The sequence below is a fragment of the Chiloscyllium plagiosum genome, unplaced genomic scaffold (genome assembly GCF_037043375.1).
Source record: "Chiloscyllium plagiosum isolate Xiang-an unplaced genomic scaffold, Cpla_swu_hap1 HiC_scaffold_3, whole genome shotgun sequence".
NCBI classification, from domain to species: domain Eukaryota; kingdom Metazoa; phylum Chordata; class Chondrichthyes; order Orectolobiformes; family Hemiscylliidae; genus Chiloscyllium; species Chiloscyllium plagiosum.
Window position 1 is genome coordinate 144,415,105 of NW_028270141.1, and position 144,179 is coordinate 144,559,283.

General features: G+C 43.9%; 1 protein-coding gene across 2 annotated transcripts; it reads left to right on the forward strand.

Annotated features, from left to right (window-relative positions):
• Positions 1–18,727: 18,727 nt before the first annotated feature.
• Positions 18,728–94,285, forward strand: LOC122548512 (EH domain-containing protein 3). 2 transcript variants are annotated; one of them, XM_043687254.2, is made up of 7 exons: positions 18,728–19,038; positions 23,018–23,194; positions 42,993–43,090; positions 61,351–61,395; positions 68,258–68,670; positions 86,648–86,812; positions 89,221–94,285. In XM_043687254.2, exons 1-7 carry the CDS (start codon positions 18,812–18,814, stop codon positions 89,746–89,748), a joined length of 1,653 nt encoding a protein of 550 aa, XP_043543189.1. In that variant the 5' UTR covers positions 18,728–18,811; the 3' UTR covers positions 89,749–94,285. The 2 variants fall into 2 exon arrangements, with proteins under 2 accessions (XP_043543189.1, XP_043543190.1); XM_043687255.2 differs by lacking the exon at positions 61,351–61,395.
• Positions 94,286–144,179: the final 49,894 nt, after the last annotated feature.

Genomic DNA, 144,179 nt, shown 5'->3' on the forward strand with positions numbered 1-144,179 from the left:
ACAAGAATCATAAAGGCACTTTAAATAAACATCAGATGACTACAACAATCAGCTTTGAGCTGTAGTGCCTGAGGTCAGAGGTTTCATTTGTGGAACTCTGCAGCACAAGGGAAGGGGGCAGGAGAGTGGGAGCTTGCATTGAGGCTCAGAACCAGGAGGGGTCAGTGAGGAGGAAGAAGAGGGATGTGGAATTGAGCCTGGAGGGATGAGAGCCTTGCAAACAAAAACAGCCAGACAAGGCCAAATTAAAGAAAGCAGAAAGAACATGTACCCATGCTCATTGTGGGTACTTTAAATTTGAACTGGAATGACCTAGAAACTAGGAGGGAAGAAAGAGGGTGGAAGGGGGTCACTGTGGTTACTGTCATCAGGAACAACAGGTCAGGGTGAAAATTCCACCCCCTCTGGGTAGTAGAATATTCCTTTTCCTGCCATTCCTAACGAGCAGGCTCTGGAAATGGTGGTAGGGATGAGGAGGAAGGCTGTTTCTCAATCCAATTCAGCTTTACTCAGGTCAGTGCAGGTTCAGAAAACAGCTGAATCCAGATGAGGAAGAACAAGTGGAAGGTTTTGGGAATCAGGAGTGAAGGAGCTTCAAACTGGTTCTTAAAACAGAGAAAGAATCCCAACATGAAATTAGAATCCAATGACAATAAAACTCAGCTTCAGATCTCTCCCACCACAGAGCTCAAAACACACAATATAGACTGACTGAATGGGTTTCAAGAAATGATCTATTCCAATATGATTCCTGCTAACAGGTGGTTTATTCACAGGTTTCTCATGTGGAGGGAAGAAGCCATTGTCTTTGAGCCAGTGTTTATGTGTTTTTGCAACTGCTCTTATTAGTCTCACTGTAAAATAAAAAGAGGGTGATGCATCACAACACTTGGTCTCCTGATCAATTCTTACTGAAGGAAATCCAAGTCACTGATCACATGTTTATTATTAGATACAAAAACTTCCACATTTCAGTGAAATAATTGTGTTGAAATATTTCAGAGTAAAATAGCTAATGAGATCAAAGAGACAGACTGCAAAATAGAGCCATAGAGATGTACAGCATGGAAACAGACCCTTCGGTCCAATCTGTCCATGCCGACCAGATATCCCAACCCAATCTAGTCCCACCTGCCAGCATCCGGCCCATATCCCTCTAAACCCTTCCTATTCATATATCCATCCAAATGCCTCTTAAATGTTGCAATTGTACCAGCCTCTACCACTTCCACTGGCAGCTCATTCCATACACGTACCACTGTGTGGTAAAGTTGCCCCGTAGGTTTCTTTTATATCTTTCCCATCTCACCCTAAACCTATGCCCTCTAGTTCTGGACTCCCCGACCCCAGGGAAAAGACTTTGCCTATTTACCCTATCAATGCTCCTCAATTTTGTAAACCTCTATATGGTCATCCCTCAGCCTCCCACATTCCAGGGAAAACAGCCCTAGTGGTTTCAGGTTAAACATGGGCAAGGAAGCTGCCTGCTGATTACACATGCTGTCCTCCCTCAGCTAATGAATCAGCATTCCTCAATATTGAACAACACTTGGAGGAAGCACTGAGGATGGCAAGAACACAAAATATACTCTGAGTGGAGCATTTCGAAGTCCACCACCAACAGTGCTCGGCAGCAGCACTATTGATTGAGCTGATCAGGTGCTAAAGGACATAGCTGCTAGACTGGCTCTGCGGCAGGTGGGGAGGAAACCAAGGAAAAACATACTTCACCTCATCCTTACCAAATCTGCCAGGTGCAGATGCACTTGCCCATGACAGGATCGATAAGAGCGACTACAGCACAGCCCTTGTGCAGAAGAAGTTTCACCTTCACATTGAGAATAACCTCCATCTTATTGTGTGGCACTATCACCATGCTAGGCGCTGTGGGCCATCTTATAAGGATGCCTCAACTGCCTACACTCCAGCTTTTATTTAAAACCCAGACCTTTTATACCCATCAACATCCTGGTAAATCTCTTCTGAGCCCTCTCCAGCTGAATAATATCCTTCCCACAACTGGGTGACCAGAACTGGACACTGTATTCCACAAGTGGCTAGATCTGGACAATATCCAGGCTTGAACTGACAACTGGCAAGTGACATTTGTGCCACACAAATGCTGGGCTATGACCATCATCAGTAAGAGACAATCTAATCACTACCCCTTGACATTCAATAGTGTTACCATCATTTAATCCCTGACTATCAACCTTCTGGGTGTTATCATTGATCAGAAACTCAACTGTACTCACCAGAAAAACACGATGGCTACAAGAGCAGGTCAGGCCTCCAGTCCAAAAAACAAACCTCTACCACCACCATCTGTCTCCTACCCTCAAATCAATTTTATATCCAATGGGCTAGCTCCATCTGGATTCCATGTGGTGTAATCTTGCTAACCAGTCTACCATACAGAACCTCGTTGAATACGCTGAAGTCCAGAGACAACATTTACCGCGCTGCCTTCATTATTCTTTGTCACCTCTTCAAAGTACTCAATCAGGTTTCTTAATACATGAGATAGCTTTATAGGCAAGTCTCAATCTCTGCAGAATCTTATTAACTTCGCTTAATATAGGTATTGGGGAACAAAGACATCTCAACAACCAGTCTCTCAATAAAGAAGATATGGGTTTGAATTAGCATTGAAAAAAAAAAAACAGCTTCACAGTGTGACTGAGCTGATCCAAGTTACACAGAAATCCATGCAGAATGTCACATACTCTGGTTGTATTTTGAGTACAATTCCAAATATAAAATATTCAGATGCTTTTAAACATGCACACATCCTGTCAATATTCTACATCCCTCTTCCAGTCCTAAAGGTAGATGATCTGAAGGCTGTACTGTAACATCATTGGGCGAGTGCGTTTAGTGTCCCAGAACCCCGTTGACAAATTACGTTCTGAACTACTAAGCCTCATGTTCAACTCCTCCCTGCCCCCAAGGAAGCCCTTAAAATGGTCAATGGAGGAACAACAAGGGCTGTAATTATTTCATGTGGAACAAGGAAGTTCAGTCCACCAATTAATAAACCGGTGGACCCTGCCCTTGCAATATTATTTCATCGCAGGCAGTTCAGTGAAGGCTCCTTTCGGATGATGGAGGAATTGTCATATGAGCAAAGCGTAAACAGGTTGGGATTCTACTTACTGGAGTTTAGAACATGAGATTGAAACATATCAGATCCTGAAGGGGCTCAACAGGGCAATTGCTGAGAGGATGTGACCCTCATGGGAGAGTCGAGGACCAAAAGGGCATAATTTCAGCATTAAAAGGATGCCAATATAAGACACAGAAGAAGGAATTTATTTTCTTAGCAGGTTGGAATCTTTCAAACTCTTAACCATTCTGCTGTGGGGACACGGTCCTTGTGTAATAGTTAAGGCTGAGATGGATAGATTCTTGATCAGTAGGGGAATCAAGGGGATAGGGAGAACAGGCAGGGAAGTGGGCCTAAGGAATGTTGGATCAGTCACGATCTTACTGAATGGTGCAGCAGGCTTGACAGGCCAAATGGTCTACTCTTGTTCTCTATGTCTGTGGACATGCTTGGGATGTGGGGCCCTGCTCAGACATCCATTGGTTCAATGAAGCCATACATCTGCCATCAAACTGCAATTCATGTGCAACTCAAACAAACAATCATGGCTATTCCATTTATTATAATAACTAATCCTTGTCATCACTGTGAAGTGGTTCCTGAGTAAAATTAGAAATGTCACTTGCATTCACCAATTCAAACACATTCCACAGATCTCACTTCTGCACAACACCTCAGAGCTGCTATCCTATCACACTGATGTTGATTGTATGTGAAAACAGATTCAGATGTACAGCATGGAAACTCATCCATGCTGACCAGATATCCTAGATAAATCTAGTCGCATTTGCCAGTGTTTGGCCCATACCCCTCCACACCCTTCTGATTCATATCTCAATCCAGATGCCTTTTAAAAAGTTGTAATTCTGCAAGCCTCCACCACTTCCTCCAGTAGCTCATTCCACACACTGGGTGAAAATGTTGCCCCTTAGGCTTCTTTTAAATCTTACCTCTCTCACCTTAAACCTATGCCCTCTAGTTCTGGGCTCCCCCACCCTGGGGAAAAGATCATGTCTATTTACACAATCCATGTCCACAATGATTTTATAAAACTTCTATAAAAAAGGACACTCAGCATCTGCTGAGCCAGGGAAAATAGCCCTCGCTTACACAGCCTCTCCCTACAGCTCAACTCTCCAATCTTGGCAACATCCTTCCAAATCTTTTCTGAACCCTGTCAAGTTTCACAACATCCTTCCTAGAGCGGAGACCAGTATATTACTCAGTATTCCAAAAGTGGCCTAACAAATGTCTGGTACAGTCTCAAAATGGCCTCCCAACTCAGATGCTCAATGCACTGACCAATAAAGGCAAGTATACCAAACACCATCTTCACTATCCTATCTACCTGCAATCCCACGTTCAAGGAACTATGAACCAGCACTCCAAGGTCTCGTTCAGTAACGCTCCTAAGACCTTATTATTTAGTTCTATTCTTAGCTGTGCACCATCAGCAACCTTGGATGCACTACACTTAGTTCAACTATCCATGTGTGTTGTAAACAGCCAAGCTCAGTCCTGATCCTTGTGACACTAACAACCTGATTTGTAAAAATCCTGTTTTCCATTCCCATTTTTCTGTGTTTGAAACCTAACACTCAAACTTCCATATTCTCAGATACACCCATGTCATTTTCCTACGAGAGTTTATTTTATTCTCCTTTTCCCACATCAACTCCTTTTCCAGTCACAATGAGACATATTCAACCCAGACAACATAACACCTAGTTATGACTCCAGAGAACAGTATCTATTTCTACACTATTTGCTGGAATCATATAGTAGAGGTCATTCAGTCCATCAAACCTGTACTGCCAAAGTTACACTTAAATGTTATGATTTGCCAATTGCTCATCCAAGCATTTTGTTTTTAAAAAGGTTGTGAGGTTATTCACCTCAACTACCCCTCCAGCCTCATTCCTGAAGGGCTTACACCCAAAACGTCAATTTTCCTGCTCCTCGGATGCTGCCTGACCAGCTGTGCTTTTCCAGCACCACACCTCTTCTTGGCAGTTGGCAAAGCTTCCTCGAATCACCTTCCCTCAACTTAGATGGCTTACTCTACCTCAGTACCATGGTCGGTTTCCATCCTCCCTTTTGTCTTATTTATCATAGCATGCTAACCTGCCAGAGCTCCCTTTTCTCTCTCTCTCTCCCCCTCTCCTTCCTTTTTGTTAAAGCTTCCAGGCTTGTGGCACCAATGAAGACACCAAGACATTCTGGAAGATGACAACTCAACGCACAAACACACACATGAATTAGAAGCAAAAATATGCCACGCAGCCCTTCTAGACTGCTCTGCAATTCATTAAGATCTCATCACTCCACATTCATGCCTAACTCCAATTATATTTCTTCTTTTTGCTTTTCTGAAATTTACCCATTTCTGCCTTAAAGAACAGAGACTTTGCTTCAATTGCCTTTAGAAGAAAAAGATTCCTAAGATCTGTAATAATTCATCCTTTTTGCTGTCTGAAATGGGCAATGCCTTATTTTCAAAGGCTGACGCTAATTCTAGAATCGCCCACAAGAGGAAACATTCTTTCCACAACATAACTGTTAAGGTCACCCAGGATCTGGTCTGTTTCATTCAAGGTCACCTCTCCTAAACAGATACAACATTAACCTGTCTAACATTTTTCTCAAAAGACATGCCACTCATACCAGGTCATGGACTAGTCAATCTTCTCAGAACTGCATCCAATGCACTGACATATTTCTTCAAATAAAGAGACCAAAGCTATACACAGTACAGTACTCCAAATGCAAACTACAGGACCATAAGTTATTGAAGCAGAAGTACACCATTTAATCCATCCGGTCTGTTCTGCCATTCAATAAAATCTTGGCTGCTTAGATTACCCTCAGGTCCCTTTTACTACCTTTTCCCCACAACCCTCGATTCCCTTGCTGATGAAAAATCTGTTTTTCCCAGACTTGGGAAACACTTAAGAACTCCACAGATTCACTACACTTCGAGATAAAGAAACTCCTCATCCCAGTTTTCAACACAATCTCTCTACCTCTACTCTGTCAATTCCCCTTAGAAGCTAGTGTTTCAAGGGAGGTCACCTCTCATCCTTCTAAATTCCAATTAGTTTAAACCCAACCATCTCAATCTCTTCTTACAAGACAATTTGTCCATATCCGGCAGCAATCTAGTCAACCTTCACTGCACTGCCTCTAATACAAACTAAATCTTTCCTTAGCTAAGGTATTCCAACTGTGGTCTGACTAATGTCTTAAAAGGAAGGCTGTTTTGTAAAAACTGTTCATGCTCTACTCCCTTTGAAAGAAAGGCCAACATTCCATTTGTCTCCTCTATGGGGGCGGCTCAGTGGTTACCACTGCTGCCTCACAGCACCAGGGACCCGGGTTCAATTCCCACCTCAGGCAACAGTGTGTGGAGTTTGCACATTCTCCCAGTGTCTGCGTGGGTTTCCTCCAGGTGCTCTGGTTTCCTCCCACAGTCCAAAGATGTGCAGGTTAGGTGAATTGGCCATGCTAAATTGCCCATAGTGTCAGGTGCAGGGGTAAATGTAGGGGAATGGGTCTGGATGGTTTGCTCTTCGGAGGATCGGTGTGGACTTGGTGGGCTGAAGGGCTTGTTTCCACACTGTAGGGAATTTAATCTAATTACCTGCTGAATTTAAATATTAGCATTTTGTGATTTAAAAGTGGGAGGTGGCACAGGACAGGGTGACAGTAGGCACACAGATACACAATATGGCCACTGAACCATAAGTTGGCCACTTCATACACAAGATGGCTGTCAGACCACAATATGGAGAGAGACAGCAGAGCAAACACAGATACTGCTCCAAGATGCCAGCAAAATGCACTCAACCTCATTGATTAGTTTAAATCAGGTGGGGGAAAGAGAATACGAGTAACGTGTACTGCCCACCGAGATGTCTGGGTCCAGCAAACCATTTCTTTGATAGAAATGCTAACCATTTGATATGGACTCAATACAAAGTGCTAATAACCAGGGCTGCAGGAATTGTCCTTCTCAGGAAAGAGCGATTAACATCCATTACTACAGTAATGGACTTCCACACAGACATTGAAATTGACAATGACCACATTGGGATGGTCAATGACTGCACCGAAACAATTAATTATTCTACAATGTTTATAATAAACAAACTATGTTACAAAGACAACAACATCACTGATGCTACAAAATGTATAAGAATATCTTGACATGCGCTCCAGGTTGAGAGAGGACTCACAACTGGCCACTGTGCTGTTGGTGTCTCTCTTTCTCCCCCCCCCCCCCCCCCCCCGACTCCGGTTTTTCCTTGTACAATAAAGTCAGTTGTTAAATACCAACACTGACTGAGGCTGGTGATTTTCCCCACAACAGACTCATGGATGAGGATTTCTAAATTCTTCTATTTTGTACATTTCTATAGTCTTTCTCCATTTAAAATAATATTCAGCTCCTATACTCTTTCTACCAAAGTGTATAATTTCACATGTCCTTACTTTATATCACATCTGCCAGGTTTTGCCCATTTGCTTCACCTGTCTATATCCCTTTGCAGACATGTGTCATCTCACCACACACTTCCCACCTGTTTGTGTGATCCATAAACTTGGTAAAAACAATGACTGCAGATGCTGGAAACCAGATTCTGGATTAGTGGTGCTGGAAGAGCACAGCAGTTCAGGCAGCATCCATAAACTTGGCTACAGTATTATATTTAATTCTCCACATCCAAGTCATTGATGTACTGTTTATTGTAAGTATTTGTGACCGCAACACTGGTTCCCTTCATAGCACTCAATTAGTTACAGGGTTGCTATCCTTTGTCTTCTATGAGCAAGACACACTCTATCCATACATGTATACTACCTCCAATACCATAGACTCTTACCATATTAAAGGAGCCTAATATATGTTAACTCAAACATTTTCAGAAACAAAAAATATATGTTGTCTTCACACTGCATCATTTTTATCCAAACTCCTTATCTTCTCAAAAGAATTCTAGTTAATTTTTCAGGACAATTTCCGCTTCAGAAATTGCTGACTCGGTTTGATTTTATTATGATTTGCTAAATGCTTTGCTATTCCATCCTAATACAATTTGTTATTGAGAAAATAGTCTAAGTGACCTGGTCTAAAGTAACCTGTTTTACGTCTCCTTCCTTTTTTAAAAAAGTTTTCTAACCAATTGGGACTTTTCCAGAATCTAAGGATTCTTGGAAAATTACTACTAGTGCATGACTATTTCTGTAGGTACTTCCTTTAATGTCCTAGGATATATCCCATCTGGTCCAGGCAACTCAATCTTTTGCACCATTCGCTTCCCTTGCACTTTTTCTTCAGGTAATTGTTATTTACATACTTACTGTCTTTTTTTCTCTTTGAGGTAATTTTGAAATGCTGTTAATGTGTTTTACCATGAAGACTGAAGCAAAGTATTTATTCAACTCTTCTCTAAAGGTGCCTGTGTTGACTTTGGCACCTCCCTTTCTTAAGTACTTGCTGTCTGTCTTGATATTACTTGAGATTTATGCTCAATGTTTACATTCTCATCCTTTATTACTACCGAGTTCTATTTTAAAGCTGTCTCAACTTTCTGGCTTAACAGTTACCTTTCACAATTTGTTTTCTCCTTTTCGATCTGTTACTGTACTAAGATTTTCCTGGTTAACCACGGTTGCCTTATCCCATTCCTCAAATCCTTCTTCCTTACACAATGTCCACTATAATGGAAGAATAACCTGCATACTTTTGTTTGTAATTCTCTTCACTGTGACATTATTTTTTAATAATTTACTTGCTGCATCTGCACGCTAAATCTTTGTGATCCATGTACTGGGACACCTCAATCCCTTTGCATCTCTCACCATTTAGATATTTTTTTTATTCTTCCTGCCAAAATGAGAAATGTCACATTTTCCTAAATTGCACACCATTTGCCATATCTTTGTCCACTCAAAATCTACATTTATCCTTCGGTCCTCTTCACAACTTACTTTTCTACTTGCCTTTGTGTCATCAGCGAATTTAGCAACCATACTTTTGATACTTCATTTGTCATTGGTAAAAGTTGTAAAACATTGAGGGCCCAGCATTGATGCCTTCATGTTATGAAGATGTGGGTATACTATACCTCAAGAGTTAAAAGCGAGCAGAACTACCTGACAGCACCAAGTGTTCTGAACAAGATCAATGTAATATGCGGTCCAGTAGCTAAGGTAGCTGGTTGAATTAGGCCAGTTTAAATTATACCCCACACACAAAAACAAAAGACTGCAATCAAGTTTGAATTTCGTATATTGATAATACTAAACGCCAATGACACAATCCGATGCTTTGGGGGTATAAAACCAGGAAAAATTTGAACAGTTAGAGGATTGCCAAAAGACCAAACAGATATAGGCTGCTAGTCAGGACTCTTAGGAGGTACCTGTCTAGAAGTGGAGTTTGCACACTGACCTGTAGGGCAAATCTACCAAAGAAGATAAAGAGAAGATTTGACTGCTGACTGGTTTTGAAATGTGAATTTTTCAGTAAATCTTAAAATCGGTGGTGGTTTTATCAGATTAGCATTATAGAACGAAGAGTAAAAGACAGGTTAGAGGAAGAAGTTATAAAATAGTTGTTAGTTAGTTATTCTCTGTTATACTTTAATAAAAGTTGTTAATTTGTACTTTAAATAGTTCGTGGCCTCTCGAATTTTAAACAGATTACTACACAGGATAAATCTTTTCTGTGTTGCTGGTTAAAATTAACCATGAGCATAACATTCAGCACATGAATTTATACTTTTCACCAATCTGAAAAAGGTCCATTTCTGTCTACTGTTTCCTGTCATTTAGTTAATCTTTGATACCTGCTAGTATGTATCACGCAGGAATATGGATCCACTATCCCTGCAGCCACATCTGTTAGAACCTTTGAATAAAGCTGAGCAGGTCCTAGGAAGTTACTGGCTTTTATTTATTAAAATTCTCTCTGAATAATGAATATTGGTAACAATTATTCCAAGTTCTGCACTCTTAGCCATCCTGTTTGTTCTGTGCCACCAAACCAACAATTTTTCTCAACTAAGCAGTCTTGCAACATGGTAAAAACAATGACTGCAGATGCTGGAAATCAGATTCTAGATTAGAGTGGTGCTGGAAAAGCACAGCAGTTCAGGCAACATCCAAGGAGCAGGAAAATCAACATTTCGGACAAAAGCCCTTCATCAGGAATAGGGGTAGAGTGCCTGCAGGGTGGAGGGATAAATGAGAGGAGGGTGGGGGTGGGGAGAAAGTAGCAAAGAGTACACTGGGTGAATGGGGGTGGGGATGGAGGTGATAGGTCAGAGAGGAGTGTGGAATGGATAGGTGGAAAGGAAGATAGACAGGTAGGACAAGTCATGGGAACAGTGCTGAGTTACACTGGGTGAGTGTCCCCACCCTCCTCCCTGACCTATCACCTCCATCCCCACCCCCATTCACCCATTGTACTCTCTGCTACTTTCACCTCACCCTCCTCTCATTTATCTCTCCACCCTTTAGGCATTCTGCCGCTTTTCCTGATGAAGGGCTTTTGCCCGAAATATCAATTTTCCTGCTCCTCGGATCTTGCCCGAACTGCTGTGCTTTTCCAGCACCACTCTAACCTAGAGTCTTGCAATATCCCATGTCTCCACATTCTCTATGGAGGAGAAAGGTGAGGACTGCAGATGCTGGAAATCAGAGCTGAAAATGTGTTGCTGGAAAAGCGCAGGTCAGGCAGCATCCAAGGAACAGGAGAATCGCGAATCGCTTATGCTCGAAACGTCCATTCTCCTGTTCCTTGGATGCTGCCTGACCTGCTGCGCTTTTCCAGCAACACATTTTGAGTTCCATATTCTCTAAGCCTTATAATTATGTTAGCAAAAGGAATGAGGGCACGTGGTTCCCTAATATTTTTGATCTTCTTTTTGTGCCTTTACTGTGAGGTCTCTAACATTTCCCGATTATAATAATTCTCCTATAATCACTAAAGGATCAGCAGGTATCTTTTGATGTTAAATAACAGGATATCAGTAGGTCATTAATTTCTGACTACTTTGCCTGCAGACACACCCAAGTCACCACTTTGCCTCCCTTCTTAGTATGACTTAGTCAGAGTCATACAGCCCAGAATCAGGCCCTTCGATTCAATTAATCCATGCTGACCATAATCCCAAATTAAACTAGTCCCACCTGCTGGTTCTTGGTCCGTAACCTTCCAAACATTTCTTATTCATGTACTTATCTAAATGCCTTTTAAACATTGTAACTGGAAGTTCATTCCACACAAACCACAAAAGCATTGTCTAAAAAAAAAGAGACATGAGGGACAATCTCCTCTCACCTTAAATATGACCCCAGCCTTGAAATGTCCCACCCTAGAGAAAAGACATCTACCATTGACCTGATCTATACCCCTCATGATTTTATAAACCTCAAACAGGTCACCTCTCAAACTCCTACACTTGTGTAAATAATCCCAGTTTGTCTAGCCTCGCTTGACAACTCAAATCCTCCTTTCCCAGCAACATCCTGGTAAGCCTCTTCTCAGCCCTGTCCAGCTTAATAATACCTTTCCTATAACAGGGAGAGCAGACTGAACACAGTACTCCAAAACAGGCCTCAATGTCCTGTACAAATTCAACTTAACATCCCAACTCATCTACTCAAAGGCCTGAGCAATGAATGCAATACTTCACTATTCCTGTCAAGTTCTCTTACAATAAAGACTAACATTATATTAGCCTTCCAAATAACTTATTAAAAATGAATTGATAGGATTTGCATGGCAGTGGCTGGGATACCATTAATTGCTCCATATAAAGATCGATTGTGCTGAACATGGGACTCAAGACACCTCTTTAAAATCCCACTCCAACACTTCCGTAGTGAAATCAAGTACAAACTAATCATTTAGGTCTGTCATTTTGTATTCACCATTACAAATTCACTTGACTGACTAATAGATCCATGTTCATTTCAGCCAAATACTTATTCCTTATGAACCTATACAAGCATTTAAGAGTGTTTTTATGCTTTTTTTCTAGTTTCAATTCATATTCTATTTTCCCTTTCCTTATCAATTTACTGATCCTCTTCTGCTGTTTTCTGGGAACATCCAATCATATAATTACTGTGATTTTAGGCAATCTTCCAGGCTTTTATAAATCTTATTTACTCTGAACATCCTTTGCCAGTCACAGTTGTGCTTTTTTCAGTTTTGCATCTTGAAGCAACATATAGTCACTATAAATTATAGAAACATAGAAAATAGAACATATAATAGCTACAAATATTGAAACAGAAACAGGAGACAAACATTTGGCCCTTTCCACACTAAGTAAATTAATCTAAAAAAAGCCTACTTCGCCATTCAATGTAATCATAGTTGGTCATCTAAGTTAGTACCCTGTTCCCACTTTCTCCCTGAACCCTTCGATCCTTCTCGTCCGAAGAACCATATCTAAATCTTGTTTAAACATTTCGTAGCTGAAATTGTGTTGCTGGAAAAGCGCAGCAGGTCATGCAGCATCCAAGGAACAGGAGAATCGACGTTTCGGGCATAAGGCCTTCTTCAGGAATCTGATCTCCAGCATCTGCAGTCCTTTCTCCTTAAAGATTTCGTACTTTGGTTTCAACTGTTTTTTGAAACAGAATTCCACAGGCCCACCACTCTCTAGGTAAAGAAATTTCTCCTCATCTCAGTCCTACATGACCTACCCTGTAACCCCAAGTGTAACCTTTGCTTCTGAACTCTCTGGTCATAGCATCATAGAGATATGTAGCATGGAAACAGACCTTTCAGTCCAACTCATCCATGCCTACTAGATATCCTAGGTAAACCTAGTGCTATTTGCCAGCATTTGGCTTGTATCCCTCTCAACCCTTCCCATTCAAATATATACACAGCTGCCTTTTAAACGCTGGAATTGTACCAGCACTTCCTCTAGCAGCTCGTTCCATTCGTGCTCCACTCTGCGAGAAAAAGCTGCCCCTTAGGTCCCTTTTAAATCTTTCCCCTCACCTAAAATTCATGCCCTCTAATTTTGGACATCTCACCCCAGGGATAAGATCTTCACTATTTACCCCATTCATGCCCCTCATGATTTTATAAATCTCTATAAAGGTCACCACTCAGCCTCCGACATGGAAAGAAAATAGCCCAAGCCTATTCAGCCTCTCCCTAAACCCTCCAAACCTGGCAACATCCTTGTAATCTTTTCCAAACCCTTTCATGTTTGGCAACATCCTTCCTAAAGCAGGGAGACCAGAATTGCACACAATATTCCAACAGTGGCCTAACCAATGTTCAACACAGCTACAACATGACATCCCAACTCCTATACTCAATGCACTGACCAATAAAGGCATAGTTTGCACTTGTAATATCAGCTGGTCTGTCGTGTTGAGTGAGTCATTGAAGAACATAAGAACTAGAAGCAGGACTGACGAGGCTGTCCAGCCCTTCAAGCCTACTCTGCCATTAAATGCAATCATAGCTAATCTTTTCATGGACTCAGCTCCACTTAACCACGCTCTCACCGTATCCTTTAATTCTTTTATTTTTCAAAAAAAGTATCTGCCTTAGCTTTAAAAAAGCGTTTACTAAGGTTGCAGCAACTACTTCCCTGGGCAAGTAATTCCACAGATTAACAACCCTCTGAGTTACAAAGTTCCTTCTCAATTCAATCCTAAATCTGCTCCCTGTAACCTTGAAGCTATGCTCTCTTCTAACTTCACCTGCCAGTAGAAACATCCCATCTACTATTTTAAAATCGATTCCCTTCATAATTGTGTTTCTATAAGATCCCGTCCTCATTCTTCTGAATTCCAATGAATATAACCCCATTCTACTCAGTCTCTCCTCATATGCCAACCCTCAACTTCAGAGTCAACCTAGTGAACCTACTCTGCACCCCTCCAGTGCCAATATATCCTTTCTCAAGTAAGGAGACCAAAACTCCTCGTACAGCTACAACATTACCTTTCTGCTTTTAGCAATGCCCTTTCGCAATGAAGGACAAAATTCCATTTGCCTTCTTAATTACTTGTTGGACATGCAGACCAACCTTCTGTGATTCATATTGTTGATGTGCTCAGCAGTTACAATAGCTTTTACAATCTAATATTCAAAATTAGCCTTTGGAGGTGCATTTAGTTGGTAGAGCAGTCTCAGGGAGTAAGTAAAAGATCCTTTTCCTTACTAGGGCTGCCAGCACAACAGAAACATCCTTTTCATCTGAAGGACCCCAGTGACAGAATCAAGATCAGAATCAAACGCTCACATGCTATTCACAGTTTAGATGAGAGTTGTGACTTGCAGATTGTTGTAAGGTCTCTGTAGAAAATGGCTATCCTTAGACTGTTTGAATGCAGTTCAAAACCCAGGAGAAAAAGTGAGGACTACAGATGCTGGAGCTCAGAGTTCAGCACGTAGTGCTGGAAAAGCACAACAGGTCAGGCAGCATCAGAGGAGCAGGAGAATCAACGTTTCGGGAGCATAAGCCCTTCAGCAGGCTGGTGGCACAGTAGGCAACATGTTAGTCTCAATCTGAAGGTCCAGAGTTTAAAACCCAACATGGCTGCTATCACAGACTGTGAAATCATGCTTTTATATTAAGTATTAGATTAGCATAAATCTACCCTTTGTCATTTAGCAAGATAACTCTAAGTCTCAGCTCCTGAATTGAATGGTTACTATTTTCCATGTTCAGTAAAATAGGAAATACCTCCAAGGAAGCCACGGTCAATGAGTTTCTGTTTCCAGTTAGCAGTAGAATATTGGGACATGCATTTAACTGAAATGTGAAGGAATCACTTATCTAAATATAGTGAATGTCTGGAATTCTTGACTATAGGAAACTATGGGGGCTAGATCATTGAATGTATTTAAACAGCAAGGAGTCAAGTACTCTGAGCTCACACAAAGCAGGAGTTAAGTTCTTGGACAGCTCAGCCATGAAGCTATTGAAATGCAGGGCAGGCTAGACTCAAATGGCTACTCTTACATTTCTTATATTTTAATGTATATTTGTAGAAGTATTTATTGAATTTATAACATTTGATCTTTCTTAAGTACAGTCTGGTTTCATCAACTAGCTAATGGTAGCTGAATCACAAGAGAAGTCAGAAGACATTTTGGAAGTTTTTTTTTAAAAAAAAGACTGAGTACATTTTAAAAAAGCAATTAGAATTTGTTACAAAGTCAACATTATTGTACATATGTGACAACTATATTTAAAACACACTGTAGAAACTCACCTTGGTTCCTTTGACAGTACCATATGTACCAAATGTGTGATTTCTAAACCAAAGGAGAAGAGCAGGAGGCTGGAAGAACACAGCAAGCCACGCAGCATCAGAAAGTCAAGCAATCAGCATTTCAGGTATAACCCTTTTTCAGGGCTAGGCTTGAAGGAGAGGGGCAGCAGATACATGGGAATACCAGACTCATGATTATCTGGTTCAGAAGCTTAACTTTGTTAGTTGATTAAGTTGAGTCGATTGATTACTTAGGTCAGTTGAGTGGATTAAGCTTTTTTAACTAACTCAGTTGGAAAGGTTAAAGTGATTGAACACTACATTAACCCAACTGTGTCAGCTGGACTAGTTTGTTAATCTAGTTGAGAGTTAATAATGCTGTTTAACTGGGTTCAGCTGTTTTAATTGAGCTAACTCAGTTTGTTAATGGAGTTCAGCTATTTAGAAATGAACTCAGTTGGAAAACTCACGTAAGTTGGTTAATTTACTTATAGAGATATACAGGACGAAAACAGACCTCTCAGTCTAACTCGTCAATACCGACCAGATAGTCAAAATTAATCTAGTCCCATTTGCCAGCACTTGGCCTACATCACTCTATGCCCACCTGGATGCCTTTTAAGTGTTGCAATTGTGCCAGCCTCCACTACTTCTTCCAGCAGTTCATTCCACACTCAAACCATCCTCTGCCTGAAAACATTATGCCTTAGATCCCTTTTACATTTTTCCCCTCTCACCCTAAATGCAGGCCCTCTAGTTCCAGACTCTCCCACTCCAGGGGAAAAAAAAACTTTGTCTATTCACCCTATCCATACCCTCGTGATTTTAAAAATCTCTATAAGGTCACCCCTCAGCCTTTGACACTCCAGAGACAATGGCTCCAGCCTATTTAGCCTCTCCCTGTTGCTCAAACCCTCCAATCCTGGCAACATCCTTGTAAATCTTTTCTGAACACTTTCAAATTTCTCAATATTCTAAAAGTAGCCTAATCAATGTCCTAAACAACTGCAACATGACCCCCCCAATCCCTATACTCCATCCTCTGACCAATACAGGAAAGCATGCTAAACTCATCCATCACCATCCTATCTTTCAAGGAACTATGAACCTGCACTCCAAGATCTCTTTGTTCAGCAACACTCTCCAGGATTTTACCATTAAGTGTATAAGTCCTGCATTTGCCTTTCTGAAGGGGAGCACCTCCAACTAATCTAGCTGAATGAGTTAACTCAGCAGTTTCCTGTGAAACTAGGTTAAAAATCACACAGCACCAGGTTATAGTCCAACAGGTTTAATTGGAAACACCAGCTTTTGGAGCACTGCTCCTTCATCAGGTGTTTGTGGAGTGTAAGATTGTAAAACAGAATTTATAGCAAAAGTTTACAGTATGATGTAACTTAAATTATATATTGAAAAAGACCTGGATTGTTTGTTGAGTTTCTCATCTGTTAGAATGACCATGTTGGTTTCAGTTCTTTCATATGTAAATCACAAAACTTTTTTTTAAAAGTTACATTCTCAAGTGAATTTGAACAATTAGTGTCTGTCTGCCCAGATAATGTATTGAAGGTGTGAGCTCCCCTGTGTGATACTGTCTGTGCCACAATGTTTAGACTGATTCTAATCTAAAAAAATGAATTTACAAAAACTTACATGGATTCATGCAGCTTTTGAGCAAAGTAAAATGTAACTCTGCAAGGACAAATTCGCCCCACAAACTTTTATGTGTATATCTGTGAAGAGCAGGTGCATGTGTGTGAGTATAAATGGGTACAAGTCTGCGAGGGGTGTATATATAAGTGTGTGATGTATAGTGCAATGGGGTCACCTGTAGTGTGATATGAACCCAAGCCAGCCCCATGGGTACCAAACTTGGCTATCAGCCTCTGCTCAGCCACTTTTCATTGCTGCCTGTCCCGAAGTCTGCCTTGGAGGATGGCCACTCGGTAGTGGATCTGAGCGACAGGGAGATGCTGAACAGGCTGTTTTCGCTGGAGCGTCGGATGCTGAGGGGTGAACTTATAGAGGTCTACAAAATTATTGAGGGCATGGATAGGATAAATAGACAAAGTCTTTTCCCTGGGGTCAGGGATTCCAGAACTAGAGGGCATAGGTTTAGGGTGAAAGGGGAAAGATATAAAAGAGACCTAAGGGGCAACTTTTTCACACAGAGGGTGGTACGTGTATGGAATGAGCTGCCAGAGGAAGTGGTGGAGGCTGGTACAATTGCAACATTTAAGAGGCATTTGAATGGGTATATGAATAGAAAGGGTTTGGAGGGATATGGTCCGGATGCTGGCAGGTGGAACTACATTGGGTTGGGATATCTGGTTGGCATGAACAGGTTGACCGAAGGGTCTGTTTCCATGCTGTACATCTCTATGACTCTAAGTCTGAGGGTTAAATGTCCTGGACCGCTGAAGTGTTCTCTGACTGGGAGGGAACACTCCTGTCTGTTGATTGTTCTGCGGTGTCTATTCATTCATTGCCACAGCCTCTGTCAGTCTCACCAATGTACCATGTCTCATGGCATCCTTGCCTGCAGTGTATGAGATAGACAATGATGGCTGAGTCACATGAGTACCTGCCACATACATGATGGCAGGCATCACCATGCGTAAAAGCACCACTACTCTATACACCAGCATCTCCAAATCGTGGAAACCAACATGGTCATTCAAACAGATGAGAGATTTAAACAATCCAGGTTTTTTTCAATATATAATTTCAGTTACATTACACTGTAAACCCTTGCTATAAATTCTGAGTCTTACCATCTTACGCTCCATAACCACCTGATAAAGGGAGCAGTGTTCTGAAAGCTGGTGCTTGCAATTAAACCTGTTGGACTATAACCGGGTGTAGTGTGATTTTTAACTTTGTACACCCCAGTCCAACACCAGCATCTCCAAATCATGGTGAAACTAGTTAGTTAATTGGGTTAATGAGCTAAGTCAGTCAGTTAACTTGAAGTTGGTTAATTAAATTTAGTCAAGTGAGCTAACATAGTTGCCTAATTTGATGAAGCTAGTTAGTTAATTAATTTAGCCAAGCTTAGTGAAACTGGCTAGTTTAGTGAGATAAGACGGAGATAGCTAAGTTCTTGACTGTCAACGGTGACGGGAAGAAACTTATCAGCCATGCCTGAATGGCGGAGCAGACTCGATGGACTGAACGGCCAAATTCCCGCTCCGACGGTCTCCTCCCCCCACACCCGACCCGCGCGTGCAGGATGAAGCCGTTGGTTGACGTCACTGGAAGAGGACGGCGCGCGGGGGCGGGAGCTGTCTCGAGCTGCGGCTCCTTAAAGCGGAGCGGCTTCGGGGAGACTTTCAGGAGGAGGGGCCAGGGGAGGGGGGTTCGGGCTTTAAGGAGGTTATTGTTGTCGCTGTAAACTGCTGCTTTAGTCTGGGTTTACACTTTCCCAGGTTATCCGGCAGCATGTTCAGCTGGCTGGGGGCGCATGACCGCGGCAAGAAGGATCCCGAGGTATTTCAGACGGTGACGGACGGCCTGAAGAAGCTCTACAAAAGCAAACTGCTTCCCCTGGAGGAACATTACCGCTTCCACGAGTTCCACTCGCCCGCCCTGGACAATGCGGATTTCGACAACAAGCCCATGCTGCTGCTGGTCGGTCAGTACTCCACCGGCAAGACCACCTTCATCAGGTGAGCACACACCAGCCGGACCCTCACTCACTCACTGTGCCCCCCTGGGTGAGAGGGAGAGGGTATTGCACAGGGAAATCAGGCTGCACTGACCCTCACTCACTCACTGTGCCCCCCTGGGTGAGAGGGAGAGGGTATTGCACAGGGAAATCAGGCTGCACTGACCCTCCCTCACTGTACCCCCAGGGAGGAAGGCTGAGGATATTGCTCAGAAATGATGCTACCTCTTGCCCTGCTCTGGGAGAAGGGGTGGAGGCAATGCATAAGATAAGCAGGTTGCCCTGTTGGGCTGTCAATATGCCATAGAGTAGTTGGAAATGTATTGATTAACTTCAGTTAATTGGAGGAAACTGGGCTATGTGTGAAATCTGACCCTAAGACCCTAGTAATGTTCAGAGAAATTTGATTCTATCTGCATTCGTTATGCCCACCTGCATTACTGCAGAGGGAGCAATGGTTGTTTGTATTTGTACTGACTCTACACAGTTGAGTTATACAGTGCAAGCAGATCCTTTGGTTCAATTCATTTGTGCTGACCATTCATTGGAATCTGACCTTTTGCCTGCAATTGGCCTGTATGCTGGTTATCTTGGCTAATTGTTAATTCTATCCTTTTTGCAAGGTGTGGCTTCAGGTCTTCCTTTAGTACAGGGGTTATGTGGCCTTCTGATCCTCCCTCCTCTGTCACGTTTGTCTGATTTTTTTTTTTTCCCCCTGTTTTGGTTACTGTAGTAGGGGCAGAAGCCTTCTCGGGGAATTTTAACACTGATACCAAGGTCACTGTCCTGTAATGACTGGGTATGTCAGGTTCCAAGTGATTGATTGAGCTCTGCTGGATATTCCCCTATTACACACAGGTGTTTCTGTGGCCTTTCTCATGTTGGGGAGGTTCTTCCCAGTGCAAGAATCTAGGATGGCTTGGAGAGGGTGCAGAATTCTCTGAAAGGGGAGAGTGACTACCAGGAAGTCTTGTGCATGTTAATACCAATGAAATAGTTAAAGAAAGGAACAAGGTTCTGAAGAGAGAATGCAGGATCCTAGGCAGAAGGTTTTTAAAAAGTAGGACCATGAAAATAGTAATATCTGGCCTACTAGTAGTATGTGTTAATGAGAGCAGAACTAGGATGATAGAGCAAATTAATGTCTGGCCGAGGAGCTGGTGCAGAGAGCAAGGAATCACTTTTTATTTGTTTTTGGATCTTTGGAGCCTCTTCAAGGGCAGAAATGATATGTAAAAGAAGAACGATTCCACATGAATTGGAAGGGACTAATATACTGGTGGGGAGTATGTTCTGCGGTACAGATCCTAAAGGAAGAATGGGGGCGGGGGGGTGGCGATGAGGAAGAGAGAGTGGCATTTTTCATTAGGGATAACATTTCGAGTGTAAGATAATTCTGGGAGATTATCCAGTGATGTCATATGGAACTGAAAAATGAGAAATAAGGATAGGGGATGATCATAATGTTTGGGGTTATGCTTATAGGTACGCCCCCTCCATTGTCAAAAATTGAGAAGCAAGTGTGTATGGAGGTTTTCAATAAGATTTTGTAGCTCTGGTTGAGGTTCAAGATGTAAGGTTGTTTGTTGAGCTGGAAGGTTTTTGGATACTGTAATGGGGAGACAATTGCCTCTCCAGGGAGGATAGCACCTTCCAGCTCTGAGCAAACTTGCACCTCCATGTAAGAGATCTCAGCTATGTGTAAGAAGAATAATAGGGTTTAATGGTTGAAGATTTAAACTTTTTTTTTCCAAATTATAGACTGTTTAGTGTTAATGGTTTGGCTGAAGAGGAATTTGTCAAGTGTATATTTGAAACAGAAAATCAGACTAAGAAATAACTTTGTGTGGCTGCATCTCCTAGAGAAGATGTAAAACTTTGTTCTCTTGGGAAATAGGGCAAGTGACTGAGGTGTCAGTGGTGGCAAGTGATCATGCTTACTTTAAAGTTAATAGAATTTTGGCAAAAGACAGGCCTTGTATATAGTTCTAAATTGAAGTAAAGCAATATTGACAGTATTAGTCTAGGAATTTAAAAGATTTCTTGCAAACAGCTTCCCAAATAAGTGTTTTGGAAGTGGGAGGTTTTTTAAAAAGAGTATCTCTGGACTCTCACTATGTTCCTGTTTAGTTTGAAGGGGAATGCTGGATGACAAGAAGTTAAGGATCTGGTCAAGAAAAAAGAGGCACTCCGTTTGAGAGCTGGGATCAAGTGAATCCCTTAAAGTGTATTTAAGAAGGTAATTGGGAGGGCAAACAGGGAACTTTGGCAAATAAAGTAAAGGAGAATCTAGAGATGGTCAGTACGTTTAAAGCAAAAGTGTAACCAGGAGTGAATAGGTTCCCTTACAGATGGCCATATTGATCTTTGTGTGGAACCACAGGAGATGGGTGAGATACTAAACAAACATTTTCAGTGGAGAAGGGTGTGGACGCTAGAGAACTTGAGGAAATAGTGATGTTTTGAAAAGAGATCATGTTGCAGGAGGTCTTAAAACATCTAAAACGTTGGGTGGCATGGTGGCACAGTGGTTAGCACTGCTGCCTCAAGCACCAGAGACCTGGGTTCAATTCCTGCCTCAGGTGACTCTGTGTGGAGTTTGCATGTTCTCCCAGTGTCTGCGTGGGTTTCCTCCCACAATCCAAAAATGTGCAGGTTAGGTGAATTGGCCATGCTAAATTCCTCCTAGTGTTAGGTGTAGGGGAATGGGTCTGGGTGGGTTGCGCTTCGGCAGGTTAGTGTGGTCTTGTTGGTCCGAAGGGCCTGTTTCTACACTGTGTAAGTAATCTAATCTAAAGATAGATAAATCTCCAATACCTGATCAGGTGTTTCCCTGAACTTTGTGGGAAGCTAGGGAAGAGATTCAGGCCCCTTGCTGAAATATTTGTATAACTGACAGCTGCAGCTGAGCTGCTGGAAGGCTGGAGGGTGGCTAATGTGGTGCTGTTACTGAAAGGTAAAGCCAGGAACTACAGATTGATGAGCCTGGTCAGTGGTAGGTAATGTGTTGGAGGGGATTCTGAGACATGACTTACATGCATTTAGAAAGGCTAGGACTGATTCACAATAGTCAACATGTGTGAGGAAATAATGTCTCCTAACTTGACATTTCTTTGTTTGAAGAGAAAGAGGATTGAAGGTAGATGGCAGTAGACATTTGTTTGTATGGACTTCAGATGTTTTTGACAAGGTTCCAAATGGTAGATTGGTTAGTAAGGTTGGATCTCATGGCACCCAGGAGGAGCAAGCCAATTGGATGCTAAAATGACTTGAAGGTAGGAGATAGAGTAACAGAGGATTGCTTTCTGGACTGGAGGCCTATGACCAGCAGTGTGACACGGATCAGTGCTGAGGCCACTACTTTTTCATCTTTATTTAAATGAGTTGTAAGTTTGCAGACTACACCAAAATAGGTGCAGTGGATAATGAAGATGACCTCCTGAGTGGATTCAATGGGGCCTTATGCAGTTGGGCAAATGGGCTAAGGAGTGACAGATGGAGTTTCAATTTAGGTAAATGTAAGGTGTTGCATTTTGGAAAGGCAAACCATGGCAGGTCTTTAGATTAGATTACTTAGTGTGGAAACAGGCCCTCCGGCCCAACAAGTCCACATCGCCCTGCCGAAGTGCAACCCACCCATACCCCTATATTTACCCCTTACCTAACACTACGGGCAATTTAGCTGTACTGTTAATGGTAAGACCCTGGGGAGTTTTGCCATACGAAGAGACCTGGGGTGCAGCTTCATAGTTCCTTCAAATTTGAGTGAAAGCTCCTTGAAAACTTTGTGCAGTGTTGTAATTTTTGTAATCATGAGATTCCTTCCATCAAGGTGACTCCCATACGTTTGTTTTTATGACCATTCAGATTTCTGGTTACAGTGCAACCTTTGCTTAATTTTAAGACTTTTTAATGTTTATTGCATCCTTTTTCCTGGAATGGTGAGAAACATTGATAACTACTTCTGGTTTTTATCTCAGGTACCTTCTTGAACAAGATTTCCCAGGAATGAGGATTGGACCTGAGCCAACTACTGATTGCTTCATTGCTGTAATGAATGGGGATGTAGAAGGAGTGATCCCTGGAAATGCTCTGGTGGTGGATCCAAAAAAGCCATTCCGGAAGCTTAATGCTTTTGGCAATGCCTTTTTGAACAGGCTAGTACATCTTTGTATTTTAAACTAGTAAATTTAGAAAAGTTGATGTATGGCAAGCAAGATCGGATTTTGATTTCCCAAATCTGATTTACTTTTCAGCGTTTCTGCTGAGCTATAAGATGAATCTCTTGAACACTTTTTTTAATTTTGCATGTTTTGGAGATTGGGAGGGAGAGGTAGAGGGTGTTCCTTTTCTGAACCTCTCTAGCAGTCACTCTTTCCTGACCTCCGAATTTAGATCTTTTATCCATGTTTGGATCAAAGTTGTAATGAGATCAGGAGCTGAGTGGCTCTGGCAGAACTCTAACTGTACATCACTGAGCAGGTTATTGCAAAGCAAGTGCTACTTAATAGCACTACAAAATAAACCAAAGAATTGTAGATACTAAAGATCTGAAACTAATTGCCAGTGGATCTCTGCTTCATACCCAGTTCTGAAGAAAGGTCCCTGATCTAGTTGTGAACTCTGGTTACTCTCCACATGTAATCTTTAAAGAATAAATGGGCATATCTCTCTGGATATTAATGTAATAGTGCAGTTTAATCTTTTTAATATCTTTGGGGGCAACAATCCAAGAATGTGGATGACCAGCCATTGTAATTCACCCTTCAGGTGGACAGTCATTTGCTGCTACTCCCCCTTGCTATTGTCATGTTAAACTATCATTCAATCTGATCCATCCAGAAATGCTTTCTGGCCATCCCTTGAAGCTAGGTATGCAACACCTACATTGTCTTGGGGAATCACTGAGTCAGGAAATTGTCTGCATAACAATTCCACAGGATTAGGGCAATAGCGTTATCTCTGAAGATGATCTCCTGCCATTGTACCTGAGGTAACTTGTGACTGTTAGTAACTGGCGGTTGTCTTGAGTGGCATGTGACTGTGGGGGAGTAGCCAGAGTATCTGTAAGCATGGCCAACTGGATGTATAAGAGGATGTATTTTCTTTGTTCAGGGCCTCACTTTGACACCACCGCACATCCCTGTAAGCAGGGGTATGGGGTCAAAGGGGGTCAACTAGCTTGTACAAGCTTTAATAAACTTTAACTGTTTGCAGAAGCTGGTACGTGCAAATTGCATTTTGTGTGCGAAACCTCGGGAAAAGAACCAAACACGGATGCTGCTAGACCTGAGTTTATCCAGTAATTTCTGTTCGATGGCATTGTTGAAGATAATCATCAGTCAAATGACTGTGTAGTTTGGAGTGATAATTGACTGGGTTGGATTTGTCCTACTTTTTTTTTTAACAGGATATAGTGTAGGCAGTTTATCATCTGGCTGATGCCTGGGCTTGGATAGACGTACAGGGCAACCTCGATTATCCAAACTTTGAATTAGCTGAACAAGATCTGAAGGTCCTGATGCTTGGGTAAACTAATTTATCTGAACATTCAATTATCCAAGCAAAACTCTCTGCCCATGCCATTAGGATAATCAAGGTTGCCCTGTACTACCTACCGAGGAGAAAGTGAGGTCTGCAGATGCTGGAGATCAAAGTTGAAACTTTATTGCTGGAACAGCACAGCAGGTCAGGCAGCATCCAGGGAACAGGAGATTCGACGTTTCGGGCACAGGCCCTTCTTCAGGAATTCCTGAAGAAGGGCCTGTGCCCGAAACGTCGAATCTCCTGTTCCCTGGATGCTGCCTGACCTGCTGTGCTGTTCCAGCAATAAAGTTTCAACTGTACTACCTACCTCCAACAGCTTAGGAGGCTCATCAATGCTGAACTAGTTTTTTAAATAAAAACCTTGAACTGGACAAGGAAATGGACATAAGTCCACAATCTGATCAGCCCTAATATCATAAATTTTGAAGGACTGAATAATGTATTTTTTTTTCCCTCTTCTGTGCATGAACTTTAATAAGTAGACAATGCAATGTGACACCTTTTTGTTGTTGAATGACCATATTACAGGTAGAACTCTCTCTCTCTCAATAGCTATCTTTACATTCTGGTTATAAAGATGACCTTGATAGATTCAATCTGGCAATCCAGCTTCAGCTCTTTTTAGATTACTTTGTAACTTCACCACTTTGTTTATTTTCATTCGGGCTTTAGAATTGATATGTAATCTTCATCAGGTTTAACAACTGGAAAGGTTGATTCTTTGTTTCAAAGATGTTAATTGTGGTTTTGGACCATAAGACGCAAGAGCAGGAGTAGACCGTTTGGCCCATTGTGTCCAATCTATCACTAGGTCATAGCTGATTTAATCCTGAAATGTCACTTTTTCCAGCCTTATTCAAATTAGTCTTGATCTCCTGACACCAGACAAATACTTAATCAATCTCTGCTTTGAATATGTTTCTACAGCCCTCTGCAGTGAAGAATTCTGTAAAATTACCTTCTGAGAAATAATTTCCTACTACTCACTGTTAGCCCTAATGGGAGACCCCTTACTCTTAGATTTTGGCCTTAGACTCTCCAGTAAGGGCCAACAATCCTTCCATGTCAAGCTCCTTAAGAATTTTTTTTTAACGTTTCAGTAAAATTACCTGTCACTCTAAGCTGTGTACAGGCTCAACCTCTCCGATATACTCCAGCAAGAAGGATAGAGGAGTTGAATGTCTCCTAGATAGTGAAGAGAAACTTTTCTGCAGCCTAACAGGGACCTGGGAGTCCTTCTGTATAAATTTCAAAATCTATCATCCAAGTAGTGGATAATAAGGAAAATTTGAGTAAGTTGAATACTTCAAGTGCAATTAGGGCAGACAGCACATGCTGGCCTGCCTGCAATACTCATGCTGCTGCATCTCTCCATTATATTAAGAGTCACCCATTTGGACTTGTTAGGAGATTTTTATTTTCCTCCCAGATTAGTCATCAGAACTCCCTTCCTCAAAACGTGATGAAAGCAAAGTCCTTGAATATCTTTCAGGCACAAATTATTGATAAGGGAGTGAAAGGTTGTCAGGGTTGATGGGAATGTGCAGCGATCAGATTAGCCATGTATGGTGGAACAGGAAAGTGATTCCTGCTCCTCATTTGCTTTGTGCAGGTTTTTTCTTTCTGAAATTCTTCTTTAACAATAAGTGCATTATGGATGAGTCTGAAAAGTTGTACCTTTTTTTTGTAGTTTTAAAAAATTTTTAAATGTTAACTTGCATGAAAATATTTCAAATTGGAAGTTGGAAAACTGCAGTTTTGGATGGCAACAGTTATTACATTCACTGGTGGAATGTAAGGTTTTTTGGTTTTGTGAGCTGTTTTGCTTAAACGAGCCATAGATTTTTTTTTTTCAGATTGCTACATTGTCTCTTTGTTTCCCTGAGTGAAAGATGCATTCTGGTTATCTTAGTCTGATCTGTTTAATTCCCCCTCTCAAAATCTGAGCCCTTGATCAACTTTTTAAACACCTTTTTGTGCAAGGTGTATTTCCTAGTCTTTCCAATCTAATATCATGGTTCAGGTCTTTGACAGAAACACATTTGAGCATTAGTGAATCTAATCCTGTCAGTTTAGCATTTTATCTAATTCATCTTCATAATTTCTGAGCTGCTTCCTTTTGTGATTGAGTCATACAGGTGTACAGCATGGAAACAGACCCCTCCGTCCAACTTGTCCATGCTGACCAGATATCCACTGACTTCCACTGACACCCTCCTTCGACTGACTGAACTGGTCCTCACTCTGAGCAACTTCTCTTTCCAATCCTCCCACTTCCTCCAAACCAAAGGAGTAGCCATGGGCACCCGCATGGGCCCCAGCTATGCCTGCCTCTTCGTAGGATATGTGGAACAGTCCATCTTCCACAGCTACACTGGCACCACCCCTCGCCCTTTTCCTCTGCTACATCGATGACTGACTGTATCGGTGCTGCCTCATACTCCCACAAGGAGGTTGAACAGTTCATCTACTTTACCAACGCCTTCCACCCCATCCTCAAATTTACCTGGACCATCTCAGACTCCTCCCTCCCCTTCCTAGACTTCTCCATTTCTATCTCGACCAACCGACCGAATCAACACGGACATTTACTATAAACCGACCGACTCCCACAGCTACCTAGACTACACCTCCTCCCACCTTGCCCCCTGTAAAAACGCCATCCCATATTCCCAATTCCTTCGTCTCCGCCGCATCTGCTCCCAGGAGGATCAGTTCCAGTACCGTACAACCCAGATGGCCTCCTTCTTCAAAGACCGCAATTTCCCCCCAGATGTGATCGACGATGCTCTCCATCGCATCTCCTCCACTTCCTGCTCCTCCGTCCTTGAGCCCTGCCTCTCCAATCGCCACCAGGACAGAACCCCACTGGTCCTCACCTACCACCCCACCAACCTCCATATACATTATATCATCTGTCGTCATTTCCGCCACCTCCAAATGGACCCCACCAGGGATATATTTCCCTCGCCTCCCCTATCAGCGTTCCGAAAAGACCACTCCCTTATCAGGTCCACCCCCCCCCCCCCCCCAACCCCAACCTGGCATCCTCCCCTGCAACCGCAAGAAATGCAAAACTTGCGCCCACACCTTCTCCCCCCCCCCCCCCCCCCCCCCTCACTTCCCTCCAAGGCCGTAAGGGATCCTTCCATATCTGCCACAAATTCACCTGCAACTCCACTCGCATCATTTACTGCATGTGCTGCACCCGATGTGGCCTCCTCTATATTGGGGAGACAGGCCGCCTACTTGCGGAACGTTTCAGAGAACACCTCTGGGACACCAACCCAACCCCCCCATCGTGGCTCAACACTTCAACTCCCCCTCCCATTCCACCAAGGGCATGCAGGTCCTTGGACTCCTCAATCGCCAGACCATGCCAACACGACGTCTGGAGGAAGAGTGCCTCATCTTCCGTCTAGGAACCCTCCAACCACAAGGGATGAACTCTGATTTCTCCAGTTTCCTCATTTCCCCCCCCCCCCCCACACCTTGTCTCAGTCCCAACCCTCGATCTCAGCACCACCTTCCTAACCTGCAATCATCTTCCTGACCTCTCCGGCCTATCACCCTCACCTTAAACGCCTTCCACCTATCGCATTTCCAACGCCCCTTCCTCCCTACCTTTTATCTTAGCCTGCTTGGCACACTCCTCATTCCTGAAGGGCTCATGCCCGAAACATTGATTCTCCTGCTCCTTGAATGCTGCCTAACCTGCTGTGCTTTTCCAGCAACACATTTTCAGCTCAGATATCCCAACCCAATCTAATCACACCTTGCCAGCACCTGGCCCATATTCCTCCAAATCCTTCCTATTCATATACCCATCCAAATCCCTCTTAAATGTTGCAATAGTACTAGTCTCCACCACTTCCTCTGGCAGCTCATTCCATACACGTACCACTCTCTGCATGGAAAAAGTTGCCCCTTGGGTGTCTTACATCATTCTCCCCTCACCCTAAACCTATGCCCTCTAGTTCTGGGCTCCCCCACCCCAGGGAAAAGACATTGTCTATTTATCCTATCCATGTTCATCATGATTTTATAAGCCTCTATCAGGTCACCCCTTAGCCTCTGATGCTCCACAGAAAATAGCCCTAGCCTATTTAACACCCCCCACCTCCCACCCCCCTGCCCCATTTGGTCCATATCCTGTCCAATCCTTCATATTCATGTATCCATTCAGATGTCTTTTAAATATTTTAATTGTATCAGCCTCCTCTGATAGCTCATTCCGTGCACTATCACCCTCTGCATGAAAAAGCTACACCTTGGGTCGCTTTTTAAATCTTGCGCTCTCACCTTAAATCTATGCCCTCTAATTCTGGACTCCCTACCTGGGCAGAGACTTTGGCTATCCATCTTATCCATGCCCTTCATGACCTTGTATACCTCCTGTAAGGTCACCCCTCAGCCTTGCTCCAGAGAAAATAGCTCCAGCCTAATCAGCCTTTCCCTATATCTCAAACCCTCCATCCCCAGCAACATCCTTGTAAATCTTTTCTGCACCCTTTTGAAGTTTTAAAGCCTAGTTCCTCTAGCAAGGGGAACAATTTTTAGTGGGCGGCACGGTGGCACAGTGGTTAGCACTGCTGCCTCACAACGCCAGAGACCCGGGTTCAATTCCCACCTTGGGCGACTGTGGAGTTTGCACGTTCTCCCCGTGTCTGCATGGGTTTCCTCCGGGTGCTCCGGTTTCCTCCCACAGTCAAAAGATGTACGTGCTAAATTGCCCGTAGTGTTAGGTAAGGGGTAAATGTAGGGGTATGGGTGGGTTGCGCTTCGGCGGGGCGGTGTGGACTTGTTGGGCCGAAGGGCCTGTTTCCACACCAAATAATCTAATCTAACATCAGTCCCTTCCTTCTGACCTGTGTTGCATGACTTTGAGGAATGAAATGTTGTATTCTGTGATTTGGCCAGCTGCTTCTTTTAATCTTTTTAATCTGAATCCCTCTAGCCTTTCATGTGCAGTTTAATCCATTTACTTTTTTGAGGGTGGCATTCTGAGGAGGATCTGTCTCAATTTTTAAATAGTTTTTTTTATTGAAAACACTGCTTATACCAATGTTGCATTACTAAAAGTTTTGCTTAGTTTTTTTCCCCCACAATTGTAGCACTTCCCAAGGACTCCAGTTGCTTTTTGGCTTTATAGATCATGTTGCTTCACAATAGACACTGAGTTACTAATATCTACCTCCCAGTAATTTGAAAGGAGCTCATTCAATGAACAATACCCAGAGATGAGACCCACCTAGTCTGGGCAGAATTTAGTCACGTGTGCTATGTATTTATTCCCCATTTTGAGCTAAGGAATGGATTGATGCAGAGACAATGGTACAGGAATATCAATTACGAGTATTCATTTGGACAGTGGTGCAGATGGGCTGTTTTTTTTTAAAGTGAGCTTATTAGACTTTTGTGATTTAACTAAGATGTATTATAGTTTTGCTTGAAAACTTTCATTGGTTTCCAAACTAAGTTACATTTCTGAACTTCTGTTTACAATTTTTCTTACCTCCCCTTGCAGGCAATTGAAAAGACTAATGTATTAGAAATAAATTTAACAACTAAAAGTAAGGATATCTGAATTGAACCTAATCTGCCTGACCTGTGGAAATGGTTTGTTGCCTCTAGTTAACTGAAACTAACTTTACCAGAATGTGATTTACAAGTAGCATAAGTTTGAAGCGAGAAGATACTAAGTACAGCACTTGGCAAGTGGGGGAGAAAGTGTTACCTCAACAGCTTTTAAATCTAAAGGGTTGATTCATTGAACTGAATTATCTCCTCTTCTGCTTTTAAAATCAACTGGCATGGAATACAAAAATGAAAAATGATTTGAGCTTTAAATAGAATTCCAAAATGTTACTTTACAGACAAATTTTCACTTAAGTTGAAATGCCTTTTTTTTTCCTTTTTTAGATTGATTTCTGACTGGCAATTGTCTCTAGTTTTTATAATCTGATCACTTCACTTCATTTCTGTCCAGAATGAATATTGGAGTTCTTTTTCATGCAGAGAGTTTTCTTGTCCCGAGTTCTGAATTTTTTTTTTTCTAGGCTTTTTTGGCTGCTTGGGGAATTCAGTGAGCACTGGATACATCATTTCTCTTTAGAAATTCTGTACTGTAAAATGGTGCAGATGTCTGTCAGAATTCTAATGTTAACGTCACTTCAGAGCTTCGAGATATCTTGTTGGTAAGGCATTGATTTCAAATGCTTCAATCTTTTTTGCTGTAGTGCTGCCTTTTCTGCATCTTATCTCTGGTCAGATAATTGACCAAGGATGAGAGAGAATTGAGAATCAATATAAACTTAGCTGCAATTGGCTGAATTTAATTGAGGGTGATGGCAAGAAGCCAGGAATAATGCAGACTTTGAAGTTATCAAACAAGAATGTTGTTAAATGACTGTGAATCTGGTCCAGGATTTTAAAAGCTGGTGTAGAACAGCCAGTTGTCTCAAACCATGGCTTTGTAAATATAATCTTACGGAAATCCAGTTGTAAATTTCACTTTCTCCTTAAAACTAAATTAAACATGTTTGGAAAAATAAATGCAGTCTATTTAAACATTAAGCATTTTTAATATATTTCAGTAGTGAGTCTTGAGCATTCTAATTTTTTTTTAAACTTCAAATAAAATGCTATGCATGGAAAACCTATACTTAATGTGGCAAACTTTTAATTATCACCCTATAGAATGAACCCTGTTAATTACTGGTCTAGATACGAATGTCTGTAGACTGAAAAGTAGCCAAACATTACACTGCTAAGCTTCAGAGACTTGATCTATGAATCAAATACTTATCACAGTAAAGTACTCACTTAAGAATGAGGCATAATCCAAGAACTGGGCAAAAATCTATTTGGTAATGCCAAAGACAGCCAAATGACATCAGTCTCCTTAACCCTGCATTTGTAGCAGGTAAATGAAAATACTGGCTCACAAACCCAGATAGTTCCTAACCAGTGTGTTTTGAATGGCCAGTACCAGACTTTCTGAATAATCACCAGACCAGATTTGCAGCTTAAACAAAATGAATTTATGAATATAGAATAGTTTTAGTTGAACAAACCTAACAAAGTAGTCTATTGTGTTTTGGTTTAAACCCAGTCTTCAATTCTCGACCCCACTCTAAGAAATAGACACTTAAGGGATAAATCAAAAGGGAATTAAGATGTAACTGGCAAGTTCACTTGTGCTGTTTCTGCAGTCCTTAAGATCAGAGGCACGCCTTGTTTATACCTTGCTTGCTTTCTGACAACCCAAATCAGTGCAAATAGCTTCCAGTAAGCTCTAAGGACTACTCATTTAATTTGTAACGGAGATTCTATTCTGAAGTTGGTAATGGGAGGATTTAAGGATGCATGCACACAATGGCTTTGGTAGCTAAAATCCTTCTGACAAAAAAACAGTACAAAACCAGTGCAGACTTTTGTTTGAGTCCAATCTTCACCAAAGAAAAAGGCCCTTCAGTCCATTGTGTCTACACCAGTCAAAAACTACCACTTAACTTCTCGCCCTGTTTTCTAGCACTTGGCCCATAGCCTTAATCCAAAGGGTTTAACCTCTGTTGCACCCACTTTCTGGTGAGTCTGTCCCCTGTTTAAAGGAACAAAGCTGTCTACAATGATCAAGGCTGTACAGAACTCTACTGCAGGAAAACATCTTATTGCATTGTACCATTTGTCTTCATAATTGCTTGTTTCATCTGCATGCTAACATTTGACTCAAGGACAATTGGGTCCTTTTGGGCACCTTGCTTTCCAGTTTAAGCAGTTTTGTAAATATTCAGCTTTATCTACCAGAGTGAATAATCTCACACTTATCCACATCCTGCCTACCAAGTTCTATCCGATTCACTTGGTCTCTTCCACTGCTTGTTACCTCATCAAAGAACTCCACTAAATTTGTCAGGCATGACATCTCCTTGATAAGGAGAAAGTGAGGACTGCAGATGCTGGAGATCAGAGCTGAAAAATGTGTGGCAGCATCCAAGGAGCAGGAGAGTCAATGTTTCAGGTATAAGCCCTTCCTCAGGAATGTGGAAGGTGTGCCAAGCAGGCTAAGATAAAAGGTAGGGGGGAGGGGTGTTGGGAATGCAATAGATGGAAGGAGGTTAAGGTGAAGGTGATAGGCCGGAGTGGGGGTGGGGGCGGAGAGGTCGGGAAGAAGATTGCAGGTCAAGAAGGCGGTGCTGAGTCCGAAGGTTGGGACTGAGATAAGGTGGGCCGAGGGGAAATGAGGAAGCTGGAGAAATCTGCATTCATCTCTTGTGGTTGGAGGGTTCCTAGGCGGAAGATGAGGCACTCTTCCTCCAGGCGTCATCTTGCCATGGTCTGGCGATGGAGGAGGCCAAGGACCTGCATGTCCTTGGCGGAGGGGGAGTTAGTGTTGGGTTGGTTGGTCCGGGTGTCACAGAGGTATTCTGAAATGTTCTGCAAACAGGTGGCCTGTCTCCCCAATGTAGCGGAGGCCACATCGGGTGCAGCGGTTGCAGTAAATGATGTGTGTGGAGGTGCAGGTAAATTTGTGCCCTTGATAAAACCATGTTGACTGTGTTAAGTATTTAACTTGGTTTTTCTGTGTATGTTTATCTTATGGCTTCTCAGTTTTTCAATTGCTGTTGAGTTAACCAGTCTGTAATTTCCTGAGTTATCCTTTGCACCTTTCACAAATATTTATAATCCTCCAGACTCCTAGGGCTGACTGTTTAGAGAGGCCTTAATTTTCTGTCATAGCTTGGCAGTTGCTCCCTTGCCCTGCAGTCTAGGATGCATGCCATCCAGACCTGGTGACTTCTCTACCTGGAGTGCTTAAAAAGGCTGACAACACCCCTGTACCCATTGCTATACTAGTCAGTTGTTCAACGCATATTTTCAACTAGGGCATTGTTACCATCTTTCTAATTGGGTAAAGGCCTGCCTAGCTCCTTTCCCACCTATCCACTCCACCCTCTCCTCCCTGACCTATCACCTTTATCCCCTCCCCCACTCACCCATTGTACTCTATGCTACTCTGTCCCCACCCCCACCCTCCCCTAGCTTATCTCTCCATGCTTCAGGCTCACTGCCTTTATTCCTGATGAAGGGCTTTTGCCTGAAACGTCGATTTCGCTGCTCGTTGATGCTGCCTGAACTGCTGTGCTCTTCCAGCACCACTAATCCAGAATATATCCTTCATTAGTCTTTCTTAACCAAATCAAAAATATTCTTAAACATATTTAGTGTAGTATGCTATCATTTCCTTCTTCCTTATTCCAGCCTTAACCTCCCTCCTGAATTCGAGTGACTCTTCTTGATTTCTGTTGCTACATTCCAATGTGCATCATATGCCACCCCTTTTCCTTTATTTTCTCATCAATATCCTTAGTCATCCAGGATTCTGTGGCTTTGGATACCCTGTATTATTTCTCATAGGTATTTAATTGCACCTTTTTCATCTCTTTTTTTGAAAATCTCTCCCATTTTTCACTCACTGTTTAGTGAGTAAAAATGCGAATTCCAAGCAACTTACTCCAGTTCAAATTCTAGAATGCTAAAATCTGCCCTTTTCCAGTCAGGGGCCTTCATCATTACCTTTTTTGTTTTCTTTTCCAACCTGAATATTGAACCTTGTATTTCCCAAATGCTCCCCTAATGTTTGAGAGAAATGAAGCACTATCTCCTTGAGGCATTTCCAAGCATTTGGAAAGTACCATTAGCAGTGCTTTCACAGATGACCCAGATCCACTGACCTCAAAGGTGATTCAATAGTCTCTTGCAATTGATTAGCATGTTTGGCTGTCATGTGGCAGGTTGGTAGTTCAACACCATCCAGGAGTAAAACCATGGATGTTTTATGGTGGCTCAGTTAGCTCTGCTACTTTGCAGTGCCAGTTACCTGTGTCAATTCAGTCCAGTGTCTATTTGGAGCTTGCATACTCTCCCAGTGTCTGAATGGGTCCTCCAGTTTCCTCCCATGGTCCATAGATGCACAAGTTAGCTGGATTGTCCATGGTAAATTGCCTGTAGTTTCCAGGGATGTGCAACCTGGGTAGATTAGCCACAGGAAATGTCTCCTTACAGGGATAAGGTAGAAGGAGTGATTTTTTTTTTTGGGTGGGAACGTTAGTGTGGGGATCACTGGGCCAAATGGCGTACTTCCACACTGTAGGGATTCTATGATTCTTGCAGCAGTGCTAGAACTTGAGCTGGTTCCTTGCATCTCAGTTGGCTCTGCTGGTTAAGCCTCTCCTTTTTGACTGCCTGACACCATTCTTCAGTAGTTGATGAATCACATACACAAGGTATTCCTGAAACTGAGTCAGCCATCCAGCTTGAATCGGAAAGCAGCTCAAGATTGCTGAAGGTTCACGTCCTGCAAAAAAAAAACCTGTGACCAAAAGCACAAATGGTGGGTGATGGAAGAACATGAGCTCAAACAGTTAGCTGATCTACAGGGTGCTTTCACACAGTGAAGACTGTATATACAGATCATGGACATAACCTGATTCCATTTGTGGCCAAGAATGGAGCAGTACTCCAGGGCAGGGCTTTTTAGTACCTGTTGGCAAGAGCAATTCAATAAAGGCAGTGTCTTCAATGTTAGTGTCCCTGATCCATCCTGCAAAAAAGTACCTGCTGTGAACTTGGCACAACTCTAACCTGTCAGGCTGTTTTAAAACAAAAGGTCATTTTGATAACTAAGATATTAGGAGGGGATAATATCCCCACCAGGGCATTATAATGGCTGAGACATCAGTGAAACCTCCTTTTCCTTCCTCTGAAAGGTGGAGGACATGCCAGCATGTCTGTCTTGGCACACAAAACAGATGTGTGAGAAAGCTGATCTGATTGTGGCAACTTCAAGAATTTCCTGGGATGGGGTGGCAGAAGTTCAACCTTTGGTGGAGTTTTCTGAATTTGGGTTTAGGAAAAGCCCCTAGGAAGAACTTGTACATCCAGTGTCTTTTTGCTGGCAATCTAAAGTTGTCTAAATAGAATGGAGCATATGGAAACCAGGGCTTTGCATTTTCCATTTTCTCCAGCTACTATCTGTCCCCCCACCTATGATAAACTGTAGCATAAGAGACTTTCAAAGAGTGGAAGCAAGCCATTGTGTGCTTCATGAGACTTCCTATAAAGAGGACCCAAGAATCACTGAACTAGTGTGGTCCTACCTAACCTACTCCATCCCTTCAAGTTTTAACAGCAGCTCAATACTTCCATATTTACTTGTCTTCTACCTCCTGCACTAAAAGACCCAAGTTCAAGCCCCAGCTGGTCCAGAAATGTGGAATAGCATTTTGGGTTGATTCGGAAAAATGCATAGATTTTCTCAGAATATGAAATTAAAGGATATAATCTCAAAGGTAGGTGTTTAAAACAGGCCAAGCATGGGCTTTGTCTACAAATCATTTGAAGGTGGCCTGAATTATTGAGATATAGGGTTCTTGTGTAGACTTGCAAAACTGCAAGTCTAAGCCCCAAGATATACAGCCTAACCCCGTTATGTGGGTTGTCTTGAATCTTTGCAACAGGATGTGAATAGTCAATCTGATAACCAGTCACTTGTTGAGGCCTCTTTATGGTGGAGGTATGATTACCTTGTATAGTATGATGTTTGTGTTGAGAGCAGCCTGCCTGTTTCAAGAGTGGCCAAACCCTAGCAATGGGACTGTTGAATCAGTTGCCAAATATTTGTCAAAACTCTAGGTGGACAAATATCGGCAATCAGCATCTCTTCAAAGTATTCAGTTTTCCAGAAAGATCTCCCTAAATTGGAGTCTTATCTGGCAAGTGCTGAAGATGTTCAGATTTGCAGTCTGGGTGGATTCAAAACAGTCCAACTAATCTTTATCTGTGAGCACACATCAAAAGATGGAAAGTTCAATGAGATTGAATCTCATTTTGAGTTGACTACAGTGTATCACTTTTTTTTTCCTTGAGTGTCACTGGCTCTTGTATGCTGATCTCTAATTCATCTTGTAGGTGATTAACTACAGTGGTTCAAGGCCACAGCTCGCCATGTGATACGGGTATATTCACTTGTTGCTAGGTTAAAATCCTGCAACTCCCTAACAGCAGGACAAGTGATTTGTATTTCCAAGTCAATGTTGTGTGGCTTTGAGAATTTCCATATAGTGTTATCTTCCATCTGTGCTGAAACTTTATTGCTGGAACAGCACAGCAGGTCAGGCAGCATCCAGGGAACAGGAGATTCGACGTTTCGGGCACATGCCCTTCTTCAGGAATGAGCAGAGAGTGTTCAGCAGGAGAAGATAAAAGGTAGGGAGGAGGGACTTGGAGGAGGGGCGTTGGAAATGTGATAGGTGGAAAGAGGTCAAGGTGAAGGTGATAGGTCGGAGTAGGGTGGAGGCGGAGAGGTCAAGAAGAAGACTGCAGGTCAGGAAGGCGGTGCCGGGCTGGAGGGATTCGGCTGAGACAAGGTGGGGGGAGGGGGGATGAAGAAACTGGTGAAGTCCAAGTTCATCCCCTGTGGTTGGAGGGTTCCCAGTCGGAAGATAAGACGCTCCTCCTCCGACCGTCGCGTTGTTGTGGTTTGGCGGTGGATGAGTCCAATGACCTGCATATCCTCGGTGGAGTGGGAGGGGGAGTTGAAATGCTGTGCTACAGGGTGATTGGGTTGGTTCGTCCGGGTGGCCCAGAGGTGCTCCATCTGTCCAAAGCTGGTTATTTTTATGGGTTTGGAAGGTTCTACTGAAGGAGCCTTGGTGAGTTACTGCATTCACTATACAGTGCTCCCACTGCTCTGTAGTGGACAGAGTGCTTATTGAAAGTGAGCTGCCATCTTACTACTTTTCAGGTATCACTTCTCTGGTAGTTGAGGGTGGTCAATAAATGTTGTCTTAGAAATGAACATGAAATTAAAGAATAAATGCCAAATGTTCACTTCAGTTCAGCTCATTGTGTTCCTCCATATTTGGAAGAGGACAACGTTTCAACTTTATTTTTGTTTGGATATTAAGCCACTTCACATTGTGTTCTTGAGTTTGTGATGCTTGTTTGAATTTAACTCTTACCTCCCATGTGGCGATCTGAATGGGGATGTTTCTGGCAGATGTAGTTGTTCGCATTGACATCAACTCTGTTCCCAAATCCTGCAAGCACCGTGCATGTATTACGCTATGTCTCTAAGCAGCATGTTTCATGCATGAAGAATTAGGGTAAAATTATTAAACTGCATAATTTCAAGCCAACTGTTTTTGTTCCTCCTGCTTATCTGAATTTCACCTTCAGATATATTCTTTATTTTGGAAATATTCTTTAATTTTTGTTCCTACTTCACTTTGCCACATTTTAGTCTTGACCTTTTTTAAGCTTAGTCATGTCATCTTTCTCAACTTTTTGTGATGATCTGAGTTTTGGTACCTGCCTGTATGATTAATAGTGTTTAAATGTATTTTAATGCACTCTGTTACAGCAGAGTGCATACTGCTGGTAGTTTTTATTAAGATGTTGATGCAATTATAAACCTGTCCCTACATTAACAATTTTGATTTTTTTTTGTCATTGGTTTGACTTTGATCAGTGAGAGTGGATGCAATTTTTCTTTTATCCCTTTTGATTAAAAAGATTTTAATTAGGAAGAATTTTGTGCTGATACTTGGAACTGCAACGCCTCTGATTTTACTTTTTTTTGTTCTGGAGACCTGCGCATCACTGGCAAGATTAGTTTGTTGCCTATACCCAATTACCCTTGATAAGGAGGTATGGACACTTTTTTTCTCTCAGTGCTGCTTGGAAAGGAGTTCTGACAATAAATAAGGGGTTGTGTATAACTTGGACCGAGGTTAGAGTTTACTTGGAATTTATTTTCCGGATCTGATGAAATTCAGTTAGAAGTTCTGGGTGACACCACACATACAACCACGTGTGAAATTTCTGTTGCAGTTGCAACGGGAGTCCAGACAAGTGATTATTGCTGTGGAATCTTTGTTCAGGCATATGTTATTACCACTTGATTGTCAAAGACCTTTGGAATCCATTTTCCTTTGGATACCTAAGGTAGATGTGTTGAATTACAAGTTTCTATCCAAGGAAAACCAAAGTGTTGGACTGAAGGGTCGGTTTCCGTGCTGTACATCTATGACCCTAATTTCAAGGATTTGGTGGCTTAAGAATTAGTCCAGCTTCTATGTTTTTTGTTAGGAAACAAAATACTGTTTTTTTTTTTTAGGAATTGAGGCCCACTAGTTACAGGGAACCATTGATTATCCAAACGAGATGGGCAGGCACTTTTTTTTTTCTGTTCAGTTAATCCATTAACTGCCTTTCCATTGAGGCTCAGAGTTTTTAAAAGTCTGTTCCTCATTCAGGAGACAGCAGCACACACTGATGCGTCCACCTCCAACACCACATCCAACACCTTTTTTTTCCCCCCCCCCCCCACCCACCCCTTTCAGGGCAGCTGGACTGGACACCGACAAGGCTGCTGCCTTTTGTGGGGTAAGTCTCCAAATAGCACGCACGCATAACTTTTTACTGCAATTTTTTGACCGGTTCCACTCTGCCCTGTACAGGGCAATGTTGGCCAGATTATCTGGGGAAGGGGAGGGTGGTTTAGAGTACACCCCTCTAGAACTCCAGGGAAAGAGGGGGTGGGAGGTCTGTCATTTGGAGGTGGTGCCTGTGTAATCACTGTAAACAAAAGATACGATCATTGTTGGAAACACTTCTTTGTAATGTTTCTATTGCGACCTCCTATCTCATTCAGATAATCGGGTTCCTCTGGAAATTGCACATTTGACAATGCAAGTTAGGTGGGGTAAATTTTAAAACTTATTTTTAAATGTGAAATGATTGAACCTGGCCATACTTAATTATTTCAGTGCAATTGAGTAACTTGTTTTGATTTTACAGATTCTTAAAATCTCGTTTGAGAATTCTGTTTAACTACAGATTTGTGTAGCAACAAATCACTGTGCTTCTGTCTACTCCAGGGTGGCTAATGTTGTACCACTTTTTAAGAAAGGTGGGAGGGAAAGCAGGAAATTATAGACCAGTTGGTCTGACCTCCGTGGTGGGAAAGATGCTGGAGTCTATTATAAAGGATGAAATTACCACATATCTGGATAGTAGTAACAGGATAGGACAGAGTCAGCATGGATTTATGAAGGGGAAATCATGCTTGACTAATCTACTGGAATGTAACTCTGAAGATGGATGAGGGAGATCCAGTAGATGTAGTGTACCTGGACTTTCAGAAAGCTTTTGATAAAGTCCCACATAGGAGGTTAGCGAGCAAAATTAGGGTGCATGGTATTGGGGGCAAAGTACTAGATTGGATTGAAAGTTGATTGTTTCCTGTCAGCCAAAGAGTCTTGATAAATGGCTCCATTTTGGAATGGCAGGCAGTGACCAGTGGGGTACCGTAGGGATCAGTGCTGGGACTGCAGCTTTTTACACTACATGTTAATGATATAGAAGATGGTATTAGCAATAACATTAGCAAATTTGCTGATGATACTAAGCTGGGTGGCAGGGTGAAATGTGATGAGGATGTTAGGAGATTACAGGGTGACCTGGACAGGTTAGGTGAGTGGTCAGATGCAGTTTAATGTGGATAAATGTATGGTTATCCACTTTGGCAAGAACAGAAAGGCAGATTACTACCTGAGTGGGATCAATTTAGGTAAAAAGCAGTACAAAGATCTGGGTGTTCTTGTACACCCAGTCAATGAAGGTAAGCATGCAGGTACAGCAGGTAGTGAAGAAGCTGGCCTTCATAGCAAGAGGGATTGGGTATAAAAGCAGAGGTTCTTCTGCAGCTATACAGGGCCCTGGTGAGACTACACCTGGAGTACTGTGTGCAGTTCTGGTCTCCAAATTTGAGGAAAGACATTCTGGCTATTGAGGGAGTGCAGCATAGGTTCATGAGGTCAATTCCTAGAATGGCAGGACTACCTTCCGCTGAAAGACTGGAGCGACTGGACTTGTATACCCTTACGTTTATAAGACTGAGAGGAGATCTGGTTGAGACATATAAGATTATTAAAGGATTGGACACTGGAGGCAGGAAACCTGTTTCTGCTGATGGGTGAGTGCCGAACCAGAGGACACAGCTTAAAAATATGGGGTAGACCATTTAGGACAAAGATGAGGAGAAACTTCTTCACCCAGAGAGTGGTGGGTGTGTGGAATGCTCTGCCCCAGAGGGCAGTGGAGGCCCAGTCTTTGGATTCATTTAAGAAAGAGTTGGATAGAGCTCTCAAGGATAATGGAATCAAGGGTTATGGAGATAAGGCAGGAATAGGATACTGATTGAGGATGATCAGCCATGATAATATTGAATGGTGGTGCAGGCTCGAAGGGCAGAATGGCCTACTCCTGTACCTATTGTCCATGTGAATACTGTTAACTGACTCTCCCTTTTTTTAATTAACAAAGGACCATCATCATCAAGACCAATTTTTTTTTTTGTAGTTAGTATAAAGACACATGCAAGGCAAACAAGACCCGGGGTTACTTCCATCTGTCTCCAATAAGTTTCCCTTATTTCCCATAACACTGTTGTTATGAACATTTTAGATTAGATTACTTAGTGTGGAAACAGGCCCTTCAGCCCAACCAGTCCACACCGACCTGCCAAAGCGCAACCCACCCAGACCTATTCCCCTACATTTACCCCTTCACCTGTCATAGCCAATTCACCTAACCTGCACGTTTTTGGATTGTGGGAGGAAACCAGAGCACCTGGAGGAAACCCACACAGACACAGGGAGAATGCGCAAACTCCACACAGTCGCCTGAGGCAGGAATTGAACCCGGGTCTCTGGCGCTGTGAGGCAGCAGTGCTAGCCACTGTGCCACCGTGCTGCCCACGATAAACACTTGCTACAAGTATAATTTTCCACCTAGAAAATTCTGTCATCGGTCACTGATTTTTATGGATCCTTGTGCAACTCCTCCTGATCCTAGATCTGCATCTGACCATATATGTTGGCAGATATTTCCAGGAGGGGGAAGTGGGCTTTGGCCTTGATTGTTTGCTTTCCTTTCTCTGGTTTCTTTTCCATACTTAGAACACTACCTGCTGGCAAGAATTGTCCCTTCCAGAAGCTGCATTAGAGTCCATTTCTGAAGAATGATATGCATTGATATGTTGTGTTGTTTGAGGGAGGCCTGTGGGGAGTTTTCAAAATACCACCTTTGTCCTCCCTTTGTTTTTGTGCCTGCCTTGAGCTGAATGAAGAGTTGCGTCTAAGCATGTATTGATTTTTTTTTTTTTATTTGTCACTGTTTGAGTTCTTTTGAAATGACCTGAAGCTGATTATTGCTTCTCAAAGGTTCCATCCTTTCCCACAGGCTTGAGGCCTATGGTATGGGTTTAATATGTTGTCATGATGGCAGTGCAGAAACAATAGCATTGTTCTTGGAATCCTGGGAATGGATTTGGGTCTTTCAGCCCCTCAAGCATATTCCATCTTTCAATGAGATCTTGGTTGATCTGTGGCCTAACTTCATCCACTTGCCTTTTGGCCCAAATCCATGAAGTTTGTTGGTTTTTGTGGGTATGGGGGGAAAACTAGAAAGCTTTCTGATTGAAGAAGTGACTCTAAATGCAATCAAGGAGTAAAGTTACCTGGGAACATGTGCACATAAAAATACTGAAGACCTACAAGGCAGTTTGAGGAAGTCTTTAATAAGCCAAGTTAGCAAAATAAAAATGAAGTTATGATAGCCTGTCTAAAATACTGAAGAAGGGCTTATGCCGAAACGTCGATTCTCCTGCTCCTTGGATGCTACCTGACCCCCTGCGCTTTTCCAGCAACACATTTTCAGCTCTGTATAAAATACTGGTTTGATCTCCACTTTAACATTAGAAATGTGCAGAATTGTATATTTCAGGGAGCATACAAAGGCAGTAGAAAGTGTTGAAAGATAATTGCCATGTAATTTGGATAAGATGCTGCAGATACAAGACCAGTTTAGAGAAATTGTAGTTGCTGTCTTCAAAAGGGGGAGTTTAAGATTGTATCAAAATGATATACAGGATAGATGAGAAACTTTCCATTTGGAAGGGTTGATACAAAGAAGCAATTCTTTAAAAACCTATGTCCAATTTGGACATCTGGGAAGTACTTTTTACAGAGCAACAAATTAGGATCTGGAATGCATTAGCTGTCAGTGTGATGGAGACAAATTTTAACCCAGATCTGCAACAGCAAATTGGATAATCGCTTGGAGGGAATACTTGCAGAATCATGGGGAAAGTCAATAGGATCAGTTGAGAAGCCAGCACCAATAGAATAGGCTGAATGGCCACTGCTTACTATTATGATTTAAAACTCAGTATATGTCTGCACAAATGAAAAATATGGCAAAAATTGTTTATTTGGAAATAGCAGTATTATATCAGCAAGCTTAATGGAGACTGAAACACAAATTTTTTTTGTCTTGCAGATTTATGTGTGCCCAGTTACCAAACCCAGTGCTTGAAAGCATTAGCATTATTGACACTCCTGGCATCCTCTCTGGAGAGAAGCAGCGCATCAGCCGAGGTGAGATTGTGAGATACACTGGTTTAATTTTTAAAGCCTTATATTTGCTGTAACAGTTTTACTCTTGGAGTACAATATGGATGCATTGTATTACCCTTTTTCTTTACTGGTGTGACTTTGTATCTTGAACTTAAAAGAAGTAGGAAATAAAACTTTTCAACAGTAATGTTAACATGTAGCAAATGTGAGGTTGAGAGCTACATTATTTCAGTATGTAGTGACTCCTAATTGGTTTCCTGCTTTGAACCAATGACAGCATTACTGGCTATCTCAGCAAATAGTTTCTCCTGAAATAAAAATTTGCATTGCCAAGTATGTTGCATGAGCCCTTTCTTCCACCTGGTTTTTGTTCTTTAATCATGTGACAGTTTATTTTACCTTATTTTCCTTTTTATACAGCTTTGCACTTGCCTTTTTGTGTGTCATCAACCCAATTGTCTTTTATTTCCATTTTTCTTTTTCTTTATTTTTAAAGATGCTTATCTGTAATATCTTCTAGCCTGAAGGGAAACTAGCTAGAAACTGTCATTTTTTTTCTATAAATGGTTGCTTGATCTAAATGAAGAATTGTTTCAGCCTTTATATTTTTTATTTAATGGTGGGTTTGTTTTAAATATGTAGTGCTGTTGCAGGGTTGTTTGGTAAGTAGTGCTATATTCAGAAGGTTGTGAAGCAAATATCTTAACTGTTACGGTCAGCTTTTATTCTGCTCGACCAGTGAACTTCACTTTTTTTTTCTTTAGTTCTGTCTTCGGCATATCACTGATGTTCCATCCATCCGTAACGCTTGTTTGAGGGCTAATTTCTATTCTCTCTCTAATTCATAGAGGTAGTGTTGGCACGTTGCAGCAATATCGTCTGTATGTTTTAATAAGGGTGGATTTGAATTTTCATAAACTGAATTCATCAATGTGCTAAAGTCTCCATTAAACTTGAAGCTACAACATGCACTAGATGTCACCATATTTAAATTGGTACAGGATCAGAGATATAAGTGACAAATTGTTTATCTGCATATTGGTGTTTAGTGTGACAATGCTGCTCCTTTTTTAACAAGGTTACATTGTCCTTTGGTTTTTTTTTAACAAAGTTCATAAATGTAGAGATTCTAGGAGGGTTTATTTTTAAAGGTTTTGGGCCAATTTGATTATAGCTAACAGGTACTACCTCAAAAGGGCTTTCAAAGTGTTTTTTTTTTAAATGAAACTTGAAAGAGGAGTGGCCTGTTCTCCCACTCAGCCTTTCTCTGGTTTGCTTTGGATTTGGCAGTCTAGCTGTTCAGAGAATGTAATCCATTTTGAGGCTGCTGATCCAAGAAACAGCTACATAAGTGCTCCGTAAATCTCTTTGCCGTCCCTCCCTCTGACATCTCTCTTGTAAGACCCAGTGTTTAGGGGTTTATTGCAGGAATTTGGAACAACATCATTAAAGTTGGGATAATCTGCGGTTTGAGAGAGTACCGAATAACTTTTTCTCATTAATGTTTCATTTGATAATCTTGTAAGTAAATTTTTGTTTGAAACAAGGGTTGGACCAGCTGAATCTCTCCTAGAATATCTGCTTTACACTTAAAACAACTAGCAAAGTTAGGGTATAGGCCACTTTTTAAAAATGATTTGCAGAGGTCTGGCCTGGTCCATAATGCCATGATTTTGATAAGGGAAAAATCATTTAAATGGACTGGTCACTTCTAATGCATTTCTATCACCTGCACATGTGTTTTAACCAAGCAGTTGTTATCCTTGTTATGGTGTCTCTGATATTGATCTCATTTTCAGATTTACAATCACTTAATTGTACAATGAATTTACAAGATTTATCTTGGATATGTAGTTCACAGCTATCTAAGTTGTGAAAACCAAGGTTAGCCTTCCACGTTTGCAAGCAATTCATCCTCACTCCTTTCTTCGAAGCTGATTTTTGATTACCAATTGCTGAATTTTCCTTTTAACTTGTCTCCCTCCTTCATCCAGTTAGTCACTAATTAGAGTACTCAGTTCCTTCCCTCCTCCTCCTAAAGAATGTGGGTCTTTTTTTGCCAGATGATTTACTCAAATGGAGGTAGTGGTAGTATAACTGAGGTTTGGGGGGAATTAGGAGGTTAGTTCCAGTTTTGAGATGGTCAGGACCTTAACTTGTGTAGCATGAAGTCTACTAACCAGAGGAGACTGCATATGTCTACTGAAAAATCCAACAGTGCTAGATAAGCAGGAGCTGTTTCATGTATCGAAGGAGTTCTGAACTAGTTCAGCTCCATTTAGTTACTTGGCCTACTAACCTTTTGACAGAGGCAAGGCCTCTGAAGATGAAGTGTGGGAGGGCATGCCAGGAACGGCACCAGACATACCTGACGATGTTGACCAGGAGAAGCCACAAAACAGGACTAGCATGCTAAACAGTATAAACTCCAAGTGATGGAGGGAATAAATTCCATAACCAACAGATCCAGTCTAGGCTCTATTCCTGCCATACCTAGTTGCGAATGGTGCTGATCAGCTGAACAATCCTCACCAGAGGAGGTCACTCCATTGAGATTCTAATCCTCTGTGGGGAGCCCAGCATATTGATGCTTCAGCCTTTGGCAGCCACAAGTGATCAGTGGATGATCCATCTCTTCCAGAGGTCCCCAGCATTGCCAATGCCAGTGTTTGCAAAAGTGAGTCTCATCCCACATGATATGAAACTGTTGAAAGCATTGGAACTAGGGATAGCTATAGACCCTGACTACATTCTAGCAATCGTGTTGAAGACTTCTTAAACCTGTTATGGCCCCTAGCCAAGCTATAAAACTGACATCTACCTGATCCATGTGCAAAATAGCTCCGATGCATCCTAGACTGATTTAGGGTAATCCAATTGGTGACCCAACAGTCTACTACTTGACCTTCAGTAAAGTGCTGGGCGGTGTCATCAACTGTGCTATTAAGCAGCACTTGGTGAGCCATAACCTGCTTGTTATTGTTTTGCGAGAGACACCTGGTTCGACGCACAATCAGCCCTTCAACCTGGCTCAGGCATTGATTGCTAATTATCCAACACCATATTCTGTTCCTACTCTCATTTCCTATTGTCCTAAAACTAATCTGTGTATCTCAAGTTTTCAATATCTTGGTTTTAACTGCTTCCTGTGACACAATTCTACAAGCTCGCAAGAAATTCCTCCCTATCTGTGCTGAAAGGTCTAACCTTGTCACTTGGACTGTGGCTCCTGGTCTGGACTCCCTGATTATCAAGAACACTTTTGCTGCATCTACCCTTTTTTTAAATGCTGTTTTTAAATTTTGTAGGTTTGAGATTTGATCCCACCTCTCACCATATGTTGGCCCTGTCATCCTAGGAATCAAACTTGTAAAATTAAATGGATGATGGAAATCTGAAACAAAAACAGTACTGGATAATTTCAGCAGGTCTGGCATAATTGGTGGAGAGAAGGCAGTTAACATTCATCTTCTGAATAACTTTTGTACTCTGTAAAGGTAAAAACAATGACTGCAGATGCTGGAAGCCAGATTCTGGATTAGTGGTGCTGGAAGAGCACAGCAGTTCAGGCAGCATCTGAGGAGCAGTAAAGTCTCCTGCTCCTTGGATTACTTTCTCTCTCTGGCACAAGATTACTCTGGATCAAAGCAATGGGAAACATTGAAAAGTCCTTGACCAGGCATTTGAAAACATTAAATAGTCTTTAAAAATTGATTTTAGAAGGAAGCTGATAATTGGTCAGACTTTGCACACCAAGTGTTTTAATGCTACAATAGGCATTGCTTAATTTGAACAGTAAGTTTACAGTAATGTCTGGGAGATTGGATAAGCACTTGTGCTCATTCTCTCCTCATCAAATCTGTTCAAATCTCTTGTCTAAAAGTGACATCAAGAAAAATATTCTAGTATTACTATTACTTTTTTTCTGTTAACTAGTTTTAAGTAAACAGGACTCTGTATGACTATCTGAAGCTGTGTTAAGAAGAATTCCAGCTGAAGTTTTGAAAATTTTAGGAAGACTAGTAAATGTTCCACTGGCTGCCAATAATTAATCGGGAAATCATTTTGCAGCACAGTGAAGGAAGAATCAAAAACTACTAAAATTTCAAACCTGAAATGCTTTGCCATCAGTGGCTATCAAAGCAAAGATCACTTCAAGGCATTGGCATAAAAATAAAGACCTACAAAAATATTAAAGGAAAGGTAAATAACTCCAGTGAAGATAGTGGGCCAAGTGGCCACATTCTAAAATTGATTATGTAATCATCGGTCATTGAGACAAGATTTGGTCTAAAATCAATATAACCTCTATATAATGCTTTTACTCACATTTTAATGAATTCTCCATTTCTGCCAGCAAAATCTAGACCAATTACAGATTTAGATTTGCCCCAGCACTTTATTTTATAGATTGGCATCCAGTACTAATGTTGCCTCCCAAAAAGCATGTTTTGTTCCTTCATGCCAAACATTTCCTTCAATAACTTTGACCTCTGTCAAAACTCCAATTGATTCCAAGATTTGGATACTGAGCAAGAGGTGATATATCCTACCCTGGAAAGATGTTTGAATTAATTAGCCTTTTATCCCAGTTCTGTATGATTTAATGGCTAGCCTATTCCTTTGTTATTTATCAGCACTCCTTCCCTGCACTGTTGCACCATCTGCCCCCCCCCCCCCCCCCCCCCCCCCCTCAAACTAGCAGAGCTAAATTTAATCTTCTTTCCAAAGCTGCTGAAACCTGTTCAATTTTTCAGGAAATATTCTATTCGTGCCTCTAGCTTCAAGTAATGCATGTTTTGAAATTTTGTGCCAAAGAAAGGAGTTTGTCAAACTGCTCACAACCTCTAGTTAGTCAAATGGCTACAAAAATGCTTTGCTATTTCTGAAATGTAATCTCTTGTAACAAGCGGCAGTCAGCTTATTCGCCACAAGTTCCTGCTGTACGATGAGAACTTTGTGTTGCTTGGTTAAATATTGGACAGATCGCTAGGGGAATGTTTTTTTAAGTTTATAAATTTCAGATGATATTTTTCTGGTTTCTATTCCTTCATGGAATGTTGGTATCACTGGCTACAAATGTAACTTGCTGGGTAATTTTCATGAGACAATTTCAAGGGCCAACCATATTGCTGTGTATGGAGTCAGGTGTAGGCCAGCGGATAAGTTTGTTATTTTTTTCTTCTTTCCACTTCCCTAAAGGGAATCAAATTGGCTTTTACTATAACCGACATTTTACCATTGCACTAACTTCTCACTCCAGATTTTAGTTGAATTCCAAATTTAGCCAGCAACCATGGTGGGATCCAAGCTGATGTCCTCTTGTCTGGAGTTCTAGATTATTGTGACGTGACATGACCTGATCACTAAAGCATCACCTCCCTAAATAATTAAGACCAGAAATGTATTCACCTGCAATAATTACTGAATTTTGGGATTCTTGGTGTGTTTCTTGTCATGGATAATTTTAATGAAGGTTGTTGATGGCTTTTCCCAGCTGATTTCTCAAGCAAAATTAACTTGCAGTTTCTTGACCAGGGAGGCCATTGCTTTTAGACTTCTGTGCTGCATTCAAGAGGTGCTGGTGTGCACCTAGTGACTTCAGTAATGTAATCAGTTGTTTTACATAGAACATAAAACATTACAGCATAGTACATGCCCTTCGGCCCTCTGTTGCACCACCCTGTCATACTAATCTGAAGCCCATCCCACCTACACTATTCTATGTACGTCTATTTGCCTGTCCAATGACTACTTAAATGCATTTAAACTTGGCAAATCTACCAATGCAGGCAAAGCATTCCATACCCTTATTACTGAGTAAAGAAACTACCTCTGACATCTCTTATACCTATCTCCCCATACTTTAAAGTTGTCCCCTCTTGTTTGCTGTCCCCATACTTGGAAAAAGGGTGGACAGGGAGAGCCTATCTAACCCTCTGATCATCTTGTATGTCTCTATTAAGTCACCTCTCAACCACTTCCTCTCTAACAAGAACAGCCTCAAGGCCCTCAGCCTTTCCTCGTAAGACCTTACCTCCATACCAGGCAACATTCTGGTAAATCTCCTCTGCACTTTTTTTTTCTAAAACTTCCACATCCTCCTTCTAATGTGGTGACCAGAACTGTACACAATACTCCAAGTGCAGCCACACCAGAGCTTTGTACAGCTGCAGCATAACCTCCTGGTTCTGGAACTCCATCCCTCTATTAGTAAAGGCCAAGACACTGTATGCCTCCTTAACAACCCTGCTGTATTAGTTTAAATCCACCTTAATAGCTTTAGTGAATTTCCCACCCAGGATATTGGTACTCCTCTGGCTTAGATGAAGACCATCCTGCTTGTAGAGGTCTCGCCTACCCCAGAAAGAGCTCCAATTATCCAAAAACCTGAAACTCACCCTCCTGCACCATCCCTGTAGCCACGTGTTCAACTCCTTTCTCTCCCTACTCCTCACCTCACTAGCACGTGGCACGGGCAGCAAACCAGAGAAAACAACTGTCCTAGCTCTAAGCTTCCATCTTAGCTCCCTGAGTTTCTGCCTCAAGTCTTCAAGTGGTTATTTTAACTTGATGGTTTTTAAATAGATACAATTAGTTGCCTTTTATCCAGTTTAGTCTTTTTAGGTGATTTTAAATGTAAATTTAAATATACACAGTTCTCAAACAGGTGCAGTTACATTTGCACCTTGCAAACTGCAGGTACTGTTGCAGATTTACCAGATGTTTGAAAGATGACCAATGTATCCACACTCTGTAGACACTTCTTCCACGCAGTCTCATATCAAAGTCATAGGATCCCATGGATTTATCTACTTTTCATTCCTGTTAATTTCTCCAATGCTACTTGGAAAAGGTGATACCAATATATATCCTTTTCCAGTCATTAGACTCTTACTTATTTTGGGAAAACTTCCATCTTCCTCTCTGAAAGCTGACCCTATGGACTTGGCTTTTCTGCTACTGTTTTCCTATTACAAGCTTGTCTATCTGTCTGTAATGGGCCCATACTTGTTGCTAATTGTTTTTTTTTCTTTTAGAAGCATTTATAGTTTTTAGACTTTTAAAATTCTATTCTCTGCCAGTTTACATAGAAATTTGATGTTATTGCAAACATAGGCTGAATATAATCACTCCAGTTTTATGTTGCTTTTATCAGAAGCATAAGTCTACCTGAATATAAGTGTTTGAGTTTCAAAAAGAAAATGACCAGTTGTTACCTTTTTTGGCTTCCGTACTTTGATCCAGTAGTCTAAGTTTGGAATGTAGGAAGACCACAGCACTTATTTAAGACGACCTAAATGTGGACTAAGCTGTTGAACTCAAATTTCAGCACTTCATGTGGAAACAGGCCATTCAGCCTAACAAGTCCACACCAACCCTTCGGAGAATATCTCGCCTAGACCTGTTCTATTACCCTATTACTCTACATTTACCCCTAACTAACACCTCTCTGAACACTGGGCAATTGAGCATGGCCAATTCACCTAGCCTACACACCTTTTGGATTGTGGGAGGAAACCGGAGTATGCAGACATAGGGAGAATGTGTGGAGTTTACACAATCGCCAGAGGCTGGAATTGAATCTGGGTCCCTGGCACTGAGGCAGTAGTGCTAACCACTGAGCCACTGTGCTGCCCTGTGCCTTGTAATTCTATGCAGTTTTAATAAGTTTTTGTTTCAAATATGATTTTTGGCCTCAAATTCATTGAGGGAGTCACACAACCCAGGAAAGAACTGTAAATTACTCTTATCCATAACAAATTTTTGGTTAGCTATTTGGAGAGGCAGTGGTAAAGTCACTAGACCAGACCTGGGCATTTTATGGCCCGCAGGCCATATCCGGCCCTTTGGTCGTTCCTGTCCAGCCCACATGAGGTCAATCTTAAATTAGAAGATCAATGAAAAAGTATTTACACCATGCACACAATACAACTGTTTTTGTTTTGAAAAGGATGCTTTTTTTTATTTATGGATGCACATGTGTGTGCGTGAACAGCTAAAAGTGATGCTTGCTGGCTAACCCTCAATGTCGGCTCACGCCAAAAAAAAGTTGGTATGGAATGCTGCATTTTTAACAAGACATGGCCTGCTAGATATTTATTTACAGAAATCAGAGGTAAAGCTGTGTGCTTTGTTTGTGGTGCACAGGTTGCTGTGTTCAAGGATTTGTAATTTGAATTACTGCTACTTGACCAAACACAGAAGTACAGCAACTTGTCTGATCGCGAGCGGGCAAGGGAGTTGGATGCTTTGCAAGCTAAGCTGCATAACCAGCAAAGACTCTTTGCAAAACTTCGCATATCCAGAGATGCACCTGTCAAGATAAGTTATGTCATATCCCACAAAATCACCAGAAACAGTAAACATGTTTTCTGATAGTTTATTAAGGGCTGTTTATTGGACTCTGCAGAAGTAATATCCCTGGAGAAAGAGGCATTTGAGAATGTGCCCCTCTCCCAACGCACTGTAACGAGAAGGATTGGGGACATTGTGAGAAATGTGGAGCTTCAGCTGCAGCACAGAGCAGTCAACTTTGACTTTTGACTTTTTTTTGGCTTTGGATGAGAGCTGCGACGTACCTGACACTACTCATCTTTGTACTTGGGACAACTGCAGACTTTAAAATCACAGAACTGGCAGCTATGCAATCAATGAAAGGAACAACAACTGGTAATGATTTGTTCATGGAGGTAAATGCATATTTAGACATGTTGGGACGAAAATGCGACAAGCTGGTAGATGTGACAACGGATGGTTGTCCAAATGTAATAGGAGAAATTGTTGGACTCTTAAAGAGAATGCAGGATAAAGTGACAGAAATTGACGCTGAACAGAAATTGGTGTATTTATATTTATACATCAGGAAGTGTTGTGCAAGTCAGTGTTACAACATCAACCACATAGTTAATTTTTAACTAAAATAATTAACTTCATCAGGGCCAGAGCTTTGAATCACAGGCAGTTTCCATTTTGGAGGAAAATGAGACTGAACGTCAGGACATAGGCTACCACACAGCTGTCAGGTGGCTCAGCCTGGGCAAAATGCTGAAAAGTGTATGGGAGCTGAGAGAAGAGATTCAAGATTTGTGTGAAGAAAGGGAATGGCATTCCACAGCTTTCAGATACAGACTGGATTGCAGACCTTGGTTTTGCTGTTGATGTGACTGCACTTATGAACTAAATGTGAAATTGCAGTGCAAGGGCCTTTTTGTGCATGAAATGTAAAACTTCGTGAAGGCTTTTGAGAAAGTTGTAGCATCTCTCAAGCCAAATGGAGTTCACCATTCTCACCTACCTTCCAGCACTGAAGGAAGCCCCACCTTCAGCTGCTTACTTCCACAGGTACTCTTCTATGTTAGAAGCACTGTGATGAATTTTCAAGGCAATTTCAAGATGTTAAAACGGTTGAGAACGAAATGCACTTTTTTTTTCTCCATTTACATGCCATGTGGAGAATGCACCTAGTGATGTTCAGCTTGAACTCATTGACCTGCACTCTGACACACTTGTGGCAGAGCAGAACATAGAACAATACAGCACAGAACAGGCCCTTCGGCCCACGATGTTGTGCCGAACATTTGTCCTATCTTAAGCACCCATCCATGTACCTATCCAATTGCCGCTTAAAGGTCACCAAAGATTCTGACTCTACCACTCCCACAGGCAGTGCATTCCATGCCCCCACCACACTCTCTCTGGGTAAAGAACCCACCCCTGACATCTCCCCTATACCTTCCACCCTTCACCTTGAAATTTATGTCCCCTTGTTGTACCCGGGGAAAAAGTTTCTGACTGTCTACTCTATCCATTCCTCTGATCATCTTATAAACCTCTATCAAGTCACCCCTCATCCTTCGCCGTTCCAATGAGAAAAGGCCTAGCACTCTCAACCTATCCTCATACGACCTATTCTCCATTCCAGGCAACATCCTGGTAAATCTTCTCTTCACCCTCTCCAAAGCTTCCACATCTTTCCTAAAGTGAGGCGACAGAACTGCACACAGTACTCCAAATGTGGCCTAACCAAAGTCCTGTACAGTTGCAACATCACTTCACGACTCTTGAATTCAATCCCTCTGCTAATGAACGCTAATACACCATAGGCCTTCTTACAAGCTCTATCCACCTGAGTGGCAACTTTCAAAGTGCTATGAACATAGACCCCAAGATCCCTCTGTTCCTCCACCTCACTAAGAACCCTACCATTTAACCCTGTATTCCGCATTCTTATTTGTCCTTCCAAAATGGACAACCTCACACTTGGCAGGGTTAAACTCCATCTGCCACTCCTCAGCCCAGCTCTGCATCATATCCAAGTCCCTTTGCAGCCGACAAGAGCCCTCCTCACTATCCACAACTCCACCAATCTTCGTATCATCTGCAAATTTACTGACCCACCCTTCGACTCCCTCATCCAAGTCATTAATAAAAATTACGAACAGCAGAGGACCAGAACTGATCCCTGCGGAACTCCACTTGTAATGGGCTCCAGGCTGAATATTTACCATCTACCACCACTCTCTGACTTCGACCGGTTAGCCAGTTTTCTATCCAATTGGCCAAATTTCCCTCTATCCCATGCCTCCTGACTTTCCGCATAAGCCTACCATGGGGAACCTTATCAAATGCCTTACTAAAATCCATGTATACTACATCCACTGCTCTACCCTCATCCACATGCTTGGTCACCTCCTCAAAGAATTCAATCAGACTTGTAAGGCAAGACCTACCCTTCACAAATCAGTGCTGGCTGTCCCTAATCAAGCGGTGCCTTTCCAGATACACTCAAATCCTATCCCTCAGTACCCTTAGCATTACTTTACCTACCACCGAAGTAAGACTAACTGGCCTGTAATTCCCGGGGTTATCCCTATTCCCTTTTTTGAACAGGGGCACAACATTCGCCACTCTCCTGTACCCTGGTACCACCCCCGTTGACAATGAAGATGAAAAGATCATTGCCAACGGTACTGCAATTTCCTCTCTCGCTTCCCACATAATCCTAGGATATATCCCATCAGGCCCGGGGGACTTGTCTATCCTCAAGTTGTTCAAAATGTCCAACACATCTTCCTTCCTAACACGTATCTCCTCTAGCTTACCAGTCCATTTCACACTCTCCTCTTCAACAATACGGTTCCTCTCATTTGTAAATACTGAAGAAAAGTACTCATTCAAGACATCTCCTATCTCTTCCGACTCCATACAGTCTCCCACTACTGTCCTTGATTGGACCTACCCTCGTTCTCGTCATTCTCATGTTTCTCTCATACATACACATAAAATGCCTTTGGGTTAACCTTGATCCTATCCGTCAGAGATTTTTCATGCCCTCTCTTGGCTCTCCTAATCCCTTTCTTCAGGTCCCTACTGGCTATCCTGTATCCCTCCACTGGTCTGTCTGAACCCTGTTTCCTCAACCTTATGTAAGCCGGCTCCTTCCTCTTTCCAAGACATTCAACCTCCCTCGTCAACCAAGGTTCCCTCACACGACATTTCTTTCCTGCCTGACTGGTACATACATATCAAGGACACGTCGTATCTGTTCCTTGAGAAAGTTCCACATTTCCACGACATCCTTCCCCGACAGCCTCTGCTCCCAACTTATGCTCCTCCGATCCTGTCTTACAGCATCATAATTACCCTTCCCCCAATTGTAAAACCTACCCTGTTGCACGCACCTATCCCTCTCCATAACCCAGATGAAAGTCACAGAATTGTGGTCAACGTCACCAAAATGTTCACCCACTAACAAGCCCATCACTTGTCCCGGTTCATTACCGAGTACCAAATCCAAAATGGCCTCCCCTCTGGTCGGACAATCTACATACTGTTAGAAAAGCTTCCTGGACACACTGCACAAACACCGCCCCATCCAATCTACTTGATCTAAAGAGCTTCCAATCAATATTTGGGAAGTTGAAATCGCCCATGACTATTACCCTGTGGCTTCTGCACCTTTCCAAAATCTGTTTCCCAATCTGTTTCTCCACATCTCTGCTGCTATTGGGGGGCCTATAGTAAACACCCTACAAGGTGACTGCACCTTTCCTATTTCTGACTTCAGCCCAAACTATCTCTAAAGGCAGATCCCCCTCGAACTGCCTTTCTGCAGCTGTTATACCATTTCTAATTAGCAACACCACACCCCCCTCCTTTTTTTTTAACCACCCTCTCTAATCCTACTGAAACATCTGTAACCAGGAACCTCCAACAACCATTCCTGTCCCTCTTCTATCCATGTTTCAGTGATGGCCACAACATCGTAGTCCCAAGTACTGATCCACGGGGTAAGTTCACCCACCTTATTTCTGATACTCCTTGCGTTGAAGTATACACACTTGAGCCGATCTGTGTCTGCAAGTATTCCCTGTCAGTGCTACCTTCTCCACAGCCTCCCTACATTCTTGAACATCTTGAAAAACAGCTAACCTACTTGCTGGACTGCAAGTCCGGATCCCATCCCCCCCTGCCAAATTAGTTTAAACCCCCCCCCGAAGAGTGCTAGCAGCAGACCTACCTCCCAGGATATTGGTGCCCTTCTGGTTCAGGTGCAACCAGTCCTGCTTGTACAGGTCCCACCTTCCATAAATACCTGAAGCCCTCCCTCCTACACCATCCTTGCAGCCACGTGTTCAACTGCACTCTCTCCCTATTCCTTGCCTCACTGTCACGTGGCACCAGCAACAACCCAGAGAGGACGACTCTGTCCGTCCTAGCTTTTAGCTTCCAGCCTAACTCCGTGAGCTCCTGAATGACCTCCCCACCCCTCTTCCTACCTATGTCGTTGGTGCCAATGTGCCCCCTCCCCCCCCTTAAGGATTCTGAAGACACGGTCCAAGGTGTCTCGGACCCTGGCACTAGGGAGGCAACAAACCATCTGAGAGTCTCGCCCATGTCCACAGAACCACCTGTCTGTCCCTCTAATAATAGTCTCCTATAACTAGCGTGCTCCTCCTCTCCCCCTCTCCGTTCTGGACCTCAGAGCCAGACCTTGTGCCTGAGACTCAGTCACTGCAGCTTACCCCTGCAAGGCCCCCAACAGTATCCAAAGCGGTATACTTATTGTTGAGGAACGACCCACTGGGGATCCCTGTACTGCCTGCTTCCTCTCCTTCCCACCTCTGTTACCCAGCTACCTCTGTTCTCTGGCAATAACCATGTCCCTGTAGCTTCTATCTATCACCCCCCCCCGCCCCCCTGCCCCCCTCAGCCTCTCGATTAATCCTCAGTTCATCCAACTCCAGCTCCAGTTCCCTAACGTGGTCTGAGGAGCTGGAGCTGGCTGTACTTCCTGCAGGTGAAGTCGGCAGGGGCATCGGTGGTCACCCCTACCTCAAACATCCTGCAGGAGGAACATTCCACTGCCTGTGCTCCACTCTATACTTCATCTCCAAAACAAGAACACTAAGTAGCTTACCTGTTCAGCCGACTGAGTCCTTTTTTTTTAGGGAGGAGGGAGGGTGGGCGACACTACACGTGTAGTGTCTCTGGTTCCTTCTCCCCTCAAACTTCTTCTTACCTTCCCAGAAGCCTCTGTTGATGACTTCTGGGTTCCCGCTCCTAGTTTGTTTTTTTTTTTCAAAGTGCGAAAAGAAAAACGTTAATTTAAACTGGTCTTCGCTTACCTTCTGGCTCTATGCGCCCGCTGTAGGTCCGTCTCGCTGCTTGATTTTTACTCCTCCTCTGAGGGAAAACTTTCCACACATGAGGCATGCTCAGATTCTAGTTGTCTTTTTGTTCGCATATATAGGTAGATCCAGACATTCTCAGTGAGGAAGTTCAACAAATCCAAATACAGATCCTCTGGTCAAGCCCAAAACAGACTGGACTTTTCTCACTAAACGAGTAAAATGAACTGAAAAACATCAAAAGCACTTATTGCTTTTTGTATAGTTGTTTGTAATACTGAACAATAATGAAACCAGTTTTCATTATTGGTTTGAGGTTAACATGTTAAATACTGAAATTATTGTTTTTACTGCTTATTTCTACATTTGACCTACTCCACAATTTCATATTTTTATTGTAACAGAATATCCTTTATTCTTTTAAGTTTCAGTGCAAAACTATATATAATTTAGTACTTTTTAACAATGGGAGAAAATTAATACAGAGCAGAATTATGTTCAACTTATTGTTGGTTTGGCCCTACAACACAACTCTGGTTTCTCATGTGGCCCCTTGGAAGAATTAATTGCCCACCCCTGCACGAGACTAACAACCCAGTGTGTTAGATTAGTGTTCTGGGAACATAGGTTTGAAGTCCGCAATGGCAGATATTTGAATTCAATAAAATAGTTAGTTTAATAGGGAATATCAAACTGTGTACTAAATAGCACTCTTTTTCACTAAAGTTTTGGGGTGGGGAAATATGCTGTCCTTCCCTGATCTGGCCTGCCTGTGACTTTAGACCTGCAGCAATGAAGTTGACTCTTACTCCCTTCTGAAATGGCCTAGCAAGCCACTCGGTTCAAGGCAAAATTGGGTATGGGAAATAAATGATGGCCCCACCGTTGCTGCCAACATCCCACAAGCGAAGTTTTTATAAAAAAAAAACCTAACTGGTCAGTCTTCGGTTCATGTGTTCTAACAGAAACTGCAATGTGACATGTCATACATACCTGCAAACTTAGTTTGGGTTACATAACTGTGGTGTAAAATTCCAAGCAGTGGAATGTGGTGAAACGGTTAAAAATTATGTCCCAATACATGTGTGAATCTAACCGGAATGGAGGTGTTGCTTAGTCCCGTGTGAATCTTCTTATCTGTATGTAACCAGAATGGAATGTGTTTTTTAGCCTTGCTCTGCTGTTCACATGAATGTTTATATCTGGAAGGGAGTATATCAGCTGGAAAAGTCTCCAGTTCGGTGAGTCTGCTCCGGGGTTACGTTTAACCGCCGAGCGTGGGTTGTTGGCAACCGCTCTACGAGAACTGACGGCTCCCAGTTTTTGTAACATGTAGAGTGAGTATAAGCCAGACCCGTTGTGCGACACTGCGGGGAATAAAATGCCCATATTCTAGCAGTCTCGCCTCTTGGTCGTTTGTTCTGTGTCAGACTACTCTCCTACGAACCTGACCTTGAGAATTTTTTAAAACAATAACCAAGCAACTATGCTTCTCATAGTCATCCTTTTTGGAGGGAAATGGGTGATTTATTTCATAAATTCCATATGACTTAAAGATGTCAATATAGTCTTTGATTAATGCCATGCATCTGCCAGCTACAAAGGCACTATTACCTGTGAATTGGTTTATTGACCATAGGCTAACCGTACAGGGTAATAGACTGTGGCCACTAATATGGTCTTTGATTGGAGACTTGATTTTTGTCTCTAATGTTGAGATGCTAATTGGCTGAGCTGAAAGCTTGAAACCCCAAAACGGTGTTGAAGGCACTCAGCATGGAGGAGATAGAAATCTTTCTTTCATACTATTCTCCCAGTGGATGCTGGCCAGCATACAGAAAGTAAGTTGTCTCCTGTTCTAGTCATACTTTTCATCCACATGCCAGCCTCTCATACATAGGAAGCATAGATTTGAGGAATATAAAATTTTTTGTTTTTCCATTTTTGCACAATTTATCATTTTGAAAAATTAGCTCACTCTTTCTTGCGGGACTGACCAGCCTTGTAACCTTTCAGATCTTTAATGAGGAATGTGAAGGGCTCATGTCAGTTTGTAAAAGTTGCTGACTGGCACAGTTATCTTAAACCATTGGGTTATTCTTGCAAAGTAGAATGAACTTATTGTAGAACTTTTCAAATACACATTTTACTGGAGATGAAAATTAATTAACTACTTTGAATTGCTCTTGGTGTTAAGGATATTTGGATTTGGCACTTTAATGTGAGATCTTCATAATTTGGCAGCTGTTATTGCCACAGGGACTTCAAAGTGAAAACCTGATACAGAATTGTTGTCAAGAGCTGTGCTTATTGTGAATGTTACACTGGATTTATATTTTTGGCAATCTGGCTTTGGAGTATGGTTGTCCTGCGTGATCTATTCAAAATGTGAGAAATACTTTCCTGTTGTGCTACCATCTAGCTCGTTTCACAGTTGCTGTTGTTAGTCTTTATAGCCTAAAGAGAACTAGACTAAATTGTGGTTTGCAAATATTTAACAGGTTTTGGGAAAAGAGCACAAGATTTGAGAAGCTATAACTGTAAGTCAGTGGGACTTATTTTACAGTTTGCCTTTTAGTGCAGATACACTTTTTTAAATATCTCTGGAAACTAGGAAAATCTTCCACATTGCAATTCTAGCCTTACTATGTCTATGTGCTACTTCTCCCTTCTGTAGATGTACTTTTCCAATGTCATGTCATCTTTTGTGTATCCCTAATCTTTCCCACTCTTCCATTTTCCACCAAATCATTGAAGGAAAATGGAGAAATCTGAATCTATTGCAGGACAAGCACAAAAGTAAAAGGTGACTGAAACAAATTAGATTAAAACAAAGATGTGTCAGTGCTGGAGATCTAAAACAAATGAGAATTTCTGGACTCTGAGAAGGCACACGACTTTTTAAATTCACTCATGGGATGAGGCATCAATGGCCAGAGCAGCATTTATTGCCCATCCTTAATTGCTCAGTAGTATTCAAGTGTCAAACATCTTGCTGTGGATCTGGAGATGCATGTAGGTCAAACTAGGGAGGGAAGCTGCCATCCTTACCTGAAGGGTGCAAGTGAACCAGATGAGTGTTTTGGAATATATTTTTAAAAACCAACAATGGATTCATGGTCATTACTAGATTCTTAATTCCGCATGTTTATTGAATTCCAATTCCACCATATGCAGAGGTGGGGTTCTAACCTGGGTCCCAAGCATTACTTGCCTCTGGACTAACAATCCAGGAATCATACTACCAGACCATTGCCTCACCTTAGCTCTCCATTCTCTCTCTACAAATGCTGCCTGACCTGTTGAGTTCCTCCAACAACCTCCTGTTTGAAACTAACAGGAAGATATATCTGTATGGCTGATTTGTCTGTGTGTAGCCTCAAAGTTTCTTTTTGTTTACTCTGATGTTTGTACATTTTAAGTCCAAGTACGTTTCTTCCTAACAAAATGTACTACTTTGCACTTAGATTTGCCAATTACGTATTTGGTCTAATCTATCTTTTCTATATTGGATCTGTTTTAGCAGATTTTTATGACATTGGCAGACACTTCGGAAGTCACCTGTCCAAAGTAGTCGTGACCAATAACTAGTTTAGATAATTTCTGTTCTTGTATTTTAGAGTCCCTCCATTTGCTTTTGCTTTTATTTTATTCACTGCCACAGTGTAGTATAGAGGATAGCTTTCACAGGCTAAGTTGAGGTTTGATGTGGAGTTGCCAGGTTTGAACTGGACAGAGCAGAAAATACCAAAGGATAACTAAGTAGCACTCTCCCATGCTCATTGTACTAGCTAATAGCTGCCTGTATCTTTTTAAAACACCCCAGTTGTATTGAAGGATCTCTGGAGTTGGAGCAGCTTTAAACAAAGGTTTCATGGTCAAGGCAAGATAATTGGATTGACAGAATGAGCCAGTATATGGTGCAATGTGGGATTGAATTAGTCGAGAAAGCTTTTAGCTAACTCATTTCTAATGAAAGAAGAAAATAGCCGTTGGAATTATGAACTCTTGTATTTTCATCAGTTACGTATTCTTAATCTTTGTCATGCTATGCTTATATTTTTCAGCAACTGTTTTATGTATTCGCAAGTATGTTGAGATATTTGGTCTACATAAAGCCATTCATGTCGCAAAGCTTATTGAATGGATTCATTAAACATCTAAATTAGTATTTCATGAAACTTTAATTTCTATCACTTCAATCAGCATGATCTCAAATTTGACAGTTAAGGAGGTTTTTTTGAGGATTGTAAACCATTGGGAAGAGGCAGAAGACAGACCGACTGCCATTCCAGACTGTTGGAAACAAAATACTTATCTAGACTGCTTAACCTGATCTGTTGTTGAAATGAGGTATGGTTAATCTGTACCAACTCCAAATAACTTGCTGAGTAAGTAGCAATGCTAGCAACAACATTTTGGCGGCTTCATTGTTTGTCTAAGAGCTGGAAAGTAATTGTACAGTATAATGGTTTTCAATGATCATCTTGCACACGTTAACTTTTCAGTCTGAGCTAGAAGTTTACTACAATTTTCAAATTGTTTTTTTTTAGTTTCTCCTTTTTTTTTGTTACAAATCCAATCTTGTCACTTTTTTTTGACCTTCAGTTCCTCAACCATTCTTTTCTTTTTTATATTTTTGAGCAGAGCAAGAGGAAGGGTACAGATCGCTCAGTCGATGCCCATATGGAGGTATTTCAAATGAAAGCAAGCAGCTTTCTCTTCTAAATTGCTGTCACTTATTAAACGCTTACACCACTAGCTTTACACAAGCAGCTAAGCTTGCAAAATGCCTGCTTCACTTTTAGGGAAAACAAAATCCACTTCTCCTATTGAAGTATAAGGGAAGGCTTCAGGACTCCGTGATCTCTCCTGTTGTTCCATGTTTGTTTCCCCATGCCTCTGCACACCTTTTTGGTTTAGTGAATTTTTTTTCTCGATTTTAAGGAAAAGTATATCTTTTGGGGGGAAAAAAAATAGAACACATTGTTTGGCTTTTTATTCTGAGCTGTTGTCTGTTTTGAGCAAACTTTGGGATATTGGCAGACAATTCAGTGAGTCGTCATATTAATCTTACATAAATAGTCACTTCATGATGTAGACCCTCTGATCAATATCACAGCCATGTCTTATTTAAATGTCTGATGCTTTCTACCACTAATTACCATTGTCCATATTTCAAATGGCTGCTTTTCTAACTTGGAGAAGCTTTCTTATTTTCAGGATTTAAAAAAAAACTACCATCAGAGGCCTGCAAGCCTCTGATCGATTATATTCCTATCTTTTTTTCAAGGCAGTCTTGGCATCTGCAACACTAGTTTGTACTGATGCTCTGTTACAGACCATGTAATTGTCCAATCTCTCCTCTGAAAGAGGAGGTGGGTATAGACTGATTACAAAAGTTTAAAGGTTGTAGATCCTCTCCTACTGTGCAGAATGGGCTGAATGACTTTTGTTGCCTTTTTAACCTTTTGTGGCTTGTACGTTACAAAAACACAAATGAAAGCTAAAATGAAATTTCACTTCCAGAGTTTGACTCTCTGGACTAGGAATCCTGTTGTCCCAAATGTAAATCCCATCAGGAAAACACTACGAAATTGGATTTTATAAATGAGTACTTGAAAGATTTGGCAAGGAAGCTGCTACCTGTCCATAGAGTTTGACTCTGCCCTTGAAGGCTTAGTGCTTTGCCTGCCTCTCCCTCATGCCAAGAATAAATTTCTTTAATTCTACCTATCCAGGTATATTTATTTGCAGCTTTTATTTTGCAGATTATTTTTCAGCTTTTAATTTATGTTGGGGAAACTTGATACTTGTATAGTGAAGATAAATGAAAATGTCGGCGTTAAACAAAATCACTTAATGTTATAAATGTTATGGTTTTGGATTTTTGTTTCTTTTGCCATGTTTGTGTTTATAGTACCATCTTTTTATGTGGAATGGCTAAGTTTTGAAGTAGGATCTTACTGTAGGAATGGATGGGTAAGCCTTTTCTTTTTGACATGTAATGATTGCTATGAACAGCTTTATTGTATAAAACCACCAATCAATCCCACTGCCCTGTGGCCCAACATTTCAACTCCCCTCTCCCACTGTGCCAAGGACATGAAGGTGGTCCAGGACCTGCACCGCTGCTCCCTCACCACCCGACGCCTGGAGGAAGAACACCACCTCTTTCACCTCCAGACGATTTCAACCCCAGGGCATCAATATGGATTTCACCAGTTTCTCTTTTTTTTTTCCTCCAACCCCAGCTCCAACCTTTCAGCTCAGCAGTGTCCCCATGACCTGTCCTACCTGCTTATCTTCCTCTCCACCTATCCACTCCACCCTCCACTCTAACCTACCACTTCCATTCCCACCCCCATTCACTTTGTACTTGCTACTTTCTCCCCATCCTATCCCCCTCTCATTTCTCTCTCCACTCTGCAGTCACCCTGCTTCTATTCCTGATGAAGGGCTTTTGCCTGAAACGTCACACTTTTTTTCTGCACTATAGTCTAGACTTATTGTTTAAGTTGAACTCTGCACTGGACAAAACACTGGATTAAAACTTGTTTCTCTCACTACATATGATGTACCTTGCCATGTGATGTAACACAGGAAACTTAATTGTTGGGACAAATCTTGGATCCTTTTCAAAATAAACTAGCTTACTTTGACATCCAATTCCAAGTTCACGTTCTGCAGCCATGATTCGGAGATCCAAGAGGCTACAAAGAATGAGGAATGGTAATCTTCTCGTTCTATAGTATCTAAAATGATTCTTGCAGATTGGAAGGTAGGACATATCACTGCCCTGTTTAAAAAGGGAGTGAGCGAAAACCAGAAGCTTAACCTTGCATCAATAGTAGGGAATGTGCTAGAATCCATTGTAAACCACGGCAAAGTTGACATTTGGATGATCGCAGAAGATGTTGGAAAAACCTGGCAGCATCGGGAGAGAAACAGTTGACATTTCAAGTTTAATATGACTCCTCAGACCATGGATGACCTAATTGGATATATTCAGCATAGACTTTTTAAAAATATATGGGATGTGGGTGTTGGACTAGGCTAGCATTCACCTGTCCCTCAGTTCAGAGTTGACCATGCTGTTGTGGGTCTGGAGTAGTAGGCCAGACCAGGTATGGGCAACAGTTTATCTCCCACAAGTGACATTAGTGAACCGGGTTTATCAGACAATTGATAACTGTTCCATAGTCGTTGTTTGAAATCAGATTCCACTATCTGCCATAAAGGATTCAACCCCAGGTGGCCATAACATTATCTAGGTCTTTGAATTAATAGAAATTGTTGGGAAAACTCCAGAGTCTGGCAGCATGTTCTGAAGAAAGGTCACAGACCTGAAATGTTAACTCTGCTTTCTCTCCACAAATGCTGCCAGACCTGCTGAGGTTTTCCTGCAATTTGTTTTTTGTTCTGAATTTCCAGCATCCACAGTTTTTCGGGCTTTTTCCTCTGGATTAGTGGTCTCATGATTATGTTTAAACATTTTTTTTAAGCTGTTACTATGAAAATTCAAAGAGCTGATGAGTGTAGGAGATATTTTCTAGTGTTCTGAGATGTTGTGTCCCCTCTGCAACAAGCAGGCCAGTCTTTAAAACTGAGCCACCTGACTCCAAGGTGGGGATGTATCCATTGTGTTGCAAGCACCTTTTTTCCAATGGCAATAGTATATTTAGATTTTCAGAAAGTGCTTGATAAAAGTTCTCACCCTCTTCTCTCCCCTCCCGCACCCCCAATGAAGTAGGCTAGAAAAAATTAAAGCATTTCGGATAGAAGCTGATGGCTAGCCAATCATTAATCCATACTAGGACAATAGTAAACAACATAATAAATGGATCATTCTATTGATCCTAGTCTGTGACACCAGCTGTTCTGGACATGATATTTGCCATCATTCTCTCTCTGATCCATCCAAGAGGCAGAAGGTTTAATGACTAGGGGCAAAGTTTCTTCCTCTCTCAATGGCTCCATGCACAACTTCCCACTATTGTCCTTGATAGGTCCTAATCTTGGTCATTCTTTTAATCATGAAATAGCTGTAGAAAAGCGTTAGGGGTTTCCTTGATCCTACCTATCAAAAACTTCTCATGTCCACTCTCTTTAGGAAGGGCCTAAAGAGAGAGCTAACTTGTAATACTCCAGTGCACTAAAGTGAGCCTGAGCCTTCACATCTTATCCTAACATAAGCCTCTTTCTTCCTCTTGACAAGAGATTCAATTTCTTTAGTAAACCACAGCTCCCTGGCTCGACTACTTCCAGCCTGACAGGTGCATACTTATCAACGACAGGCAATGTGTGTTCCTTGAGCAAGCTCTACGTTTCAGTTGTGCCTGTCCCTTGCCGTTTCTTTCCCTGTACTATGCATCCTAAATCTTGTCCAATCTCCTCATAATTGCCTTTTCCCCCAGCTGTTAAGTCTTGTACTGCGGTATATACCTATCCCTTTCCATTGCTAAAGTAAACATAACCAAATTGTGGTCACTATCACCAAAGTGCTCACCTACCTCTAATCCACTGTGGCCTTGCTTCTTGATGCCTTTCTACATACTATCAGGAAACCCTCCTGTACTTAGTGGACAAAAACTGATCCATCTAATATACTCTAACTGTAGCATTTTCAGTCAGTATTTGTAAAGTTGAAGTCTGCCATGACCACTATCCTGTTATTTTTCACTCCTATCCAGAATCATCTTTGCGATCCTTTCCTCCGCATGTCTGGAACTTTTCCGAGACCTATAGAAAACTCCCAACAGGGTGACCTCTGCCCATACTACTTCAGTTGATGAGTACTCGTCAATCGTCCTTTCTGCCACTATAATACTGTCATTGTCAGTCAAATGCCACACCTTCCCCTCTTTTACCACCTTCCCCATTCTTATTGAAACATCTAAACCCCAGAACCTGCAACAACCATTCCTGTCCTTGCTCTATCCATGTCTCCAAAATGGCTACAACATCGGTCCCAAGTACTAATCCATGCTGCCAGTTTACCCACCTTTAGAGTAGGATGGTGGGTTTGGGTGGGATGTTTTTCTGGTAGTTTGATGTAGATTCAATGAGCTGAATAGCCTACTTCCACACTGTAGGGATTCTATCTTTCAAAGGTGGTGGTCATTGTCTGGCAATTGTGGTGCATGTTTTATTTTCCACTTTATCGGCCCATGCCTATATGTTGTCTAGGTTTTGTTTGAATTAAGACTACTTCAGCATCTGAGTAGTCTCGAACAGTATTGTACATTAGGAGACCATGGGGACTACAGATGCTGGAGAAATCAGTTGATGAAGCGTGGCACTGGAAGGCACAGCAGGTCAGGTAGCATCCCAGGAGCAAGAGAGTTGATGTTTCAGGCAAGACCTCTTCAGGTTTGTAGATGTACTTGCATTCCTTGATGTCCGATAAGTGGAGAAAAATTGTTTGCTGTTCTTCATCCTGAGAAGGATTCACAGAGGTCCTTTGCAGGTCTGAGAGAGAGGCCCTGAGCTGGGGCAGGGCTGACTGTAGAGAGAGTAAGTGCCAGACCTAGGACACTAACCTGAGGAACCATCTATTAACACCAAATGAGGTGGAATTTTTTTTCTCTGGGCATAGTGAATCTGTGGATGTGTTTATTGCTCAGAGTTGTAGCTGGATCATGAAGAATGTTCCAGTTTGAAATACTGAATTTTAAAATTCGTATTGGGATCCAAGCAATTAGCAAAAAGGTAGGAAAGTCCTGATGAGGTTCATTAGGTCTGCATTGTTTTAATGTTTAATTTATTGACATCTCCTTAATGTTTCTGCTCCTTTGCCTAACATTGTTTAAAAAAAAAAGTTGCACAATTGAGCTCATGCAATCTTTTGCCTGTTACAGATGAGAATGCATTTCAATAACGTGCTGCACAAAACATTTGTTTTCACTTTAAGGCTTAAATATTTAAACCCAATGAAAATCAGATGACTTCCAGAGGTTGTGTTGTAGATCAAGTGGTTAATTCCAAGAAAAATGACGTTTCTGCAAATTACTGTTGTACATATCCAATGTAAAGACTGATTTGGTTTTGTAGCAACTATATAGGCTACCAGCAAGGTGAACTGGGTAAGATTTTCTTGCTGACAGCTTGAACTAATGATGGATTTGGGATGAGCTTGTGAAGGCCAATCCTTATTGGATAGATCAGTTGTAGTTTGTGTACATATGGAAGTTACACTCAGCTTCAATGGCCTTTCCCACTGTCTTCCACTTTGAAAAGGTATCAATAGTTGTGTATATAATGATTTCAATTGAAAAATTGGGCAAAAATAATCTGGTAACAAACTATTATGATGGACCTGAATGGTTTTTTTTTCCCCACTTCTTCAGTTCATTCCTACAAGACGTTTTAGAATGTAAAACAAAAGTTAAGCTTTTTTCTTTTCTATATGGAATTCCAACTTGACCTTGGATGGGAAAGCAGAGACCGAAAAGAGATTACAATCCACAAATGAGCAGTGTGTGCTTTGCATCTATATTTGGGCAAGCATACCTTAAATGTTTCCTTCCACTAATTGAAATTAACAGACTTTATTCTGAAGTCCCTTTTCTTTTGAGCTGTCCTTCACAGTTGGACATACCAGGTAACTACCTAAAGAGGGAGAAAGTGAGGACTGCAGATGCTGGAGATCAGAGCTTAAAAATGTGTTGCTGGAAAAGTGCAGCTGGTCAGGCAGCATCGAAGGAACAGGATTCCCGAAGAAGGGCTTATGCCCGAAACGTCGATTCTCCTGTTCCATTGATGCTGCCTGACCTGCGCTTTTCCAGCAACACATTTTTAAACTACCTAAAGAACCAACATTTATTCCTCAAACAATATAGAATTCCACCTGAGTTCTAGAGCATTCACTGATTTATTTTATACCTACTGACTTCTATGTTCCAGTGATAATTAGAATTCTATTAACTTCATTCCCACGATTACAGCTACCTCTGGTATAAAAACATGTTCCTACCTTTCTCATTATAGTTTCAGCAATAGCAATTCTTGTGGCCTGTTTTTATTTGTGTATTTGTTTGCATTTAAGATTGTTAGATCTGTGGCACCATTGTTCAGTTTCAATGTACAGGGCTGACTGAGGAGCATTGTGTGACTGTTGTCTGAAGTAAAGGTGCAAATGTAGATGAATAAGATGACTTGGGAGCAAAACAAAATATTTTCAGATTCATTAGACGCAACATGCTGTAGGATGATGTATAGATTGAACTTCAACTGATTTTTAACAAATAATTTCGGAGAATTAAAATTCCCAAATGTGCATTTTGCTTAAACTAAACTTGTTCAACAGTTTCACCTGTAAAATGCAATGAAATACTATTTAATTTGTTCTGTAAAATATCTGGAAAAAAGTATCTGAAATTCAAGTCAGAGTTAAATTCAAATTAGCTCTTGTAACCCAGAGGAGAGAAATCATCAGCTGTGGCAGTTTTGTATTCTTTCATTCCTGTATATTCTGCTGCCTCTGTTTTCAATGTGATCTAGATTATTTGGTAGTCTTAAAATTAAACTGTTCATACTTAATGTTTCTTTTTAGGTTATGACTTTGCTGCAGTATTGGAATGGTTCGCTGAGCGTGTTGACCGAATCATCCTTCTCTTTGATGCTCATAAGCTGGATATATCTGATGAGTTTTCTGAAGTTATCAAAGCACTCAAGAATCATGAAGACAAGATCCGTGTAGTGCTGAACAAGGCAGACCAAATTGAGACCCAGCAGCTAATGAGAGTTTATGGTGCTCTTATGTGGTCTTTAGGCAAAATTGTCAATACTCCTGAAGTGATAAGGGTATACATTGGCTCGTTCTGGTCTCATCCTCTTCTGATTCCAGACAATCGTAAGCTTTTTGAGGCTGAGGAACAAGATTTATTTAAAGATATCCAGAGCCTCCCTCGAAATGCTGCTTTACGAAAACTCAATGACCTGATCAAGAGGGCACGACTTGCAAAGGTTTGTACACATGCAGCACATCCAGAATGGCTTTATATTCTTCAAATAACTCTGTGGATCTCCTGTTTTAATTCTTTTGCTTGCTTTTGTGTCTTTGGCTGCTTTGATGATTGGATTTGCTTTCACCATATTTAAGATTTTATTTTCTGTACTTCATTGAATTACCTATTTAAACCTTCTCTGTAGATTAAGGCTTAAGCTATCAAATCCTTCCTACTGGCTTTTTTACTTACCCTTTAAAAATAGCATCTATACTACATATTTTCTGATTTTGAGATGCCGGTGTTGGACTGGGGTGTACAAAGTTTAAAAATCACAACACCAGGTTATAGTCCAACAGGTTTAATTGGAAGCACACTTGCTTTTGGAGCGACACTCCAGGTGATAGTGGAGGGTTCGATCGTAACACAGAATTTACAGCAAAAATTTGCAGTGTGATGTAACTGAAATTATACATTGAAGAATTGATTGTCTGTTAAGCCTTTCATCTGTTGGAATACAGTGATAGTTTCACTTCTTTCATGTGTAAATCACAAAACCCTTTTTTTTAAAAAAGTTGCATTCTTGGGTTAGCTGTTAACAATGGTGATAGCCCCCTGTGTTCTCTGTCTATGACCTGATGTTTAGATTGATTCTAATCTAAAAAGTGAGATAACAGATTTACATCAATTCATGCAGTTTTTGAGTTCAGAGTTCTACATGAATGTATGCAGTTTTTGAGCAAAGTGCAATGTAACTCTGCAAGTACAAATTCTCACCCCACAAAATGTGTGTGCATGTGGGTCTTTGTCTATGTGTGAGTGTGTCTTACGTCTGTGAGGGGGTACATGTGTGTGTGTGTGTGTGTGTGTGTGTGTGTGTGTGTGTGTGGTGCAATGGTGATCAGAGGCTGATAGCTAAGTTCGGTACCCATAGGGAGAGCCTCAACCGTGTCACATTACAGGTGATCGCCATTGCACGACACAGACACAGACACACACGCACCCCCTCACAGACAGACAAAGACCCACATGCGCGCACATTTTGTGGGGTGGATTTGTACTTGCAGAGTTACATTGCACTTTGCTCAAAACCTGCATGAATTTATGTAAAAAGTGAGTAACAATCTAAACATCAGGTCACAGACCGAGAACACGGGGGGCTAACACCTTCAACATGCTTTATTCCTGATGGAGGACTTTTGCCCGAAATGTCGATTTTGCTGCTTGTCGGATGCTGCCTGAATTGCTGTGCTCTTCCAGCACCACTGATCCAGAACCTTCAACATATTGTCTAGCTATTACCATTGTTAACAGCTAACCTGAGAATGCAACTTTTTAAAAAAAGGTTTTGTGATTTACACATGAAAGAAGTGAAACTATTACTGTATTCTAACAGATGAAAGGCTTAACAGACAAATTTTTCAATATATAATTTCAGTTACATCACACTGCAAATTTTTGCTATAAATTGTGTTACGATCGAGCCCTCCACTATCACCTGATGAAGGAGCGTTGCTCCGAAAGCTAGTGTGCTTCCAATTAAACCTGTTGGACTATAACCTGGTGTTGTGATTTTTAACTTTTGTACACATTTTCTGTACTGTTTTGATAGTGAAGTTTTCAACGCAGTTTAACAATTGTTAAAATTGTCAGTATGGCTCTTGCTAAATTTTTTTGAATAAGGTGGTCTTGGGTTCATCTTGGACATTGGATGTATTGCTCAAGTCTCTTGCAGTTGTACACTGCCTTCGTGAGACTTTGTGTGGAGTATTGTGTACAACTTTGTTATCCTTCTTTTCTGAAAAGGAAAAATTGTTAGCAATTTAGAAAAAACGTTATTCAATTCCTTCTTGGAATGAATGGTTTGCTTATGTCAAAGGTTTTAGGATAGGCCTATACTATGAGGAATGAGAGGTCTCTTTATGGAACCGCAGGTAATTTTTTGGGGATTGGATAGGGTGGATGTGAAGGATTTAAAAAAAAAACTTCATGGATGTTAATGACTCGAGCAGTATTTATCGCCCATCCTTTGATATGGTGATGAGCTCCCTCCTTGAATTGCTGTAGCACTTGGTGTAGGGTACTTGCAGTATTTTAATAAGGGTATTCCAGGATTTTGACCAAGAAACAATGACCATCAAGGAAAGGATGTTTGATTCTCTCTTGAAGATAGTCATTGCTTGGCAATTGAGCTCCTCTGGCAGGAGAGGTGAGCTGGGGGGCATGCTAAGCACAAGAGGCCTTTTTAAATTGAAGGTGAGCATTCTTTTGCATGTAAGCTTGCAGAATTCTTGTCACCAAGAAACACTAGAGCCTGGCTCATTGAATTTATTCAAGGCGGTATTATGTTTTTGATGGAGAAGGGAGCCTAGAGTTATTTAAGCAGATGGAGTGTAGATGAGACTGTAATGGGATCATCTGCCGTTTTATTCAATGGGAGTAGGTTTGAAGTGCTGAATGGCCTAATGAGTAGGCCAGTGTTCTGAACACAAGTTCAGTAGATGACTCAAAGCTCTCTTGTAAGAGGGAACATGTTTTATTGATAATGAGCAGAGGTGCAAGACAATGATCCAGACAATAATATGGTCACAGAACACAACATGTAGCTCTTCACGAGGAGGGAAAATGTGGTGTTATGCATACCTAGCACGATCTGTTTTATAGCATAACTTCTACTTTTTGTAGACTTTGCCTGCTATTAAAAGGAAATTCCAATTGTAATGCTTCCATTACTTAGTTACACGACGAGTAAATGCTTTACAAACTTCTTTCCTAACCTCACTGGCACCCAGAGCTATATTCATTGAGGTTTTTTCATTCCTGTTACATCTACAGTTTCCATGATACTTTTATAGCTTCTGTTTCCCTTGCATCTGTTCTGACAACACCACTTCTGTTTGAGTCCCAAGTATGTTGTTTCTTCTCCATCAAACGTTCCCCTCGGCCTCTTCAATTCCATTTTTCCCACCATTTTAATTTCCATTACTTTTTTTTTCCATCCTCCTCAAACCATATTAGGATACAGTTGTCTTTCACCAGCCTCCATATCCTTTAGTTCATTTCCACCACTTTCATCATGATAGTCCCACCAAACCCTCGCATCTGTCCAGAAATTCAAAGTGGCTATTCCCTCACCCTGGTAAGACTACTTGCTCACCACCACCAACCTCATCTGTGCAAGCATAAGAAATTTAGTTCCTCTCCCTCCCTCCATCCAGGATGTGAAAACATTTTATCTTGGCAAAAGAGTTGTTTACTTCTCCTTCAATTTAATATTCTGTATTTGCTGCTTTTTGATATTGTCTTCTGTATATGAGGGAGTCTGAAATCAGATCATTGCTTTGTGGAACTACAAGCCCCTCTGTGATTTTTCCAGTCACCTCTTGTATACTCTTACCTTACACTCCACCCCCTAGATTTCTGAAATGAAGCTCTAAAAACACATCTGGTTAGGTGTCTTACAACCATCCATTTTCAACATTTTGATTTCAGCAATTTGGATCATAACTGTTACTCCTGATGTGTTTATTTGCCTTGGTGTGTTACCTACGGCTATTTCTGTTTGCACCATCTCCTTAATCCCTTTTTTTTTCCCCTAACTTGTAATCCTAAACCTTTTGAGACCTTTGATATTGTGACACCATTTCCAATAGACTCCCACAGGAAAGTTGCATTTGAAGTGTGAGATCTTGGACTCACCCCTAGGATATTGAGTGAAACCTGACACTAGATTTTAGTTTCATCATTGTTTGTGGGGAATTAAAGTAGCATCTCTGTACTACAAAGTAATCAAAATTAATTGCCGGGGTAAAGCTAATCTTAATAGGCTGGTCTTGCAAATATCTTTTAATATTTATTACCAAAGAATGTTTGACCCATTTGATGTAGTTCCAAGTTTGGCAATTATACATACATAATATCTAGATGGCCACATAGTATACTGAAGGTAGAAGAAGACTTTTGAAGTTTTATTTCTAATTGGGTGAATTGGCTCTTACATATAGAGACACTTTATTCCTAAAGTTGCATAATGCTTTTTATTATTATATAGTGTACATACTATTTGGTTTCCAAACTGCTACTTAGGCTACATTCCAGCCTTCTCCCATCTTTCATTGTCTAAATTTATGATAACTTCATTCCCATTTGCACAGTGAGAAAGGTGGCTCAGTGGCCATCTCTGATGCCTCACCATGCCAGAGACGTGGATCCGATTTCACGCTCTGGTGACTATCTGTCTGTGTGGAGTTTGCACGTCCTCCCTGTGTTTGCATGGGTTTCTTCCAGTTTCCTCCCACAGTTCAAAGATGTGCAAGCTAGTTGGATTGGTCATGGGAGATGTAGGATTACAGGGAAGAGTAGGCTGGGGTGAGTCTGGGATGCCCTGCGAAGGGGTCAGCATGCATTCAATGGGCTCAATGGCACACTTCCGCACTGTAGCAATTCAGTGTTTCTATCTTCCCCTTTAAATGCTCTCCAAAATAAAGGGCTGCAGGAATGATTTCATCTGTTCTCCTCTTGGAGCTCAATTATTTGTTTCCCTTTCCAAAAGATCTTCACAGAATGTCACTCTTTTCCCTCCATTACACCCCTCCACAAGAAATATTCACCAGAGGTTGCAGGGAGCAGGAACTAATACTGCAACTCAGGACAGAGAAGGCATGGAAGGACAGGAGGCTGCAGAAGCACAGCAGGGTCATATGGTAGTACTTCCAGCAGTGATCGCTGAGCCTAGCTTCCCATGAAATTGTTGCATTGTTACGTTTACTGGCCATCCAATGCTCTAATTATAGACAATAGGTGCAGTAGTTGGCCATTCTGCCCTTTGAGCCAGCACCACCATTCATTATGATCATGGCTGATCATCCTCAATCAGTATCCTGTTCCTGCCTTATCCCCATAACCCTTTATTCCACTATCCTTAAGAGCTCTATCCAACTCTTTCTTGAAAGTATCCAGAGACTTGGCCTCCACAGACTTCTGGGGCAGAGCCTTCCATACACCCACCACTCTCTGGGTGAAGAAGTTTCTCCTCAATTCTGTTCTAAGTGGTCTACTCCTTATTTTTAAACTGTCCTCTGGTTTGGGACTCGCCCATCAGCGGAAATATGCTTCCTGCTTCCAGAGTGTCCAATCCTTTAATAATCTTGTACGTCTCAATCAGATCCCCTCTCAGCCTTCTAAACTTAAGGGTATACAAGCCCAGTCGCTCCAATCTTTCAGCGTAAGATAGTCCTGCCATTCCAGGAATTGACCTCGTGAACCTACACTGCACTCCCTCAATAGCCAGAATGTTTTTCCTCAAATTTGGAGACCAAAACAGCACACAATATTCCAGGTGTGGTCTCACCAGGGCCCTGTACAGCTGCAGAAGGGCCTCTTTGCTTCTATACGCAATTCCTCTTGTTATAAAGTCCAGCATGCCATTAGCTTTCTTCACTGCCTGCTGTACCTGCATTCTTGCTTTCATTGACTGCTGTACAAGAACACCTAGATCTTGTTGTACTGCCCCTTTACTTGACTCCATTTAGGTAGTAATCTGCCTTCCTGTTCTTGCCACCAAAGTGGATAACCACACATTTACCCATATTAAACTGCATCTGCCATGCATTCGTCTACTCGCCTAACCTGTCCAGGTCACCCTGTATTCTCCGAACATCCTCCTCACATTTCATCCTGCCACCCAGCTTTGTGTCATCAATAAATTTGCTAATATTACTTTTAATACCTTCATCTATATCATTAATTACGTCACATTTGCACATGAGACGGAATTAATTATGGTGTAGGGAGCTCTGACCCCTGTAGAGCTTCACTGGTCACGAGCTGCCATCCTGAAAAGGGCTGCTTTATCCCCATTCTCTGCCTTCTGCCAGTGAGCACTGTGGCATTGTCACTGACTGGACTAATGTGCTTCTAAATTCAGGAATAAACATTGGTTATCTTTATTTGATCTCGCATGCTTTTTGGAATATCATCAATTTTAATAATCCTTACAGGCGAGTTGGAAAGGTCAAAGTGCCCTGCCTTTAAGTGGAACAGTTTCATTGTAATAATTCATTATAATGAACTATCGAGTTTCCGGAGCTTGAGTTTCTTTTCCTGTTTATTTGTTCCTTAGAAATACTTATCTCCTGTGCTTGCCTGTCTTTCAGCATCCTTTTTTTTTTGAAGGACATCTGCTATGAGCCTGTCTTGCAAATAAAATAACAAAACCTGCTAGTTATGCAGATGGTTTTAGCAAGCCAGTAGCTGTGTAGTTGTGTACAATTTAGGTCTAATACCCACTTAGCAGTAAGGTTACATTTGATTCATTAGAAAATGGGTATCAGTAACTAAACCAATGTTGAGCTTTTTCTTTACATTGACCAATAGTTACTTTTTAATTCCATAATGGGAATCCTCTGAGTCATCTTTAGACTGACTTAATTATACATGGTGACTGTTTAAGGATGTGCACTCTAATTTTTTTTTTTAAAAAAAGCCAATTCAACTTCTAACTATTCCCTTCTATAGAGTCCTTGAAAAATTACATGTATACTGCTGAAGCTGACTTTCTTGCAGTTGCTAAACTGTTTGTAGACTTATTCATTAGTTACGATGGCCCGATTTTGTTTGCTCTTAACTCCGGGCTGAGAGCATGGACAAACCTATTTGGTATTGTGCTGCAGCCACTGACTCTGTTCTCTGCCTCCATCCCAATGATTTTTCTCAACTGGGCAGTCTTGCAACAACCCCAAAGTCTCCCCACTCTATGCCTTGAAAATATGTTGGCAAAAGGAAAGAGTGTATGTGGTTCCCTACAATTTTTGATCTGCTTTTTGTACTTCCTACTGTGAAGACTCTGGCATTTCCCCATTATAATTCTCCAGTCTTTGCTACCAAAGGATCAGCAGGTTACTTTTGCACATTAAATAACATGCATTAGCCTTGATGTATGTACTTTGTAGTTGCCTGTACTTTGCTTTAAGAGGCATCTCAGCCATCTCTGGGCCTCTCTTCTGAGAAAGATTTACATAATGCTTTTCATCTTTGCTGAACTTTGTCACGAGACCTAAAGTGACTTAATCTGCACCTTGATAAATCAAATACGTGCTGGAGATTTTACAATATGACACTCCACCTACAATTCACTGTATTGTCTGACATTTACAAGGGACTACATTTTTACCAGCAATCATTCAAGTCTGAATTTTGGCAAGTTTCAGAAGTGTTTATTTCCATAAGCCCGGCAGAATGTTTGGACATTTTTTTCCACAACTTGCATTGTTAGTTATGCATTACAATATCTTCCCTCTTGTCAGAAACATTTTTTTTTAAGGATTTTTCTTATTCAAGGTATTTAAAAAAAAAACCTCCACTTCGTGTTAACTCAGAAACTGGTTCGTTGACCAATCTTTCCAAATAGTCATTAAATGGAATTTACTGGTCAGAAGGAGGACATTTGACCCATATCTGTACTGGATCTGAAAAGTGATCCAGCTAATCCCATTCTACAGCCCTATCTCGATTAGCACTCAAATTTCATCCATTTCAAATGTTTTGAATCCTCCTTAATGAATCGTCCTCCACCACTCTCCCAAGCAACGCATTTCAAATCCGAGCAACTGAATGAAGAGGTTTCTCCTCCTCTCACCCCTAGTCCTCTCACTGACAATCTTGCAATTGTGATTCCTAGTTACTAAATGTTGGGGATGAAATGAATTATGCAGTGGGTGACTCGCTAGTAGCAGTCCAATTTAGATAAGTAATTGCGCCCAACAAAGTTATTGACTGTTTATTCTTGAGCTCACTGGGAGAGACAAGTTGACCGAATGGTCACAAGTCACTGAGATGCATTGAGTTGAATGATTTGATTATATTGGTTAGTCATTTAACAATTAGCAAACTGTTAATTGCAGGATAATGAAGATAGGCACTTTGCCCAGTCACTGTCCAGACACTACATGACAGAGGCTAATGTTGGTTAGTAATTGATAAGCAAGCATTAGTATACCATAGGGGCTTGCAAAAGAGAAGAATATTCCCATGCAAGAAAAGAATTCATTAATCAGGTAGCAGTACAGCTGCAAGTCCACCCGTCTTGCTGAGCCTGGGAAAATACGAGCTTAGCAAGCCAATACAGATTTAAAATAGTTTCCAGCCTTTTAATATGTGACAAAATGGCTGCTTCAAATTTAACATCTCCCACACTAACACCAACTAGTAGAAACATAATATCCTTCTTTGCCTTGTCAAAATTGATCGTTAAATTTGGAAATCTCTGGGCAGTCACTTCCTAATCTACTCTCCTCCAAGGAGAATAAGCCAAATTTCTCAAATCTATCATTATATTTAAACTCCCTCTCTTTTTTGTTTTTTCTCTCACATGAGCTTTCACAATATCCATATAATTTTCAGACTGACAGATGCTGACTCACTGACGGAAATGTTGGTCACGTGATCAGGCATTTGCATTCAAGGCTAATAAGTATTTGGGGATGAGGAGAGTTCAAAATTAATCTAACCTCCTGAAGAATTTCACCTACTGTTGGTTTCGCTATAACATGTTTCTTCAACATGAATTGGCTATAATGCAGTTGAAGAATTTAGTCTATTATGTGTAGAATGTACACTTTCCTTACGTGTATTGGTTATAGCATTATTTCAGTACCATTTGCTTTAAATGATGTTGCTGTTTTGCAATTTTCTTAACATGGGATTGCACTGGAATGGAACTATCAAGTTATATTAGAACACCACCATTCCTCCCCACTACTTTAATTACAGGACTTGATGTATTACTTCTAATGCAATCTGTACTGGCTGGTGGCTGCCTTTATAACACAAGTCATTGATATTCTGGAACTGAATTAGTGGAATATGTGGTATAACAATTAAGTTCTGAAATAAGCTTTAATGCAAAATGGTATCCTGCCCTTGTATTGGTGGTATGCTTTTTAAAAAGTCTTTATAATGCTCAAATTGAGCGAGCTAAATCAAAGCTTAAAAATCTAAGTCCAGTTTGCTTACAATATTACAGCTGATTTACAGGAAGACAACCATGCCATTAGGGAAAAATGAAAATGAGCCACTGCATTAGTCTGTGACAGGGAAATATATTTGTAAAACGATTCATTCTCACATCAGAATGTCTATTTTAAATAAATGAATTTATTTGAAGCATTGTTATTAAAATTGCCTCTTACTATTAGAGCACTTGTTTTTGTTGATCTGTCCAATAGGTTCAATTAGATATTAATCAAGCAGTATGAATAAGTGTTTCCTGGCATTAAGCCAAAATATGTGCAAAAATAGAAATTGCTGGAGAAAATAAGTATTTATGGGAAGAAAACAGCGTTAATGTTTTGAGTCCAGTGACATTTGCTCAAACAGTTCTCTATTCATCTAGCTAGTACGTCCTGGACCCCATGCGACTTTACTTTCTCCATCAGTGTTTACTTCCTTTTCCACAGATGCTGAGTGTCCCCAGCAATTTGTTTTTGTTTCATGTCTCTCCAATGTCCATAGTTTAGTTTTATTTAAGCCTAATTGTGTTGGTGAAAATTATAACTCTCTCCTCTTGCACCGTTGACTTCAACATTCAATGCACGTTTTTTTCCAGTGCTTTTTGCACCTCCAACTGTCTTATGGTTCTCTTGTGTTTCATTCAAAACTCTCCTCCAGTATTGATTTAATTCACTTGAACATCGGTGAGGTCCCAGAGGACTAGAGAATTGCTAATGTCTCCTTAAGAGTAGCAGGGATAATCCAGGTAATTATAGACCAGTGAGCCAGTTATCAGTGATGGGGAAATTGCTGGAGAAAATGCCGAGATAGGATCTCAGGAAAATGGACTCCGTGATGGGCAACGTTGTCTTGTGCAGTGAAGGTCATGTTTTACCAACTTAATAGAATTCTTTTTGAGGAAGTGACAAAATTGATTGAGGGAAAGGCTGTAGATGTCACATATATGGACTCCAGTAAGCTGTTTGAGATTCCCCATGGGAGACTGATGGAGAAAATAAAGTCACATGGGGTCCAGGATGGATAGAGAACTGGCTGGACAATAGAAGACAATAGTAGTGGAAGGGAGTTTCTCAAAACTGAGAACTGTGACCAGTGGTGTTCCACAGGGATCCGTGCTGGGATCACTGTTTGTAATATACATAAATGATCTGGAGGAAGGTATAGCTGGGTCAGATCAGCAAATTTGAAGATGACACTAAGATTGGTGGAGTAACAGATAGTGAAGGGGACTGTCACAGAATACAGCAGAATATAGATTGGAGATTTGGGTAGAGAAACGACAGATGGGATTCAATCCAGGCAAATGTGTAGTGATGCATGAAGTAACAAAGAAGATTGAGGGCAGAGCAGTAGATGTGAACTATATGGACTTCAGTAAGGTGTTTGACAAGGTTCCCCATGGGAGACTGATTAGCAAGGTTAGATCTCATGGAATACAGGGAGAACTCTCCATTTGGATACAGAACTGGCTCAAAGATAGAAGACAGAAGGTGGTGGTGGAGGGTTGTTTTTCAGACTGGAGGCCTGTGACCAGTGGAGTGCCACAAGGATCGGTGCTGGGTCCTCTATTTTTTTTGTCATTTACATAAATGATTTGGATGCAAGCATAAGAGGTACAGTTAGTAAGTTTGCAGATGTAGTGCAAATTGGAGGTGTAGTGGACAGCCAAGAGGGTTACCTCAGATTACAACAGGATCTTGACCAGATGGGCCAATGAGCTGAGAAGTGGCAGATGGAGTTTAATTCAGATAGATGCGAGGTGCTGCATTTTGGGAACGCAAATCTTAGCAGGACTTATACACTTAATGGTAAGGTCCTAGGGAGTGTTGCTGAACAAAGAGACCTTGGAGTGCAGGTTCATAGCTCCTTGAAAGTGGAGTCGCAGGTAGATAGGATAGTGAAGAAGGCGTTTGGTGTGCTTTCCTTTATTGGTCAGAGTATTGAGTACAAGGGTGGGGAGGTCATGTTGCGGCTGTACAGGATGTTGGTTAGGCCACTGTTGGAATATTGCGTGCATTTCTGGTCTCCTTCCTATCGGAAAGATGTTGTGAAACTTGAAAGGGTTGAGTAAAGATTTACAAAGATGTTGCCATGGTTGGAGGATTCGAGCTATGAGAAGAGGCTGAACAGGCTGGGGCTGTTTTCCCTGGAGCGTCGGAGGCTGAGGGGTGACCTTATAGAGGTTTACAAAATTGAGGGGCATGGATAGGGTAAATAGACCAAGTCTTTTCCCTGGGTTCAGGGAGTCCAGAACTAGAGGGTATAGGTTTAGGGTGAGAGGAGAAAGATGAGACCTAAGGGGCAACTTTTTCACGCAGAGGGTGGTACGTGTATGGAATGAGCTGCCAGAGAAAGTGGTGGAGGCTGGTACAATTGCAACAGTGTAAAGGTATTTGGATGGGTATATGAATAGGAAGGGTTTGGAGTGATATGGGCCAGGTGCTGGCAGGTGGGACTAGATTGGGTTGGGATATCTGGTCGGCATGGGCGGGTTGGACCGAAGGGTCTGTTTCCATGCTGTACATCTCTATGACTAAGAGCAAACTATACAGTAAAGGAAAGGTCCTGGGGAAAATTGATGTACAGAGAGATCTGGGTGTTCTGGTCCATTGTACCCTGAAGGTGGTAATGCAGGTTGACAGAATAGTCAAGAAGGCATATGGCATGCTTTCCTTCATCGAACAGGGTATTAAGTACAAGAGTTGGCAGGTCATCTTACACTGTATAAGACTTTGGTTCAGCCACATTTGGAATGCTGCGTACAGTTCTGGTCACCACATTACCAAAAGGATATGGATGCTTTGGATAGGGTGCAGAGCAGGTTCATCAGGATGTTGCCTGATAATGGAGGGTGTTGGGTTGAGTAGGTTAAAATTCTTTTCATTAGAAAGGAGGCGGTTGAGGGGGGACCTGACTGAGGTCTACAAAATAATGAGGTATAGGCAGGGTGGATAGCAAGAAGCTTTTTGTCCCCAAGAGTGGGGGACTCTATTACTAGGATTCATGAGTTCAAGATGAGAGGAAGTGTTTAAGGGAAATAGCATGGAAATTTCTTTACGCAGAGAGTGGTGGGTGCTGGAATGCATTGCCAGTGGAGGTGGTCAAGATTGGTACAATAGCTTCATTTAAGATGTATTTGGACAGTTATGTGAATGGGTAGGGATACACCTCCTTAGAAAATAGGAGACAGGTTTAGATAGAGAATCTGGTGCAGTCTGGGCGGGTCAAATGGCCTTTCCTGTGCTGTAATTTTCTTTGTTATTTTGTTCTTGAAATGAATGATGCTTCACTGTTGCCTCTGACCAAAATAATTTTTATTTTTTTAATCATTTTAATATTATGTAGCTTTGGATTAGTACGCTCTCTTGTGTTGGTAATAGAGCTAATACATGCTTATGAATTAAGAACAGAAGTAGGCCATTTAGCATACTAGCCAGTACTGTTTGCCTAGATCTCAGCTAACACAGTTGTAGCCTCAAGTCTACATTCCTGCAAATCCCAAAACAGTCCCTTGAAACTTAAATTAAGATCCAGAAAGTTTATGCTTGATGTGTGCTTCCAAGACAGCTAATCTGACTTTCTAATAATCATCCACCATACCTGTGGTCCCCAGTTGCCCTTTTCCATTTTTAGGCATCTTTTTTAAAAACCATTTAATTAAATATTAAATATACTTAGTGTTTTAATTCTGCCTAAAAGCATGTTCATTTATTTTCGCTAGTTTTTTTCAAAACAAAAGATTAGTGCATAATGGCACATAGAACAGCACAGGCCCTTCGGCCCTCAATATTGTGCCAACCTCTTATCCTACTGAGACCAAACTAATCTACATACCCTTTGTACTATCTTCCATGTACCTATCCAAGAGTTGCTTAAATGTCCCTAATGTATCTGACTCTCTTACCACCACCTCTGGCAGTGCATTCCACACACCAGCCAGTCTGTGTAAAGAACCTAACTCTGACATCTCCTATAAACCTTCCTCCAATCATTGTGATAGCCATTTCTGTCCTGGGAATAAGACTATTCACTCCATCTATGCCTCCCATCTTTTACACCTCTATCAAATCACTCCTCCTTCTTTTCTCCAGTGAGAAAAGCCCTAGCTCCCTCAGCTTTATTTCATAAGACATGCCCTCCAGTCCAGGCAGCATTCTGGTTAATTTCCTCTGCACCCTTGCTGAAGCTTCCACATCCTGCCTATAATGAGGCGACCATAACTGAACACTGTATTCCAAGTGTGGTTTAAACAGGAGTTTATAGAGCTGCAGCATAATCCCCCTGCTAATGAAAGCCAATGCACCATATGCCTTAATGACTCGTATTAACTTGAACATGGATCCCCAAGAATCATGTTAGTCCACACTGCCAAGAATCATGCCTTTAACCCTGTATTCCAATTCGACCTTCCAAAATGATTCTCTTCTCACTCTTCCAGTGTCCAAATGTCCCACTGTCTGATAGAATCCTATAGAACATGAGAATCTTGGAATAAAAGCAAATGCTGAAGAAACTCCACCAATCTGGCAGCATCAGTGAAGAAAAGCAGGAGTTGACTTTTAGAATTCAATATGACTTCTTCAGAACTGAAAAGGATTGGAAAATAGTGGATGTTTTCAAAAATGGGAGGAAGTGCAGATGTCCTAAACAAAACTGTAGTTTGAAAGGGAGCTCTAATGGTGGTACATGAGGAAAAAATGGGTCTGCTATACTGAGGAAAGCAAACAGGATGAAGTAGCTAATCAAAATGGAGAAGAGAGGTCATACAATTAAGTTGTGGAACTCTGAAGTCCTTGAGGATGTAAAGTCTTCAGGTGGGAAATGAGGTGGTGTTTCTCCAGTTTGCATTGAGCTTCGCAGTAACACCGGCCCCGGATAGAGTTGTTAGCATGGGAGCAAGTTTATTTTGTTGCAAGCAATTGGAAGGTTGGGACCATTCTTACAAGCAAAGTATTCAGCCAGTCTGCATTTGACCTTGCCATGTTATAGGAGACTACATTGTGAACAGTGAATACAGTAAACCAATTTAAACATACTTATAAAACACTGTCTCACCTGGGAGGTATGTGTGGGGTCTTGGGTAGTAAGGAGGTAGGAGGGGAAAGAGTAAGTGTTAGACCATGTCATTACCTGGGAATGTGCTGTGGTGCAGAGGAAATGCTGAGAGTGACCGGTATGAATCAGGATGTCATAAATGGAATGGTCCCTGCAGAATGGTAACCTTGGAGGTGATGTATCTTTCCCATCTGTCAACAGCATTTTTAAATATAATGCATTTAACAAGCGCTCTTGAGTTCTGATTCACTTTCAGACTGTTTACTCAACTCCCTGTCTTGCATATCCCCTACCACCACCTGTCCACACCCCTTCCCCAACCCTGCTAGAATTAAGTTTCTCCAGATGTTGCTTTTATTGCCAGTTTCCAGTATCCACAGTATTTCACTTTTCTATATAAGGATCTCTAGTTTGATACCAAGTGATAACTTAATTTGATCTATATTGTAGTACTATTTATTCTCCAGCTCTAAATTCAGGGAAGGCATAAACTGATAAATGCCTTCAAGTGCCAGTGTGCTGAGGTCCAGTGGGGAAATCATAGGGGTGATCTGTGGTGCATTTTTTTTTTTTTTTTGCAAACGTTTGGACTGAAGGGTGTGTTTCCATATTGTACAGCTCTGACTTACGGAAGCATAAATAAAGGAAGGTTACCAATATGCACAAAGCCAACTTCGAGTTGGTGCTTCTGGGCGTTTGAAGAGATCAAGCTTGCCACAAACCTTGATTTTTTTTTTAAGCTTTTGTATGCATTGTAAAGAATGGGACATGGCCATTTTGTGTGCTTTATCAAATTGCCTACCTGTTGGTTTAAAAAAAAAATTTGCTGACCCTTTGAAAAATATTGATTACACTGTTAGAAATAATGACCAGGTTGCAATTGATGTTTTGTCTAAAATTTGGCTATGAAACCTGCCCATATCCGGTCAGGTGTTAAGAGTATGTAACACCTAGCTTGTTGTTCTTGGACAAGCTTTCATTGAAGTACAGCTAGTTGCTAATTTGATCAGTAAGCTTAATGTCAAACCTCCCAGCAGACGCAGTTTCCTTTGGGATGCATATTACTTCCTGGAACATTGTAAATATGAAAAGAGTCGGAGTTTATCATTCATCACTTGTAGTAAGGGAAGTAATATCAGTCAGAATTCTGCTATGCTTTTGTATTAATTTGTAATGCTTTATTCTTAATTGTGCAAATCACACAACACTTTGCTGTAAGTCTGTGGTCACAAGCATGACCCCAAGGTTCCAATAACACTTGTTTTTGTTAATCGCCCTCTAAGTCAATTGCTCACATGGATCCCAGTTATGCTGTAGTTGATGGGTTATGTGGAACAGTCCACAGACACTTGATGCCCACTCTGCAGTATTCTGACCATGCCCCCTCCACTAATATAATGATGCTTTTGTCCAGAAATGAAAAACATAGCTTTTGTTTTTGCTCTTGCTCTCTCCTGGTTCCATCTGATTTATTTTGTCTCTTGACTTCACTCTTTCCATTTCTGGGAGTGCTATCCACCAATATCCACTACAAAGCCACCAACTGTTTGCTTGACTGTACTCTAGCACATCCTGCTTATTGTAAGGGTTCCATTCCATTTTTTAATATATTCATTCACCGGATGAGGGCATCGCTGGCTGGGCAACTATTTATAGCCCATCCCTAATTGCTCAGAGCAGTTAAAAGTTACTCATTAGTGGGTCTGAAGTCATATATAGGCCAGACCAGAGAAGGATGGCATTTCCCTTCCCTAAAGGGCATTGGTGAACCAGGTAGGTTTTTTTTCTGACAATGGATGATGGTTTCATGGTCGTCATTTGACTCTTAATTCCAGATTTGTTGATTTGAAATTCAAATTTCACCATCTAAAGACTGATCAGGGATATTCAACATGGCTTTGTGCGTGGGAAATCATGTCTCTCAAACTTGATTGAATATTTTTTTTGTTACTTCAAAGAGGATTGATGAAGGCAGCATGGTAGATGTGATCTATATGGACTTCAGTAAGGCGTTCAATAAGGTTCCCCATGGGAGACTGGTGAGCAAGGTTAGATCTCATAGAATACAGGGACAACTAGCCATTTGAATACAGAACTGGCTCAAAGGTAGAAGACCAGGTGGTTGTAGTGGAGGCTTGTTTTTCAGACTGGAGGCCTGTGACCAGTGGAGTGCCACAAGGATCGGTGCTGGGTCCTCTACTTTTTGTCATCTACATAAATGATTTGGATGCGAGCATAAGAGGTATAGTTAGTAAGTTTGCAGATGACATCAAAATTGGAGGTGTAGTGGACAGCGAAGAGGGAGAGTCCAGAACTAGAGGGCATAGGTTTAGGGTGAGAGGGGAAAGGTATAAAAGAGACCTCGGGGGCAACTTTTTAAAACAGAGGGTGGTAAGTGTATGGAATGAGCTGCCAGAGGAAGTGGTGGAGGCTGGTACAATTACAACATTTAAAAGGAGTTTAAATGGGTATATGACTAGGAAGGGTTTGGAGGGATATGGGCTTGGTGCTGGCAGGTGGGACTAAACTGGGTTCTGATATCTGGTCGATATGGACAGGTAGGACCAAATGGTCTGTTTCTATCCTGTATATCTCTGACTCTGACTCTGTCTACCATGGTGGGATTTGAAACCCGGTCCCAGAACATTAAATTTGGTCTCGGAATTAACAATTCAACAATTATGCCGCTCGGCCATTTGCTATACACACAGACCCACCTCCAAATAAAGGATGGTGACTTAATGGTGCAAAAAGTACTTGAAATGCTCAGAAGTTATTGCTTTAATTGGTGTTTGGCCATCGGGCCTCTCGGCACAGCCGTTCCTAGCTGCATTGCATCTTGCTCCTTCACACGAAGTAATTGTTACTCTTTTCCCCAATGCCCATTGTAAACCCTCCTCTTCCTAATCGTTCACTGGAAAACCATCACGTGCAGGCAAGGCTTTGAACAAAATGTGAGGACTAACTTTTGCTAGTAAGTTGTAGAAGTCATGGCAACCTCCAAGCTACAGAGAATCTTTTTTTAAAACTTTGGCTGAGGTGCCAATGAATAAAAAGGCATGACCCTGGAAAGCATTGCAATGTAAAGCTGAGATATTGAGACCATTTAGAGAGTGTCCCTAAATTGAGGGAGCTTTGGAAAATTAAAACAAGTGTGTCAATGATCCCCCAATCAATTTTTCATACTTGCATGAAAAACTGCCTTAAATAAGAGGGAAGAATTAGGGATTGATTAGGAGTGTGCCAGGCTATCACTGGTGTTGTCTTTTGGAATCCTGATAGAGCAACATAAAAAGAACATAATCATGCTGGTGACTGTGGGAATGGAGCAGGAAGAGACGATGATTTGTGGAAGCTGGTGGGGTGGATACCCATCATGGATTTAAGGAGTGAGAGCAGAAATACATGAAATTGAACAGACCCATTACCATGTGGAAAATCCTCCACTTAAAGGAAACAGATATGTGTTATGATAGGCATGATTTTGCTGGATCATTACCATTAGATCTTTCTGACTAATTTTCTTTTTAATCTTTTTTGAACTTTATTATGGTTAAAATGAGACACTCGTTTCAGAAGGTCTTTGAGGCATGCACTTAGTTGAGAGCTGGAGTAATGTGCAGACCAGACTGGGTAGGAGTTGGATTCCCATCCTGAGTACATTAGCCAACAGATTAAGTTTTCAATACTAACTTCTGTGTTTGTTGTAGTCCTCAAATGATAGGTGAGAAGATTCTTGCAGAGTGCAAACCTGTATTTTTGTTTTGCGATTGATTGATTGGTATTGAACTCATGACCTCTGGACGCTACTATGATACTTGAATCGTGCCAAAAATTAGAAATATTCTGTCTTCTGTTGTCAAATGTGGTTTTGAGTACTTGTATAATTGGAATATAATTCATTTGCCTGTGTTTTGTTTTCCTGTTCCCAGGTTCATGCCTACATTATCAGTGCCTTACGAAAAGAGATGCCAGCTGTGTTTGGCAAAGACAGCAAGAAAAAAGAACTAATCAACAGCCTCGGAGATATTTATGCCCGGATTGAACGAGAACATCAGATATCCCCTGGGGATTTTCCTAACACTAAGAAAATGCAGGTAGCAAAGTTTATTTTAACATTCTTTAATATTGTTATTTGGCACAATACAATGTGATACAAATTTATTGCATCTTTTGTACTGAAATGTCAGAGTACATACACTTTTGACAGTTTATATAGTTTGTACTCTTGGAAAGCATTATCCATGTAACAGTCAATAGTCAAGTGTACTATCTGTTTATTGAAGAAAAAGCATTTATCAAAGATAAAAAGTCTTGAGATGTTCATTTTTATGTTCATTGTTTTCTTTTTAAAATCCAAAATTGCCACTAATGCAAGATTAGCACTACTGTCTTAAACTTGTTTTAGTATATTATTTTTAACAAGAATGCACAAATGAAAATGTGGCAACGGTGTAATTTTTGGATATTTAATCAATATCCATCTAGTTAATTCAATCGCCTTTTTTTCTTGCATGTTACACGTGCAGGTAGTTCTTCCATAACGTGATTCAGAAAAATCAGAAAAAGTGAATCAGCACTTAGTGTTGGCGATGTAATTGCATTACAGCCAATACGTTTTAAACGTTTACGCTTTAGAAAGTGTTCCTAATTTGTTAATCGCACTACCATGAATTTGCATTAATGAAACATCCATTATAGCAGAACAACCTGTACATCAGCATACAAACATATGAATTAGGAGCCAAAGCTGGCCACTCTGCCTGCTTGACTTTTTCTGCCATTCAATTAGATCATGGCTGATCTGATTACTCTCATGTTTCTCCTCCTACCGCTACATTTCATCTTATTCCCCCTCTTGAATTGCTTCCTGTATGTCAGTGCCATGGCCAATTAGCTCATCCATACAAGTCAAGAAAATGTCAAATGTGTTGGGCAATAGCAAAGAATGATGCTCCTGTCCGGCATCCCCTTGCCTGCTTCACTTGAAGTCACAGCCTCCTGTCCCTCATGACTGAATTAGAAGATCTTATCCTAAGGAATGTCACTGTCTTTTGGAGTAATGTGTCCAGCTAACCAATCTATCCCTGGACTGCTGCAGTATCTGCAGGTTAACCCAACTCCATAACTGAGCTGAAGTTCCTGCTGGTTGATTTTGAAATTGCAAGCTTATGGAGCATTGCTCCCTCATCACCTAATGTCACCTTTCCAATAAACTTGTTGGACTATGACTTGGTGTTCTGTGACTTCTGACTTCATCCAACACTGGCACCTCCACATCCTGGATCTCACAGGCATCCAAAAGTTCCCAATTTCGACAGTTGCAGCATATCACCTGCCCTGCCTTATCTAGTATGTGCTAATTATAGTTAATACAACCGACGCCTCCCAAATTGAATTCGAATTAGATTTTGAATTAGATTATCTACAGTGTGGAAACAGGCCCTTTGGCCCAATAAGTCCACATCGACCCGCCGAAGCGTAACCCACCCAGACCCATTCTCCTACATTTACCCCTTACCTCCCACTACGGGCAATTTAGCGTGGCCAATTCACCTAACCTGCACTTTTTTGGATTGTGGGAGGAAACCGGAGCACCCGGAGGAAACCCACGCAGTCACGGGGAGAATGTGCAAACTCCACACAGTCAGTCGCCTGAGGTGGGAATTGAACCTGGGTCTCTGGTGCTGTGAGGCTGCAGTGCTAACCACTGTGCCACCGTGCCGCCCACCCACTGTGCCACCGTGCCGCCCACATTGTTTTAGCATTGCCAGTAATCTTTATAATGAAGTGATATAATTGTTTTCTGAACATAACCAGTTTCTGATTTTAATCTGCACAAAATTGGGAATTAAATGCTGAAATTGTAAAATGTACTCCACTTTCTTTGAACCCCTTACTCAGTGCACTTTTTTCTTGCAGTAAAGCTTACTAGAAACACCTCTTTTCCCCATATGTGCTAAATTCTTAGATATTACCCACTCCGCTGCCTTCCTCGGGCAAAGGCACCCTCCCACTGCCTGTACTTTATTGCCAATCAATAAAATTGGTTTCTGGCAATTAGGTTTGTAGAATCCTAGAATAGAATAGGCTGCAGAAAATGTACATGTTGGAAAAACCTTGTGCATTAGTACAAAGCTGAACATTCCTCTATTGAATCAAGAGTAAGTTTATAGAATACAGGGACTTGAATGAGCCAAAGTTTGTTAGGAGTGCGATGGGAATCAGGTCAGCAAAGTCCATAGAAGTGATAAAGGCATAGGAGTATTTTTGCAATAATTGAATTGAGCTATGGTTCAAAATTTCATAGTATTTGTGAGAAACACTGCAATCAAGAGTCTTATGCTGTTACAGATCATAGTACATGGTTTAAGATTTTAATTTCACAACTGATTTGTAGTTCCCTTGATATGCATCCTTTTGGTGCAAATCCAAGTTGCTGTACTCGCATGAGCAGGGAGTCCTCACCATGCTCTAGTTAATTACGTCCTTTTTTTGATTTCAGGATCTACTGCAGGTGCAGGATTTTGCAAAGTTTCAGCCACTAAAGCTTAAACTTTTGGAGACAGTCGATGACATGTTGGGAAATGACATTGCTCAGCTCATGACCCTAGTACGTCAGGAGGAAACCCAGCGGCCTGTCCAGATTGTGAAAGGTGGGGCCTTTGAAGGCACAATAAATGGCCCATTTGGGCATGGATATGGTGAAGGAGCTGGCGAGGGCATTGATGACCTGGAATGGGTTGTGATCCGAGATAAGCCAAGCTATGATGAGATTTTCTACACCCTCTCTCCCATCAATGGGAAAGTCACTGGAGCGAATGCAAAGAAGGAGATGGTAAAATCCAAGCTTCCAAACACTGTGCTGGGAAAGATTTGGAAGCTGGCAGACATAGATAAGGATGGCATGTTGGATGATGAGGAGTTTGCATTGGCTAATCACTTAATTAAGGTTAAACTGGAAGGTCATGAGCTACCCAGTGAAATTCCTCAGCACTTGATTCCACCATCAAAGAGAAAGCTAGCTGAGTGATACTGAGTAGTGATTATCTTGTCTCCGAGGAAGACAAAGACTGGAATGTAGACAGTTTTGAAGTCTTGATACCTAAGTTAGGCAGGTAGACAAAATGATGTAACAAAAAGCTTTTGCATAGTAAAATACTTCTTTCCACTATATAGAGGGGAGAAAATCAAACTTTAATTAGGAAACATGTATTCCATAAAAATGTTATCACTAAAATATGATCTGAGAATGAAAGCATTTCTCTTTCCTTTTTTTAAAAAGCATCTTGTTGTAACCTGAGGTCATTGTATACTGTTGCATTCCTCGGCATCTTTCTATCACTAACTTTTTGTTTCAGAAGCAGTAAATCTGAACTCTAAAGGTAATATATTGCCTGAATTATCATTATCTTTCAAGGCATGAGGTCCCATCACTTCTCTTCTGCACTTATTGTGTTGAAATACTCTAAGGTGTCACCTTGAATGCAAGGAGTTGTATAGAAATTCAAGTTGTCCACTTTTTTTTATCAGGAAGCTGGGATTTTATTTTATCCACATTTAGCACTGTAGTGAATAACTGGGGTTAGCCCTTTTTAAAATCCAGGGTAGTTTGTTTTTCACTTGAAAAGAACAGATGTTTTTATAAATATAGTTTGCTTTATTGCCTTATATTTTGCAGCTTCTGAATCATGGTTTAGTATTTACCTGTTCAGTCATCTTTGGGTAGGTCAATGTTGCAAATATTACAAAAAGCACTCCAGTGTCGAGCCAAATGTTGCCGCGTATGAAAGTATTTTCAGGACTTTCTGGACACAGTTTAGAGACTTTACCGTGTCCTGTTGGGAGGGGTTCCTATTTTGTTCAGTCATTTGTAACTTTGCTGTGACTTGTTGGTAGCAGTTGATCCATTTTGTGGCTTGTATGGTGACTGTATAAAGTAAGAGGTTATAACATTGGCAAAGAAAAACTGAACCATACTCCATCGTGTGAAGAACTGTGAATTGTATATTTAAGCATTTTCTATATAACTGCATTTGCGTGCACACCTAAGTACTTAAGCAAAATATGAAAATAACTATGCATCCACCAGTTAAAATGCATTCATGTTAAAATGCTGTAACTTAGTATGCTGACGCTTTTCTGCCTTTAACTGTGTATGTGTAGCTGTTTTCTACACGTCACCTGTCCTTTTCTGCTTTGCTTTGTGCATTTTTATTTTAATTCAAGATTTCTAGGCCTTATACTTTACTTTTTTAAAAAAAATGCTCTATACAATCTCTTCCATTGTGGTTGTATCGAAGACTATGACACTAAGTATTGCTTGTCTAGTATTCACGTTTTTTTGTGTGACTAAATTTTTGGTTTTTTTTCTCAAGTCTTGTCAAAACTTGCTCTAGTGAATCAATGCTATGAGATATTGAAAGTATGTAGTAAATCCCAGAAATACAGTAAGTTGTTTTTATGTGAGCTTTACTGAGTGGATTTTAAGCTGCCTCATGTTCAAATGTTAGTCTTACCACCTCTTGCTGATATGCTATCCAAACACTGATTGTGACACTTGTGTGAAAAATTGTAACTACTCACGTCACAGTGCAGCTACTGAAAGTTTAACAAATCTACAACCTGTAAGAATATGCTATCCATGTATTTTCAAAAAAACTGAAAAGTCGATCATCTAAAAGGAATGTCCCCAAATAATGCACCAAACATTGAACTGAAATCTCTTGTTTAAATTGCTCAACTCCATCCACAATCTAATTAAAGTGCAATTAAGAAACAATGCACATCTCCCATCAAAAGGGGAAAAGCAAATAAGTTTATACTTGAGTCGTCAATGGGAGTCATTGGCTCCCAGCTTCCATGAATACATTAATATGGATAGTACAATTTGACTCTTCAATATTTAATATTAAAATTGAGATTCATGGCAACTTCAACCTCTTGCACCACTTTAAGCCATTTATTTTTAAATTCCAAAGAGGATCGTTTTTCAATTTAGCTACAGATTATCCATAAATTTAATGTTCCCATTGGGAATCTAGAGGTGGAGAGTTTCTCTGGATGTTCAGACAACAGAGGGAAGAACCAGAAATTTGAACAAGCAGTATTCTGCACTTTTCAAGTAAATCCTAAGGGAATTTATTTTGTAGTTGGATGGAGGGGGTCGAATGAAATTAGTTCTTGTTTTTGCAGAACTACTAATTTAAATATCTGAATATTTGGAAGGTAAAGAACCTGTGGAAGATACAGACTAATTAAACCAAGTATCTCTTTTTTTTCTATGATTCATGCTATTAATGTTTTGAGTGATATTGTTGGGTTAGCCCAACACTATAGTGGGGATGTGTGCAATCTATGTACTGGGAAACGTTCACCAAAAGTTTTTTTTAATACATTGCATTGCTTTTTTTCTTTTTGTTTTGACATTGCAACATTTGGCTCATTTGATCTTGTGAGCAGGGTGTCTGAACTAACTGCTGACACAATTCTTTAGGACTGTAAGAAAGTAGTCCAGGCACTGTTACTTGGGTGATGCTGTTTAGTTTTTCAGGGAGCTGGTGGTGCAGATTGAAGCACATAATTTTGAGGTCAATTCACTGAATCGGAATGACGAGGTATGCTTGCGTCCTTTGTTTGCCCAGCCATGTATGATTTAAGCAATTTCCAGTTAAATGGTTATTCTTATATTCATGTGATCCAAATAATTTGGTCTTTTGACTAGAATGTAAGACAATTTCAAAATCCCACACACCAGTTGTATTCTCACATTTAGGCATTATTGTAAATCATGCAGATTGAGAGTTAAGATTTCCTTTGGTTACTATGTCAAATGAAATTTTTTAATGTATTCTTTTAAACAAATGTATGGGCAACATGGGGTGTTTTGACAAAGCCACATTCTCCGGTTTTCTTTTTTCTTCTGGAGTAAAGTTCAAGGATCGATGAATAATGGTTTTATCTTCTGACCATCAGCAAATGCCTGACTCTACTTCCCATGAACTTTAGTGTAAACACATTGAGCAGTTCCTTGGTGCTCTTCTCATAGAACATCAAATAAGCATATGGATCCCTAGCTTTCATTTATAGTAAGGATGTAAGAGAATTTTTGTCTTTTAGTCAAGTATTCCGCTAATGTGAAATACTCAAGTCCAACAATTAACCCTATTGTACTGGGTGCTGTCTTTGCTTAAGTTGCTGCTTGTGAAAAGATTGCTACTGAATTTTGGTATCAAACTTTTATGAAGCAAAAATCTACTGATTTATCTGCCAGATTTTAAGGAAAGTCAATGTACTGCTGTTGAATGGAGGATATGTCTTCCTCTATATGCTGTGGCTGGCTTTATTGGCTTGTTTTTAAAAATACATGCACATTTGTAAAATTGTTTCAGATTCATGGCTTTTGCTCACTTTGTCTTTTGATTACGCTTCCTAAAATTTGTCATCTCCCCAGCATTGTTTGTTGTAGGTTTAAAAAAGAAACCAGTTATGAATTTAATAGTAAATCAGACACTGCTTTATTGACAAGCTTTTGGGAGAAGCTGGACACCAAAGGGATTTCCAAGCTGCTTGCTAATTACAGACAAGTGCTGAGATTTTGTGTATTTTTGTGTTCCACCCCCTTCCTGATAGTCACGTGACTAGTTCTATAGAAAAACCTCACTGTTCCAGGTGCCTCGCAAAGCAGGTGATAGTTAGTGCCACTTCCTATGTCATCAGAATTGCTTGTGCAGCATTCTGTTTGCAGCAGTGAGTTTTCATACAGCACTTGACTTTTAACCCTTTATTTTCTGTCTTCAAGTTCAAATAGATCCTTCTCGGGTATACTCCTTTTGGGTCCAAATTTCAAAATGGGTTGGATGTGAAGCTGTTTGTGATTTTTATTTTGTCCCCTTTAGCCACTTTATCCTGTAAATGGTATTGGCAGTAATTGATTAGATATGTACATGTATACACATGCAGGATAGTATGGTCTTAAGTGCATTGTATTCAGAAATCATGTGCTGAATAGAACTAGTGGATCAAATATACTGGATATCTACTTTTTTCATCAGGAAAGTTCTGATTTACTAACATTGTTCAATCTGGGTTTTTTTAAAAGGCAATTGATTGTGGTTTATCATAAGTACTGATTTCCCCAATTTACACTTCTTTAAGAAGCCTTAGTTATGATATTCAGTTGGATGTCCAACTTGCATGTTTTTCAAACTTTAAAAAAAACACTTCTTCCATGCAAATTGGTGCAGAAATTAAATGTCAAAATGTTTAGGAAGTCCTTGCTTATTGTGCTTGTGACATCAAAACGAGCAAAAGAAAATGATACTGCATTGAGTATGTGGTTTTGTTACATATTGCAATTATACACATGCCTTTTGCATGTAGTTACTGTATTTTGGAAATTCTGTTATGGCATTCCTGGGTTTATTTCAACTGTGCTTCCAAGAGTCTAAGTTTTTGTAATATTTATCCTTTGCCAATAATATGCTATTGTACATTTATAAAATATTGTATTTACAGTGTACAAATCTGTGCGGTTTCTCTATCTCTAATAAAACACAAGTTCTATTGCATGTATTTTTAAAAGTTAATTCAAGAAATGATTGTTTAGCAATAGGAATAAGTTTTGACAACCTTCAGTATACTCCAAATGACATTATAAATATTGAATTTTAGGTTCACAAATTTACAGTTGCTACTGAAAATTTACTTTTGGCTGGAGAAAGATGAACTGTTGAATTTCACTGAAATTTGCTGTGAATACAAATCCGCCTGGGTAAAATTACAGTATCTGCTTTTTTCGCCTGCTTTTCTAGTTTGCAAGCTGTAACAAATGAGGTGTCACCAGGGTTTGGTTTTCAGGCCCAGACAACTTGCAATCTATATAGTTCATGATTTGGATGCAGGAGGAGAAGGTGTGACAGTTTAGGGTCATCTGCAAATTTAGCTATGTGGAAAAGTGCAATAAAGAAATGAGAAACTTATAAATAGATATGGATAGGTTAGGTGGATGGGCCAAAAACTTGACAGCTGGAGTTTAACTTGGATAAATGTGTGTTCCATTTTGGTTAGAAGCATAGAAAGGCAACTTGTATCTAAATGGAGAGAAACTTTTTCCGAGTGCTTTGATGCAGAGGGATCTGGGTCTCTGTGTGGTCAACTTAAAAAAAAAAAATAAAATAAAAAAATTAATGAGGAGACAGCAGGTAATAAGGAAGGCTGAGATTTATAAGATGGTAAAAGCAATTGGTAAGTAGATGTTGAAAGGATACTTTGGGGCAAACTAGAATAAGAGGCCATGAATTTAAAATGAGGGGTAGCCAAACTAAAGCACAGCTGAGGAGAAATTACTACTTTTCAAAGGGTTGTAAATCTGGAATTCACTACCCCAGAGTGTAGTGGATGCTGCTGAGACATTGAGTAAATTTCAGGAGTTGCTAATTTAAAAATTTGTCTAACCGGTTAAAGGGTTATAGAGTGGGCAGGAAAGTGGGGTTGAGGCAGAGATGAGATCAGACCTGATTGTATTGAATGATCGACAAGGCCTAAAGGGGCTGGATTCCCTGCTTCTGATCTGTGCCTTAATTGGAAAATCATACATGTTACTGTACAATTTGGTGAAACAAATCAATAAACCAATAAATTCACAATTGAACTAAATTACTAAAATTGAAGATGTTGATCAAAAAGCACAAATTTATGAAAGAGTAAGCATATTTGTCTAATAGTGACTCTCAAATCTATGATAGATTGTATTTGAAAATTAGACATTTGACATGGTTCTTCAAAAGTGATTTGCCAAGAGGGAAAAAACAATTGTGGATAATCTTGAGTGTAGAAATAACCTAGGAAAGATGTTCTGAGCAGTGATCCTAGTGTTTTATGATGGGGTGTCCCTCCCATATTCCTTTCTCTAAATAACTTGAATGGAATATGCATTGGGTATCTTACTTGAGGCACAGTAAGCTGTGTTATTCAGATTGTTAATGTATTCTGTCTCATTGACACAGTGGACTGGAATAAATAGAAATAAGTTCCTGAAACTTGCCATCCAAAAAAGTATTCTTTTAAGTATTGACAGATATATCAGAAAATGGGCCAATAACAGACCAAGAGTTGAAATCCTAATGTGACAGATTGGAAACTGAATTGAACAAATCCATAGGTTTGTCACCAAATATAATCATGATGATAGACGCTGGGATTTAAATTACATATTAAATTTTCTGTGATTTGCTCACACTTTGCGGGGGAGGGGGGGGGGGGAAGCGGGGAGAAAAAGTTTCATCTTGTGCAACTGGAAGGAAATATAGCTCCACTATATATTACCTCTGTAGGGTAGCACTGACCATATTTGTAAAGGTAATAGCACAGCAAATACAGAGCTATAGATTTTCAAGTTGGCAGAGTGAAACAGGCAGATTGCAATCTGTGGAGATGAAAACTAATGTTGATAAATTTGGGTATCCTGCTTTGGTCGCATCTGACCTGATGATGAATAGAAGTAGGCAATTGAGTCCATCAGGTCTGCTTTCCATCCGTGAAGTCGTTGCTGAGATGATGATGATCCTCACTCTCCTCAGAATTCCACTTTTCTGCCTTTTTATCCTCTTAATGTTTTGACTCCCTTACTGATTTAGAATATGTCTATCTCAGACTTGATAAGACTCATTGGTTCAGCCACTGTACAGTAACATGCCACAGAATTACTACCCTCTGAAGAAGTTTCTCCTCTTCTGTTTTAAATGGGTCGTAACCCCTTTTATTTTGCCTTCTGAACCAGTCTTTATCAGATCTAGGAGACAGTGAGGTCTGCAGATGTTGAAGATCAGAGTTGAAAGTGTGTTGCTGGAAAAGCGCAGCAGGTCAGGCAGCATCCGGGAAGCAGGAAAATCTATGCTTCAGGCCTGAGCCCTTCATTAGGAAGGGTTGATGAAGGGCTCTGGCCCAAAATGTTGATTTTCCTGCTCTGATGCTGCCTCCAGCAACACAACTTTTTCAGATCTACTCTTCAAGTTCCCTATTGCAATAAAGTCATCTAATTAAGTTCCATTGAGTACAGGTCCAACCTCCACAGCCTCCCCTCTCAAGACAGACCCTTCACACCTGGTATCTGTTGAGTGAGCCATGTCTGGACTGTACTTGCTTAGATAAGGAAATAAGATTGTGAAGTGCATAAGATAGGCAGGAAGGAATGATCAAGAGGCATAGATTTATGGCGCAAGGGCAGAAAGTTTAGGGGCGATCTGATGAAAATATGTTTTACCCATAGAGTGGTGATAGAGACAGAAACCCTCCCGTATTTAAGTCATAGTTAGATGTATATTTGCAATACCAAGGCTCATGTGAAAAATGGGATTAGAATAATTTGATTGTGATTTTTGACCAGCACAGACTCAATGGGTCAAAGGGCTTTTTTTCTGTTGTGGTGGTTGTTGTGAACCTCCATCTCTAATGGGCTCTAACCTTTTTTCACCATATTCCAACTGTGGCCTGGCCAGTGATTCGTGTAGTTTTAACAAAATCTCCAACTTTTATTTTCCATTCCCTTTTGAAAGTTGCTTTCGTATTAACTGCTGAACTCTGATAGGTTTTTTTGAGATTCGTGCAGGAGAATGCTCAAATACTGTAACTATCTGCAGTCTTTCTCCATTTTAATAATATTAAACTCCTCTCCTGTCACCTTTTTCCCCACATTTAAATTCCATCTGCCAAGATCTTACACATACCTATAACCTGCATATACCCTGGACCATGTGCAATAACAACATGAGTACACTGTTTGGCTACTTGAATCTGATTGAGTTGGAATCGCAACATAATATGCTAGGGAAGTGGAACATCTAGACTATTTTCTGGTGTGTTTGAAGGTGGTTAAGGAGGTGTCACACAAGACACTGTGACTTAGAATCCCTACAGTGTGGAAACCGGCTGTTCAGCCCAATAAGTCCACACTGACCCTCCAAAGACTAACCCACCCAGACCCATTCCCCTGCCCTATTATTCTTACCCCCTGACAAATGCACCTAACTTAGATATCCGTCAACACTGGGCAATTTGGTATGGCCAATTCACCTAACCTGTGTGCGCATCTTTGGTTGTTGGAGGAAACCAGAGCACCTGGATAAAACCTGCGCACACAGTGTGGAATTTACACACTCTCCCAGACAGCCCTGCCTGAGGCTGGAATCAAACCTGGATCCCTGGTGTCATGAGACAGCAGTGCTAATCACTGAGCCACTGTGACTTGTCTGCCATTTCCTTGCCAATGCCCCTGACTGTTGTCCCACTTTACAGTGAATTAGGAGACATGGAAGTGTGCTGTTTTAGTCAGATTGTGACCACTGCAGGAGGAAGCCTCTGACAAGTGCATGGCCAGTAGCTTTTGCTAAGTAAGTTGGGGTGAGGAATTCCCTGCATCCATTGGAATAACATCTCCAACTACTTCACATTCCCAACTGAGATCTATGAACTAGGTCCCTTTGTACCTTCAGACTGGTCTGGGTTGTTGAGACTACAAAGCACCTGGCTAATTGGATTGTCCAGTGGTTCAACAAGAGGGGACTATCTTCCCAGATGAGATGGAAATCCACAGTGATGTATTCAAGCAAAGAAAAACAATATAAAATCAGGGGTGCAGTACTGAGTGGGTGTAGGAGCAGAGGGACCTGTGTGTATGTGGACTGATTGTTGAAGTTGGCAGCACAGGTAGAGAGTGTCACTAATAAAACACGTAGCATCTTGGGCTTTATAAACTGTAGCATAGAATACCTCCAACTTGTACAACGGACTTGTTACACCTCAGCTAGAGTAGTGTTTAAAGTTGTGGGCAACACATTACAGGAAAATTGGAATGGATGAGCAGTTTCAATAATGAGAATCAAGTGGAGAGTTTAGGCCATTATTCCCACTTTCCCTAATCCATCAGATTTATTTGGGATATGAATAATCCAAGCAATCCTAACAATGGAATATAGTCTCCCATGGTCTTCATTAAAGTGAAATACAAGGCAAAAAAAGAGTAGGAGTAGGCCTGCTGTGTCATTGAAAAAGATCTTTTCATGGGCTCTGCTTCACTTAACTGCTGGCTCACCATAACCCTTAATTCTTTTACTGTTCAAAATGTGTACTGGAAAGGAATACTGAATTCTTCATGCAATACTTACAATCAAAAGTGAACCTTTGACATGGACCACTCTGATCAGACTAGAACAAGTGATCAGCCTGCTCCATTCCTAACCTCTTGGCACTGATCAGATGACCCTTTCTCCCCTGAGTGAGTTGATCCTGCTGTAAGTCAAGGGGTTTCCAGTCTCCAGCAAATGTTCAGTTTGACAACTGACGAACATCACAAGCATGTCACATTTTCACATCTGTTTGATCAATTAATTTGTTGAGTCTTGCTCATGTGACCTTGGAAAAAGCATTTGTCTATTGCTTGTAATGAACTTTGACAGAAAGCTTTAGCTTGTGCTCACAGATGACCACTTTCATGTTGTCCATTGTAATCTATTTACATGGCACAATTCATGACAAATTCAAATTCGGCTGATAAGTAGTGCACATTATTAAGTCTAATTCACTGTCCGATTTACACAAAGCTTCAGTTTCTCTGGAGTTACTGTGACACTTCAGATCATTACTGCTGAGTCACAAGTCGCAAGCACATACTTTCCTTCGGCAAAACATTAGACACGTAAGCTCAGGTGCTTACAGCCTTTCAATGGCGATTGGGAGCTAGAAAAGCAAACCCTATGTGAAAGCTCCTTTGCCCGTTGCTAATTGAATTCCAGTGGCTGCAAGGGGAAAACTTTTTAAGAGGGCTTTAATTGTCCAAGTAAGGGTTTCACTTAGCAGTAGGATTGGAAAGTTGTCCACTGGCCTTTCTGCCAAAGTTTTAATTGGCATGCATTTTGAGTGTTCAACACAACGGCTTTATTGAAGTTAACCTACTGCCTACTGGATATTTGCCTCCTGCTTGAAGTTCCATGACTACAACAGACATTTGCACGTGATCGCATTTCAATCCAAGCATCTCTTTATGCAACAAAAAATCAACGTGTTATCATGCTCATTTTTAAGCAAATTACCAACTATATACACTGTTGTCCTCATGCCTCAGTTTATTTCCATTGAAGTCTGTATTTGTTTTGCGCGCACAGCCCTGAAATTATCCTCATCTCTCAATGGTAAAGCCTCTGGCCTTGATGGTATATTCTGTGTAGGTAGTGCTTTTCTCCCTCGTCCTGATCAGTTGCCTCAGGGACCCAGGTGTATGTGTACACAGATCATTGAAGGTGGCAGGACACATGGAGAGAGCAATAAATTAAACAGTGTGTTCTGCTTTATTAATAGGGGCATGGAATACAGGGAGCAGGGAGGTGATGCTGAATTTGTACAAGGCACTTATTCGACTTCAGCTGGAGTATTATGTATACTGGAGTTCTGCATTATAGGAAAGATGTGCAGAAGAGATTTACAAGAATGGCTCCAGGATGGGAAACTTCAGTAATGAGGTTAGATTGAAGAAATTGGGACAGTTCTCCCCAGGGGAAAGAAGGCTGAGAGGAGTTTGGTAGATGAGGCCGGATAGAGTAGACAGGGAAAGATTGTTCCCGCTGGTAAAAGGAGCAAGAATAAGGAGCACAGATTTAAAATGATGTGGAAATTAAATGAAAAAGGAGTGAGGAGAAAACCTCTTCATTCAGTGAGTAAGTGAGGATATGGAGGGCTCTGTTAAGAGTGATGGTGCCAGATTTGTTTGAGGCATTCAGGAGAGCATTGGATGATTATTTGGATCGAAATGGCCTGCAAGGATATGGAGAAAATTGGCACTCTGTGTGATAGAACTGGTGCAGGCACAATGGGCTCAATGGCCTTCTGCTGCATATCAATTCTGTGTGAACTAATAAAAGTATTAGAGGCATATAGGCCAAACGCAGAGAAGTAGGACTCGTTTAGTTTTCTGTGCTGTATGACTCAATAACTCTATGACAGGGAATTGGGACAAGGGTATGGGGTCCATTTGCAGGATGGCAACCTGTAGCAAGTGGAGTTCCATACAGATCTGTGCTGGGACCATAATTATTTACAATATATGTTAATAACATGGAAGAGGAAATTGAATGTACTCTAACCAATTTTGTGGATGGTACAAAAAGACGTAGGAAAGCAAGTGATGAGGTTGACATGAAAAGATTGCAGAGACGTATGGATGGGTAAGAGGGTGGGGGAAAAACTATTTCAGTGAGGCAAAATGGGAGATTATGTACTTTATCAGGAAAAATAAAGGAACTGAATATTATTTAAACCAGAGAAAGACTGCTGAAAAATAGACAGAAAAGGAATTTGGTGGTTCTTGTACATAACTTGGATGCTAGTATTTTTTAGTGGGTAACAGGGATAGCAAATGGAATGTTGCCCTTTATTTCAAAGAGAGTGGAGTATAAGACTAGGGACAAAGTTCTATGGAATACTATAAACAGTTTGGACCCCTTACCTAAGGAAAAATAAAGTGGCACTGGAGTTGGCCTGGAAAATGTTCACTAGGCTAAGATTTAACACTAACTATCCTATGAGGAGAGGTTGTGTAGATTGATCCTGTACTTATTAGGATTTGATTTGATTTACCATTGTCGCATGTACCTAGGTACAGTGAAAAATTGTTTGGTGTAAAGTACAGGCAGATCATACCAGACAATGATCACAGGGTGATTGTATTCTTCGCTCTGTTCAATGTTACGGATGCAGAGAACGCGCACAAAGAGCGAGATCAACATTAAATTTAAAAATTGAGAGTTCCATTCAGAAGTCCAATAGCAGTGGGGAAGAAGCTGTTCTTGAATCTATTTGTATGTGTATAAAATGTTTATATCTTCTGCCAGACTGAAGAGGGTGAAGAGAGTATAACTGGAGTGGGAGGGGTCTCTGATTATGTTGGTTGCTTTCTCGAGGCAGAGGCAAATACAGATGGAGAATTTAAAATGAGAGGTGACCTCATTGAAATACACAAGATTTGTAGGGGCTTGACAGGGTAAATGCAAAAAAGTGTTTTTTTTCCCCCTTCTGGGGAGTCTAGGTTCAGAAACATTATATCAGAATAAAGGGTTGCACACTTAAGACAGAAATTAGGAGGAATTTTTCTCTCAGAAGGTAATATACCTGTGGAATTCTTTATTATAGAGGAGAGTAGAGGCTGGGTTATTAAGTATATTCAAGGCTGCTGAGATAGAACCTTAGTCAGTGGGCAAATCGAGGGTTGTGGGGAAAAGGCAGGAAAGTGAAGCTGAGGATTACCAACTCAGCCATGGGTAGCAAAACAGAATTCTTAAGACAGTCCCTCTATACTTAGTCAACCACAGAAAACTGGAGAAATTCATTTGGCCTGACAGCATCTGTAGAGAGAGAGAAGTACTTAATGTTTCTGATCTGGTATGATACTGGACTTGAAATATTAACTCTTTCTCTTTCTCTTTCCAAAGATGCTGGCAGACCTCCTGAGTTTCTCCAGCAATTTCATTCTTTGTTTCAGTTTTCCAATATTCCAGTATTCAGTATTTTGCTTCTTTAACTTCATGAGTGGTATAAGCCTTGTGAACCTTCTCTGGATTACCTCCAATGCCAGCTTTTCTTTCCTCATTTAAGGGGTCCAAAACTGTTCATTGTATACCAGCTATTCTTTGACTCCTGTTCTGTATGGTTTGATCTGTTACAGTGTGGACTAAGTTAAGTGAACAGTATTATTCCATTTTCTTGTTTAACCTCCACAATGGACACTGCCCCTAAAGTTCCTGTAAATTTCACAGAATACCAGGGAAAGCACTTGATTCCAGTTCCTGACATACAGGAGATTATCCTTTAGTGAACTTACACTGACTTCCAATTTCCGGCTTCCTGACTAACCAAAATAGGTAAGGACAACAGCCCAGTTCAGATCTCAAATCAGTCGTCATCATAAACATTTACTTAAGTTTCTTTTTTGGTGCTGATTTACTGTAAAACCAGTCTCAAAATATGAGATTGACACACTGGTTTTTGATGTGTCATTCAAACTAACAAAAGAAGGAACACTTGTTATTGTAGAAAAGAATTCAGATAACGAGTGGCGATTTCTTACTCGTCACTGCTATAACAATAGCAGAGTATACACAATTAAATCGGGACCCCATCTACCAAAAACAAGGAAATGGGCTGTTTATAGAAGAGTTCTTGTCTTGGAATCTGAGGTTTCATTATCATTCATCTGAAACTGCTGCTACCAGTTTGAGTGTGGGAACATGTTAGACAGGTCCACAGCTTTCAGACATGAATTATCAAAGGGCCATGAGACCACAACATGTAGGAGCAGAAGTAGCCATTCAACCTATTGAGTCTAATTCACCATTCAATGCCATTATGGCTGACCTGATGATCTTCAATTCCTGCTTCTTCCACATAACTGTGGTAAAGAATTCCACAGGTTCACTACTGTCTAAGTGAAGAAATTCTCTCTGTCTTAAATGTGTGAACCCCTATTTTGAGATGATACCCTCTGGTCCTAGACTCTCCCATGAGGGGAAATCACCTTTGCACATCTTTCCCAACAACTCTTCTGAGAATTTTGTTACAGTAAAGTCGCCTCTCATTATTTTATATTCCAATGACTATAAGCCCAATCAACTCGACCATAGTCCCTCCATACCTGGTTTCAACCTTGTGAATTTTCTCTGGACTGTCTCCAATGCCTGTATATCTTTCTTTAGATATAGTATGAGTTGCCGGTGTTGGACTGGAGTGGGCATCGTTAAAAATCACAACACCAGGTTATAGTGCAACAGGTTTATTTGGAAGTACTAGCTTTCAGAGCACTGATCCTTCATCAGGTAACTAGTGGGGTAGGATCTTAAGACACAGAATTTATAGCAAAATATCAGTGTCACGCAATTAAAATAATGAACAAACCTAGATTGCTGTTAAGTCTTTCATCTCTTAGAATAGATTGCAGGTTTCGGTTCATTAATATGTAAATCCCAGAACTACTATTAAGTCATATTCTCGAGATAACTTACTTTTTTTTATAAAACCTTGACATCTCAGCTCAGACAATGTGAGGTTAGAGTCTGTCTGTATCTCAATCGTGAGACAGACTGGACCTATTTCCAAAGTAGGAATTTATATAACTTTACATGGATTGACTGTGTGCTTTTTAAGCAAAAATAGAATGTATCCGCAAATACAATTCTGCAAATGCAAATTCACCCTGTGTGTGTGCTTGTGTGTGTGAGTGCACGTGAGTGTGTACTTGCATATCTACATGCTTGGTAGAGTGTATGCATGAGTGTGATATGTGCGTGTGTGTAGTGCAATGGGGTCACCTGTAGTGTGACATGAACCCAAGGTCCTAGTTGAGGCCATCCTCATTGGTACCAAACTTGGCCACTTTTCGTTGTTGCATATCCCGAAGTCTGCCTTGGAGGATGGTCACCCGAAGGTCTGAGGTCAATGTCTGAGGTCGAATGTCCCTGGCCACTGAAGTGTTCCCCAACTGGGAGGGAATATCTCTGTCTGGTGATTGTTGCACTGTGTCCAGTCATCCATTGGCAAGACCAAGCAGATGCTATGACGATGTACCATGCCTCAGGGCATCCTTGCCTGCAGCATATGTGATAGATACTCAAGTAACTTGGTCAATGTTGTCTGCCATGTACATAGTGGGTGTTGTCCCCAAGCGTAATGGTGGTATTCATGTCGATACTCTGACATGTCTTGTAGTGGTTGGATGACCGGGTTGTACGGTTTTGTGGCTGATGTTGCCCTGAAGGCTGGGCAGTTTGCTGCGAACAATGATCTAAGATTTGGCAGTTGTTTAAAGGTGAGAGGTGGGGGCATAGGGAAGGGCTTGGCGAGGTGTACATCCTCATTGATGTGTTATGAAGAACATGGCGTAGTTTCTCCACTCTCGAAGTACTGGACAACAAAGGGTACCCTATTGGTTGCATCCTGGGTCTGTCTCCTGAGGAGGTCATTACGGTTTCTCACTGTGGCACGTCAGAACTGGCGATCAATAAGTTGAGCATCGTATTCTGTTCTTACGAGTGCATCCTTCAGGTGTCTGCAACATTCCTCCTCATCTGAACAGATCCTGTGGATGCATAGGGCTTGTTTGTAGAGGATGGCTATTTCAATATGTTTTGGGTAGAAGCTAGAGAAGTGTAGCATCGTGAGGTTATCTGTGGGTTGGACTGAGGTGCCCATCTTTTGATGGAGATCAGTGTGTCCAAGAATGAGCTAGATACTAAACAGTAGCCCATGGTAAGTCTGGTAGGAAGAAACCTGTTGATATCACTGGCAGTTGTTTGTGATTCCTCGCCAGGGGAAGAAAATGTTGTCAATGTATCTGATATACAGTGTTGGTTGGAGGTCCTGTGCAGCAAAGGAGCCTTTTTCCAACTTGTGCATAAAAATGTTGGCATATTTGGGTGTAAATCTGATCACCATGGCTGTTTTGTGTGTTTGAAGAACTGGTTGTCAAAGGTGAAAACATTGTAGTCAAGGATGAAGCAGATGTGTTGTAAGATGGTGCTAGGAGATTGGTAGTTGTTGGAATTGAATACCAAGACTGTTGCAGCAATGCCATCATCATGGAGAATGCTGGTGTAGTGTGTCCTAGCTGAGATGTCACCTTAAGTTATATCGAGAATGTGACTTAAAAGAAGTTCTGGGATTTACATATTAATGAACCGAAACCTGCAATTCATTCTAAACGGTGAAAGACTTCACAGCAATCTGGGTTTGTTCAATATATCATTATAGTTGCATGACTCTATAATCTTTTGCTATAAATTCTGTGTCTTATGATCTTGCCCCATAGTTACCTGATGAAGGAGCAGCACTCTGAAAGCAAGTACTTCCAAATAAACCTGTTGAATTATAATCTGGTCATAGTCATAGAGATGTACAGCATGGAAACAGACGCTTTGGTCCAACTCCATGCTGACCAGATATCCCAACCTAGTCCAGTCCCATTTGCCAGCACTTGGCCCATACCCCTCTAAACCCTTCATATTCATATACCTATCCAGATGTCTTAAATGTTGCAATCGTACCAGCCTCCACCACATCCTCCGGCAGCTTATTCCATACATGCACCACCCTCTGTATGAAAACGTTACCCCTGAGGTCTCTTTTAAATTTTTTCCCCCCTCATCCTAAACCTCTGGTTCTGGACTCCCCCACCCAAGGAAAACACGTTGGTTATTTACCCTATCTATGCCCCTCATGATTTTATAAACCTCAGCCTCCAACACGCCAGGGAAAACAGTCCCAGCCTATTCAGCCTCTCCCTATAGCTCAAACCCTCCAACACTGGAAACATCCTTTGTAAATGTTTTCTGAACCCTTTCAAGTTTCACCGATAGGAGGGAGACCAGAATTGCACATAATATTCTAAAAGTGGCCTAACCAACATCTTATAGCCACAACATGACCTCTCAACCCCTATACTCAATGTTCTGACCAATAAAGGAAAGTATACCAAACCTGTTTTTCATTATCCTATCTACACATGACTCTACTTTCAAGGAGCTGTGAACCTGCACTCCAAGGTCTTTTTGTTCAGCAACACTCCCCAGGACCTTACCATTAAGTGTATAAGTCCTGGCTACACTAGTGGTACTACTTTAGCAACAAATGCCTTTTTGCATCATTTCAATTGTACACGTCACTTCCTCCTTACCCAACTTTTTAAAAAAAACTTGAATTCCAATTGAAACATTTCTATTTTCTAGCTTCGTTACAGCCAGTCCATTTTCTTATATCCCCAAGATCACTGAATTCTGGATTCTATTTTATAGAAACTGAGCAAGAATCATTCTCTTGCCTTAGCTTGTCAATCTACTGCTATCTAGGCAGAATGTTTAACTTTCTTTAGATAAGGGACCCAAAACTGCTGACCGTATTCATGCTGTGGCCGGTCGAGTAATTTTTTAATAGTTTTAGCAAAACCTTCCAACTGATACACCATTCCCTTTGAAAATAAGGTCAACACTCCACTTGTCTTTGCTATTCACCAGGAAGGCAATGGCTTAACAGTATTCTTGCTAATGTTCTGAGGACCTGGGTTTGAATCCCCCTTTGGAATTTGATTTCAATCGCAAAATACAAATTCTGGAATTAAGAATCAATGCAACCATTTCCTATTGTCAGAAAAATCCCATCTGGCTCACTAATGTCCTTCAGAGAAGGAAATCTGGTCTACAGCAATGTGATTGAATATTCAACTGTGCTCTGAAATGGCCTAACCAACCACTCAGTTCGAGTGAAGTTCGGAATGGGCAATAAATGCCAGACAGCAATCCCACATCCCACGAGTGAATAAAAGAAAAAATCACCTGCTGAACTTGGATGCTGGCTTTTTATGGTCCATAGTCAACGACACTCATCTCTCCATTCCATCGTTTTCTGCAGTCTCCCTTCATTTGTAATATTCAGTCTCTCTATTCTTCCTGCCAAAATGCATTATCTCACATTTTCACACATTATATTTCATCTGCCATGTTTTTTGGCCCACTCACTGAACCTGTCTACATCCCTCTGACAAAGAGTCATCTAGACTTGAACCATTCGCTTTCTCGCTCTCTGCTCCCCCCCCCCCCCCCCCCCCCCCATCCCCATCCCCCGGAATGCAGCCTGAACCCGTGTGATCTCCACTTTTTGTTTTCAGTGCAGCATCCAGCATCTGTGGTAATTTGCTCCTACATCCCTCTGCAGTCTTTGTGTCATCCTCATCACCAGTGAGTGTATGAAATGGAAAAAGTCCACATTTCTCAGAAATGCAAGGCCCCAGGAATCTCTGAGATAAGGTGATTAAGAGTTATTTAGTCTCAAAATGTTAGCTTGCTCCCTCTCCATGGATGTTGTCTGACCTGTTGTGATCTCTAGCATTTGTTGTTTTCAGTCATATCAGTAATGCTGATAGGATTAGCCTCAGCCTCCGGTTATAAGAAAAGGTATCAAGTGTTCCCTTCCTGGGACCCTGTTGCTGGGCCATTTCTTGTTTTAAACATGGGTTCAAAAGCATGGCCCAGAAGTTTTTACCTACAAGGGTGCACTGCAGCAAAACAGGATTCTCTTATCAGGTTGAAGAGGAAATTCTATTATTTGTTGGAAGTCTTACATCAATAGCTGTTTCTGGTTTGGGAAGAGGTTTGTGTGTAAATGCTTTTGCCATTGTCTCAAGGTTGGAACAAGACCCAAGGGAAAGGGGTGAGATCAGCAGGAAGTAAACGCACATGGAAATGAATATCTTGTCTCCGAAATACAACAAAATGGATCATTTATTGGTAGTAGAACTTTAGGATGGGCACCTCCTCATTTTGTGTGGATTTCCTTCTTCTAGGTTTGATGTAGAGGGATGCAGGATCTGATTGGCTTTCTCCATTTCAGGAAATGGAAATGTGAAGCACAGTAAATGTGATTTTTACACCCATCGACCCATTCCATCCCGTGGGATTAGCTCAAAAATATAAAGCCACTCTCTTCCATTTGTCACTGAGTAGTACTTTCCTGTCAGTCAGAAATGTTATGGATTTGAATTCCACTCCGAGACTAACTTGAGTTAGTCAAAAATCCAGGTCAACAGCGAATGCTGTACTGCCAATAAACAATAGGTGCAGGAGTAGGCCATTCTGCTCTTCGAGCCTGCACCACCATTCAATATGATCATGGCTGATCATCCTTAAGGCAGGAACAGGACACTGATTATCTCCATAACCCTTGATTCCACAATCCTTGAGAGCTCTATCCAACTCTCTTAAATGAATCCAGAGACTGGGCCTCCACTGCCCTCTGGGGCAGAGCATTCCACACAGCCACCACTCTGGGTGAAGAAGTTTCTCCTCATCTCCAGAGGAATTATGTTTCAGATATGAAACTGAGATCCTGTCTGTTCGCCCAGCTGATTACAAAAAGGTCACAAGGCACTAGGAAAGGACACACAAAAAAACAAAAGTAGCTGGAGAAACTCAGCAAATCTGGCAGCGTCTGTGCAGAGGGAAAGCAGAGTAAATATTTTAACATAGTGACCCTAGAAGAGGCTCTGTATAGGTGCTGCCAGACTTTGAGTCTCTATGGCTATCTCTGTTTTTGTTTCAGATTTCCAGCATCCATGGTTGTTTATTTTTGTTTGAGGAACAACTTTGGTCCTGATGTCCCAGTTCCATCTCTACCACTGACAAATCACCTGATCATGAATCTCTGTTTGGAGGAGTTTGCGGCGCGCACAGATTGCTGATTTCTGCAGTCGTGACTAAACCTCAGAAATATTTCATTGGCCCTGAAGCACTTTGCCACATCCATGTAGATGCTGAGAAATTAGCTGCAGACTGGTTCTGGGGGAGAAGAATAGGATGCTGGGGGACTTTTCCAGCTTCTCTTTCGAATGGCACCAAAGCACCTTTAGTTCAAACAATCAGGTTAGAAACTCAGCACAACCAAGCAGCTTACCCTACACACACAAAATCAGCAGCAGCATAGATAAGGTGAATAGCAACGCTCTTCCCTGGAGTTGGGCACTAGAGGGCACATTTTTAAGGTCAGAGGAGAAAAATTTTAAAGGGACGTGAGGGGCATTTTCGCACAGAGGGTGGTTCATGTGTGGGGTGAACTTCTAGAGGAAGTGGTGGATATGTGTCCAGTTACAATATTTAAAAGACATTTGGGATAGGGTCAGGAATAGGAAAGATTTGGAGGGTTATGGGCCAACTGCAGGCAAAGAGGACTAGTTTCGATTGGGAAATTTGGCATGGACAAGTTGGACAAAGGCTCTGTTTACATTTTGTATGAATCTATGACTCTATAAAAGAAGTTTTCTGATTACTACTACAGATTTGGGATCCTGCTGTTCACAAATGCCATTTTTTTTTTTTGGCAAAGTGTGAGTCACATCACATTCAGTGAATGGTTCCCCTTGCAAAGCCAAGTAAGTTTTCCCACCGTATATTACCAACCCCACTGTATTAATTGGCGTCTGAATTGTCACGATGATATTCCAGTCCGATTTCCAGTAGCAGCAGTGCTACCATCTGACGGCTGCCCCTGCCTGGTAAGGAAGAGGACAAAGGGTGGAGAAGAGGAAATCTGGCACCAACCTTTTAGGCTGGAGATCATAGCGGTTCAGGCTGCATTCGTTGGGGGGAGGAAGAGGGGGAGAAGGAAGAGAGAGAGAGAGGGAGAGAAAGAAAAAGTGAACGTTTTGAGTCTAGATGACTCTTCGTCAGAAAGGGATATAGACAGGTTCAGTGAGTGGGCCAAAAAACATGGCAGATGAAATATAATGTGGGAAAATTTGAGATAATGCACTTTGGTAGGAAGAATAGAGGGACTGAATATTATAAATGAAAGGAGACTGCCGAAAGCAATGGAATGGAGGGATTTGAGAGTCCTTGACTATGGACCTGGAGCTCCTTGGGAAATGGGTGGGCAAGAGGAGAGGAGCCCTTTCCCTGCAGGCCTGGCACAGGAGACCTTGCCAACCCGAACAGATAATTACAGCCAAATGGAACAAGGAACAAAAGAGCTACTTCTGCTAAGAAGGCAAGATGCAGGCTTGCAAAAGTTTGGATGAAAGGATCATCAATAATGATCTGAAGGACAAAAATGTGTGTAAGAATCAAACACTAGAACATCCTCCTTTGAAAAACAACACTAGGATCAAACCCTGGACCCTTCCACAGGCAGACCCATTTGGTGGAGAGATTGCCAAGGTCCACTATTACCAGGGTAAAAGTGGAATTGGACTGTGAGGCTTAACATGTTTATTGTGTGTAGCAACCAAAATAAAACTCAATAAAGTTTAAATCATTGTTTCAGTGCTTGATTGAGATTTTTTAATAACTCCATATTAAAGGTAACTAGTGGCGATTTGCATACAACAATATGCCCTGATACTCCCTGCCCTCTATTGCATGCAACACCTTCCTTCAATCTCCCTCAATAGACCCCACTATTAACCCTGCACGTCCTTTGCAATGGCACATCACTCCTTTGGAACACCCAATCGTGGGCATTAGCTCTCACAGCCATGCTACCAACTTGCGTCTTACTCAGTTGCCCCCTTTCCTACAGGGGAAGATTTCCCATAGCAGGACATATCCCAAACCAGGGCACATCCTATAGCAGGGTGGGATCCCATAGCAGGGCGGGGTCCCATAGCAGGGCGGGATCCCATAGGGCAGATCCCAAAACTGGGTGGGATCTCATAGCAGGGCCAAGTGACATTGGACAGGTGGAGGGGAGTCCTCAGCCCCTCTGGGGAAAGGATTCTTTCTCTGGCAGGACAAAACAGAAGAGTCCCTTTCTGCAGGAAGTGGAGAAACCCATGTCCCACCACCTGAGTAAGTAATATATATCATCCTGTTGGCACGGTGATATAACCAGGTGTCCAAAACTACTGCAACCAGTGGCTGCAATACCTTCAGATTCCCAAGGACCACTTCATCTTCCACTGCAGAGACATCTATGACTTCCCCAGAGGATAGCTTGGGGGGCGTGGTGTTTCCTTTGGAAAACCTTCCTCTGGAGAACCCCAAGAGCACATCAATGAGGTCTTTTAGTGCTCGGAGTGTGGGATCACACACTGGTGTGTTCCACACCCTGACAGGTTCTGCAGATGGGTGAGGGAGTAAAGCTACAGTGCATTTTGGTGGCTGGCGGAGAGACTAGGCCAGGAAGTGAACCTGTGGTATCTGAGATGAGGGATCTTGCCCCAATATTCAGAGAGGAGCAGATGTTGCAGGTAGGCACATAGCAGGCACCGGTGCTCAGAGTGAAGAAACTGAATCTGGATGCAGTCCGTCTCTTGGTGCATGGTTTGTTTTTGCCCAGAGATTAGAACATTCCAGCGCAGTACAGGCCCCTCGGCCCTCAATGTTGCACCAACCTGTGAGACCAATCTGAAGTCCATCTAACCTACGCTATTCCATTCTCGTCCATATGCCTATCCAATGACCATTTAAATGCCCTTAAAGTTGGTAAGTCTACTACTGTTGTAGGCAGGGCGTTCCACGTCCCTACTGCTCTCCAATTAAAGAACCTACGTCTGATATTTGTCCTACATCTATCACCCCTCAATTTAAACCATGTCCCCTTGTGATTGCAATAATGCAGCTAAGCTTGCACCTCATGGTCAGGCTGCAGGGTTACCATGGAGACTCAGGCCCAGCACATTCAGGGATGGCTGGAGAGTCAACAACATCTGCACTTACCATAGTCACCATTGGTTACATGGTCACCTGAGAAACATAGAAAGTAGGAACAGGAGTAGGCCATTCGGCCCTTCAAGCCTGCTCTGCCATTTAACATAGTTCCAGTTAATTGTCCAACTCAATCATTTTTGCCCCGTATCTTTTGAATCCTTTGGTCCCAAGTGCGATATCCAAACTCCTTCTTGAAGTCATCCAATCTAATGGCATCAGCCAGATTCTGTGAATTGCACAGACTCGCGACTCTTCCAGTGAGGAAAAGGTTTACCCCTTTTCATTACTCTAGACTGTGATCCCTGGTTCATGACTCCCATGATGTTCGGAGCAACCGTCCTGCACCTCACCTGTTGAGTCGTTTTGGAATTCAATAGGCGTTTGTGAGATCCCTCCCCCACTTTGTTCTTCTCAACTCCAGACAATACAATCTGAACCAACTCACTCACTCCTCAAATCTCAGTCCTGTCATCCCAGGGATCAGTCTGGTAAACCTTTGCTGCACTCCCTCTGTGACAAAACATCCTTCCTCAGATAAGGAAACCAAAATTGCACACAATACTCCAGGTGTGACCTCACCAAGATTCTGTACAATTGCAGTAAGACATGCTGACTCCTGGACTCGACTCCTCTCACTATGAAGGCAACAAACCATTTGCCTCCTTCACCCGCATGTTTACTCTCAGTGAATGTAAGGTGTACAAGGTCACATTGCACCTCCCCTTTCCCAATCTATTGCCATTCGAATGATAATCTTCTTTCTTGTTTTTCATACCGAAGTGAATATCTTCATATTTATCCATGTTATCCTTCATGAATTTTCCCACTCACACAATGTGTCCAAATCACACTGAAGCACTTCTGCATTCTCCTAATTGCTCACCCTCCCACCCAGTTTTGTGTCTTCTGTAAACCTGGAGATATAATACATTTAGTTCCCTCCTCTAACTCACCTGTACATCTTTGGACTCTGGGGGGGAAACCGGACCACCCAACGGAAATCCACACAGACAGTCGCCCAAGGGTGGAATTGAACCGGAGACCCTTGAGGCAGCAGTGCTAACCACTGAGCTACTGTGCCACTCCTGTCTGTTTATCCCTTTGTTTCCCTTCTGCCAACCATCTCAATACACTAGCCCCAATCCCATGTGCTTTAATTTTGCATGTTAATCTCTTATTGGGGAACTTTGTTGAGAAAGTTCAAGTAAACTATATCCACTGGCTCCCCTTCATCAACTCAACAAGTGACATTGTCAAAAACTCCCAATAGATTCATTAAGCATGATTTCCTTTGTGTGAATCCATGCTGAACTCTGATCCTGTTGCTGTTTTCCAAGTGCTCAGGTATTAATTATTTTATAATGGACTTCAGCATCTTCTCTGAACAGGAGAATCTTCAGGGCTTATGCCCGAAACGTCGATTCTCATGTTCCCTGGATGCTGCCTGACCTGCTGCGCTTTTCCAGCAACACATTTTCAGCTCTGATCTCCAGCATCTGCAGACCTCACTTTCTCCTTCAGCATCTTCTCCACCATCGACAGGTCGATAATTCTCGGTTTTCTCTCTGTCACCCTTTTGAAAGAGAGGGGTTACATTAGCTACTCTCCAATTCATAGCAACTGTTTCAGAGTCTAAATAATCTTGGAAAATGACCATCAATGCATCAACTAATGCCAGGGACACTTCCTTAAGTAACCTGGGATGTCGATTATTAGGCCAGTGGGATTTATCAGCCTTCACTCGAATCAATTTCCCCAACATCATTTCCTTGCTAATACTGATTTCTTTCAGTTCCTTCCTGTTACTGAACTCTGTGTTCCCTAATATTTCTGGCATGCTATTTGTGTCTTCCTCTGTGAATCAAAATATGTACAGTATTCTGTAGGTCAGCCATTTCTTTGTTCCCATTATAAATTCTCCTGCATTAAGGGACCGGCATTTGTCTTCAGCAATCTTTCTCTCTTCATATCTTTTAGAACTTTTACAGTCAGTGTGTTTATGTTCCCCGCAATCTTAGTGGTATATTTTAATTTCCATTTCTTAATAAATCCCTTTGACTTCCTTTCCTGAATTCTAAACTGCCCCCAATCCTCAGTTCTGTTGCTATGTTCTGGCCAATTTTTATGCTTCTTCCTTGGATATAATACTGTCTCTAACTTCTCTTGAAAACCATAATTTGCCCATTTTACTTTGGTTCCAGACAGGAACGGCCAGTTGTTTGAGTTCATCCAAGTGCTCTTTGAATGTTTGCCACTGCCTTTCTACTCTCATCCCTCAAAGCAATGTTTCCCAACTTCTCATAACCCACAATCTCTCATCTTAATACCTCTACTTCAATTCAGGATCCTAATCTCAGAACCAACTACGTCACTCTCCTCCTGATGAGAAATGCTATTATATTATGATCACTCATCCCTAAGGGGCCTTGCACAGTTTGTTTGCCAATTATTCATTTCTAATTATATAATACCCAGCCTAAGATGACCTAGTCTCCAGTTGGGTCCACAATGTGAGAGCGAAAGTGAGGACTGCAGATTAGAGTCGAGAGCATGATGCTGGAAAAGCACAGCAGGTCAGGCAGCTTCTGAGGAGGAGGAGAATCGACGATTCCCGAAACATCGATTCTCCTGCTCCTCAGAAGCTGCCTGACCTGCTGTGCTTTTAAAGCACCACACTCTCGACTCCACAATGTTTGGAATAGCATCCCACACACACACTCTTCTACAAGACGATGACTAATTTGATTTTCAGATTAAAGTCACCCGCAGTTACAGATGTTCCTTTATTACCTGATCACTACTTTCCCGTTTAATACCATCCTCAACACCACCCTTACAGTTTGACGATCTATATATGACCCCCACTAATGCTTTTTGACCCTCAGTGTTTCTCGGTTCTACCATTCAGATTTCACATCATCAGAACTAATATCCTTCCTCACTACCACACTAACTTCCTCTTAGGCCAGCAATGCATCTCCATCGCTTGGTCCTTTCTGTTTGCCTTTCCTTAGGGTGAATACTCCTGGATATTTGGTTCCTATCCCAGGACATCCAAAATCCTAACTATATTAAACCTCTTGAGTTTTGACAAAGGGTCAGTTAGACTCGAAGCGTCAGCTCTTTTCTCTCCTTACAGATGCTGCCAGACTTGCTGAGATTTTCTCTTTTTTGATATTAAACCTCCTATTTGCGTGATTAATTCATCCACTTTATCGCAAATGCTCTGCTCACTAAGGTTGTCGTCTTAGCATTATTTTTGGGGTAGGGAATGGCCTAGCGGTATTATCACTGGACTGCTAATCCAGAGACCTACGTAATATCTTGGGTACTCAGGTTTGAAATCTGCCATGGCAGATAGTGGAATTTGAATTCAATAAAAATCTAGAATTAAGAGTTTAATGATGACCGCAAATCCACTGTCAATTGTTGGGGGGAAAGCCCATCTGACTCACTAGTGTCCTTTAGGGTAGGAAACTGCCTTCCTTACCTGGTCTGGCCTACATGTCGTCACATGTAGGCCAGACCCACAGCAATATGGTTAACTTTTAACTCCCCTCTGGGATGGGCAGTAAATACTGGCCTAGCCAGCAATGCCATCATCCTGTGAATGAATTTTAAAAAACCTACTTGTCCCATTCCTTTTCGATTGTGTCCTTGTTTGATCCCTCTGCCGATCACTTCTGTTATTCTCCTCTTTACCATTAGGTCTCACTTCTCCATCCTCTGATCCCTGGAGCAGGGTCACAGCTGCCACACATTTCAGTTTATACGCTCCCGAACCACACCATAGACTCATAGAGTCATAGAGACGTACAACAAGGATCAAGACAAAAGATGGAAAATTATAGGCCAATTAGCCTAACCTCGGTTCTTGGTAATATTCTAGAATCCATCATTAAGGATGAGGTTTCTAAATTCTTGGAAGAGCAGGGTCGGATTAGAACAAGTCAACATGGATTTAGGAAGGGGAGGTCATGCCTGACAAACCTGGGGAGGGGAAATGAGGAAACTGGTGAAATCCGAGTTCATCCCTTGTGGTTGGAGGGTTCCTAGGCGGAAGATGAGGCGTTCTTCCTCCAACCGTCGTTTTGTTGTGGTCTGACGATGGAGGAGTCCAAAGACCTGCATATCCTTGGTGGAGTGGGAGGGGGAATTGAAATGTTGAGCCACAGGGTGGTTGGGTTGGTTGGTCCGGGTGTCCCAGAGGTGTTCTCTGAAACGCTCCGCAAGTAGCCTTCCAAAAGGCCTTTGATAAGGTGCCACACGGGAGGCTGCTGAGCAAGGTGAGGGCCCATGGTGCTCGCGGTGAGCTACTGGTATGGATTGAGGATTGGCTGTCTGACAGAAGGCAGAGAGTTGGGATAAAAGGTTCTTTCTCGGAATGGCAGCCGGTGACAAGCGGTGTCCCGCAGGGTTCAGTGTTGGGGCCGCAGCTATTCACATTATATATTAATGATCTGGATGAAGGGACTGGGGGCATTCTAGCGAAGTTTGCCGATGATACAAAGTTAGGTGGACAGGCAGGTAGTACTGAGGAAGTGGGGAGGCTGCAGAAGGATCTAGACAGTTTGGAAGAGTGGTCCAGGAAATGGCTGATGGAATTCAATGTGAGCAAATGCAAGGTTTTGCACTTTGGAAAAAAGAATAGAAGCATGGACTACTTTCTAAACGGTGAGAAAATTCGTAAAGCCAAAGTACAAAGAGATCTGGGAGTGCTAGTCGAGGATTCTCTAAAGGTAAACATGCAGGTTGAGTCCGTGATTAAGAAAGCGAATGCAATGTTGTCAATTATCTCAAGAGGGTTGGAATATAAAAGCACCGTTGTGCTACTGAGACTTTATAAAGCTCTGGTTAGGCCCCATTTGGAGTACTGTGTCCAGTTTTGGTCCCCACACCTCAGGAAGGACATACTGGCACTGGAGCGTGTCCAGTGGAGATTCACACGGATGATCCCTGGAATGGTAGATCTAACATATGAGGAACGGCTGAGGATCCTGGGATTGTATTCACTGGAGTTTAGAAGATTAAGGGGAGATCTAATAGAAACTTACAAGATAATACATGGCTTGGAGAGGGTGGACGACGAAAAATTGTTTCTGTTAGGCGAGGAGACTAGGACCTGTGGACACAGCCTTAGAATTAGAAGGGGTAAATTCAGAACAGAAATGCGGAGACATTTCTTCAGCCAGAGAGTGGTGGGCCTGTGGAATTCATTGCCGCAGAGTGCAGTGGAGGCTGGGACGTTAAGTGTCTTCAAGGCAGAAATTGATAAATTCTTGATGTCACAAGGAATTAAGGGCTACTGGGAGAATGTGGGTAAGTGGAGTTGAAATGCCCATCAGCTATGATTGAATGGTGGAGTGGACTCGATGGGCCGAATGGCCTTACTTCCGCTCCTATGTCTTATGGTCTTATGGTCTTAATACAGAAACAGACCCTTCTGTCCAACCCGTCCATTCAAACCAGATATCCCAACCCAATCTAGTCCCACCTGCCAGCACCTGGCACATATCCCTCCAAACCCTTTTATTCATGTACCCATCCAGATGCCTTTTAAATGTTGCAATTGTATAAGCCTCCACCACTTCCTCTGGCAGCTCATTCCATACACATACCACCCTCCATGTGAAAACGTTGCCCCTTATGTCTCTTTTATATCTTACCCCTCTCACCATAAACCTATGCCCTCTAGTTCTGGACTCCCCCACCCCAGGGAAAAGATTTTGTCTATTTATCCCATCCGTGCCCCTCATCATTTTATAACCTTCTATGAAGTCACCCCTCAGCCTCCGACACTCCAGGGAAAACAGCCTTAGTCTATTCAGCCTCTCCCGATAGCTCAAAACCTCTAATCCTGACAATATCCTTGTAAATCTTTTCTGAACCATTTCAAGTTTCACAACATCTTTCCGATAGGAAGGAGACCAGAATTGCACGCAATATTCCAACAGTGGCCTAACCAATGTCCTGTACAGCCGCAACATGACCTCCCAACTCCTGTACTCAATACTCTGACCAATGAAGGAAAGCATACCAAACACCTTCTTTACCTGCAACTCTACTTTCAAGGAGCTATGAACCTGCACTCCAAGGTCTCTTTGTTCAGCAACACTCCCTAGGATTTAATCATTAAGTGTATAAGTCCTGCTAAGATTTGCTTTCCCAAAATGCAGCACCTCGCATTTATCTGAATTAAATTCCATCTGTCACTCCTCAGCCCGTTGGTCCATCCGATCAAGATCCCGTTGTAATCTGAGGTAACCTTCTTCGCTGTCCACTACACCTCCAATTTTGGTGTCATCTGAAAACTTACTAACTGTACCTCTTATGCTCACATCCAAATCCTTTATATAAATGACAAAATGTAGAGGACCCAGCACCAATGCTTGTGGTACTCCACTGGTCACAGGCCTCCAGTCTGAAAAACAGCCCTCCACCATCACCCTCTGTTTTCTACCCTTGAGCCAATTCTGTATCCAAATGGTTAGTTCTCCCTGTATTCCATGAGATCTAACCTTGCTCACCAGTCTCCCACGGGGAACCTTGTCGAACACCTTACTGAAATCCATATAGATCACATCTACTGCTCTGCCCTCATCAATTCTCTTTGCTACTTTTTCAAAATACTCAATCAAGTTTGTAAGACATGATTTCCCACGCACAAACCTATGTTGACTATCACTAATCAGTCCTCAGCTTTCCAAATATTTGTAAACCCTGTCCCTCAGGATTCTCTCCAACAACTTGCCCACCACCAACATCAGGCTCACCGGTCTATAGTTCCCTGGCTTGTCTTTAGACAATAGAGAATAGGTGCAGGAGTAGGCCATTCAGCCCCTCGAGCCTGCACCGCCATTCAATATAATCATGGCTGATCATTCCTAATCAGTATCCTGTTCCTGCCTTATCTCCATAACCCTTGATTCCACTATCTTTGAGAGCTCTATCCAACTCTTTCTTAAATGAATCCAGAGAGTGGGCCTCCACTGCCCTCTGGGGCAGAGTATTCCACACAGCCACCACTCTCTGGGTGAAGAAGTTTCTCCTGAGCTCTGTCCTAAATGGTCTACCCCGTATTTTTAAGCTGTGTCCTCTGGTTCGGCACTCACCCATCAGTGGAAATATGTTTCCGACTGCCAGAGTGTCCAATCCTTTCATAATCTTATACGTCTCAATCAGATCCCCTCTCAATCTTCGAAACTCAAGGGTATACAAGCCCAGTCGCTTCAGTCTTTCAGTGTAAGGTAATCCTGCCATTCCAGGAATTGACCTCGTGAACCTACGTTGCACTCCCTCAATAGCCAGAATGTCTTTTCTCAAATTTGGAGAGCAGAACTGCACACAGTACTCCAGATGTGGTCTCACCAGGGCCCTGTACAGCTGCAGAAGCACCTCTTTGCTTCTATACTCAATTCCTCTTGTTATGAAGGCCAGCATGCTATTAGCCTTCTTCACTACCTGCTGTACCTGCATGCTTGCCTTCATTGACTGGTGTACAAGAACACCCAGATCTCTCTGTACTGCCCCTTTACATAAATGGATTCCATTGAGGTAGTAGTCTGCCTTCCTATTCTTGCTACCAAAGTGGATAACCATACATTTATCCACGTTAAAGTGCATCTGCCATGCATCTGCCCATTCACCTAACATGTCCAGGTCACCCTGTAATCTCCTAACATCCTCATCACTTTTCACCCTGCCACCCAGCTTTGTATCATCAGAAAATTTGCTAATGTTATTGCTGATATCATCTTCTACATCATTAACATATATTGTAAAAAGCTGCGGTCCCAGCACGGATCCCTGCGGTACCCCACTGGTCACTGCCTGCCATTCCGAAATGGAGCCGTTTATCACTACCCTTTGTTTCCTATTAGCCAACCAATTTTCAATCCAATCTAGTACTTTGCCCCCAATACCATGCGCCCTAATTTTACTCCCTAACCTCCTGTGTGGGACTTTATCAAAAGCTTTCTGAAAGTCCAGGTACACTACATCTACTGGATTTCCCTCATCCAACTTCGTAGTTACATCCTCAAAAAATTCAAGAAGATTAGTCAAGCATGATTTCCCCTTCATAAATCCATGCTGACTCTGTCCTATCCTGTTACTACTATCCAGATGTGCAGTAATTTCATCCTTTATAATAGACTCCAGCATCTTTCCCACCACTGAGGTCAGACTAACTGGCCTATAATTTCCTGCTTTCTCTCGCCCACCTTTCTTAAAAAGTGGTATAACATTAGCCACCCTCCAATCCTCAGGAACCGACCCCGAATCTATTGAACTCTGGAAAAAAATCACCAACGCATCCACGATTTCCCGAGCCACCTCCTTCAGTACCCTGGGATGCAGACCATCAGGCCCCGGAGACTTATCAACCTTCAGACCTAACAGTCTCTCCAACACCAAATCCTGGCAAATATAAATTCCCTTAAGTTCAGGTCCTTCAGCCACTGTTACCTCAGGGAGATTGCTTGTGTCTTCCCCAGTGAACACAGATCTGAAGTACCCATTTAATTCCTCTGCCATTTCTTTGTTCCTAGTAATATATTCCCCTGTTTCTGTCTTCAAGGGCCCAATTTTTGTCCTAACCATTTTTTTGCCTTGCACATACCTAAAAAAGCTTTTACTATCCTCCTTAATATTCTTGGCCAGTTTACCTTCGTACGTCATTTTTCCTCTGTGTATTTCCTTCTTAGTAATCTTCTGTTGCTCTTTAAAAGCTTCCCAGTCCTCAGTTTTCCCACTTATCTTAGCTATGTTATACTTTTTCTCTTTTAACTTTATATGTTTCTATACTTCCCTCGTCAGCCACGGTCGCCCATGCCTCCTCCTAGGATCTTTCTTCCTTTTAGGAACGAACTGATCCTGCAACTTCTGCATTATACACAGAAATATCCGCCATTGTTTCTCCACGGTCATCCCTGCTAAGGTATTGCACCATTGAACTTTGGCCAGCTCCTCCCTCATAGCTCCATAGTTCCCTTTATTCAACAGAAGTACTGTCACTTCCGACTGTACCCTCTCCCTCTCAAATTGCAGATTGAAGCTTATTGTATTATGGTCACTACTTCCCAATGGCTCCTTCACTTCGAGGTCTCTGACCAATTCTGGTTCGTTACACAATACCAGATCCAGAATTGCCTTCTCCCTGGTCGGCTCCAGCACCAACTGCTCTAAGAATCCATCTCTGAGGCACTCCACAAAGTCTCTTTCTTGAGGCCCAATACCATCCTGATTCTCCCAGTCTACTGCATGTTAAAATCCCCCATAACAACTGTAGTGACATCTTTGCGACAGGCCAATTTCAGCTCCTGATTTAACTTACATCCGACATCCAGACTACTGTTTGGGGGCCTGTAGATGACTCCCAAGAGGGTCTTTTTACCCTTAGTATTTCAAAGCTCTATCCACACTGACTCTACATCGCCTGACTCTCGGTCCCCCCGCACAAGGGACTGAATATCGTCCCTTACCAACAAGGCCACCCCACCCCCTCTGCCCATCAGTCTGTCCTTACGATAGCACGTATATCCTTGAATATTCATTTCCCAGGCCCTGTCCACTTGAAGCCACGTCTCAGTTATCCCCACAATATCGTATCTGCCAATTTCCAAAAGAGCCTCAAGCTCATCCATCTTATGTCTAATGCTTCGTGCATTTACCGCCCTTCTTAAACAGTGGCACCACGTTTGCCAACCTCCAGTCTTCCAGCACCTCACCTGTGACTATCGATGATACAAATATCTCAGCAAGAGGCCCAGCAATCACTTCTCTAGCTTCCCCCAGAGTTCTCGGGTACACCTGATCAGGTCCTGGGGATTTATCCTCTTTTATGCACTTTCTCCTCTGTAATATGGACATTTCTCAAGATTTCACTATCTATTTCCTTACATTCTATCATCTATGTCCTTTTCCACATGAAATACTGATGCTAAATACTCGTTTGGTATCTCCCCCATCTCCTGCAGCTCCACACAAAGGCCGCCTTGCTGAATTTTGAGGGACCCTATTCTCTCCCAAGTTACTCTTTTGTCCTTAATGTATTTGTAAACACCCTTTGGATTCTCCCTAACTCTATTTGCCAAAGTTATCTCATGCCCCCTTTTTGCCTCCTGATTTCTCTCTTAAGTATACTCCTACTGCCTTTATACTCTTCTAAGGATTCACTTGATCTATCCTGTCGATACCTGACATATGCTTCCTTCTGTTTCTTTACCAAAACCTTAATTTTTTTAGTCATCCAATATTCCCTATACCTATCAGCCTTCCCTTTCACCCTAACAGGAATATACTTTCTCTGGATTCTCGTTATCTCATTCCTGAAGGCTTCCCATTTCCAGCTGTCCCTTTACCTGCGAATATCTGTCCCCAATCAGCTTTTCAAAGTTCTTGCCTAATACCATCAAAATTAGCCTTCCTCCAATTTAGAACTTCAACTGTTAGATCTGGTCTATCCTTTTCCATCACTATTTTAAAATAAATAGAATTATGGTTGCTGGCCCCAAAGTGCTCCCCCACTGACACCTCAGTCACCTGCCCTGCCTTATTTTCCAAGAGTAGGTCAAGTTTTGCACCTTCTCTAGTAGGTACATCCACATACTGATTCAGAAAATGTTCTTGTACACACTTAACAAATTCATCTCCATCTAAATCCTTAACACTATGACAGTCCCAGTCTATGTTTGGAAAGTTAAAATCCCCTACTACCCTATTATTCTTACAAATCGCTGAGATCTCCTGGCAAGTTTGTTTCTCAATTTCCCTCTGACTATTAGGAGGTCTATAATACAATCCCAATAAGGTGATCATCCCTTTTTTATTTCTCAGTTCCACACAAATAACTTCCCTCTTTATATTTCCGGGAATATCCTCCTTCAGTACAGCTGTAATGCTATCCCTTATCAAAAATGCCACTCCCCATCCACTCTTGCCTCCCTTTCTATCCTTCCTGTAGCATTGTATCCTGGAACATTAAGCTGCCAGTCCTGCCCATCCCTGAGCCATGTTTCTGTAATTGCTATGATATCCCAGTCCCATGTTCCTAACCATGCCCTGAGTTGATCTGCCTTCCCTGTTAGGCCTCTTGCATTGAAATAAATGCAGTTTAACTTATCAGTTCTACTTTGTTCTCTGCTTTGTCCCTGCCTGCCCTGACTGTTTGACTCGCTTCTGTTCTCAACTGTACCAGTCTCAGATTGATCTCTTTCCTCACAATCTCCCTGTGACTCACCCTCCTACCTTACCAGCTTAAATCCTCCCGAGCAGCTCTAGCAAATCTCCCTGCCAGTATATTAGTCCCCTTCCAATTCAGGAGCAAACCATCCTTCTTGTACAGGTCACTTCTCCCCCAAAACAGCTTCCAATGATCCAAAAATGTGAATCCTTCCCCCATACACCAGCTCCCCAGCCAAGCATTCATCTGCTCTATCCTTCTATTCCTGCCCTCACTAGCTCATAGCACTGGGAGTAATCCAGATATTACTACTCTTGAGGACCTCCTTTTTAAATTCCTGCCTAACTCTTTTTAATTTCCCTTCAGGATCTCATCCTTTTCCCTTCCTATGTGTACAATGACCTCTTGCTGGGCCCTCTCCCCCTTGAGAACGTTCTGCACCCTCTCAGAGACATCCTCGATACTGGCACCAGGGAAGCAACACACCACTCTGATTTTTCGCTGCTGGCCGCAGAAACGTCTGTCTGTATCTCGAACTAAGACAATCAATCACTTGGAACCCAACGTATCTCTCCTTACATTAGACCAGCAAATACCCCACAGAGGGCATCAGTATTCGATATGCCTAGCTTTAAGCCATCGGTTTGTACTGGTTCCACCTCAGTAATAACTCAGCTTGTTAATTCCAAATACTTATTGAACTCAGGTTTTCCCATTGATCCATGGTGGGATTCAATCCCCTATCATCAGAATTTTCACCTGGGGTTCTGTATTACTGATCCAGTGACATTCCCATGATGCCATCACCTCCTCATTATAACAAACTCACAGATGGTGAAAAGTACCATAAAACAACAGCTCTACTTTTTTTAATTGTGTTGAGCTTTGTACCAAGACACGAGGCAGATATTCATCTGGCAACCTCGAGACAGTTCAGAGGGAGTCAAGGATGATCTTATGCTGTCTGCCTCCCAGACTTCAATCTCATCACTGTTTATGCAAAGTGTACATTCAGAAAAACACAAGACAAACAGTCAAGTGTGGCAGGATGAGGATAAGTTGAGGTCAAGACTAATTCTAGAGCGAATTATACAATGAACGGAAGAGCCTTGGGAAAAGTTGATGGGCAGAGAGATCTGGGAGTTCAGGTCCACTGTACCCTGAAGGTTGCTGCACAGGTGGATAGAGTGGTCCAGAAGGCATATAGTATGCTTCCCTTCATTGGATGGGGTATTGAGTATAAGAGCTGGCAAGTCAAGTTAAAATTGTACAAGACGTTGGTTCGGCCGCATTTAGAGTACTGTGTACAGTTCTGGGCGCCACATTACCAAAAAGATGTGGATGCTTTGGAGAGGGTGCAGAGAAGGTTTATGAGGATGTTGCCTGGTATGGAAGGTGCTAGCTATGAAGGGAGGTTGAGTAGGTTAGGTTTGTTTTCATTAGAAAAAAGGAGATTGAGGGGGGAACCTGATTGAGGTTTACAAAATCATGAAGGGTATAGACAGGGTGGATAGAGACAAGCTTTTTCCCAGGGTGAAGGATTCAATAATGAGGGGTCATGCTTTCAATGTGAGAGGTGGAAAGTTTAAGGGGGATACATGCGGCAAGTACTTCACACAGAGGGTGGGCATCTGGAACGCGTTGCCAGCAGAGGTGGCAGAGGCAGGCACGAGAGATTCATTGAAGATGCGTCTGGACAGGTGCATGAGTAGGTGGGGAACAGAGGGATATAAATGCTTAGGAATTGGGCGACAGGTTTCGACAGTAGATTTGGATCAGGTCAGGCTTGGAGAGCCGAAGGGCCTGTTCCTGGACTGTAAATTTTCTTTGTTCTTTGTTCAGAAAATTGTCACTGTGGAGGGTGACCACTTTACTGTTCAGATATGTTGTGTGAATGTTTCTGTGTTGCCAGGCGTGCCTTTAACTGCCTGGGTTTTGTGTTCTGAAACTCTTAGCTTCTCTACCTCACTGCCTGCTCCTTTAAGACATTCCTTAACAGGTACGTCTTTGACCAAGCTCTTGCTCACCTGTCCCAACACGTGGCCCAGCGTCAAATTTTACTTTGGAATGATGCTCCTGCAAAGCACTACATTAAAAGTGCTATATAATTGCAAGTGGCTGCAGTTGCTTGGTTCACTGGAGGAGTTAAAAACTGCTGTTGAAACTTTATTGCTGGAACAGCACAGCAGGTCAGGCAGCATCCAGGGAACAGGAGATTCGACGTTTCGGGCACAGGCCCTTCTTCAGGAATGAGCAGAGAGTGTTCAGCAGGAGAAGATAAAAGGTAGGGAGGAGGGACTTGGAGGAGGGGAGTTGGAAATGTGATAGGTGGAAAGAGGTCAAGGTGAGGGTGATAGGTCGGAGTAGGGTGGAGGCGGAGAGGTCAAGAAGAAGACTGCAGGTCAGGAAGGCGGTGCCGGGCTGGAAGGATCCGGCTGAGACAAGGTGGGGGGAGGGAGGATGAAGAAACTGGTGAAGTCCAAGTTCATCCCCTGCGGTTGGAGGGTTCCCAGTCGGAAGATAAGACGCTCCTCCTCCGACCGTCGGGTTGTTGTGGTTTGGCGGTGGATGAGTCCAATGACCTGCATATCCTCGGTGGAGTGGGAGGGGGAGTTGAAATGCTGTGCCACAGGTTGGTTGGGTTGGTTCGTCCGGGTGGCCCAGAGGTGCTCCCTGAATCGCTCCGCAAGTAGGCGGCCTGTCTCCCCAATATAGAGGAGGCCACACCGGCTGCAGCGGATGCAGTAGATGATGTGGGTGGAGGTGCAGGTGAATCTGTGGCGGATATGGAAGTTTCCCTTGGGGCCTTGGAGAGAAGTGAGGGGGGAGGTGTGGGCGCAAGTGTTGCACCTCCTGCGGTTGCAAGGGAAGGTGCCGGGAGTGGTGGTTGGGTCGGTGGGGGGTGTGGATCTGACAAGGGAGTCGCGGAGGGAGTGGTCTCTACGGAAAGCTGATAGGGGAGGGGAGGGAAATATATCCTTGGTGCTGGGGTCTGTTTGGAGGTGGCGGAAGTGACGGCATTAGTCCAAGAACTCCCCACCTACGTTCGTGACACCACCCACGCCCTCCACCTCCTCCAGGATTTCCGCTTCCCCGGTCCCCAACGCCTCATCTTCACCATGGACATCCAGTCCCTGTACACCTCCATCCCCCATCACGAAGGACTCAAAGCACTCCGCTTCTTCCTTTCCCGCCGTACCACCCAGTACCCTTCCACCGACACCCTCCTTCGACTGACCGAACTGGTCCTCACCCTGAACAACTTTTCTTTCCAATCCTCCCACTTTCTCCAAACAAAAGGAGTAGCCATGGGCACCCGCATGGGCCCCAGCTATGCCTGCCTCTTCGTAGGGTATGTGGAACAATCCATCTTCCGCAACTACACTGGCCCCACCCCCCATCTTTTTCTTCGCTACATTGATGACTGTATCGGCGCTACCTCGTGCTCCCACGAGGAGGTTGAACAGTTTATCCACTACACCAACACCTTCCACCCCGACCTCAAATTCACCTGGACAGTCTCGGACTCCTCCCTCCCCTTCCTAGACCTTTCTGTTTCTATCTCAGGCGACCGAATCAACACGGACATCTACTACAAACCTACCGACTCCCACAGCTACCTGGACTACACCTCCTCCCATCCTGCCCCCTGTAAAAACGCCATCCCATTCTCCCAATTCCTTCGTCTCCGCCGCATCTGCTCCCAGGAGGACCAGTTCAAAATACGTACAACACAGATGGCCTCCTTCTTCAAGGACCGCAATTTCCCCCCCGACGTGGTCGACGGTGCCCTCCACCGCATCTCCTCCACTTCCCGCTCCTCCGCCCTTGAGCCCCGCCCCTCCAACCGCCACCAGGACAGAACCCCACTGGTCCTCACCTACCACCCCACCAATCTCCATGTACAGCGCATCATCCGCCGTCACTTCCGCCACCTCCAAACAGACCCCAGCACCAAGGATATATTTCCCTCCCCTCCCCTATCAGCTTTCCGTAGAGACCACTCCCTCCGCGACTCCCTTGTCAGATCCACACCCCCCACCGACCCAACCACCACTCCCGGCACCTTCCCTTGCAACCGCAGGAGGTGCAACACTTGCGCCCACACCTCCCCCCTCACTTCTCTCCAAGGCCCCAAGGGAAACTTCCATATCCGCCACAGATTCACCTGCACCTCCACCCACATCATCTACTGCATCCGCTGCAGCCGGTGTGGCCTCCTCTATATTGGGGAGACAGGCCGCCTACTTGCGGAGCGATTCAGGGAGCACCTCTGGGCCACCCGGACGAACCAACCCAACCAACCTGTGGCACAGCATTTCAACTCCCCCTCCCACTCCACCGAGGATATGCAGGTCATTGGACTCATCCACCGCCAAACCACAACAACCCGACGGTCGGAGGAGGAGCGTCTTATCTTCCGACTGGGAACCCTCCAACCGCAGGGGATGAACTTGGACTTCACCAGTTTCTTCATCCCCCCTCCCCCGACCTTGTCTCAGCCGGATCCTTCCAGCCCGGCACCGCCTTCCTGACCTGCAGTCTTCTTCTTGACCTCTCCGCCTCCACCCTACTCCGACCTATCACCCTCACCTTGACCTCTTTCCACCTATCACATTTCCAACTCCCCTCCTCCAAGTCCCTCCTCCCTACCTTTTATCTTCTCCTGCTGAACACTCTCTGCTCATTCCTGAAGAAGGGCCTGTGCCCGAAACGTCGAATCTCCTGTTCCCTGGATGCTGCCTGACCTGCTGTGCTGTTCCAGCAATAAAGTTTCAACTTTGATCTCCAGCATCTGCAGACCTCACTTTCTCCTCGAAGAGTTAAAAACTGCACCAGCTATGGTGGGACCAGCTGACCCTGTTCCACACACAGAGACATTGGTGTATTTGTGCGCATGCTTTGTGTATTTGCAATATCTGTGCTCTGCTCACACCTGGGGCCTGGTAAATGAAGTTCGGCTGTTCTGTGCACAGAGCCGGGAAGCATTAAGATTATTCACTGGCTAACATAACAAAAGCAGATCCTGTGCTCTTGCTGATTGGAAATGATGACTGCAATTTTTCCCAGGAATATTTCGCTGCTGTGGAAAATTCTAGGGAAGGTCAAAGTCGAAATAACATCTGGATATCGGAGCTCAGCTCTTTTGTTCCCTGTCGGTGCGCATATTTCTGGAGGACACCTTCCTGTCCAACCTTCCTCTCACCCCACCCTATCCCAGCATTCTGCAGCTGTAAGATGCAAGGCCAAACATGTGCAGCCTGGAGCAGGGGTCAAGCTCGCTGTGTTGATGGCCAAAATACACCACAGGGGAGTTCAGTGTCCACAATAAGACACAGAGGAGACTTTCGAATCTGGAATGCATTTGGAAGCCAAGTGTTGCCAGGTCCTGTTGATAGAAGCTGGAAGGACTCTGGGATGGGATTATTGGGTAGTTTTGGGAGATGGATACAAATTTGTATCAGCCCTGAAGCGGCACTCAGACACATGGAATAGGAGTGGAAACACACTATTTTGATCTCTTATGCCTGCTCCACCACTCATGTTTTTGCTTCAGATCCCATATCCCTATCTATCCCCCTCCACTGCCCCCTCCCCACAATAATCCCTGATTCTCTATCTGACTCATCTTAAACATATTCAAAGACCACACCCTCCCCTGAGACAGAGAGCCTCAAAAGCAACACATTACATCTGACTGAGAAGGAAATCTCCTCCTCTCCATCCTTAAAATGACAGCATCTAATTTTTAAACAATGACCCGAGATAATCCACTTTATTCCGGGTTTCAATCTCGAAAACCTCCGTTGATGCGCCTCCATTCCTTTTGCGTCCTGCCTTAAATAAGGAGACTAAAACTGCACACAGTATTCAAGGTGTGGTCTCACCAATTCCCTGTGTAAATGAAGCCTAACATCTTTCATTTTGTGGTCAAGGTTAGAGTAGTCAGGAATTGGCCCGATACGTCTATTTTCCTGCTCCTCGGATGCCGCCTGCCCTGCTGTGTGTTTCCGGCACCACTCTAATCTGCAGTACCCGCTTTCACCTATCTTTCAGTTTATGTTCAGTTCCACTCGCAGCAAAGGACAACATCCCATTAGCCTTATTGATTATGAACTGTTCCTACTCATGCAGCGGAACACCTAAATCCCTCTGTAACTCGGCATCCTGCAACATTCTTCATTTAAATAATCCTCATTGTTCCATGCAAAGTGAACAACTTCATATTTTCCCACACTATATACCAACTTCAGGTTTTTGCTCATTTTATTCAACCTGTCTAATCTGTCAGCAACCTCGTTCTGTCTTCTCCACAACATCTTTCCCTATTTTGTGTCATCTGTGCATTTAGCTACCAGGCCTTCAGCTAACTCAGCTAAATTGGAAGAGGTTGAGGGTCCAGCAGAGACCCCTGCAGGCCCCACTTGTCACAGCAGAAAAAGATTCATTTATGCACAATTTTCTGTCAGCCAGATTCGAGTTAAGATTAGAGTGGTTCATTCATTCCTGATGAAGGGCTTTTGCCTGAAACAACGATTTTCCTGCTCCTCGGATGCTGCCTGACCAACAACACTCTAATCTTTTCTGTCAGCCAGTCAATCTTCTATCCTTGCTAATGATCTCACCTCCCACACCAAGAACTTTTATTTTCCACAATAACCTTTGATTGGAGGCATAATCAAATGACTTCTGTAAAACCAAGTTTGGTAGGCTCCCCTTTATTCTGTGGTCGAGTCATAGAGATGGACAGCACGGAAACAGACCTTTCCGTCCAATTTGTTCATGCCGACCAGATATCCCAACCTAATCTAGTGCCATATACCAGCATTTGGCCCATATCCTTCTAAGCCCTGCTTATTCATATACCCATCCAGATGCCTTCTAAATGCTGTAATAGTACCAGCCACCACCACTTCCTCTGGCAACTCGTTCCATACACGTACCACCCTCTGCGGGAAAATGTTGTCGCATAGGTCCTTTTCACATCATTCCCCTCTCAGCTTAAACCTATCCCCTCTACCTTTCGACGCCCTTGGCTGTTTACCCTATTCATGTCCTTCATGAGTTTATAAACCTCGATAAGAGCACCCCACAGCCTCCCAATCTCCAGCCTGTTCAACCTCTCCCTGTAGCTCAAAGCCTCTAATCCTGGCAACATCCTTGTAAATATTTTCTGAACAATTTCAAGTTTAACAACATCTTTCCAATAGTAAGGAAACCAGAATTGCATGCAGTGATCCAAAAGTGGCCTAACCAATGTCCTGCACTGTTGCAACATGACCTCCCAATTTCTATAGTCAATGCACTGACTAAGAAGGTCAAGCATACCTAACGCCTTCTTCAAAATCATCCTTCAAAGAGGAGGCAATTGAACCCAGCACAAAGGAGATGGAACCCAATGAGAAGGAGATGGAAAACAATGCGTAGGAGATGGAAGACAGTGAGGAGGAGATGGAGCCGAACACAGAGGGGATGGAACTCAGTGCAGAAGGGATGGATCCCAGCACGGAGGGTATGGAGCCCAGTGCGGAGGAGATGGAACCCAGAGTGGAGGAGATGGAACCCAGCGTGGAGGAGATGGAACCCAGCATGGAGGAGATGGAACCCAGTGTGGAGGAGATTGAACCCAACACGGAGGAGATGGAACCCAGCACGGAGGAGGTGGAACCCAGCGTGGAGGAGATGGAACCCAGCGTGGAGGAGATGGAACCCAGCATGGAGGAGATGGAACCCAGCGTGGAGGGGATGGAATCCAGCGCGGAGGAGATGGAACCCAGCGTGGAGGAGATGGAACCCAGCACGGAGGAGATGGAACCCAGCGTGGTGGAGATGGAACCCGGCGCGGAGGAGATGGAACCCAGCACGGAGGAGATGGAACCCAGCACGGAGGAGATGGAACCCAGCACGGAGGAGATGGAACCCAGTGTGGAGGAGATTGAACCCAACACGGAGGAGATGGAACCCAGCACGGAGGAGATGGAACCCAGCACGGAGGAGATGGAACCCAGCATGGAGGAGATGGAACCCAGTGTGGAGGAGATTGAACCCAACACGGAGGAGATGGAACCCAGCACGGAGGAGGTGGAACCCAGCACGGAGGAGGTGGAACCCAGCGTGGAGGAGATGGAACCCAGCGTGGAGGAGATGGAACCCAGCGTGGAGGAGATGGAACTCAGTGTGGAGGAGATGGAACCCAACACGGAGGAGATGGAACCCAGCGTGGAGGAGATGGAACACAGCGTGGAGGAGATGGAACACAGCGTGGAGGAGATGGAACCCAGCACGGAGGAGCTGGAACCCAGCACGGAGGAGATGGAACACAGCGTGAAGGAGATGGAACCCAGCACGGAGGAGATGGAACACAGCGTGGAGGAGATGGAACCCAGCACGGAGGAGCTGGAACCCAGCACGGAGGGGATGGAACCCAACACGGAGGAGATGGAACCCAGCGCGGAGGAGATGAAACCCAGCGTGGAGGAGATGGAACCCAGCACGGAGGATGTAGAACCCAGTGTGGAGGGGATGGAACCCAGCACGGAGGAGATGAAACCCATCACGGAAGAGATGGAACCCAGCACGGAGGAGATGGAACCCAACGTGGAGGAGATGGAACTCAGTGTGGAGGAGATGGAAACCAGCACGGAGGAGATGGAACCCAGCACGGAGGGGATGGAACCCAGCGCGGAGGAGATGGTACCCAGCACGGAGGAGATGGAACCCAGCACGGAGGAGATGGAACCCTGCGCAGAGGAGATGGAACCCAGCACGGAGGAGATGGAACCCAGCGTGGAGGGGATGGAACCCAGCACGGAGGAGATGGAACCCAGCACGGAGGAGATGGAACCCAGCACGGAGGAGATGGAACCCAGCACGGAGGAGATGGAACCCAGCGTGGAGGAGATGGAACCCAGCACGGAGGAGATGGAACCCAGTGTGGAGGAGATGGAACCCAGCACGGAGGAGATGGAACCCAGCACGGAGGAGATGGAACCCAGTGTGGAGGAGATGGAACCCAGTGTGGAGGAGATGGAACCCAGCACGGAGGAGATGGAACTCAGTGTGGAGGAGATGGAACCCAGCGTGGAGGAGATGGAACCCAGTGTGGAGGAGATGGAACACAGCACGGAGGAGATGGAACCCAGCACGGAGGAGATGGAACCCAGCGCGGAGGAGATGGAACCCAGTGTGGAGGAGATGGAACCCAGTGTGGAGGAGATGGAACACAGCACGGAGGAGATGGAACCCAGCACGGAGGAGATGGAACCCAGCGTGGAGGAGATGGAACCCAGTGTGGAGGAGATGGAACCCAGCGTGGAGGAGATGGAACCCAGCACGGAGGAGATGGAACCCAGCACGGAGGAGATGGAACCCAGCACGGAGGGGATGGAACCCAGCACGGAGGAGATGGAACCCAGTGCGGAGGAGATGGAACCCAGCATGGAGGAGATGGAACCGAGCGCGGAGGAGATGGAACCCAGCACGGAGGAGATGGAACCCAGCACGGAGGAGATGGAACCCAGCGTGGAGGAGATGGAACCCAGCACGGAGGAGATGGAACCCAGTGTGGAGGAGATGGAACCCAGCGTGGAGGAGATGGAACCCAGCACGGAGGAGATGGAACCCAGCACGGAGGAGATGGAACCCAGCGCTGAGGAGATGGAACCCAGCACGGAGGAGATGGAACCCTGCGCGGAGGAGATGGAACCCAGCACGGAGGAGATGGAACCCAGTGTGGAGGAGATGGAACCCAGCGTGGAGGAGATGGAACCCAGCGCGTAGGAGATGGAACCCAGCATGGAGGAGATGGAACCCAGCGCGGAGGAGATGGAACCCAGCACGGAGGAGATGGAACCCAGCACGGAGGAGAGGGAACCCAGCACGGAGGGGATGGAACCCAGCACGGAGGAGATGGAACCCAGTGCGGAGGAGATGGAACCCAGCATGGAGGAGATGGAACCCAGCGCGGAGGAGATGGAACCCAGCGCTGAGGAGATGGAACCCAGCACGGAGGAGATGGAACCCAGCACGGAGGGGATGGAACCCAGCACGGAGGAGATGGAACCCAGCGTGGAGGAGATGGAACCCAGTGTGGAGGAGATGGAACCCAGCACGGAGGAGATGGAACCCAGTGTGGAGGAGATGGAACCCAGCGTGGAGGAGATGGAACCCAGCACGGAGGAGATGGAACCCAGCGCGGAGGAGATGGAACCCAGCGTGGAAGAGATGGAACCCAGCACGGAGGAGATGGAACCCAGCGCGGAGGAGATGGAACCCAGTGTGGAGGAGATGGAACCCAGCACGGAGGAGATGGAACCCAGCACGGAGGAGATGGAACCCTGCGCGGAGGAGATGGAACCCAGCACGGAGGAGATGGAACCCAGCACGGAGGAGATGGAACCCAGCGCGTAGGAGATGGAACCCAGCGTGGAGGAGATGGAACCCAGCTCGGAGGAGATGGAACCCAGCGCTGAGGAGATGGAACCCAGCACGGAGGAGATGGAACCCAGCACGGAGGAGATGGAACCCTGCGCGGAGGAGATGGAACCCAGCGTGGAGGAGATGGAACCCAGCACGGAGGAGATGGAACCCAGCGTGGAGGAGATGGAACCCAGCTCGGAGGAGATGGAACCCAGCGCGTAGGAGATGGAACCCAGCACGGAGGAGATGGAACCCAGCTCGGAGGAGATGGAACCCAGCGCTGAGGAGATGGAACCCAGCGTGGAGGAGATGGAACCCAGCACGGAGGGGATGGAACCCAGCTCGGAGGAGATGGAACCCAGCGCTGAGGAGATGGAACCCAGCGTGGAGGAGATGGAACCCAGCACGGAGGGGATGGAACCCAGCGTGGAGGAGATGGAACCCAGCGTGGAGGAGATGGAACCCAGCGTGGAGGAGATGTAACCCAGTGTGGAGGAGATGGAACCCAGCACGGAGGAGGTGGAACCCAGCGTGGAGGAGATGGAACCCAGCGTGGAGGAGATGGAACCCAGCACAGAGGAGATGGAACCCAGCGTGGAGGAGATGGAACCCAGCGTGGAGGAGATTGAACCCAACACGGAGGAGATGGAACCCAGCACGGAGGAGATGGAACCCAGCGTGGAGGAGATGGAACCCAGCACGGAGGAGGTGGAACCCAGCGTGGAGGAGATGGAACCCAGCACGGAGGAGGTGGAACCCAGCACGGAGGGGATGGAACCCAGCGTGGAGGAGATGGAACCCAGCGTGGAGGAGATGGAACCCAGCGTGGAGGAGATGTAACCCAGCACGGAGGAGTTGGAACCCAGCACGGAGGAGATGGAACCCAGTGTGGAGGAGATGGAACCCAGCACGGAGGAGGTGGAACCCAGCGTGGAGGAGATGGAACCCAGCGTGGAGAAGATGGAACCCAGCACAGAGGAGATGGAACCCAGCGTGGAGGAGATGGAACCCAGCACGGAGGGGATGGAACCCAGCGTGGAGGAGATGGAACCCAGCGTGGAGGAGATGGAACCCAGCGTGGAGGAGATTGAACCCAACACGGAGGAGATGGAACCCAGCACGGAGGAGATGGAACCCAGCGTGGAGGAGATGGAACCCAGCACGGAGGAGGTGGAACCCAGAGTGGAGGAGATGGAACCCAGCACAGAGGAGATGGAACCCAGCGTGGAGGAGATGGAACCCAGCACGGAGTGGATGGAACCCTGCACGGAGGAAATGGAACCCAGCGTGGAGTAGATGGAACCCAGCACGGAGGAGATGGAACGCAGCACGGAGAGGATGGAACCAAGTGTGGAGGAGATGGAACTCAGCGTGGAGGAGATGGAACCCAGCGTGGAGGAGATGGAAACCAGCACAGAGGAGATGGAACCCAGCGTGGTGGAGATGGAACCCGGCACGGAGGAGATGGAACCCAGCACGGAGGAGATGGAACACAGCACGGAAGAGATGGAACCCAGCGCGGAGGAGATGGAACCCAGCTCGGAGGAGATGGAACCCTGCGCGGAGGAGATGGAACCCAGCGTGGAGGAGATGGAACCCAGCACGGAGGAGATGGAACCCAGTGCGGAGGGGATGGAACACTGCGCGGAGGAGATGGAACCCAGCGCGGAGGAGATGGAACCCAGCGTGGAGGAGATGGAACCCAGCACGGAGGAGATGGAACCCAGCACGGAGGAGATGGAACCCAGTGTGGAGGAGATTGAACCCAACACGGAGGAGATGGAACCCAGCACGGAGGAGGTGGAACCCAGCGTGGAGGAGATGGAACCCAGCGTGGAGGAGATGGAACCCAGCGCGGAGGAGATGGAACCCAGCGCAGAGGAGATGGAACCCAGCACGGAGGAGATGGAACCCAGCACGGAGGAGATGGAACCCAGTGTGGAGGAGATGGAACCCAGCACGGAGGAGGTGGAACCCAGCACGGAGGAGATGGAACCCAGCGTGGAGGAGATGGAACCCAGTGTGGAGGAGATGGAACCCAGCGTGGAGGAGATGGAACCCAGCGTGGAGGAGATGGAACCCAGTGTGGAGGAGATGGAACCCAGTGTGGAGGAGATGGAACCCAGCACGGAGGAGGTGGAACCCAGCACGGAGGAGGTGGAACCCAGCGTGGAGGAGATGGAACCCAGCGTGGAGGAGATAGAACCCAGTGTGGAAGAGATGGAACTCAGTGTGGAGGAGATGGAACCCAGCACGGAGGAGATGGAATTCAGTGTGGAGGGGATGGAACCCAGCGCGGAGGAGATGGAACCCAGCGTGGAGGAGATGGAACCCAGCACGGAGGAGATGGAACCCAGCGTGGAGGAGATGGAACCCAGCACGGAGGAGATGTAACCCAGCACGGAGTTGATGGAACCCAGCATGGAGGAGATGGAACCCAGCACGGAGGAGATGGAACCCAGCGTGGAGGAGATGGAACCCAGCGTGGAGGAGATGGAACCCAGCACGGAGGAGATGGAACCCAGCATGGAGGAGATGGTACCCAGCACGGAGGAGATGGAACCCAGCATGGAGGAGATGGAACCCAGCGTGGAGGAGATGGAACCCAGCGTGGAGGAGATGGAACCCAGCACGGAGGAGATGTAACCCAGCACGGAGTTGATGGAACCCAGCATGGAGGAGATGGAACCCAGCGTGGAGGAGATGGAACCCAGCGTGGAGGAGATGGAACCCAGTGTGGAGGGGATGGAACCCAGCACGGAGGAGATGGAACCCAGCACGGAGGAGATGGAACCCAGCGCGGAGGAGATGGAAGCCAGCGTGGAGGAGATGGAACCCAGCGCGGAGGAGATGGAACCCAGCATGGAGGAGATGGAACCCAGCACGGAGGAGATGGAACCCAGCACGGAGGAAATGGAACCCAGCGTGGAGGAGATGGAACCCAGCGTGGAGGAGATGGAACCCAGCGCGGAGGGGATGGAACCCAGCACGGAGGAAATGGAACCCAGCGCGGAGGAGATGGAACCCAGCGCGGAGGAGATGGAACCCAGCGCGGAGGAGATGGAACCCAGCACGGAGGAGATGGAACCCAGCGTGGAGGAGATGTAACCCAGCGCGTAGGAGATGGAACCCTGCGCGGAGGAGATGGAACCCAGCGCGGAGGAGATGGAACCCAGCGCGGAGGAGATGGAACCCAGCACGGAGGAGATGGAACCCAGCGTGGAGGAGATGTAACCCAGCGCGTAGGAGATGTAACCCAGCGCGTAGGAGATGGAACCCTGCGCGGAGGAGATGGAACCCAGCATGTAGGAGATGGAACCCAGCACGGAGGAGATGGAACCCAGCACGGAGGAGATGGAACCCAGCGCGGAGGAGATGGAACCCAGCACGGAGGAGGTGGAACCCAGCGTGGAGGAGATGGAACCCAGCGTGGAGGAGATGGAACCCAGCACAGAGGAGATGGAACCCAGCGTGGAGGAGATGGAACCCACCACGGAGGAGATGGAACCCAGCACGGAGTGGATGGAACCCTGCACGGAGGAAATGGAACCCAGCACGGAGGAGATGGAACTCAGCGTGCAGGAGATGGAACCCAGCACGGAGGAGATGGAACGCAGCACGGAGAGGATGGAACCAAGTGTGGAGGAGATGGAACTCAGCACGGAGGAGATGGAACCCAGTGTGGAGGGGATGGAACCCAGCGCGGAGGGGATGGAACCCAGCGTGGAGGAGATGGAACCCAGCGTGGAGGAGATGGAACACAGCACGGAGGAGATGGAACCCAGCACGGAGGGGATGGAACCCAGCGTGGAGGAGATGGAACCCAGCACGGAGGAGATGGAACCCAGCACGGAGGAGATGGAACCCAGCGTGGAGGAGATGGAACCCAGCGTGGAGGAGATGGAACCCAGCACGGAGGAGATGGAACCCAGCGTGGAGGAGATGGAACCCAGCACGGAGGAGATGGAACCCAGCACGGAGGAGATGGAACCCAGCTCGGAGGAGATGGAACCCTGCGCGGAGGAGATGGAACCCAGCGTGGAGGAGATGGAACCCAGCGTGGAGGAGATGGAACCCAGCACGGAGGAGATGGAACCCAGCGTGGAGGAGATGGAACCCAGCGTGGAGGAGATGGAACCCAGCACGGAGGAGATGGAACCCAGCGTGGAGGAGATGGAACCCAGCGTGGAGGAGATGGAACCCAGCACGGAGGAGATGGAACCCAGCACGGAGGAGATGGAACCCAGCACGGAGGGGATGGAACCCAGCGTGGAGGAGATGGAACCCAGCGTGGAGGAGATGGAACCCAGCACGGAGGAGATGGAACCCAGCGTGGAGGAGATGGAACCCAGCGTGGAGGAGATGGAACCCAGCACGGAGGAGATGGAACCCAGCACGGAGGAGATGGAACCCTGCGCGGAGGAGATGGAACCCAGCACGGAGGAGATGGAACCCAGCGTGGAGGAGATGGAACCCAGCGTGGAGGAGATGGAACCCAGCATGGAGGAGATGGAACCCAGTGTGGAGGAGATGGAACCCAGCGTGGAGGAGATGGAACCCAGCACGGAGGAGATGGAACCCAGTGTGGAGGAGATGGAACCCAGCACGGAGGAGATGGAACCCAGTGTGGAGGAGATGGAACCCAGCATGGAGGTGATGGTACCCAGCACGGAGGAGATGGAACCCAGCGCGGAGGACATGGAACCCAGTGTGGAGGAGATGGAACCCAGCGTGGAGGAGATGGAACCCAGCGTGGAGGAGATGGTACCCAGCGTGGAGGAGATGGTACCCAGCACGGAGGAGATGGAACCCAGCGTGGAGGAGATGGAACCCAGCGTGGAGGAGATGGTACCCAGCGTGGAGGAGATGGAACCCAGCGTGGAGGAGATGGAACCCAGCACGGAGGAGAAGGAACCCAGTGTGGAGGAGATGGAACCCAGCATGGAGGAGATGGTACCCAGCACGGAGGAGATGGAACCCAGCGTGGAGGAGATGGAACCCAGTGTGGAGGAGATGGAACCCAGCGTGGAGGAGATGGAACCCAGCGTGGAGGAGATGGTACCCAGCGTGGAGGAGATGGAACCCAGCGTGGAGGAGATGGAACCCAGCGTGGAGGAGATGGTACCCAGCGTGGAGGAGATGGTACCCAGCGTGGAGGAGATGGAACCCAACGTGGAGGAGATGGAACTCAGTGTGGAGGAGATGGAACCCAGCACGGAGGAGATGGAATTCAGTGTGGAGGGGATGGAACCCAGCACGGAGGAGATGGATCCCAGCGCGGAGGAGATGGAACCCAGCGTGGAGGAGATGGAACCCAGCACGGAGGAGATGGAACCCAGCGCGGAGGGGATGGAACCCAGCACGGAGGAGATGGAACCCAGCGTGGAGGAGATGGAACCCAGCACGGAGGAGATGGAACCCAGCGCGGAGGGGATGGAACCCAGCACGGAGGAGATGGAACCCAGCGTGGAGGAGATGGAACCCAGCACGGAGGAGATGGAACCCAGCGCGGAGGGGATGGAACCCAGCACGGAGGAGATGGAACCCAGCGTGGAGGAGATGGAACCCAGCACGGAGGAGATGGAACCCAGCACGGAGGAGATGGAACCCAGCACGGAGGAGATGGAACCCAGCACGGAGTTGATGGAACCCAGCATGGAGGAGATGGAACCCAGCGTGGAGGAGATGGAACCCAGCACGGAGGAGATGGAACCCAGCGTGGAGGAGATGGAACCCAGCGTGGAGGGGATGGAACCCAGCACGGAGGAGATGGAACCCAGCACGGAGGAGATGGAACCCAGCACGGAGGAGATGGAACCCAGCACGGAGGAAATGGAACCCAGCGTGGAGGAGATGGAACCCAGCACGGAGGAGATGGAACCCAGCGTGGAGGAGATGGAACCCAGCGCGTAGGAGATGGAACCCAGTGTGGAGGAGATGGAACCCAGCGTGGAGGAGATGGAACCCAGCACGGAGGAGGTGGAACCCAGCACGGAGGAGATGGAACCCAGCACGGAGGAGATGGAACCCAGCGCGGAGGAGATGGAGCCCAGCGTGGAGGAGATGTAACCCAGCGCGTAGGAGATGTAACCCAGCGCGGAGGAGATGGAACCCAGCACGGAGGAGATGGAACCCAGCACGGAGGAGATGGAACCCAGCGCGGAGGAGATGGAACCCAGCACGGAGGAGATGGAACCCAGCACGGAGGGGATGGAACCCAGCGCGGAGGAGATGGAACCCGGCACGGAGGAGATGGAACCCAGCGCGGAGGAGATGGAACCCGGCACGGAGGAGATGGAACCCGGCACGGAGGAGATGGAACCCAGCACGGAGGAGATGGAACCCGGCACGGAGGAGATGGAACCCAGCACGGAGGAGATGGAACCCAGCACGGAGGAGATGGAACCCAGCACGGAGGAGATGGAACCCAGCGCGGAGGAGATGGAACCCAGCGCGTAGGAGATGGAACCCAGCACGGAGGAGATGGAACCCAGCACGGAGGAGATGGAACCCAGCGTGGAGGAGATGGAACCCAGCACGGAGGAGATGGAACCCAGCACGGAGGAGATGGAACCCAGCACGGAGGAGATGGAACCCAGCACGGAGGAGATGGAACCCAGCGTGGAGGAGATGGAACCCAGCACGGAGGAGATGGAACCCAGCATGGAGGAGATGGTACCCAGCACGGAGGAGATGGAACCCAGCATGGAGGAGATGGAACCCAGCGCGGAGGAGATGGAACCCAGCGTGGAGGAGATGGAACCCAGCACGGAGGAGATGTAACCCAGCACGGAGTTGATGGAACCCAGCATGGAGGAGATGGAACCCAGCGTGGAGGAGATGGTACCCAGCACGGAGGAGATGGAACCCAGCGTGGAGGAGATGGAACCCAGCGTGGAGGAGATGGAACCCAGCGTGGAGGAGATGGTACCCAGCGTGGAGGCGATGGAACCCAGCGTGGAGGAGATGGAACTCAGTGTGGAGGAGATGGAACCCAGCACGGAGGAGATGGAATTCAGTGTGGAGGGGATGGAACCCAGCACGGAGGAGATGGATCCCAGCGCGGAGGGGATGGAACCCAGCACGGAGGAGATGGAACCCAGCGTGGAGGAGATGGAACCCAGCACGGAGGAGATGGAACCCAGCGCGGAGGGGATGGAACCCAGCACGGAGGAGATGGAACCCAGCGTGGAGGAGATGGAACCCAGCACGGAGGAGATGGAACCCAGCACGGAGGAGATGGAACCAAGCGTGGAGGAGATGGAACCCAGCACGGAGGAGATGGAACCCAGCACGGAGGAGATGGAACCCAGCACGGAGTTGATGGAACCCAGCATGGAGGAGATGGAACCCAGCGTGGAGGAGATGGAACCCAGCACGGAGGAGATGGAACCCAGCGTGGAGGAGATGGAACCCAGTGTGGAGGGGATGGAACCCAGCACGGAGGAGATGGAACCCAGCACGGAGGAGATGGAACCCAGTGTGGAGGGGATGGAACCCAGCACGGAGGAGATGGAACCCAGCGTGGAGGAGATGGAACCCAGCATGGAGGAGATGGAACCCAGCATGGAGGAGATGGAACCCAGCACGGAGGAGATGGAACCCAGCACGGAGGAAATGGAACCCAGCGTGGAGGAGATGGAACCCAGCGCGTAGGAGATGGAACCCAGTGTGGAGGAGATGGAACCCAGCGTGGAGGAGATGGAACCCAGCGTGGAGGAGATGGAACCCAGCACGGAGGAGGTGGAACCCAGCATGTAGGAGATGGAACCCAGCACGGAGGAGATGGAACACAGCACGGAGGAGATGGAACCCAGCGCGGAGGAGATGGAACCCAGCGTGGAGGAGATGTAACCCAGCGCGTAGGAGATGTAACCCAGCGCGGAGGAGATGGAACCCAGCACGGAGGAGATGGAACCCAGCACGGAGGAGATGGAACCCAGCGCGGAGGAGATGGAACCCAGCACGGAGGAGATGGAACCCAGCACGGAGGGGATGGAACCCAGCGCGGAGGAGATGGAACCCGGCACGGAGGAGATGGAACCCAGCGCGGAGGAGATGGAACCCGGCACGGAGGAGATGGAACCCGGCACGGAGGAGATGGAACCCAGCACGGAGGAGATGGAACCCGGCACGGAGGAGATGGAACCCAGCACGGAGGAGATGGAACCCAGCACGGAGGAGATGGAACCCAGCGCGGAGGAGATGGAACCCAGCGCGTAGGAGATGGAACCCAGCACGGAGGAGATGGAACCCAGCACGGAGGAGATGGAACCCAGCGTGGAGGAGATGGAACCCAGCACGGAGGAGATGGAACCCAGCACGGAGGAGATGGAACCCAGCACGGAGGAGATGGAACCCAGCACGGAGGAGATGGAACCCAGCGTGGAGGAGATGGAACCCAGCACGGAGGAGATGGAACCCAGCATGGAGGAGATGGTACCCAGCACGGAGGAGATGGAACCCAGCATGGAGGAGATGGAACCCAGCGTGGAGGAGATGGAACCCAGCGTGGAGGAGATGGAACCCAGCACGGAGGAGATGTAACCCAGCACGGAGTTGATGGAACCCAGCATGGAGGAGATGGAACCCAGCGTGGAGGAGATGGAACCCAGCGTGGAGGAGATGGAACCCAGTGTGGAGGGGATGGAACCCAGCACGGAGGAGATGGAACCCAGCACGGAGGAGATGGAACCCAGCGCGGAGGAGATGGAACCCAGCGTGGAGGAGATGGAACCCAGCGCGGAGGAGATGGAACCCAGCATGGAGGAGATGGAACCCAGCACGGAGGAGATGGAACCCAGCACGGAGGAAATGGAACCCAGCGTGGAGGAGATGGAACCCAGCGTGGAGGAGATGGAACCCAGCGCGGAGGGGATGGAACCCAGCACGGAGGAAATGGAACCCAGCATGGAGGAGATGGAACCCAGCACGGAGGAGATGGAACCCAGCACGGAGGAAATGGAACCCAGCGTGGAGGAGATGGAACCCAGCATGGAGGAGATGGAACCCAGCACGGAGGAGATGGAACCCAGCACGGAGGAAATGGAACCCAGCGTGGAGGAGATGGAACCCAGCGCGGAGGGGATGGAACCCAGCACGGAGGAGATGGAACCCAGCGCGTAGGAGATGGAACCCTGCGCGGAGGAGATGGAACCCAGCGCGGAGGAGATGGAACCCAGCGCGGAGGAGATGGAACCCAGCACGGAGGAGATGGAACCCAGCACGGAGGAGATGGAACCCAGCGTGGAGGAGATGTAACCCAGCGCGTAGGAGATGTAACCCAGCGCGTAGGAGATGGAACGCTGCGCGGAGGAGATGGAACCCAGCATGTAGGAGATGGAACCCAGCACGGAGGAGATGGAACCCAGCACGGAGGAGATGGAACCCTGCGCGGAGGAGATGGAACCCAGCACGGAGGAGATGGAACCCAGCACGGAGGAGGTGGAACCCAGCGTGGAGGAGATGGAACCCAGCGTGGAGGAGATGGAACCCAGCACAGAGGAGATGGAACCCAGCGTGGAGGAGATGGAACCCACCACGGAGGAGATGGAACCCAGCACGGAGTGGATGGAACCCTGCACGGAGGAAATGGAACCCAGCGTGCAGGAGATGGAACCCAGCACGGAGGGGATGGAACCCAGCACAGAGGAGATGGAATGCAGCACGGAGAGGATGGAACCAAGTGTGGAGGAGATGGAACTCAGCACGGAGGAGATGGAACCCAGTGTGGAGGGGATGGAACCCAGCGCGGAGGGGATGGAACCCAGCGTGGAGGAGATGGAACCCAGCGTGGAGGAGATGGAACACAGCACGGAGGAGATGGAACCCAGCGTGGAGGAGATGGAACCCAGCACGGAGGAGATGGAACCCAGCACGGAGGAGATGGAACCCAGCACGGAGGAGATGGAACCCAGCGTGGAGGAGATGGAACCCAGCGTGGAGGAGATGGAACCCAGCACGGAGGAGATGGAACCCAGCTCGGAGGAGATGGAACCCAGCGTGGAGGAGATGGAACCCAGCGTGGAGGAGATGGAACCCAGCACGGAGGAGATGGAACCCAGCGCGGAGGAGATGGAACCCAGCACGGAGGAGATGGAACCCAGCGTGGAGGAGATGGAACCCAGCACGGAGGAGATGGAACCCAGCGTGGAGGAGATGGAACCCAGCACGGAGGAGATGGAACCCAGCGTGGAGGAGATGGAACCCAGCACGGAGGAGATGGAACCCAGCGTGGAGGAGATGGAACCCAGCACGGAGGAGATGGAACCCAGCGTGGAGGAGATGGAACCCAGCGTGGAGGAGATGGAACCCAGCACGGAGGAGATGGAACCCAGCGTGGAGGAGATGGAACCCAGCGTGGAGGAGATGGAACCCAGCGTGGAGGAGATGGAACCCAGCACGGAGGAGATGGAACCCAGCGCGGAGGAGATGGAACCCAGCGCGGAGGAGATGGAACCCAGCGTGGAGGAGATGGAACCCAGCGTGGAGGGGATGGAACCCAGCACGGAGGAGATGGAACCCAGCACGGAGGAGATGGAACCCAGCACGGAGGAGATGGAACCCAGTGAGGAGGAGATGGAACCCAGCACGGAGGAGATGGAACCCAGCGCGGAGGAGATGGAACCCTGCGCG

Excerpts from the sequence above, each read along its gene's own strand:
- LOC122548512 (XM_043687254.2), top strand. The coding sequence starts at position 18,812 with ATGTTCAGCTGGCTGGGGGCGCATGACCGCGGCAAGAAGGATCCCGAG. Across the intron at positions 43,091-61,350 it reads GAAGCAGCGCATCAGCCGAG|AGCAAGAGGAAGGGTACAGA; the intron begins GTGAGATTGTGA and ends ATTTTTGAGCAG. Across the intron at positions 61,396-68,257 it reads CAGTCGATGCCCATATGGAG|GTTATGACTTTGCTGCAGTA; the intron begins GTATTTCAAATG and ends GTTTCTTTTTAG.